General features: G+C 31.9%; 12 protein-coding genes across 13 annotated transcripts; 4 read left to right on the forward strand and 8 right to left on the reverse strand.

Annotated features, from left to right (window-relative positions):
• Positions 1-17,727: 17,727 nt before the first annotated feature.
• LOC125859746 (zinc finger CCCH domain-containing protein 56-like) lies at positions 17,728-21,485 on the reverse strand. The gene is made up of 2 exons (XM_049539560.1): positions 20,146-21,485; positions 17,728-18,383 (listed from the first exon to the last, which is right to left on the reverse strand). Exons 1-2 carry the CDS (start codon positions 20,909-20,911, stop codon positions 18,100-18,102), a joined length of 1,050 nt encoding a protein of 349 aa, XP_049395517.1. The 5' UTR covers positions 20,912-21,485; the 3' UTR covers positions 17,728-18,099.
• An 801-nt stretch (positions 21,486-22,286) lies between these two features.
• On the reverse strand, positions 22,287-26,821 carry LOC125859744 (uncharacterized). The gene is made up of 5 exons (XM_049539558.1): positions 26,143-26,821; positions 25,140-25,402; positions 24,502-24,619; positions 23,339-23,547; positions 22,287-22,987 (listed from the first exon to the last, which is right to left on the reverse strand). Exons 1-5 carry the CDS (start codon positions 26,584-26,586, stop codon positions 22,534-22,536), a joined length of 1,488 nt encoding a protein of 495 aa, XP_049395515.1. The 5' UTR covers positions 26,587-26,821; the 3' UTR covers positions 22,287-22,533.
• A 3,240-nt stretch (positions 26,822-30,061) lies between these two features.
• On the forward strand, positions 30,062-34,827 carry LOC125859753 (uncharacterized). The gene is made up of 2 exons (XM_049539566.1): positions 30,062-30,282; positions 34,383-34,827. The coding sequence occupies exons 1-2, from the start codon at positions 30,113-30,115 to the stop codon at positions 34,504-34,506; spliced, it is 294 nt and encodes a 97-aa protein (XP_049395523.1). The 5' UTR covers positions 30,062-30,112; the 3' UTR covers positions 34,507-34,827.
• Positions 34,828-50,799: 15,972 nt separating this feature from the next.
• LOC125859743 (WEB family protein At3g02930, chloroplastic-like) lies at positions 50,800-55,219 on the forward strand. Its single transcript, XM_049539557.1, has 3 exons — positions 50,800-51,199; positions 51,738-51,945; positions 52,275-55,219. The coding sequence occupies exons 1-3, from the start codon at positions 51,183-51,185 to the stop codon at positions 54,957-54,959; spliced, it is 2,910 nt and encodes a 969-aa protein (XP_049395514.1). The 5' UTR covers positions 50,800-51,182; the 3' UTR covers positions 54,960-55,219.
• A 1,602-nt stretch (positions 55,220-56,821) lies between these two features.
• LOC125859751 (uncharacterized) lies at positions 56,822-63,843 on the forward strand. Its single transcript, XM_049539563.1, has 7 exons — positions 56,822-57,092; positions 57,181-57,282; positions 58,110-58,218; positions 60,185-60,300; positions 62,349-62,534; positions 63,058-63,200; positions 63,337-63,843. The coding sequence occupies exons 1-7, from the start codon at positions 56,971-56,973 to the stop codon at positions 63,516-63,518; spliced, it is 960 nt and encodes a 319-aa protein (XP_049395520.1). The 5' UTR covers positions 56,822-56,970; the 3' UTR covers positions 63,519-63,843.
• Positions 63,844-64,180: 337 nt separating this feature from the next.
• Positions 64,181-67,060, reverse strand: LOC125859750 (cinnamoyl-CoA reductase-like SNL6). The gene is made up of 5 exons (XM_049539562.1): positions 66,655-67,060; positions 65,668-65,843; positions 65,185-65,403; positions 64,726-65,063; positions 64,181-64,641 (listed from the first exon to the last, which is right to left on the reverse strand). The coding sequence occupies exons 1-5, from the start codon at positions 66,806-66,808 to the stop codon at positions 64,542-64,544; spliced, it is 987 nt and encodes a 328-aa protein (XP_049395519.1). The 5' UTR covers positions 66,809-67,060; the 3' UTR covers positions 64,181-64,541.
• A 3,393-nt stretch (positions 67,061-70,453) lies between these two features.
• On the reverse strand, positions 70,454-81,062 carry LOC125859754 (uncharacterized). The gene is made up of 14 exons (XM_049539567.1): positions 80,667-81,062; positions 80,010-80,192; positions 78,693-78,842; positions 77,735-77,952; positions 76,228-76,510; positions 75,191-75,325; positions 74,874-74,992; positions 73,971-74,127; positions 73,611-73,857; positions 73,437-73,513; positions 72,591-72,710; positions 71,830-71,960; positions 71,526-71,700; positions 70,454-71,076 (listed from the first exon to the last, which is right to left on the reverse strand). The coding sequence occupies exons 1-14, from the start codon at positions 80,961-80,963 to the stop codon at positions 70,753-70,755; spliced, it is 2,616 nt and encodes an 871-aa protein (XP_049395524.1). The 5' UTR covers positions 80,964-81,062; the 3' UTR covers positions 70,454-70,752.
• Positions 81,063-82,258: 1,196 nt separating this feature from the next.
• On the forward strand, positions 82,259-83,733 carry LOC125859747 (inositol-tetrakisphosphate 1-kinase 1-like). The gene is made up of 2 exons (XM_049539561.1): positions 82,259-82,776; positions 83,037-83,733. Exons 1-2 carry the CDS (start codon positions 82,429-82,431, stop codon positions 83,697-83,699), a joined length of 1,011 nt encoding a protein of 336 aa, XP_049395518.1. The 5' UTR covers positions 82,259-82,428; the 3' UTR covers positions 83,700-83,733.
• A 16,470-nt stretch (positions 83,734-100,203) lies between these two features.
• On the reverse strand, positions 100,204-101,364 carry LOC125858725 (F-box protein At4g00893-like). Its single transcript, XM_049538540.1, has one exon. The coding sequence runs from the start codon at positions 101,362-101,364 to the stop codon at positions 100,204-100,206; it is 1,161 nt and encodes a 386-aa protein (XP_049394497.1).
• Positions 101,365-105,233: 3,869 nt separating this feature from the next.
• On the reverse strand, positions 105,234-106,331 carry LOC125858727 (F-box protein At4g00893-like). The gene has a single exon (XM_049538541.1). The coding sequence runs from the start codon at positions 106,329-106,331 to the stop codon at positions 105,234-105,236; it is 1,098 nt and encodes a 365-aa protein (XP_049394498.1).
• A 5,313-nt stretch (positions 106,332-111,644) lies between these two features.
• On the reverse strand, positions 111,645-116,004 carry LOC125859752 (histone acetyltransferase MCC1). 2 transcript variants are annotated; one of them, XM_049539564.1, is made up of 7 exons: positions 115,739-116,004; positions 114,613-114,980; positions 114,310-114,454; positions 114,133-114,232; positions 113,813-114,041; positions 113,504-113,581; positions 111,645-112,063 (listed from the first exon to the last, which is right to left on the reverse strand). In XM_049539564.1, exons 2-7 carry the CDS (start codon positions 114,717-114,719, stop codon positions 111,880-111,882), a joined length of 843 nt encoding a protein of 280 aa, XP_049395521.1. In that variant the 5' UTR covers positions 114,720-114,980; positions 115,739-116,004; the 3' UTR covers positions 111,645-111,879. The 2 variants fall into 2 exon arrangements, with proteins under 2 accessions (XP_049395521.1, XP_049395522.1); XM_049539565.1 differs by lacking the exon at positions 113,504-113,581.
• Positions 116,005-118,776: 2,772 nt separating this feature from the next.
• Positions 118,777-123,433, reverse strand: LOC125859745 (uncharacterized). Its single transcript, XM_049539559.1, has 12 exons — positions 123,115-123,433; positions 122,315-122,416; positions 122,134-122,191; positions 121,429-121,509; positions 121,245-121,316; positions 120,897-121,144; positions 120,695-120,766; positions 119,997-120,113; positions 119,837-119,918; positions 119,690-119,736; positions 119,188-119,269; positions 118,777-119,010 (listed from the first exon to the last, which is right to left on the reverse strand). Exons 1-12 carry the CDS (start codon positions 123,354-123,356, stop codon positions 118,927-118,929), a joined length of 1,287 nt encoding a protein of 428 aa, XP_049395516.1. The 5' UTR covers positions 123,357-123,433; the 3' UTR covers positions 118,777-118,926.
• Positions 123,434-127,033: the final 3,600 nt, after the last annotated feature.

Raw genomic sequence — 127,033 nt, forward strand, 5'->3', positions numbered from 1 at the left:
AATATCAAATTCTACACCATCAATCATTTATTTATTTATTTATCTACAATAATTTTATATATTATTTATACTCCACGATTGTTTTTTGGTTGTCATGGTTTTCTTTTTAAAAGTATTTTTCATCATATTTCTACATAGTTTTTGAATATATGAAATTTTATTTTAAAATATTGAGTTAATGTAATCTAATTTAGCTTTGAAACTTAGTCAAATTGATGTCGAAAAACACAACATGACAACTAAAAAGGAATGGATGAAGTATTTCATATATGATGCATGTGACGAGTGTTACTTGTTCAGTTTTATATAAGTTTAAATATTTATTTGTGTATATCCAAAATTTAAGGTCATAAATATCAAATAAAATTAAGTTAAAGTGCATATTTATATATTTTGACGCTTAAATATATGTAGCAAGTTTAGGCTTAAGTTTGTCATGATATTTACTTTAGATACTTGAATTAAATTTTGTTTTAATTGAACACACCTCAATTATTAATAAAGTATTTTAATTAGATACTTTTGATTCAAATTTTAAAAAACATATTAATTGTATTTTCATTAAATAGTTAACTTAATTACATAAAATATGTCATTTTCGTAATTATACCGTATCAACCTTACTGACCACTAAATCACATTCTTAAATACATAAATAAACCTTAAAACACGCAAATTCAAATTTAACTCTAACCCCAAAGTATTTATTAATCATCTCACAATGTGATATACTAGGAGTTAACGAATAATAAAAAATATGATAAGGACCTAGTTTTTTTTGTTTTTTTTTTTAAGATTGATTTTCCCTATGTGTTTTTGGACCTTGGAATTCAGAGATTTTTAATGGCTAAAATTCAGGTAAAATAGACAAATTATTCATGTTCACATCTTTAAATCTTAATTATTCATCTGATTTTACAGATTTTCAGGATCTTAATAAACAATTCGATTTAGGCAAAATCCAAGTAAGTTACAAAAGTTAACTTTTATTAAAATGTTTTTATAGGTTTGAATTGTCGCGCTTTTGATTCAATCGATTTTGAAAAGACCAATTAATTTTGAATGCGAGTAGAATCAAACCCCTTATTACAACTTTACTGATTGATTCTTTAACTAGTTGATCGGACCTTCATTTACTCTTGTCTAACTTTTATTCTGATCAAATTTTATTTTAATTTTTGTGATATTTCGTTGAGTATATTAAAATTTAAATTAATTAAAACGTGCATTTTTAATCTTTTTACATAAGAAATACATTATATTTAAATCATTTTAAAACTATACTCCCACGTGCAAAAATACATGATAAAATTACGTGTACTAGATCTTTATAGTTCAATCCTTCTACGAGACACGCACATAACAAGGGCTTAGTATATCAACCTTCATTTTTATTTTCCAAAATATATTATAATAATACAAATTTAACATTTAAGTCCTAAATTGTTTTTAAAAGATGATTTAATTTGCACATATTAGTTATTCCTTTCTTTCACTTTTATTTGACTCGTTTCATTTTACGAAAATAAAACTTAATTAAATTAGATTAAATTTAATATTTCAAATGTAGATGTTTAAAAACTATACTAAAATAATTATAACTTGATTTTTTCNATTCAAATTTAACTCTAAACCCAAAGTATTTATTAATCATCTCACAATGTGATATACTAGGAGTTAACGAATAATAAAAAATATGATAAGGACCTAGTCTTTTTTTCTTTTTTTTAAGATTGATTTTCCCTATGTGTTTTTGGACCTTGGAATTCGGAGATTTTTAATGGCTAAAATTCAGGTAAAATAGACAAATTATTCATGTTCACATCTTTAAATCTTTAATTGTTCATCTGATTTTACAGATTTTCAGGATCTTAATAAACAATTCGATTTAGGAAAAATCCAAGTAAGTTACAAAAGTTAACTTTTATTAAAATGTTTTTTAAGGTTTGAATTATCGCATTTTTTATTCAATTGATTTTGAAAAGACCAATTAATTTTGAATGCGAGTAGAATTAAACCCCTTAATATAACTTTACTGGTTGATTCTTTAACATTAGTTGATCGAACCTTCATTTACTCTTGTCTAAGTTTTATTCTGATCAAATTTTAATTTTAATTTTTGTGATATTTCGTTGAGTATATTAAAATTTAAATTAAATAAAATGTGTATTTTTAATCTTTTTACATAAGAAATATATTATATTTAAATCATTTTAAAACTATACTCCCACGTGCAAAAATACATGATAAAATTATGTGTACTAGATCTTTGTAGTTCAATCCTTCTACGAGACACGCGCATAGCAAGGGCTTAGTATATCAACCTTCATTTTTTTTTCTAAAATATATTATAATAATACAAATTTAACATTTAAGTCCTAAATTGTTTTTAAAAAGATGATTTAATTTGCACATATTAGTTATTCCTTTCTTTCACTTTTATTTGACTCATTTCGTTTTACGAGAATTAATTTCGCTAATCCTTAAAACTTAATTAAATTAGATTAAATTCAATATTTCAAATGTAGATGTTTAAAAACTATACTAAATTAATTATAACTTGATTTTTTCATATTAATATGTTGAAAATATATTTTATAATATTATTCAAAGATCATGTAATTTAACTAACGAGAAACTTAACATGACAAGTAAAACTAAATGGAAGGCAGTAGTTACTTTCTCCGTCCCATTTTATATGTAACCTTTTTACTTTGCATTTGCATTAAGAAATGATGTAACTTTACCCTTCTACCCTTATTTAATGTTTTCTTAAGTCAACTTTATTAATAAATGACAAGATTAATTAACTATCTATCAAGGATATAATAGGCAAAATATGGTAATTTATACATAAATTTTATAAAATGACAAGTATTATGGTCTAACTATTTATAGAAACGAATGACATAAAATGGGACGGAAGGAGTAATTATTTAAATCAAATATTACATAGATCGAAATGAAATTTATGTCCCTTCGATAATATCCATAAAACCAACAATATTTGTTATAGTTTCATGAAATACCCATCATTAAAGGTAAGCGGTCGATTTGCAAACTCAATACTCCCTCATAAGTACAACTTTGTAAGTAGTACTACAAGTTATTTCCTAGAAAATATAAAAATTTATTAAAAACAATAATAAATGTAAAAAAATAAATTAAACATTTATTTTGAACAATGAAAAAAATTATAAAAATTCCCTTAGGGTAAAACAGAAAGAATATTTTAAAATTCAATTTTAATAACTTGATAATTAAAATATTAGAAGTAGATATTAAACTTAATATTTAATCTAGCATGATAATTTTCGATTCAATTTTGCCCGCTATATCCCTACCATATGTAAAGTTGAAGGATTTGCTTGTGCTCACAACATTATTTTTTATAAAAAAAAAAAAGAAAAAAAGGAATCTTGTGAGGGACAGCTGTCTCTGCCCAAAGAAAAATCACTGTGTCAGTCATATTTGGTTATTCATACTCGCACGGCTTTTGTACTTTTATTAGTACCTCACCCATTCTTTTGTCCCTTTTTACTTTTTCCCTTACATTTTTCTTTTGGCGAAATTACGCGGCAAATAATTAACTACTCCCTCCGTCCCTTTTTAGTTGTCCACATTAGAAATGGCACACAGATTAAGGCAACAATGATTAGCACATTGAAGTTACAATTTTACCCTTATGACAACTTTTCACTTCAAAATTATAACCACTTATTTGAATTCAAGTGAAATAAATTGGAGGGAAACAACATACACTTTTACAATTTTCAAGAAGTGTAAATAAGGGTATAATAGGAAAAAATTTGTTGTTCTTTCTTGATTTGTCAAAATGGACAACTAAATATGGACAACTAAAAAAGGAAATATGGACAAGTAAATAGGGACGGAGGGAGTATTTAACATAATTATAATTTATCCTAATTATAATTTGTGACCTATTTTTAGTAATATTATGCAGTTTAGTTTTTTAGTTTTGTATAATTTACACATTTGTATAATTCAAAATTTGTATAATATAATTTATATATTTTTTGTATAATACAATTTGTATAACTGTTTAGACTTCAGATGTTTATAATTGTATAAATTTATTATTTCAAGTTTATACAAATTTACCTGCGAATTATATAAATATACCCGTGAATTATACAAACCTACGAATTATACTAACCTACGAATTATATAAACCCGCAAATTATATAAACAAGACAACTTAAACTGTAGCTACAACCCGTAAATATGCAAACTATAACTATGAAACATAATTAAGTTTATAATAATGGCTATTTGTGAAAGTTTCCTTTTTATTTTTTTTAGCCTTACCTTTTTTCAACTTTTGCGATGTAAATTATTAATTTCATTTATGGATTATTGAAAGCCCTAAAAATATTTTTGTACTTGACTAACTTAACATAGATACATTCTTAACTTGCCACGTGACATAATAAGTGATATACTTTTTTAAGTTCTTATAAGAGCATGAAACTCTTAATAAAAAGCTCAGAGAAGTTGAAAATATCCTTAAACTTGACGAGAATTCAAATGTATGTTTCACTTATGTTGCAGGATCGAGGGTATATTTAATTTTAGTTAGTCAAGTAAAGAAATATTTTTAAGACTGTCAATAGTTTAGAGACAAAACTAATAATTCATGTCGAATGTAAAATTGTTTACAATACTTTTTCATATTTGATTCTTAATTAATCTAATATTTTAATATAAACAATAAAATAAAATAATTTCAATTATATTATCTGTCCATCTCCCCTTTGCTACTTTTTCTGTCACCCACCATTATTGCTTTTCAAACCTCAAAAGCGTGTGAAAAGATAGTGAACTTATCAAAGTGGACAACTCAATATTCTTTCTTTGATCTTTTACTTTATTTATTTATTTATTTATTTATGTTACTCCTGTCACTTTAAATTTTGCACGATTTTAAGAAAATACTTAATAATTAATATGAATATTTTAATATAATAATATATTAATTGTTGTATAGTTATTAAAAGTGGACAAATAATTAGACGAGAGTATAATTTTGACTAATTTTTCAAATAAAATTAGATTAAATTTAATATTTTAGATTTAAAAACAAACGTTTGAAAACTATATCGAGAAAATATTGTAAGTTGCAATTTTTTCATATTAATAAGATAAAAATATATTTTAAAATATTGATAAAAATTTATGCAGTTTGACTCTCAAGGAACAAAAATGATGAGTAAAAATTAACGGGTAAACAATAATCAATTGCTAATTCAAATACTCCTTCTGTCCCATATTAGATGAGCATCTTACTAAAATTAATTGTCTCATATTACGCGATCACTAACTAAATCAAAATAGAATTAATTAAGTTTTTTCTTATGATAACCATACAAATTAATATGATATTTTGAATTTGAACAATTTTCAATACTAACTATTTTATACTTTGTGCAGTATATCTTCTGACTTATTTTTATGTGTATGATATGAACAAAGGATAAAATAGTAATGTTAATGAATCAATAGTACTTCAATAGAAAATGTCTATCTAACACACTTTAAGTCCCTAATTACTTGTCTACTTTTGAATTGACATAATGAGTTCACCATTTTACCCCTATTAATTATGAGGTAGATGAATTAAAAACTTAAGATTTTCAGAAAGTTATACCTTCTTCAAAGTAATTAATTGAGGGTATAATAGATAAAAAAAAATTTATCCTTTCTTGATTTATCAAAATGAACAAGTAATTAAGAACAACTAATAGAGAAAAAATGAACAAACAATTAGGTGCAGAGGAGCATAAAATGGAGTGAGTATTACTTTTATCAAAATTAAAGTTATGTCCCTTCACGGATATTCCAACAATCATATTTATTGATGGTTGACATACCATCTCCTGAGAATAGAGATAGGCGTTTGATGTTCAATTTAATATTTTAAAATTTTAATTTTACTAATTAATTATTAAAAATAAATATCAAGCTAGGAAGATGGGTCGCGGGGTGCATTGCAAAAATCAACACAAACTCTGCTACGGAACAACATCACAGACTTGGAGATCTCTACAGACTCAATCGAAGTAATAAATATATTAAAATCTGCCTCTAATTCTCACTCCAACATTGTTGTTGAATGCAGGGAGCTACTCCTACAGCTGGGGATGCCCCAAATCAGGCATGAATTCGGGGAGTAAAACAGGACAGCCGACTTGTTAACTAAGAAGGGGAAAATGTTGAAGGAGTTTCGTTTTGAAGAATGGCTAGTTCCCCCGTGTTTGTTTTTGATAGTCTAGAAGCAGACAAGGGAGGAACTTTTTTTGCTAGTAATTCAACTATCGTCTGTAATACTAATGGATGTCTAAATCCAATACTCAACTTAGTTTGTAACGCTACAAGTAATGTGATTAATCCAGCTGTATTGATGCATACTATCTAATTAATATTAATCATCTTGACTATCAAAAAAATAAAAAAAATATTAAAGTTAGAATTCAAATCTAATATAGTAATAATTTCGATTTTCGATAATTTATGACCTACTCCATCCACCAGGCCAACAGAGTAAAGTTAGAACATTTACTTTTTGGAACATGTTTTGGTTAACGATATTCGCACGGTTTTTGTACTTTTAGTAGTACTTCATTCTTCTGTCCATTTTAACTCTCTTTTTCCTACTGAAAGGGTACCGAAAATATTTTTAAATTTAACGTGAATTACTCCCTTTATCCTTAGTTACTTATTAATTATTTCTTTTATAATTGTCTTTAATCACTTGTCTATTTTGACAAATCAAGAAATAATTTTTTTTTACCTAGTATACCTTCAATTAAATATTTTGAAAAAGGTAGAACTTTTTGAAAATCTTAAAATTTTAATTCACCCACTTCATAATTAATAAGGGTAAAATGGTAAACTTACTATGTCAATAATTGTTTTCTTAATAGGTGTGTCAATTCAAAAGTGAACAAGTAATTAGGGACAGGGGAGTATTAGTTTTATTTTAAAATTATTAATAATTTAAAAAAGATATTTTTTATTTAATTAATTCAACTTAAATATACATTCGATCTCATTAAGCTTAAGAGTATTTTCAACACTTCTCTCAACTTTTTATTAAGAGTCTCGTGCTCCAATAAGAGTTTGAGATTCTTGTTATGTCATGTGACAAATCGAGGTTGTATCTAAATTTAGTTAGTCAAGTAAAGAAGTGTTTTTAAGACAGTCAATAGTTCAAAGACGGAACTACTCTCTGTGTCCAACAATAATTATTCACTATACTATTTTGGGATGTCGAAGAATACTTGTCCATTTTATAAAATCAATTGATAATTTTACATTTAGCTCCTTACCCTTATCATTAATTATTGTTATTTCTCTATTACAATTTTCAAGATATTGTATTTATTATATTCAAATTGTGATATAATAAAATTACTCTTCTATTTATATTTTCTTAAGAAGTGTGCAAAATCAATAATTTACAAGTATTATTGGACAGAAGGAGTTATAATTTATATTCAGTTGAGAGATAATTTCAGTACTTTTTTTTCTTCCTACCTTTTTCATTGTTTTTTTCTACCATTATTTTCTCAGGGCTCATGTAATATGCGGAATAAGATGAATACTTTAAATGTAAATTCAATATAAATTTATATTATATTTGATTGATGATATAATTTTACGAGATGTTTCGTTTTATTTCGCTCCATTTGATTATTTTATCTCATTTTTTCAAGTGAAACAAATTAGTTCAAAAATTATAATTTCAAGATTATGATTTCAGAGTAGCTTAATCGGCGTATCAAACGTTTTCTTTGTGGAATAAGGATAACAATTTTTAAATATTTTATAAAATTATTTTGCTAATGAAAATTATTTAATCCTTAAATTATTTTACCACAATAGTTTAATATAAGCAATAGAATATATTATTTATATAAAAATAAAATAAAATAATTCCGTAAAATATTTTAACACATACTCCCTCCGTTTAAAAAAGAATGACCTAGTTTCCTTTTTAGTCTGTTTAAAAAAGATGACCCCTTTTTTTTTTTGCAACATTTTAACTTTAACTTTTCACGTGACATGTTTAAGATCACAAGATTAAAGGACATTTTGATATATTTGACATAACTTTACTTTAAAAACCACAAGATTAAAAATCCTTTTTCTTTTCTTGAACTCCGTTTCAAATTAAACTATAGATGATTCTTTTTTAAACGGTGTGAGTATTATTTAGCCATCTCCCCTTATTATATTTTTTCTGTCGCCCTCCATAATCGCTTTTCAATTGTTTTTTCTGTCGCCCATCATTATTGCTTTTCAACTCAAATAGTGTGTGAACGGGGCGGTCGGCGAAAAATTATAATATTTATATATGGTTAAAATAATTTTATATATATATATAGTAGATGTCAAACTCCCTTCGTCTACTTCATGTGTCTGTTTCTACAGATTTTGAAATTCTTATTGAAAATCCTGGCTCCGCCTCGTGTGACAAGATAGTGAGCTTATCAAATTGGACAACTCAATATTCCTCGTTTACTTCTACGGTAAAATCTCGATAAATTAATATAGGTGGACCATAAAATATTATTATTTTGTAGAGGTATTATTTAATCGATAAAAATTTAAAGAGTGTTTCGACACCAAAAAAAAATTATTTAGGGATGAAATCTCGAAGAATTTGAAAGAATCCACTCATGAAACATTATTCATGAACTTAAGGTCATGATTACTGATCTCGATTACCACAATAAAATGAACGTTAATGACCTATTGAATGGGTGAAAATGATACATGTTCAGAGATCCAAAGCTTAGAACAAATTATGGATATCATTGGAAAAACAATGTCGATGATAAGGTCGAAGATGATATAATACCTTTGGAACCAGTTACGCGTAAGGAAACATTTATCACATCTAAAACTCTTCACAATTTTATGGTGCAATCAGAAAAGACAACATCGAAACTTTTGGATGCAATAAGAAAAGTTAGAGATGAACTTCAACTAGATTTAAATTTTAACAAAAAAAGAACATAATTGAATCATATTTCATTAAATTATCTTATATATATTTGTACTTTTAAAGAATTATTAATTATACTATTAATGGGACCATATATATATATATATATGAGTCTACTGAAAATATATTATCTTATTATTTTATCGAAATGAGTGATTTTTTAACTCTCTTTTTCCTACTGAAAGGGTACCGAAAATATTTTTAAATTTAACGTGAATTACTCCCTTTATCCTTAGTTACTTATCCATTTTTCCTTTTATAATTGTCTTTAATTACTTGTCTATTTTGACAAATCAAGAAATAATTTTTTTCTACCTAGTATACCATCAATTAATTACTTTGAAAAAGGTAGAACTTTTTGAAAATCTTAAATTTTTAATTCACCCACTTCATGATTAATAAGGGTAAAATGGTAAACTTACTATGTCGATAATTATTTTCTTAATAGGTGTGTCAATTCAAAAGTGGACAAGTAACTAGGGACAGGGGAGTATTAGTTTTATTTTAAAATTATTAATAATTTTAAAAAGATATTTTTTATTTAATTAATTTAACTTAAATATACATTCGATCTCATTAAGCTTAAGAGTATTTCATATATGATGCATGTACCGTGTGTTACTTGTTCAGTTTTAAATAAATTTAAATATTTATTTGTGTATATTCAAAGTTTGAAGTCATAAATATCAAATAAAATTAAGTTAAAGTGCATATTTATATATTTTATCGCTTAAATATATGTAGCAAGTTTAGGCTTAAGTTTGTCATGATATTTACTTTAGATACTTGAATTAAATTTTGTTTTAATTGAACACACCTCAATTGTTAATAAAGTATTTTAATTAGATACTTTTGATTCAAATTTAAAGAACATATTAATTGAATTTTCATTAAATAGTTAATTTAATCACATAAAATATGTCATTTTCGTAATTATACAGTATCAACCTCATTGATCACTAGACCACATTCTTAAATGCATAAATAAACTTTGCAACACACGAATTCAAATTTAACTCTAACCCGAAAGTATTTATTAATCATATCACAATGTGATATACTAGGAGTTAACGAATAATAAAAAATATGATAAGGACCTAGTCTTTTTTTTTTTCAAGAGATTGATTTTCCCTATGTGTTTTTGGACCTTGGAATTCGGAGATTATTAATGGCTAAAATTCAGGTAAAATAGACAAATTATTCATGTTCACATCTTTAAATCTTAATTATTCATCTGATTTTACAGATTTTCAGGATCTTAATAAACAATTGGATTTAGGAAAGATCGAAGTAAATTACAAAAGTTAACTTTTATTAAAATGTTTTTGTAGGTTCGAATTATCGAGCCTTTTGATTCAGTCGATTTTGAAAAGACCAGTTAATTTTAAATACGAGTAGAATCAAACCCCTTATTACAATTTTATTGATTGATTCTTTCGCATTAGTTGATCAAACCTTCATTTTACTCTTGCCTAAGCTTTATTCTGATCAAATTTTAATTTTAGTTTTTGTGATATTTCGTTGAGTATATTAAAATTTAAATTTATTAAAATGTGTATTTTTAATCTTTTTACATAAGAAATATGTTATATTTAAATCATTTTAAAACTATACTTCCACGTACAAAAATACATGATAAAATTACGTGTACTAGATCTTTGTAGTGCAATCCTTCCACAAGACACGCGCATAGCAAGGGTTAGTATATCAACCTTCATTTTTTTTTCTCTAAAATATATTATGAAAATACAAATTTCACATTTAAGTCCTAAATTGTTTTTAAAGTATGATTTAATTTGCACATATTAGTTATTCCTTTCTTTCACTTTTATTTGACTCATTTCGTTTTACGAGAATTAATTTGGCTAATCCTTAAAACTTAATTAAATTAGATTAGATTCAATATTTCAAATGTAGATGTTTAAAAACTATACTAAAATAATTATAACTTGATTTTTTCATATTAATATGTTGAAAATATATTTTATAATATTATTCAAAGATTGTGTAATTTAACTAATGAGAAACTTAACATGACAAGTAAAACTAAATGGAAGGGAGTAATTAATTGTTAAATCAAATATTACATAGATCAAAATAAAATTTATGTCCCTTCAATAATATCCAATAAAACCAACAATCTTTGTTAAAGTTTGATTAAATACCCCATCATTAGAGGTAAGCGCTCGATTCGCAAACTTAATTCTCCCTCTCCAATATAATCATAAATATAATTTTGTAAATAGTACTTTATTAAAGAAAAAGACAAATATAAAAAAAATATATTTTGAACTTTGAAAAGTTAAATTACTTTGACCGATGAAAAAAATCATAAAAATTCACTTAGTGAAAGATAGAGAGAATATTTTAAAAATCAATTTTAATAACTCGATAATTAAAATGATAAAAGTTGATATTAAACTTAATATTTGATCTAGCATGATAATTTTCGATTCGATTTTGCCCGCTATATACTACCATATGTAAAGCTGGAAGATTTGCTTTTTGAAACATGTGCTCACACCATTATTATTTTATAAAAAAGAATCTTGTGAGGGGCAGCTGTCCAAGAATGGGCAAAAAAAAAATCATTGTGTCAGTCATATTTTCGTTAGTCATACTCTCACGGCTTTTGTACTTTTAGTAGTACCTCACCTATTTTTTGTCTCTTTTTACTTTTCCCCCTGCCTTTTTTCAACTTCTCGTATTGAAAATCCGATACAAATTAGAGTTTGGAACCTAAATAAGCCACAAAAATATAAAAGTAACCAAAATAGGTCATTATTTTAGCAAGTAACTAAAATATGCTTAATGGAAGAAAAAATTTCACTTTATCTAATATTCTAAATATTTTCCGTTAGTCTCATAACGTGTATATTTTAATATATAACGGAACTATATTCTATACTTTATAAAATGAAACTATTTCTTAGACTTTATAAAGTGTAAGTTTTTCTTACACTTCGTAAAGTGAAAGAAAATCTTACACTTTATAAAAAGTTACTTCACCTTTTCACTTTCTTTTTCTCCCCTTTCACTTTCATGGCTTCCACAAACTTTTTTCACTTTGAAGATTAACAGTTAATTGATGGTCCCGATTCGACAATTGAAGCGGCCCTACACTAAAAAATTAAAATCTTGAAAGATTGGAGTAGCACAACCCGACAACATAACAATCCGACCCTACAAATTATATAAATTAGGTATTTTTTTCCATCTCATATTTTCATTACTTTAAAATGATGTTGTAATTTGTTCTCTTGAGATGGAAAAAAATACCTAATTTATATGATTTGTAGGGTCGGATTATTATGTTGTCGGGTTGTGCTATTCCAATCTTTCAAGATTTTTTAATTTTTTAGTGTAGGGCCGCTTCAATTGTCGAATCGGGACCATCAATTAACTGCTAATCTTCAAAGTGAAAAAAGTTTGTGGAAGCCATGAAAGTGAAAGGGGAGAAAAAGAAAGTGAAAAGGTAAATTAACTTTTTATAAAGTGTAAGATTTTCTTCCACTTTATAAAGTGTAAGAAAAAGTTCCACATTACAAAGTGTAGGAAAAACTTACACTTTATAAAGTGTAAGAAATAGTTCTATTTTATAAAGTGTAGAAAATAGTTCCGTTATATATTAAAATAAACACGTTATGAGACTAACAGAAAACATTTAGAATATTAGATAAAGTGAAATTTTTTCTTCTACTAAGCCTATTTTAGTTACTTACTAAAGTAATGGCTTATTTTGGTCAATTTTATGTTTTTGTGGCTTATTTAGGTTCCAAACTCTACAAATTATTAGTTTCATTTTCAAATTATTGAAAGTCTTAAAAATATTTTTATATTTGACTAACTTAGATATTCTCTCAATCTGCCACATGACATAGTAAGTAATCGACTCTTTCAAACTCTTATAGGAGCATAAGTCTCTTAATAAAAAATTGAAATAATTGTTGAAAACATTTTTAAACTTAGCGAGAATTTAGGGGTATATTTCACTTATAAGATCGAGGGTGTATTTAATTTCAGTTAGTCAAGTAAGACTGTCAATAGTTCAGGGATGAAACTAATAATTCACGCCGAGCTTATGTGTGTTTTCAATACTTAGCTCATACTTAATTCTTAAAATTAAATTTAGTATAATATTATTTTTTAAAGTGGAATAATTAATTTAATTCGCGTATGAAACTTTTCTTTGTGGAGGATAATAATTTTAAAATATTTTATAAAATTATTTATTAAAGATTAGTATTATTTAGTTCCTAAATTATTTTATTCAAATATTTTAATATAAATAATTTCATAAAATATTTCGACTGCATTATCTATCCATCTCCCCTTGCTACTTTTTTTCTGTCACCAACCATTGTTGCTTTTCAAACCTCAAAAGTATGTGAAAAGATAGTGAGCTTATCAAATTGGACAACTCAATATATTCCTTCTTTGCCTTTTTTCTTTACTTTTATTTATTTATTTTACTCCTGTCACTTTAAATTTTGCTTCCATAGTATCTGAATTTGTGAGAGAATACACACTTATTAAGAAAAATATTTAAGGATATAATTTAAATCATATTTTTCACTACTGTCATTTGTAAAATCATAAAGGTAACTATATAAGTAATGCAATTTGTCTACTACAAAATATCAAACTTCATTAAAAGAAAAGACAAATATGAAAAAAAAATTCAAACGTTCATATGGAACTTTGAACAATTCAATTATTTGAACAACGAAAAAAATTTCAAAAATTTAATTAATATGAAACCGAGGGAGTAATCAATATGAATATTTTAGTATAAATAACTAACACTAAAACTAAATTAGGAAAAAAGTTTATTTTTAAAATATATTAAGAAGTGATAAATAAATAAAAGTGAGCGGAAGGAGTAGCTTTCTAAATTAAGCAAAACAGTTGCACTAAAGATTGGTGTCTCATATTGATACTTGTACCAATATTTACGTTTTAGATTAAAAAATAATAATATATTTTCCTCTTTTTTAAACTATGTATTTAAAACTATATATTCAGTTAAATAGGAGCACATGAAAAGATATGAAGCGGGTCCTATTTAAATATTAATAATATAAAAGATTAAATCGTACAAGTAGATTTTGGAGATCCCCTTACTACTACAATCTATAAAGATAATTGATACGCTAAGGGGTCGTTTGGTTTGAATTCAAGTTATGATGAGATTAATTATGATGAAATTAGTTATGATGGAATTATTTTTTATTGAGTGTTTGATTTGTTGTATTCAAAACAATAAATTTTAAGAACAATTTATTTGTTTACAAAAATGTCCTCCATGAATGTAAAAAGTGATGTAACAAAAAGGTTGAAAGAGATATTTTTGTCATTTACTTATTTTATCCCGGAATTACTATACCACCTAAGGGGAGGGATAACTTATCCCGATATTAATTATTAATCCCGGGACAAGTTATCCCAAACTTGCCAACCAAACAACAAATTAAGTGGTACTATAATTTAATCCCAGGACTATTTGGTACTATCCTTCACACCAAACAACCCCTAAAGCTTTAATAGAAAGTATGAGATTATATCTCCAAAGGTCACTCAATTTTGAGAATTTTTCTAGCAAAGTTATTAAACTTTGTTTGAGAAAATGGCCAAAAGTCCCCCTAATCTATATCCGAATTTCCAACTATACACTTTAACTTTGCGGGAGTCCTATCACTCACTTGACTGTTTAAAATTGAAATAATTACACCCTTAAAAGCCACAACCACATCTATGTTTGAACTGTAAACTTCACGTGTTTGACATGTGGAAATTAAATTAATTTATTATTTTTTCAATTTTTTTTTATAATTCCTTTCCACTTTCTCCTATACTTTTTCAAAGATATTTATCTCTATGATGCCGACCAGTCAAGAAATACTAAAATAAGAACACATAAGTGACTTAAAACGACCATAAATTAATTCAAAACCATTGATACTCAACAATCATTCGTAGCTACAACCCCAGAATAAGGGCGTTTAGCCACTCATAATATTCTAAAACTCAAAATAGTATTGTTCATGTGATTCGCAATTAAAGAGAGTTAGAGAATTGAAACCTAATACAATGAGTTAATCCTTGCTCTTGCACACCAAAAAGAAGTCGAACTCCCAAAAAATAACCCTAGGGTCCTTATTTATAGAGTTTAGGAAAATAATTTTCAATTCTAGCCCAAGGAGGAATCCTAATTAAATTAAATTTCGCCCAGCACGTTGGTCAGGGGCTGACACTTTGCGCCAAGCTTTTTCTGGGCATCGCTTTGTCATCCTTGCTTCCTTTGCTCTCCTTACTCAATCACTTCTTTTAGGAACCCTGCAAAATAGTTAATCATGTACATTAGTTTGCAATCATCGCAATCCTAAGTTAAAACATGTCAATTAGACTAGTGAATGTTCTTAAACTCACGTTAAAGATGGGTAATTCACAATAATTGGGCATATAAATATGCCCAAGATTAGTATTCTCACAAATAATTATGTAACACTGCACAAGCTATGACAATTTTCACTTGTGTGTTAATATCATAATGGTTCATGCCTTGTTTCACTTGTGTGCAATTACACATTTTTAGTGCATTGATTTTATGCTAAATTCTAACATATTGGAAGTAGTGATTATCAAACATACATCACCTATTTTTTTCTTTTTTCATATTAAATTATTTTAAACATTTTTATATATATGTAGTAGAAACAAAAGTTTTTTATTTATTATGAAAACCCATCCCTCCGTTCTTATTTATATTCACCAAATCAATTCCTACTTTATCATTTATATTTACTAAATTTAAAGTAATAATAAATTTTATGTTGGTGAGAATAATAAATTTTAAAAAGTAATGATGTGGTTAGAAATTTTATTTACATATGAAATAAATGGTTAGTAGATATAAATGTGGGATTGTTTTAACAAAATATAAACTTGTGGGTCATTTTTGTATTTAAAAAATCTCACATCATGATTCTTTTAAGAAAATATGGGATTTCATTTCATGATATGAAATCATGAGATGGAATAAGCATGAAACCACATGTCCAAATGTTGATTCCATCTCACAATTTCATATCGTAATATTGTATAGCCAAACACTTACTTACACAAAGAATGGTGTCCCATTTCGTTAGGAACAAAAATATATATTTTTATAAATAAATGGATATTTTTAATATGTAAATTTAAAATATTATTTTAAAAATATTTATATATAACTTAATTAAATATTGTTAGAGTTAGGAATAAGAGATAGGGGTGTGGCCATCTAGGGTGGTGAGAATGGGAGTTAAGGGGGTAGGGGTAAAATTACCTAAAATATTTTAAGGGAAAAAGGACAAATATACCCCCAAACTATCGTAAATGGTATACATATACCCTCTATCATACTTTTGGGACATTGGTGCTCCCGCAGTCCAAAAAACTAGAGCACATATACCCTTTATACTAACGGATATATATGTGTCATAATCTTATCCACTGACCCGACATTTATTAAATTTCGGATCGAATGATAAGATTGTGTCACGTATTCCTATTTAGTCTTCTGTTAGAGTGAATGGCATATATGCTCTAGTTTTTGGACGGCAGGGGCACCAATGTCCCAAAAATATGACGAAGGGTATCTGCATACCATTTACAATAGTTCGAAGGTATATTTGTCCCTTTTTCCAAATTTTAAATATGTGCGTCGAAATTTTTTTGCTAAAAATAATAATTTTATTTTTTTGAATTTCAAATCCATTATAAATAAGTTCAAATTAAAATATAAGTTTCATGTATTATAAATAACAACATTCAAATAAATTTAATAGATTCATTTAACACTCATATATGTCTACGCTTAATCATACATGATTGAAACACTTGTTAAAAATGAGCAAAATTTCAATCCTATATAGCTAACTATGAAGAAGAAAAAGAATTTTGTTAAAATTATTTAATCTTGAATATTCATTAAAAAAACAATTTTTATTTAAATGAAGCAACCAAAATGAGATTTTTACATAACAAAAAGTAGAAGCCCCATATAGTTACGTCAAGAAGCCCAACTTGCCATGACAACTTGTTGAAGTAGCAATCACACACATCAGCTTCAAGGCACCGTTTGATTAAGACAAGAAGCGAAACATGATAACTAATTTAAGATACAGAGTAATTATTTTATCACAATTTATAGTAATATTTTTTTCTAATTTGTAAAAATATAATTTATTTTTATATTTAAAAATAATTTAATTTAATTTTTAAATTTTATTATTAATGAGATGATTTATATTTGTACTAATATTTATGTTTTAGATCAAAATTTTCAAAAGTATTTCTCATTTTTAAAATCGTTTATTCAGTCAAACACCCCATACATGATGGGCTCGTTTGGTTTGAGAACAAGTTATTTCATGATTGTTATTCCGTAATTTATTCCAAACAAATATAGAATAAACTATCCCAAAATTAATTTTGAATTAATATCCCTCATCCGTCCTACCAAACGAACGATATAAACTCATGTTCATTTCTTGGTTAATAGATTTACCATGCACTTGTGCTTGTTGTAATAGATAGTTCCATTGAATTAAGCAAAATGGATGTAAAATGATCCAAATACTAAGAATAGTTTGGTTCACTAAAGCTCCGGCTATGCACAAAATCCGAGGAACGACTAAATCACACTACTGCAATCTGGAAAGGGGGAAAATATACAGTTATTTGGGGCATTGGACAAGATTTGCCTCATTTCTTCTACACTTGCATTATACAGATTCTTTCACTAGGCAATGCATATCACATAATTAAATTCAAGAGGCTGGACTACAACAAAGATTTTCGCGTTTTCGCTCCTTTTCTTCCAAAAAAGGATGGTAGAATACATAGAGCAACACATGCTAACAAGCAGGTGTTTTATTTGTAGCTCGAAAACAACATTGGGTGTGCCTGCATTGCAGTTCAAAGCAATATAAAAGAACACAAATTCCTTTTGATGCCTATATATACCTGCCTCGATAACAAGATTATCTTTATAAACGGATAATAGTCAGCAAACACGACTTCTTTCACTCGATGTCATCAATCCAGTCACCATATATCTTACTAATCTTTTCTGGCCCTTTCCATTTCTGAATGACTCTTTTGCCAGTCCTCTGGACAATGCCAGAGGGCCTTTGCACTTGAACGCCCGGCCCCAAATGGTAAACATCTGTATGAGGTGCTGAAATGGTCGAGGGTACCATACTTTCTGCTGTTTTAAAAGGACCCCCTCCCTGCTTTAAGTCTGGAGGAGTCGATAGAGAATCTGTGCCTTCCATATCTACAAGTCCTCCCCCATATTTGTGCAATTCTGCCAGATAAATAGCTGATATTAGCACCAGATCAAATATACAAATAGAATTAGGGAAAAACAAATCGATAGGGTGAGTGGAATATCGAGGACATCTTTAGAAATGAATATGAAGTTGAAAATCCAAATAATTTTGAGAAACAATATCTCAAAATTGGCAAAGCATCAAGTCATATACAAGTATTATGCTCTGGTGATGTAAGGTTATATTGATGCAGAATTTCCGACTATAAACAATTAGTTTATACAGGTCTCCCTACACTAAAATCAAAGACAGTTCCAAGTATACAAAGTCAAGTCAACATTCGATTGCCTCCCCGTGCTTCATAACTCATATGATTCCTTCAGCACTGCTAGTCCAATGACAGATTATTTTATAATGACATGCACTCCCTGTTACACAAAACACAACTATACTATCTTCAGTATGAAAACTTTGACACCATATATATACATCTGATTGCAGTACCTCTTTTGTTTAAATTGGAATCTAATTTAGTAAATGCAAAGCTACATTCTCTCTAGTTTAGTTCTGCAATCCAAAATACCTTCCAAGACTTAAACTGTGAGTTGGAGTAACAACATTGATAACCAAGCTAATTCCAGCAAAGACACTGCTAGTAAATTTTTCACAACCGTTAAGACAATAAATTAAATGAGCAAGTTTAGTTATAAACTGAAGTAATCAAGAATAAGCAAAGCTATAGCCAGTTGATATGGCAACAGGAGCTTGAAAGATGACTGAGAGCAAAATAACTAAATCATAATAGCTACTTATCGCAAATAACAAAATGGCAACAGTGATGTACACAAAAAAGATTGCTCAGGCGGCATGCTATGTATCCACATCAAGTATGAGTCAGTTTTTCTGTGTGCCGTTCATATCTCCTTTCAGCCCCCCTGCCCTTCTTTGCTCTCTCCATAGGACCATAACAGAACATTCATATTTCCCATTTAGTTAATATCACATAGTTGGAGGTGGATCTTTCCCCAGGTTGCAGAGGGATTTTTAAGACAAATTAAGAATTATCTAAAACTGAAGATTCTCTAATCTCACATTTGTTTGCTAGACTGACATATGAATTCTCGAAACAAACCAAATAAATTTTCTCAGCAAAAGCTGAACCTAATGTAAATATACCAGCATGACTTAAAGTGTTAATCCATAATTTCAAATAGATGGTATCGCCTGCCAGGATATTTCATATATCACTTCTGGTGTGCTAATTGCTATGTCCTTCATTAAATCAGAATGGAAACAATTTACGAAGTACTGTAGGTTTCTTTAGACAACTTCTCTCCATGCGAGTATAGATCTTTGTCCACCTTTTGTTTATGAGTAAAGATAGACCTTTATCCTCTTTTAACACTTACAATCATCATAGTGTAATGTTACACCTGATCAATGCAATTGGAGGTCTACGTAGAACATGACTCAACCATGCCAATGATTCTCTCATATTTTTATATTTCAATAAATCAAGAACAGTCATCCCTCGATTTATAATTTATATGTACTACATGTACCTTTTGTCAGATGTGATTATTTCTGATCTTGTACAAAGCAGGTCCATCTTAACAACATTTGTATGCTTATGACACTCAAATAGTGTGATGCGCATTTTTACCCAAACCAAAATTTAACCAAGTATATATATGCAGAGAAAAATAGATATAAAATGCACTAACTAGCAACACTCACTATAAACAGTAAAATCACATCTCCTATACCAAAAACAATAAGCAAAAACCACATTCATACCTGCCGCTCCATGTGCAAAATGACACTTGCTGCCGAAAGGGCAATAACCAGTGGTTTCCCACTTATTACAAATTCTTGTTTTCCAGTTTGAAGGCTTCAGGTTTGCTCCAGCAGCATTATTACCGAATCCACCAATAGTGGGAGTCACACTTATTGCAACACTCTCTCTAGCTCGATATTGTTCATCGTGAAGGAAAGTGCAAGTATCTCCATAAGGACATCCTTCTTCAGTATAAAACTTCTTGCAATGCCTCCCTTTATAGGACCTTTGGGACTCCGCACACAGCTCAGGAGAACTAGCAGTTGGTATCTGATGTTCTTCTCTCGGTTCCAGCATCACTCCTCCACCACACTCACTCTCATGTGCAGCCACTATATCTTGCCAATTAGGAGGCGGCTTGCGCAGCTCCTCTATTCCATGAGCAAAGTTACAATTAGTAATATAAGGGCAAACCCCAGCGCGGAACTTGCAACACAATTTAGTTTTGAAGAACATCTTTCCAATTGCTTTAGCGCGATTATTAACTGAATCTACCCCCTGCAAGTTCCGCAATTTCTTGTGTGGAGGCTCACTCTCGGATCGGTTTAGGGAATGTCTACCATCCTGATTCGAATTCGAAGGGGTCTCGGAGGAGAACCCAGCATTCCAGGCTCTATAATCATCCTCAGTAGCCCAAACTTCCTGATCAGGAAAACCAGAACCCCAATTGTCAAAGCCACTGACATCACTCCCTCCAGCAAAACTGACTTCTCCCATGAAATCCATGAAGAACCAAAGCTCCCAGACAAATATTCTCAAAACCACCAAAACAAATATACTATATAGTGATTCAACATACAAAAACAAGCAACCCCAGATCAGGAACAAGAAGATTAAACTCTTCCAACTACAACTCTCCCAATAAATTACCCCAAAACAAGAATAAACACTTAAAGCTAGGAACTTTTTTGCTTGAAAACAAGGTAGGATAACATTAAAAATTCAATCTTTAAACTTAAACTCTAAACCAATGTTCAAATGAAAGAACATCTTCAGTAGAATTCCACTTTTCAACCTAATTCCAATTACTCAAAAGGAAAAAGGGTAAAATCCAAAAATCAAACAACAGAAAATCAAGAAAGCAAAGACTAGTAAGATCCAAAAAAATACCCGTTAAGGGAAAGAAATAGTTGAAGCAACTTCAGATCAGGAAAAATCTCAAACTAAATAGAGATCGAACTCGTCAGATAATTGGAAAATCCTTAATCTCCTCGAAGAGCAATGTTATTATTATCACTCTGAAAATATAGTTTTCTCCACCGTTTCACTTCAGCTGTTGTGTTTTCCGGTCCGAATAAGAATTTTTGAACAATTATTAATTAGTGCAAAAGCTCTTTGTCATATTTATTTTTCTTATTTACGTAAGTCTCCCCTATGGTTGAAAGAATTACAATGTTCTCCCTCACTTTTAAAAAAAAATAAAATTGGTACGTAATATCCATTTTGAAACTCGACTAATTTAAATTCGCTTCAAAATGACTCTATTTCCAAAACTCGAATTCAAAATTTCTAATTATTGTCTAGTGATAGTTAGTGATCACTCTTTTTTCTATTTCTTTATTTATGCACAATCATTTTGAAACTCAACTAATCCAAATTTGCGTCCGAAGTCTCACTTAAAAGTTAAAATACTACCTATAAGAGACCACCCCATTTTCAAAACTTGAATTCGAAATTTCTGATTAATGATGAAAGTATCATTACACCTAGTGATCACTCTTTTTTTCTATTTCTTTATTTATGCACATTAATTTTGAAACTCAACTAATCCAAACTCGCATAAAAAATCTCACTTATAAGTAAAAACACCACATATAAGAGACAACTCCATTGTCCAAAACTCGAATTCAAAATTCCCGGTTAACGATAGAAGTATCATTACACGATCACTTTTTTTCTATTTATTTGTGCACATTGATTAATTGTCAAAAAAAGAAAACATTTTGTGTTTTTTTCTAGTTTTATATAAAAATCCTATCTTATGCTTGAGAATGAATAACTTATATGATCACCAAATTATAGAAAATAATCCACTAAAATAGGATCTAAATCGAGATTTCGAGCTTTCCTCAATATACATCAAAACCTTTTGAAATCTATGTAAAAAGAAGCAAATTCAATGTCCTTAAATCTTTTGCTGAATCCATTACGTGAATAATTACAATGAATGTCAATGTACACAACTCAACATCTATGAATGTGAAAAAGGAACTAATGCTATAATCACTAAACTGATGTGCAGGCCAGCTTGTGTGCACCTCGACTAATTCCACGGGGCATCTACTACTTCCCGCCAGCACATGTACCGGGTAACTTAGAACACCAAGACTTTGCTAACCTTCTGAGTATTACAAGCTGGAGATCTGATCGGAACCTATGTCTGACCAAAAAGTTGAGTTCCTGCAGTGGACTGAAAATGACTCTGCCAACCCAATAGCGTCTTGTACCCTAAGCCTAGTACCTTGTTGTCCTACAACTACGGATGCAACTTTGGACGCTATGGAACCCATGTTTTTCAAATCGGACACACCCCTCAATATTCCATACAAAATACCTGATGCGTAAGCATCCCCTGCGCCACAGGTATCCACGGGCGTGCATGGTGACGGAGGAATATAGATAGCTTCCCCTTTCACACCAATGTAAGAACCTTTTGGCCCATCTGTGACGGAAACTAAAGGGACGAAATGGCTCAGGTACCTTGTAGCAGAAAGGGGACTTTCATTTGATGAAAAATGACAGAAAGCTTTTGCTTCTTCGCTGTTCGCAAATACTATATCTGCATAATTTGCCATGATTTCCCTGGACGAAAAATGTGGAAAATAGCAGGGATAAATAATGCTGTAATAGTAAAAGAAACAAATTCATGTTCACTCTGTACATGTCTAAGCAACAAAATTTGGTTTTCTGACTCAAACGTTTATGACAATTTCAATGTACAGCTAGGCACTAGTAGACTTTAGCTTGACCAAAACAGTTCTGTTCAATACGAGGATCCAAACACCAAAGACCAAGTTAAACTAGTCAATTAAACTTTTCTCTTTCTTTTTACTTTTGCTTTATTAGAGTTGGTTTTTTCCCCTTTTGTTAGAGGAGGTGAGGGGGCATTTTCAGCTTTATTATGCAGAAGCAAGATGGAAAATAAGGTTTTACCAGTAATCATCATAATGTCTCTCAATGCAGGACACATCTGATGCTGTGATGGCAACTAATGCTCCATTCTTGTGGGCTTCCTCGCAGACTTTCGAAATTGTTCGGACTGTATCAGGAAGTTCAAACAAGTATCCTTCCACAACTAATATATTTGTTTTAGTAATTGCCTCCGCCAAGCATGGGTCATAGTTTATCCTTGATGACGTACCCTGATGTCACAACAGGAGCAGAGAAAAACAGTTAAAATGACATGCTGCAGAAGGGACACCCAAGGTTTTTTGTCCTTGTGGAAAGCAGTAGGTTGCATTTCTTACTGTTACAATAAATTTCTCAGGTATGATTAAAAAGAGATGTTCTATACTATGTTGCTCAGACTCTCCAAAATTGTTGCCACGCCCGAGTCAGATTCCAAAATGCACTACTTCTGGAGTATACAACACGCACTCGTCAACATTTTTAAAGAGTTCGAGATAAGGCCTATGAACTCTATCTTGTTCATATTAGGCTCATAACACCGTATCATGGCAAAAGAAAAGGCAGCTAAAACAGACGGTCTACGCTGAGACGGTCTATGCTGACTTGCAGTAAGAGAACAATGCATATTGCATACAAGTCTTTGCTGAGCCACAATAACCCACTATTTATCCCACCAAGGAGAAGACCACAAGAAGAGGGAATTTTCTATTCAGTTTATCTTTTCTTCTCCATTAGAAGAGAATATCACACCTTTTTCTGGCTCCTCTAGTTTGCTTCTTTTCATAAAATGTGTACACTAGATCAGAGCCAGGCAAAAGACTTGTTAAACCATTGCTTAAAGTGGTCTACTTACATAACATAGTATCAGCCAAAGAAGTAATGTTTAAGGTTCTTCTGAGGTAAAGACATTACAGGTCCAAAAAAAAAAAGGTTCAATGGGTGAATTGATCAAGAACTATTTCCCTTAAAACATGGATCATCATCTCAAGGAACCAATTGAGCATACTGCAAGTAGCTATCCATAGATGGTGATAGGGTGACAGGTTTGGAACTCTGGCTCGTATGCTATAAGGTCTACAATTATGTCTGGGATAGGGTTACTCTAACCACTCACACTCAGCACCAAGCTAGCTATCATTTCCATCCATAAAAGAATAAGCGCGAGTTACTACAGAACATTTACTGACCTGGTATGCTAGCATTGTTCGTTGAGCATCCGAAGTTGTGAGGACTATCACAGTTCCTGTCGTCCCATCCTTCACTGGTGCTGATAAAAAATTCACATTTGCTCGTCGAAGTTTGGATCTACATACAAAGTGATGCAGCTCCTGTCAGTAGTCAGTCTAATTGACGCACTAGGATTAAAACCAATCATTGGACAGTATACAACAAACTCTCTCAAGCTCCCCATTTATTTGTTGGAAGGTTTTAATATTTTTCATATATAAATCATGAGAGTGGACATTCATTCAAAAATCTAGGATGCATAATACCAAAAGACCGTTCTCCCGTCAGCTGGTGAAATCTCAGAGAGCCATGTACAACTTATAGTGAGAGTTTTTGCAGTGATCCTACCCCCCACCCGAAGACTGCAGCACCTTCACAATGACACATGGAAAAAAAGAGTGGGAGTGGGGAGGTATTTGACTAGTGGGAATCAGCCTAGTGGCAAGGGTCCTCTGCTTCCAATCATACAATTGAGTGTTCCATACACCAATGGAGTAGAAGTAGTAAAAGTTCGAAGGGAAGACTTCACAATATCAATCCCCCCCACCCACCCCCAAAAAACAAAGAATGGGATAAGACTAAAAGAGTTGAACTTAACCTGTAAAATCCACCCAACGGATCACTTCCAATACTACCAGCCAAAGCTACATTCAGAGCAGGACCAGCTATTGACTGACCACCAAGCCTGGCCAAGGCAACCAGACTATTAGAAAGTGATCCACCCGCAGCGGCCTTGTAACTGCATCCGTCCATTGCACTCAGAACTTTACCCCTTTCCTCATGATTGACGACCTTTCTGGTACCCTTCTCTAATCCAAGCCTTTCCAGAAACTCATTGTCAACCATTCCAGAAAAATCAACCTGCATAATCGCCAAAGAACATCACCACATGAAAGAAGCTAGTACTATAACAAAGAAATATCTGACTATTGTCTAAACAATGTGAAACTTCGGTAAGAACGATGACAAACCAAATAAAGCAAAACAGGAAAGTTAATGCCAGATAGGACAGTGTGATGCATCCTTCCATAATGTAATTCATGAAAGAGAAGATTTGGAAAAACATAAGATAGGAAGACAAAAGGATTATACATAAATTTCACTTATTCTGTATTAGAAATACATCTAAATATAGCTTTAAGGTATTTCAACAACTAAGTGAAAGCAAAACATTATCTATAAGGGAGTAAAAAGCACAGCAATCCTTCAACGTCCTAAAAAGACCCATAGGAACTTATATACAAACTTGTTTTTCGGATTCTCCCGTACAATGTAAGAACACCTTAATATGGGATTAATCAATCCCCCCATCATTCACTGTTTGTCATAAAGGGATTACAGAACTGCTCCATTTCATGTATAAGTATAAAACAACACATTCCCTCCGTTATTCGTCTTACTTTGCTTTTCAGTCCATTTAAAAAAGAATGGTTCTTTACTCTCTTTTTTTGGCAATTCTGGTACATTCCACAAGATGTGCTAACTCAAAACTAGACAATCAAATTAAATACGGAGGGAGTACATTCTAACAGTTGAGCATCCTCTAAAACATTCCTACTAACAGTAAGTACAAAATGAAAAGGGGGTGCAAGGGAATTTACCATAGCTTGGCCAAGACCCAAAACATCCCATCTTTGAGGAAGATCAGAATTCGAATAACCCACATCTTCCTCATCAACAATCAACACTTGGTCTTCATCGTCAGTCTCAGCCCCTTGTTCATCATTTTCACCTGACCCAACCTCCGAGCTTTCCCCATCAGAATTTCTACCAGAAGCGGAAAATTCAAATTCAGAGGAAGACGAAAAAGCCCTCGGAACCACATAATCGGCAGCCGACATAGAACAACCCGAAGAAACGAAAGAACACGAACTGGAACCGAAATTTCTATAGATTGACGCAACATGACTAAAATTAGACTGATTCCTCAAAAGGGTTAATAGAGAAGACGGCGGAGATGAAGTTTCGGAAGAGAAAAAGGAAGGAAAAGTTCTGGAAACTATAGAAGATGAAGAAGAAGATAAGGAGATAAGAGAAAAAGACATGTTTTTTTTGGTTCAAGAAGGAGTAGTATTTAGGGATGAAATCAATAATAGAAAAAACGGTATTTATGGGTTTTTAATGTGCTGATTACAATGAAAAACGAAGCTCCGTTCGAATCTGGTGTCTCCCGTCTTCTTCGCAGGGAGCAGAGAGCTTACTTTGCCTGAGTGCTGAGGGCCTCAGGCTCCGGTCACCGTGAACGTGGGACGAAGTGTATCGCTACTTTATCATCAACTACCTAGACGATGATATTATATTAGTATTTGTTTTGGATAAAGTTTTTATTACTATTTACTATTATTATAGCCTACGTTATTTCTTTCCTTTCACCTTTTTTCTTCTATTTTTTAAATTCTTCTCCAATTTTATTATATCAAGAATATAAGAAAAAATGAGGAAGAAAACCGCACAAAATCAATAAATAAAACACTACTTTTAAAAAAAATTACACAATCATGCATTATTTCTTGATTTTCTTAGCAGATTGCATAATCCTTTTTCATTTTCATTCTCACTCTCACTCTTTCATCTCTCTCAAATTTCCCTTTTTCTTGGTCGCCTGTTGCCTCTCTTTTTACATCTTCTTGTCCTTCTTCAATGATAGTTACGCTGATCGATTAAGATTGATCGTATTACCAATCAATTGCAAGTCAAAATTCGAAGGATAAAGTTGAAAATTAAATTCAAATACTTGATGTTGTAAGTCAAAAAGGATGATATTGTTATTTCATTTTATGTAACGAATGTAATCGATATTGTTGTAGTGAATCTTAGTGGTTTCTAGTATATCTTCTTCTTCTTTAAAATATATATTTACATACAAATACACTTGATATATTAGTGTACATTTGATGAACGTATCCGTGCATCTTTGATATCATATGCATGATTTATGCATTTGGTTCATCAAATCGATATTAGATACACTAAATGAAATAAACATTGGTTACAAATACGTTGGTAATTGTGAGACTGATATTGGATGCACAGTTACATTCGTAGAAATTGATACAAGCTTATGCATATATGTCAAAGACATATTTTCAAAATTGATATTGGATAGATATGCACACTTGTAGAAATTGATACAAATTACCTCGAACTATCGTAAATGGTATGCAAATATCCTCCATCATATTTTTGGGACATTGGTGCCCTTGCCATCCAAAAACTAGAGCATATATGCCCTTCACTCTAATGGAAGACTAAATAGGGACACGTGACGCAATCTTATCCGCCGATAAATGTCGGATCGGTGGATAAGATTATAACACGTGTATGTCCATTAGTATAAAGGGTATATATGCTCTAGTTTTTGGACGGCAAGGACACCAATGTCCCAAAAGTATGAAGGAGGGTATTTGCATACCATTTACGATAGTTCGGGGGTATATTTGTCCTTTTTTCCTATAGCCAAATATATGCTTTAACATTCTTTTGAATACACTTGTATAAATTGATATTGGATACACAAATACATGATATTGTATAACACAAATACTTTAAAATAAAATACATCGAAGGAGGGGAACAAGAGAGAGGGGCAAGCAAGACATGCAAATGCATCCCTGGTGCATGTGAATCACGCTTCAGTTATAATGTATACAAATCGAAACTCAAATAAAATATGTAGTTTTTGAAATTATCGTTTCGTTGATTAATTAACATATATACTAGAGTATTTTATAAAAGGAAAAATAATGTGAAATGACAAACATCTAGAGTATATTATGTAATATAACTATAGTTTCGATTATCTTTAATCCATGGCTATAGTTTTGCGAAATTTTGCTATTCGGTTTTTTAATTGTATAAATCCAGAATTTGTATAATTTGATTCCTGATTGTATAAATCTTGAATTTGTATATGTTAACCCTAGGTATTTGTATACAATTTATGAAAAATTCATAATAAATTACCTTGTTTGTATATTGGCAAGCGAAATATACAACGGTGTTCTAAAAAACTCCTAAATGTATAAATACATAATTTATATATGCTTACCCTATTTATATATGGAAAAATTACTTAAATACACAACACTTCTTTACCTATTCTCAATATTTCCCTACTCTTTTACTAAAATACAAAAATCCCTTATTTTCCCCCAATTCAACTTAACCGGATACTTTATTAGTTTAAGTATCCGCTCGTCATTAATTAAAGTATCCGCGCTGCTATATTATGCATCCGCCCGTTAATTAAGTATCCGTGCTGCTAACAACTTAATAATTTAAGTATCTACCCGTTATTAATTAAAGTATCCGCGCTGCTATATTATGCATCTGCCCGTTAATTAAGTATTTGTGCTGCTAACAACTTAATAATTTAAGTATCCGCCCGTTATTAATTAAAGTATCCGCGTTGCTATATTAAGTATCCACACTGCTATATTATGTATCCGAAAAACACTAAAAAAAGGGATTTTTGGTAATTAATGAAAGAGTAGGGAAAGGAAGTAATTTCTTTCTTATACTATGTCATTTGCCTAATTTTTACTTTATATATTCACAAGCAAAATATACAAACGGACAAGCAGAATATAAAAATTGTAGCCTCCATTTGTATATACTTACCCTGCTTGTATATTTGCAAACGAAATTTACAAACGGTCAAGAGAAAATATACAAACCGCAGCTTCCATAGCAAATAAAACTATAACTATGGAACATAATTATTAAATCTATAGCTATAAATCCTTATTATATTTGTTATCTTTGTTATTTCTGATTTTTTTTTGTTTATAAAATTTGTTCAAATACAATTGGATAGATCCTCTAGCAGGCCCATAGAAATCCATGTCTATTTTGATTTCTAAACTTTGTTTTGCTTGAACTACAACACAAATGTTTTTAAACGTTTTTATATTTAATTAAATATTTTTTTTTTATAATTAACAACTTAATATTTAATCAAATAAAGAGTCCAAATTAGAGTTGCGTATCGGTCGGTTCGATTCGGTTTTGAAGTATATCGGTTTGACTTATTGGTTATCGGTTTCTAGAGATGCAAAATCGTTCTAGAAAACATTAAGATGTTGACTTATCGGGTAGTGGTTTATCGGTTATTGATAATTATCGATTCAGTTATTGATTTAACCGTTAAGATTTGATACAAAAATAAATTTAAAAAAACCACTTAGAAACAAGTGACAAATTGAATGAATCATGTATATGAGTTCACAAATTGCATCTTGCTCAAACACAAACACTTTTACATTGTAGAATAACCAAGATTATGACATAGCCAAAAATAAAAGTAGGAAACTAAACTTTAAGTTAAGGACTTTTATATACAAAATGGTATAAATATAATTATTTAATTTACTAATCGGATAACCCATTAAGAAAAAACCTTAAACCATTAAGAATCGATAGCTCGATAACAAAAAAAATCAAAACCGTTATCTGAACCGCTAAATCAATAACCCATTATTGATAGTTCAATAACTTTTTTTGGTTCGAATTATGGATTTCCATAAATTGGGTTAGATCAGAATTGTGCGCGATAAATGGTGAAGTTGGGACATGGCGGAAAAAGCAGGAAAGACAGCGGGAGTGGAAGCAGAAGGGAATCGGAGCAGAGAGAAAGTATGCAAGAGATGCAAACAGATATATGATTCAGCTTCTAACAACTCTAATTCATGTCGATTTCATCCTTCTTTCTTTGTGTGTCGCCGTCACGACGATCAGAAAAGGTATCACTTGTCTGTTTAGCTCTCTATTTTTTGTTTTTCTGCCTAATCGTTTCTTTCACGGATCAAAATCTTATCAGTTTCATATATTAGTTGAGTTGTTTATTAGGACAGTCGGCAGATATATCAAATTGATTAATTTAGTTGGGGTCTGGTGAATTGTTTTGATATATTCAGATCCATTTCGTTCAAATGAGGAATAATTGGTCTTCTTAACGAAAATTAGGGGTGTCAACGGGCTATTACTGCAACTGCTTGTGTGCTTTGTGATTTCACAATTGTATCACAAAGGCATGGGGTTATTTATGAGGGTGAAGTGCTAATTGGACATGCCTTTAGTTGGACTATGCCAGTAATTTTTGTTTGTATTATTTTTAAGAATATTATCAATTAGGGATATGCTTAGCTTGTTTAAATTGTTTTAGATATGATAGGTGTAATTTATGCTTGTTTTTTTAGCTCTGTTGCTTGGATTCTTCAAAAGTAGTGCATTTTGGAGAATCAGACACGGCCGCAGCAACAATTTTGGAGAGTCCGAGCAACATGGGTATTAGAGATCCAGAGAGAACTCTAGCATTGTCCAGCTACTCTTTGATAGGAACACAAAAATAATGCAGTCTCTAGTGCACCCAACAGAAAGAAAAACATGTTTTTCCCCATTTTCATTGACCCCCGTCTTGAAAAGATATTACTGTCGTAGGTTCGTTTGTAGTGCCCCTTTATTATGTGGTGAGATACTAGAGTAGAGATTTTGTATGAGCTAACTTTTGTGCCAAATAACATGAGCCAGGTAAATTTACCTCCTTAGTTAGGTTGCTCTAGGATTTATTACCAAAGACATTGAATCTTGATGCTGCCAATACGTAGCCATGGAACGTTTTAAATTTTAATAGAAGAAGTGAAGATCTCTTACGGGGTGTGGAAAAATAGTACTTATTGATTATAGATAATTAGGTTTTTTCATATACTTTGTGTTTTGCAATGTCAAATGAATTAAGAGTCGACATCAAGTGATGCACGGATGTAGTTTGTGTAAATCTGATTGTGATACATACCAAACATCTGCTATCCAATGACCTTACCTTTAATATTTCTTAGACTTCACCGTGTCATATAAAGATCAACAACAACGACATACCCAGTGTAATCATATAAAGATCATTGCACTAATATACTTGAATTCAATTGATGCCCCTCCCAATATTGGGGGAGTCCTGCCGGAAAATCTTTGTTAGAACTTAAGAGACATGATCAATACCAATCTTTACGTACTTAAGTTTTATCTACCTGCTCACAATGAATAGGAATGAATTTCACTCAGAACTTCCCAAGAGAATACTTTAAGTTACATCAAGTACAACTATTCCTTTTAACTGGAAGTTCATGTTGCCTGCCACCTGGAACCACTATCGGCCATCTAGATCAAGAAGTTCTTTTTTCCCTCTTCTGGAAGGAGTCAGAACATCTACTTAGCTAATCTCATTTATGATAATCATGGTATATATATCTATCATGTGACAACCATTACTTTTTCTGCACATCGTACATAGTATACAGAAACAAGCTTTTCAATTATATTGAGTGAAAGAACGAAGGAGAACTGATGTGAAATAGTTAGTGCAATGAGATTCAGTGAGTTTTTTCGTTAAGAGTCTGCTACTTAAGTGGAGAAGGATAGAGGGCGCCAGGCAGTCCCATTTTCCACTGAGTTCCTAACCATGCATCCTCAAGGATTTCTCGGTACAAAAGAAGTTCCATTATGAAACAGTAATCTTGTGGCCAAAGAGTAATGATATCTTCTGGATGAAGAGGCCCGACATTACCAATCAACTCATCCTAATTCCTAGGTGCCCCGTTTGAATCTTCTTAGTGGCTTCTATCCCCCCTGTTTTATCTTCTTAGTGGTTGCTAACCCCTACCAATCAACTCATGTTAAATCAATCTCTTCATCTCATTAAGTATTGACTACGGCAAATTTCCCTGCAAACACTCATACATTGCTAGGGAAGGACTCATCTGGACACTATAGGATGGCAGTTTCATACTAGTTTACTGCTTCTCATATATCTGCTGGTTTATATGTTTGCAGTTTACAAAGTTTTGAACAAGAGTGCACGTTTTAAAATTAACCTGGGAAGGTTATTGCAACATAGATTTCAAGATGATCACGTTTATAGAGCCGAGGAAGTAGGGACGACTCTAATAACCTAAATATCTGATTTGTGTGCTCAGTTTTTAAATGAAATTGTATACAGTTTATTTCCAAAATATACTGGGTTATTAGTTCCCCGTTGATGTGCATAAGACTTGCAACTATTGTCAGCAAGTTGGGTTGAGCACAATAGTTTACTTATGAATGCTTCAATGAAGGTACTACAGATTTTCCTTTTATGTTCAGGGAGTAAGATCCTTTTATTTGTTTTATAAACTTGAGCACCCATGATATCACTTGTAGAGTTGGGAACTGCTGAAGTCCATAGACACGACTCTTGTGACATGAGTTTCCGTGCTAACTACGTGACGCTGCATCCCGCTAGGTACAAGAAGAACAAGCCACACAGCAACTTATCTTAAGCCCACATATCCACTCTGTATCATAATTAGTCTGGGTGTTACATCAGTGAATAACAAAGACAAGAAAAATGCTAGTCTGATATTTTTGAATTAAGTCCTTTTCACATCCTTGTTTGTTAATCTTTTGGCACTTTGCACCTTCTTACTCCCTTTTGAGAAATTCCACCCGACTGACAAGAAAAAATAAATGTGCATACATGAATTTGTGTGTGAAAAGGTGCGTTGCTTCTAGAGGTGCAGCTCTAAGTTGTTGTTCTCTTTCAGCAGAGAACTTAGACCAGTTTGAGTGAGACTGAGAGAGCCTACTGGTATTTTCTTCTTCTAAGAAATGAGAACATCTGTAAACCTTTGGATTTACTGGATTGATGCACCGCTATATAACTTGACAGAGGTTTATAGGCTCGCCATTACTCTTACAGTGTCAACATTACTCATATGAATTTGTGTAGCCCGTCCAACCCTCCAAACTTGGGCAGATGGAGTTAGAAATATTTTGGGCCAATTTAGAGGCAACTCAAATTAACTCATTTAAAAGTTTGGTAGTTCCAAATGACCCTCCGGAGACTTCGTCAAACAATAGAAAAAGGTTTCTCCAATCTCATCCACTTTTTCTCTCTATATAATTAACAAAAAAGTTGTTTTAATTTGTGGTAATTAAACTATTTATTATAAACCAAAGCAGAGGTCAAACAAATGACAATGGTTTAAGTTGGGTGTAATGGTTATGAGTTATGACCCATTATTTAGCCCAAAATTGACCCGAATCGTCTTCACCCAAACAACCTAATTTAACTGGTTTGTCATTACCATTCATTGATTTTATCCATTTTAACCCTTCCAAAATTTGACTCGACCAGTCCATATGCACTCCTAACTCCTATTAAAAGAAAGAAGGTTTTACTTGATAAGGTGGGATTCCTTTGTCTAGGGAGGCTCAAAAGGAAACTTGGCTGGGTCTGGCTTAAAACAGCAAGGGAATCGAGCAAATCCTAGACCCCTTTTAAGTTGTTCAAAGCAAGGTCCACCATCCAGATCAATCAATCAACTACACTTCAATCCCAAACTAGTTCGGCATAGCTTCAAATGTTCAAATCTCATTAAAATTTTAAAATGGAAAAGAAGATAGGAAATGGGAAAAGGAAAAAAAACTGGTGCAGGAACGTATGCAGAATTGCAGTTGGATTACTTGTTCTGTCTACTCTAGTGAGATTGATAATCTACCCCTGGGCTGTAGTATACTCTAGTAACAGTTTTACTTGGTTGTATTGATTGCAAAAATGACAAGAATCTCATAGTTTTGAGGAAAACGAGAATATGAGGATGGCATTACTTTCATGCTAGAAAGATAACATTAGCTATTAACCTGTAAATTCTACCACTTCACTTTCTTGTATTAGTATATCCATGGCTGGTTTTCCTCCATATCTATTCACTATGTGGGAGTGGTATTTCTATATTTATATCATGCAAGATAGTTTCTGAAGGATGGTTGGCTAGTTGATAGTCTCTGCCTTCTTTTCTCTTTGTAGGTATTACGAACTAGGACCAGACGATCCTCCTTATGCTGCCAAGTTTTATGATTGCTGCGGAGCAGAAGATCCTCAAGCAAGTGGCTGTACCACCAATTTCCATGTTTCATATGATGATGAGTAGGCTGATTCTCATGGTTTGTTATGTAACCTTTCTGTAAATTAGAAACTGTCTGTACCTGAAAGAATTTTGCCCTCTGATCTGAAATAGACGGTCTCCACATGGTTTACGTAATTATATACAGAAATATAATGTTCGACGTTTCTGGGGAATAAGTAATGCTCAGCCTTACTGATAATTGGAACGATATAGTAATAGTTCTAACTTTAACCTTTAAATTACATATTGTTATCTTCTTGGCTTAACAAAGATGTCAAATGAAATCACCACTTGTGTGAGTTGTGATATGATAAAGTTGGTTTAAGACAAAAGAAATGTAATATACTTGTAATGAGATAAAATGCAACCAGAATACGTTGTTGACAACTATAATGAAGAAACATAAACTTGATAGATCTAGTTTTTGAACTTCTTATATTGTTAATTAACTGAATCTGATTTGAAAGCAGGTGCATAAGCCAGCTCATTTAGAGATTCTACTGAACAAAATAGTTATAGTAATAGCAACTACTACTTTATATTGTCCCAACTTGCTTAGCTGGATAAGCAAGAAACAACTAGTATCACACCACATTCGGTGTCTGATACTTGTATTAGAGTTCGATTAATTTGGATTCGTGTTGGGTAGGGCTGATTTTTCCATACTCAGGGCTTGAATCCGAAATTTCTGATTAAGGGAGAAAGATTCATCCACTACACCACTTTCTTTGGTGGTAACATTCTTTTAGCTTTACTAGACAAATCATGAATTTTGCTTTAAACTTTTAAAGTTAAAAAAGGACATTCATATCTACTTATCATCTTCTTTCATTAAAAATTGAAGTTGACAATTCACTTGTAGCAACAAAAATAAAAATTGATCAAAATATTTATTTATAAAATAAAAGATTTTTAATGTTGACAGCAGAGATAACATGCATCCCACCAATTGAGAGAGAGAGAGAGAGAGAGTGAAAGGCTATTTGTGGCGTGGTACACCTTGTCTTTGTTTGTCCCCACGTTTTAGCTTTACTACTTTTTCTTCTATAGTTTTGTAATTTTATGGTCACTATACTCATTGTTGACTCTCTAATCTCTTTTTAAGATTTTTATATTTGACTATGGTATTGTTAAGATTAGCTCAACCACACTTTAACTATTTCTTTATGTATTATTGATATAGATATCATGTAATTGTGTCCGTCAAATATAGGAGAATTAAGTTTTTGTAGAAAGATTTACTGTCGAAGATAAGGATTGATGGTTAGGTAATCTGACATTATTTGTTGTCTTTTCGGTATTGTTATTATTATCTTCTCAATATCTTATTTTTTTATTTTAGTGTTATATGTTGTTTCCTTTGTTTCAATTATCGTATTATTTGTTGTTGCTATTGTTCTCTTCTTCATTATTTTCAACATGATTTCTTCACTACTATATTTGTCTTACATACTTATTTTTTAAAATATATCTTACTTGAGCCAATGGTTTATCGAAGAAAGTCTCTACCTTCCAAGGTAGGAATGAGATTGTGTGTGCACCTACATTACAAGACCTATATGGTGGTTGTTGTTGTTGTTGGGATTTCAAAAGCTCATTGAGTTCTAAATAGATTTTATATATATATATTAAGTAAATTTTAAAATACAAATACCAGATACTAGGTTCGACGAACCCATATACATAATAAAAACATATTACATAAATTGGAGTAGAAGATTAGTAAATCGATCCAAAGGTATTCCACAACCAACCTCCTTGTAGGTTATTTTAATTTCGCGTAACTTATAATTTTTAGACAAGAAAAAAATAATGAAAAATGTATGAACTTTTGTTTGATGGAGTTTTTATATTCATGCATGGAGGAGGAAGTCAAGATGCAGAAATTACAGACCTTTTAACACTTAAAAAGTGTGAATTGACTCTTCACTCTTGAAATGATTATCTAAAATATGAAAAAGTAAAATTAAAATATGAGAGCATGTTAGTATAATAGTGGATATATAATAATGTACCTATTCTTTGTTTGCCCAAAATCTTAAAAGTCGAAAGAAATTATCATATGTAGGACTAGGAGTGCATGCTACATGTGGGCATTCAATAATTGTCACATAAAATTCAATAATCTTAATTCAAACTTTATATTTATAAATAAAAATTTCACTTAGCATATGGGAGTATAACTTATCTATTTCAAATTCGGGTTAGTTTTAGTTATAGTTTAAAATTTCATCTTATAAACTTAGAATTTTGAATACATCTCTAGTAACAGAATATCTCAACATAACAAAAACAATAACAATAATAAATTTAGTGTAATTCCAACAATGAGATATAAAAAGGGTGTGACGTATTTAAACCTTATCTCTCTCTATCTTTGTAAAATAAAAAATTATTTTTGATAAATCTTCAACCATACAACATAGTAATGTAAAATTATTAGTATTTCATTTGCACTTCAAAGGAGGGAGTTTACATGCTATATTCTATTTTTTTTTAGGGAAAAGGGTTTGAAAAATACTCTAACTTTGGCCAAAATTGTTGTTACGATATCAAATTTTATGGAGGACCTTTTACCCCCTGAACTATTTAATAGTGTATTTTAAAGGTATATATGTGCCCACGTGGACAAATTACTATTTATAATTATGCATTATTTTTTATGTCCACAAGGGAACATATATATACCTTTAAAATACACTATTAAATAGTGCAAGGGTAAAAAGTTCTTTCCAAAATTTGGTATCGTAACAATAATTTCGATCAAAGTTCAAATATATTTCAGATCCTTTTCTTTCGTCTTTTTATAAAAGGAATATTTTTATTTATTGGGTTACACATCAATAAGGCTGGAAACCAAAATAATGCGTCTCTCGTTTTAAAAGTTTAGCATATTTCTCGTACACACCATGTGTTTGGGAATATTAAAAAAGTTTTTTTTAATTTTTTATTTTATTTTATTTTTTTAAGTAGGCTATTAAGCATCTGCATTTAAAAACAATATTATTAGTATTATTATTATTAAATAGATTATCATTCTTAAGCATAAAATGATTAAAAAAAAAAACATCTCTTGAGAACATTAAAAGTTATTTTTTTAAAATTTTGTAGGTATTAATTAACTCCTTCATTTTATTGACTGTTTTTTCTTTTCTTTTTATATAGGTAAATAGAGATATGATTGTTTTTTTTTTTAAAGAAAAAATACTCCTTCAAAAACAAGAAAACATATATATATATATATATATATATATATATATATAGTGAATTGTTATAGTTACACGTATATTTTTTTAAAAATGTAAGACAACTTTTGGTTTTATTGGGACAACAAATTACTCAAACCATTGTTATTTGACTAAGAATCTTTTCTTCTTTTTTTTTTTATATAAAAAGTTGTTCATTTATCACACCATATTATAATTTAGGGAAAAGGGTCAAAAATGCCCTTAAACTATGTGAAAGGAATAAAAATGCCCTCCGTTTATAGTTTGGCTCAAAAATGCCCTTAGCGTTAATACTTTGGTTCAAAAATGCCCTTAAACTATGTGAAAGGAACAAAAATGCCATCCCTTTATAGTTTGGCTCAAAAATGCCCTTACCGTCAATACTTTGGTCCAGAAATGCCCCTATAGTTACAAAATGGGTCAAAAATGCCCTTTTCCGAATAAATATATATTTTTTCTTTTTAAACACATCTTCGTCCTAATTAAAATATTATTGAAGAACACTATTCTTGTTTTCTTTCTTCTAAAATCACTTTAACAAATAAAAAGGTAGGAAATATTTTTTTTCTTCTTAATCTCATTTTATCAATTAAAATAGAATAACGTCATGTACCCTTTGGACATATAATATATGTCATATATAAGATTATAGTATATCCATCATTAATTTATATTTATATAACGATAAAAAATAAGAAATATTTTCATTTTTTATTTTTTTCTAAATTGAAGTAGGATAAACATTTGCTAATTTAAAAAAAAAAACATTATTAGAAAAGAATGTGTTAAAAAAATATTTATTTGAAAAATGAGCATTTTTTATCCATTAAATAACAATAAGGGCAATTTTGGACCAAAATATTAACGGTAAGGGCATTTTTGGACCAAACTACAAACGGATGGCATTTTTGTTCCTTTCATATAGTTTAAGGGCATTTTTGAACCAAAGTATTAACGCTAAGGGCATTTTTGAGCCAAACTATAAACGGAGGGCATTTTTGTTCCTTTCACATAGTTTAAGGGCATATTTGACCCTTTTCCCTATAATTTACAATAATAATGTATAATTCTATATATGGAGTCTAGAGATGTGACCTGTCTACATCTTACTCCTATTTTAAAAATAAAAAAATTATTTTCAATAGACTCTAATCAAGAAAAAAATATTTCAAAGCAGTTAAAAAAAATGAGGGAGTGAAAAGCCACGATTCTGATAAGATAATTTTCATAAATTGGACAAACATACCATGGAGAAACAGTATTACATAATTATTCACAAAATGGAAAAAAAATCATTTGTATAATTGCATCAGTAGATGAAGAGGCAAAGGTATATTAGTGTGATATATAAAAGGCTCAGATATATCCTTCGTTAATTTAAAGTATGGATAATTTTGAATCAAAATATTAATAATATGAATATTTTTAGATCAAATTATTAATGATAGATATATATCATCAGTCATACAGTTTCTTTATACATTTTGGAATTTGTGTGGGTTAGTGGAAATAACATTATTAAATTCCATAACATGAAAATCAACTTTATACTTGCATAGGCAACAAAATTCCACCTTCTATAATTTCTTTGCAATTGAAAATTGGGATGAATTTTTTTTTTTTGAATTATGGCGAAATTATTATTATATATTTAAATTATGCAAGGGCTATATATTATTTTCTGAATTTAATTTTATTGTATTATTTACACTCTAAATTATGTGAGAGTCGTATCTTTTTTCTGGACCTAATTTATCTATATTATTTAAATCCCTACAATATTTTGATCCAAATTTCATTGTTGTCTAAATGCAATTATTGATCCAATTTTTACTGTTGTAGCAATGCAATTTTTGATGGCGGTTTTTTTTTATTTAGTTTTGAAAGTTATATTGGTAAGTTTTTTCTCAATTGTGATCCAAATCATCCAATGACATGAAGAAAAATAACTTATAAGTGTAAGATTAAATACTTTCAGGATCTTGAACATGATAATCTTACATAGAGAATGTTAGGGAACATACCTGATGAGGAAGACATCATCACAGAGAGAAGCGGAAGCGTTAGTCGTAAATTGGTTTCTACCTCCTTGCCCTAACTTTTTGTTACCACAACCGTCAGCGATGAAATTAATGTAGAGAATATGTGGTAACCCTAATGGGTGGAGGGAGGACCAATTTATAGAGGTTATGACCTAATCTGGTACGTCCATCAAGTAACCAATGTACGGACGAGATTTATTCCTTATTAAATATTATTTATGGTATTACTTGGATTCCAAGTAAACTTGGGCCATAAGTAAGAAATAATTAATAGTAATTAATAATAATTCTTACATTCTCCCACTTGGCCCAACGACCATATAACATTTTAATATTTAATAAACATTAGTTGCGCATATAATAAATCTCTTCTATAATGTCCATCATAAATACCACAATATAACAAACTACTAATGCGAGTTATGGCGGTTGTACATAAATTTTAAGCTACATACTTCCTTCCATATACTACTGCATTAGCAACTTATCATACTAGGTTCATAAGCTAAAAAAACATATAACATTTTATGGTCCACAATAATGTCTCATAGAGACTTATCTTGTGATATCTCAAACAATAATTTGTACACCATTATGAGAAACAAGAAATTCATTAATGTATATCAGAAACAGATAATTTGAGCTCAGAGTGTAAAAATATCATAAGTGCATCAATCATAAGTACAACCAAGACCCATTCTTTGAACATGTTCTTTAAATGTCTTTGGTTGTAAGCCTTTTGTTAACGGATCTGCAATCATGAGATCAGTTCTAATATTCTTAAGTAACACTCTTTGTTTCTGAACTTCTTCCTTAACAGTAAAGTACTTTAATTCCATATGTTTGGCACATATGGAGTACTTATCGTTCTTGGAAAGAATACTGCTGCAGTATTATCACAATAAATTTTTCAGCGGCTTGGTAATGGTGTCGACAACCCCAAGTCCTGAAATGAAGTTTCGCAGCCATAATGCATGAATTGTGGCTTCATAACATGCCACAAATTCTGCTTCCATTGTGGATATAGCAATGACAGATTGCTTAGCACTCTTCCACGATATTGCTCCTTCAGCTAATAGGAACAAGTAACCAAATGTGGACTTTCTAGTATCAACGCATCCAGCAAAATCTAAATTCGAGTATCCAGTAACTTCTAAGTGATTGGATCTCCTATACATGAGCATGTAATCCTTCGTTCCCTTCAGGTACCTTAAGACTTTCTTTGCAGCTTTCCAGTGATCAATTCCAGGGTTACTTTGATATCTTCCTAGCATTCCGACCGCAAAACTAATATCCGGTCTTGTGCAAGTTTGAACATACATCAAACTTCTAACAATAGAAGAGTAAGGAATTGTTTCCATTTCCTTTCGTTCTACATCATCCTTTGGGCATTGCATGAGATTAAATTTGTCCCCTTTTTTAATAGGAACTATTCCTGCTGAACAATTGTTCATGTTAAATCTCTCTAGAACTCTTTCGATATAACCTTTTTGAGACAGTCCCAATAATCTTTGTGATCTATCACGGAATATTTCTATCCCTATCACATAGGATGCCTCACCCATATCTTTCATTTCAAAGTTCATAGAGAGAAAGTCTTTCGTCTCACGCAATATGCCTAAATCATTAGCAGCAAGTAAAATGTCATCAACATACAGGACTAAAAATATAAACTTACTCCCACTAATCTTTTGGTATATGCACCGATCAACGGTAATTTCCTTAAATCCAAAAGATGTTATGGTATCATTAAACTTTATATACCATTGTCGTGAGGCTTGTTTGAGTCCATATATTGACTTCTTTAGTTTACAGACCATCTGATCTTTTCCTTTAATTTCGAAACCCTCTGGTTGGTCCATATAAACATCCTCCTCGAGGTCTCAATTTAGAAAGGCAGTTTTCACATCCATTTGATGTAACTCTAAATCATAATAAGCTACTAAAGCCAAAACAATTCTTAATGAGTCTTTCTTTGAGACCGGTGAAAATGTCTCTTTATAATCAATGCCTCCTTTTTGAGTGTATCCCTTGGCAACAAGTCTGGCTTTATATCGTTCAATATTACCATTAGAATCGCGTTTGGTCTTAAAGACCCATCTACATCCGATTCTTTTAGAACTTTCTGGTAATTGAACAAGATCCCAGACTTTGTTGTATTCCATGGATTTTAACTCTTCATTCATGGCATTAATCCATTTATCAGACTCAGTGCTTTCTATGGCCTGTGAAAATGAAATCGGATCTTTATTAATTCCAATGTCAAAATCTGACTCTTGCAAATAAATCACATAATCATCTTAAATGGCCAATTTTCTTTCTCTTTGAGATTTTCTTAATGGCACTGTTTGTGATTCATTTGCGTCAAATATTTGTGAGTTAGTTCTTTCTTGAAGTGTTTCACCCAAATATTGTTCAACATTGTTAAAGTGTTTTTCAACAATAGGAACAACATTTGTTATTGGTGCGGAAGTAGGTACATTTATGGGCAATGAAATATTTACCCTTACCTCATTAATTTCCACACTTTGTCGTTCAACACTCCCACTAACTTCACCATTCTCAATGAATTTTGCATTACCGGTTTCAACAATTCTCGAACTATGATTTGGACAGTAAAACCTATACCCTTTAGATTTCTCTGGATAACCAATAAAGTAACCACTTACCGTTCGAGAATCTAATTTCTTTTCATGTGGATTATAAACTCTAGCTTCCGCTTGACAACCCCAAACATGCAGGTGTCTTAAACTAGGCTTCCTTCCCGTCCACAGTTCAAAAGGGGTCTTTGAAACTGCCTTACTAGGAATCCTGTTTAATAAATATACAGCGGTTTTAAGAGCATACATCCACAATGATTTGGGTAATGAGGAATTACTCATCATACTCCTAACCATATCCATAAGTGTTCGATTACGCCTTTCTGCAACACCATTTTGTTGAGGTGTTCCTGGCATAGTATACTGTGCACATATGCCATGTTCTTCAAGGAATTTTGCAAATGGACCTGGACATTGTCCTGATTCGTTATACTTTCCATAATATTCACCACCTCTATCTGACCTAATGATTTTCACTTTTCTATCTAATTGTCTTTTAACCTCATTAACGTACACTTTGAGAGTGTCCACTGCTTGAGATTTTTCTTTCAACAAATAGATAAATCCATAACGTGAAAAATCATCGATAAAGGTGATAAAATATTTTTCACCACCAAAAGATGGAACATCAAAGGGTCCGCAAATATCAGTGTGTATAATTTCAAGAAGCTGAGTGCTCCTTGTGGCACCTTTCTTGGTATGTTTGGTTTGTTTTCCTTTAATGCAATCCAAACATATATGAAGATCAGCAAAATTCAAATTCGGAAGAATTTCATTCTTTACTAATCTTTTTAATCGTTCCTTGGATATATGACCCAAACGTTTATGCCACAAATAAGCAGAACTTTCATTTAGTGAACTACGTTTAATTCCAATATTTTGATGAATAGTAAGCAGGGATTCAGAAAAATTATTATCGAGTTTCAATCTATATAAACCATCAATAAGAACACCAGAACCATAAAAAATAGTATTCTTATATAAATTGAAACATCCATGTCCAAACTTAAAATCAAATCCAGAAACATCAAGTCTTGAAAGAGAAATCAAATTCCTAGAAACTGAAGGAACATAAAGAGTCTGTAATAGATCAAGGTGATGTCCAGTCTCCAAGATCAATCGATAAGTCCCTATGCCTTCAATTTGAGCCTTCATGCGATTTCCCATAAATACGAAATCCTTATTTGGATTTGTAGTTTGGATCGTAGTGAATCCCTGCAACATAGTGGATACATGAGTAGTTGCACCAGAATCAAGCCACCAAGTATTATTAGGAACTTCTACTAAATTTGATTCGAAACATACAAAAGCACTAAATGTACCTTTCTTTTCAAACCAAGCTTTACGTTTCAGGCAATCTTTCTGATAGTGTCCTTCCTTTTTACAGAAACGACACACATCAGCCTTGAGTTCCTTATGAGCGTCCTGTGGAACTTTAGCAGGTGCTTTCTTTTTCTTAAACTTGTTGGCCTTCACTTTAAGTCCTTTACCAGCTCCTTGACCTATAAGGTTAATGGAATGACCTCCTTGTTTCTTAAGTCTTGACTCTTCTTGAGTAAGCATACTGGACAATTCACTAACATCCCACTTTTCCTTAATAGTGTTATAGTTAATTTGGAATGGTCCATACTCAAGAGGCAATGAGTTCAGAATGAACTGAACCAAGAAGGTGTCATCCACTTTCATCCCCAAGGTCCTAAGTCTTGCTGCAATGTTAGTCATCTCGATGATATGATTTTGCATACTACGCGACCCATCAAACTTCATGGTCGTGAGTTCAGCCATTAGTGTACCAGCGAGAGACTTATCAGCAGAACGAAAACGTTCTTCCACAAACTTCAGGTATTCCCTGGCACTTTCTGTTTGTGGAATAGTACTCTTAATGTTGTTAGCAACAGTCATTCGCATGAACATAAGGCTTAATCTGTTAGAGCGTTCCCATGATTTATGAAAAGACTTCTCATCCTCACTGCTCTTATCAGTAATGGCAGTAGGTTTGTCATTCAGCAGAGCCAAGTCAAGATCCATTACACCTAAGTGGAACTGTACTTGTTCATGCCATTCAGAGAAGTTCAATCCATTGAACACAGTAACAGACGAAGCATGCGAATGAAGAGGAATAACTGCAAAATAGATATCCATGCTCACAAATCAGAAAATAATGTGAATTCAGTAAAGCGATAAAAAATATATCGTAATTCTCCTTTGGGTAAATATTACGACACATTATCATAATTTAAATGTCAATTTTTATCTTTATTAGGTAATTGAATATTTTTAATCAAACATATACGACATCTTTGGATATACAATATATGTTTGACTGAAAAGATTAATTTACCTCATAATTTTCACTATTCGTAGAATGATTGATTCACCTTTGGGTAAATTCTTAAGTTCTAGCAATAGTGAAAGTCAATTTATCTATTTATTTTTCAATATATAGGCATTTAATTAACCTTCATAGATAACTGACAGTTTTATGAATGCATATTTTTCTTAACCATACTAGTTTGGCCACTTTGGTGACTAACAAGCTATATGAATACAAATGCATACATAATCTCATAAAACTTTGTGCATGTGAATAATTTTAAACATTTTAGTTTGGCCACTTTGGTGACTAACAAACTATAGAAACATAATACATGCATCAAGTGATCATAAACATGATATGTGTAAACGTTAATTTCTCTAGTTTGGCCACTTTGGTGACTAACAAACTGATGCGCAAAGTACACACATAATATTTATTGTTTAGTATAACGATCACTTTAATTTATCAAACAATTTAAAAAACAAAACATAATTATTACATTATGGAAAAATTAAGATTTTTTTTCAGAATTTGTGCAAATTAAACTTTGCTAACAAGACTTTATTAACATAAGAGTTCAAACACCGTACAAAATTAGGTACTACAAAAGATTCAATATAATTTGATTAGACCATTAATTCATTAATTTCAACCGTAAAACATGAGTCTGCATGACAATACATTATATAATCATGATCCTTTATATTTAGAGTGCCCATATTCTTCCTAGTTAATAGCTGAAGTAGAATAACTCCAAAGCTATAGACGTCTATATTATGAGTAACAACTTTTAGTAGTTGCAATTCCAATCTCAATTATAAACTAGTAGTATTGAATATTTATTTATTTACTTAAGGCTAAGATCATAGACTTTTATGGCTTAAACCAAAATTTTCTACGTGCAAAAGCTAAGGGACCGTAATGTTGACATTCTCGTGTCAAAATTTTCATTGCTTTACATGATAATTGTTTTCATATATATATAAGATTATCCGTTCAAACAATCCAGGCTCTGATGCCACATGTAAGATTAAATACTTTCAGGATCTTGAACATGATAATCTTACATAGAGAATGTTAGGGAACATACCTGATGAGGAAGACATCATCACAGAGAGAAGCGGAAGCGTTAGTCGTAAATTGGTTTCTACCTCCTTGCCCTAACTTTATATTACCACAACCGTCAGCGATGGAATTAATGTAGAGAATATGTGGTAACTCTAATGGGTGGAGGGAGAACCAATTTATAGAGGTTATGACCTAATCTGGTACGTCCATCAAGTAACCAATGTACGGACGAGATTTATTCCTTATTAAATATTATTTATGGTATTACTTGGATTCCAAGTAAACTTGGGCTATAAGTAAGAAATAATTAATAGTAATTAATAATAATTCTTACAATAAGTTTATACACTAAATATAAAGACACACATGCAAAATACTAACTTCACAACTATGTCATCTTCATAAATGAAGAAAACGTACATGTGCAAAATATCAAGAATAAATTTATAGATATCAAAATGAGTGATGCACATTAGTAGATACAAAAATTAATGCAACTTGTACTTATTTGTACAATAACATCATATATAATAGGTTAAAAATACAAAACAATGCAATCTTGACAACTAAAGTTTATAGGGTAATAGGACCTCACATACTGAAAGGGGAAAATAATACAGAAAAAATAAATAAATTTTAGGATGCAATAGGACACTTCATATAGTTTAAATGTGTAACTAATAGTTTTACTATAGGTTATGAGGATTTTTTATACCTTATCCCTTGTAAATTATGTATATTAATCCATAACCTAGGACGGAAGTCAGTAAATTATGAATTTATAGTAAGTTCAGAACTCATAAATTTAAAAATTCTGACTCCACCTATCGCAACTTATGAAGGTCAAAATAGGAAATACTACCTCCGTTACTTTTAATTGTCATAATTTCCTTTTTTAGAGTTAAACGATAATAACTTTGATTAATATTTTACGATGTATTTTTTCATTATATTGATATGCGGAAAAAATGGAATTTATAGTATTTTTCGTATAATTTTTGAATATCTAAATTTTTTGTTTAAAATATCAAATTAATGTTATCTAATTTAACTTCAAAAATTAATCAAATTGACTTTTGAAAAATGCAACATGATAATTAAAAGTGGACAAAGGAAGTAATTGAAGTTGATGGATTTTGGTTCCTTCTTCCAAGATGGAATTTGATAATTTGTCGAGATTGTTACTCTCAATATCATTAAAATGATAAACTAATAAGACAAAAATTTCAATGATAATTATTGAGCTTGTCTCCCTTTTAATTTCCTTGACTAATACTCCTCCTAAATTAATCATCACTAATTAATCCCCCCTTTTCATGATTTGTTCCTAGATATATATACATGTCTCTTTCTAGTTAGTTCTATATATAGAATCTCCTTATATAAATTAATAAGGTGAAATGTAAGTTCATACCTTCTAATGACATTCTCATCTTTATAATAAACTATAATCACATAAGTTATCTAATTGACTATGACATGTTATATTTCAAGTGACAAGAACGATTAATGAAAATGGTATATACCAAAATTATAACCCAATTGAAGAAATTAGTAAATTAATCAAACATATCAAAGGATAATTTATTGTTTAGGTCCTGATTGACCATAGATTTTAAGAGTTTTTTTTTTTTGAAATATTTGATTAAAATAGTAAAATTATGAATCTAAACGCATAAAATTTAAATTTTAAATCTTGTCTCTGATCGAAGGGAGTACATGCTTAATTGCTTTTGCTTTTTACAATGGACATAGAGAAAAACATAAGATTATTGAATTTAATTAACTTTAATGTAATAAAAATACATATTTTATACCATCCGACTATAATAAGATAACCAATAACTATAAGTAATTGTCTATAGTAATTTAAATATAATAATGCACTTAATAATATAATTATGTATTAATTGCTAATAATATAAAAATTATTTAACGAGCATTAATGAATATAAGTTACTCCCTACACAAAAGAATAATTGTAATAATTAATTAGATGTGTGGCTAAGACAAGAGATCAAGAGAAGGCAAGAACATTTATGGATCTATGTAGGGACTCATTTTCCTACCTAAATGTCATAGTCCATAAAATATTATATTATATAAAACTATATAATATATCCCAGCTAGCATATATTGCTAAAGGTAACGTAATAATAATTGCAATTTTATTTTGAAGTGACTTCTGCCCGCTAGCATATATACTGAGTACTTATTACTTAGTAGTAACTAACTTATCTTATTTGCTTGTTTGTTTGCTAGTCAATTTCCTACCTAGCTACTTCATTCATCTGCACCTATGGTTACATATATTAATTATCGAGTTATTCTTAATTAATTAGAGATTTTAAATTTAAATTTTAAAACGATAAAAATTATGACAAAATTCATCCCACTTTTGGTGATGGAGTTACCTTATTCAATAAATGTTAGTTCACATTTTTTAATTTATCGAAAAATTATATTATATAAATAGATAAAAAATATATATGTGTGTTTATATATATATATATATTTAATGTTTATATTTTAACTTTTCTTATTGCAAAAATCCTAACTCAATGGTTACCCTCTTCAATAGACCTTACATGATATGATATGATCATATGATTCTGAATTAATTGAATGATCGAGCTTTCATAAAATTTGAGTTATTAATACTAGTAAGAAACTTAATCCCTCTAAGTTCCTCGCATATTTCTTTAAAGACTTTGGGACTAAGATCATACTTGAAAAATAATTAATTTATTATCGAAATTCATATGTAGTTTTAAGAGTGCAATATTTTATATTTTATTAAATTTTTTAGGCATATTGGTGGCCTTGAAATGGCTAAGATCTCTAATTGTGCTTATAATAAGTTAGTATCTTCTCTCAAAAAATTCAAATTTAATTTGAGACTTTATTCATATTTAGTAAACAATAACATTGTCCGTGTATTATAGCTAATGAATTAATCATATTCTTCATGACTTGGTCTAATTTTTAGGGGTGAAGCTAGTCTTCGAGACATGAGTTTGATTGACTCTAATATTAATTTAAATTCCATAGGTATATATTATTAATTTAAAATTTTAAAATTTAAAACAGATTAAAATTTCAAATTCATAAATTTTAAATCTTTACTCTATCTCGATTAATTCCATGTACATGTGAACAAATATCATCCACATTGTCCTTCTTCTCATTTCCTTCCCCTTTTAGGAAATTTAAGACTTTCTTTTCTTTTATATGGAAGTGGATGTTTTCTGAAATTCAAATATTTTGAGTGAAAAATTAGAAAATTAAATTTGCTCATCGCCCTTCAACCTTCTTAATAAACGAAAGTTTTTTTAAAAAAATTGATAAACACTTTTCACCTCTGATTATGAGATAATAAGTCAAATCATCAAAGAAGTGAAATAAGAGGGTTGATTAATCAAAATAAAAAAATAAAAAATCCATAATTAATGGACCAGTGGATCTCCCCCTCCTAATTAAAAATAAATAAAAAAAGAAAAGAAAAGAAAAGAAAATTTCAACAAAATAATGTACAGTATTATTTAGTTATTGTAGAGCTAGGAATTAATAATTGCTAAAATAAGTATACTCTCCTTCTGACTATTTTGATTTTTGGACAACACTATTTAAAATGGAGAAGTCAGATAATTTATTATAATGACCACAAAACTTCAAGCTTCTTAAAATATTCCTTCCAGCCTCCATTCATTTTTAACTACCCACTTAAATTTTTATTTATTTACTTTAATATATTAAGAAAAAGATATTTTCCTCTTAAATCAACTATTCATTCTCCAAATTATTTATAGAACTTTTTGAAATACTAGTACTCATGGATATAATGATAAAATATATTTGGATTTTGGACACTATTTAAAAAATATTAATTAATATGAGTATTTTATTATAATAAGTTAATAACCATATTAATTACTATTTGGTCTTAGGAATTGAAATATAATCTGGAGAATAAATAATTAAAACTAAATTAAAATATATAAAATATTTTTCTCTTGATATGCTAAAACGAACAAATAAAAGTGAAAATACAATTTTAGTATAATAGATAAATAAAATTAATATTATTATAAAAATATTTGGACTTTGCACGTCATTTAATAATAAGTAATTAATATGCGTATTTTACTATAATAACTATATTAATTGCTATCTGATCTTAGGTGTTCAAAAATGATTTGATGAATAAATAATTAATTATAAATATTAAAATGGACAAATAAAAGTAAAACTAGAAGTTTAGTATAATAGATAAATAAAATAATTGAAGAAAGTATTTTCTTAAAAACAGTGAAAAGTCGTGAAATGAATAATTATTGGTCATGTAAATTTTTGCTTAAAAAAGGTGAGTGTAAATATATATGTAATATAAGGTAATGTTGAAGAGGGATCAATACTAGTTAAGAAATGAAATATTTAATTTTGTCAAATTCCTATTTTTGTACAAAAGAAAGTGCAGCTTTATACAATAGACACAAGAAAGAACAACAACCCCCTTGTTGGACCCTTGTCCCCATTTCCTTATCTTTATGCTGAAAAAGCAGTAAGAAGTTGATTTTTGGATTCACAGGTCTTCCTCTGCCTCTGAAAAAAGTTACTCCTAGCTAGTACAACACCCTACTAAAGCATACATCTTTTTACCCTTTTCATCTTTTGACTCGTATAAGCCTAGACGTAACTGATAAAGTTATTATTATGTTAGTAAAATGTCATAAATTTTGAATTGCGGAGGAATTAATTTCAAATTTCACGTGTAATAGAAGCTTAATGCACATAGTTACCTTTTAGCGCGAGGGTCAACATGTCATGTATTTGAATCACGAAAGAATCTTTTTTAAATTCCGTATGTAACAGAAGTTTAGTGTATCAGGCTACCTTTTAGCGAAAAAGGGATTTTCTTAAGTTATTACTCATGTAATCAAGATGTTATAAATTTGAATCGCGAAAGAATCTTTTGCAAATTACATGTGTAACGGAAGCTTAGTGCACCGGGTTTTTAGGGAGAGGGGGTTTCTTTGTAATACTCCCCTTCTGTTTGTGTGTTTGTGTGTGAGAGAGAAAGAGACATAGACAAAGTAGTGTTACTACTAATGTAATGGTGTGGCCACTCTGGAGACAGAAGAACACCAACCCCAAATGATTTTCTCTGTAAATTCTTCCCTTCCATCAGTTCTACTACTGATATACTACTCCAGCTACCAGTACTAGTATTACTACTACTGGAATTTTTACTCTTTTCTTGATATAGAGGCTCAAAATTTCTTTGTTTCTTCTATCTGTCTCTCTCTCTCTCTAAGCCAAGACTATGTCAGCAGTATAGCAGCAAAACATCCTCATTTCTTGATAAAGACCCATTCTTGTTTACTTTAAGTTGTGAAATTGGAACTTGTTTCTTGTTTGCTGCAAGAATCTGCTTCCCACCGACACCATGGCTACCAAATCAAAGTAAGTGACACTGGATCTGATTTGGGTATTTTCAAGATTTTCATTTGATCCTAGTTTGTGTGTTGTATTTGCATTTGTTACTCATTTTGAGGTGCTTTGTTCTGTTTCCTAGAAAGGCATTTTCTTTTTATTTTTTGATGACCCTATTCTTGATTTTGTGCATTTTGTACTTGGATAGTACCTAGATTTGCTTGCTTGTAATGTTGTGTTTTGGTGGATCATAATTCTTTTGAGGATTCTTATGTACTTTTGACTTGATCTTTGGATCTAAACTTGTACTCCTATTTGCCCTAATTTTTTGATGGAATCCATTTTTGTGCTTTTGATGCTGTCTCGTTTACTGCAACTGTATGATAAATGCTGATATAAAAACTAAAAAAGAATAAACTTTTTGATGTAATTTGGTATAAAGTTTCCAACTTTAGCTTGGATCCATCAGAATTTGTTTGCATTTCATGAAAACGATTAGTGTGTTTCTGTTTCTAATCTTGCATTTTGAGAATTACCTAATTGTTGCTCATTTGAGCTTGTATATCAGATCCACTCTGGGGGATACTCCTAATAAGTCCACACCAGCAACTCCTCGAGACCGGGTGAGCAAATTGAGCAGGGGACTATCAAAGTCTGATGCTGATTCGACCTCGCCATTGCAGAATTCACGCCTTCCAGTTGAGAAATCTCCAAGATCTGTTACTTCCAAGCCTTCTGTGGAACGGCGGTCTCCTAAGATCAGTACTCCACCTGATGTAAGTTTCACATAATTCATTCCTTGACTGATTATCCTTGGTTTGGCCTGCATTTTTTTCGGGGTTGGTGGATCTAGAGATGGAAAAAGGCATGGAGTTGAATGCTAGGATGCAACTTAAGTTGCAATGTCTTGCTGTGCTATGTTCTAATTAAGTGAAATCTCACTTTTATTCACCATTGGTTTAAATAAATGCACTAGCAGTCGTGGCGATTAGTGAATTATTTATACTCGCTAACAGTAATGGCTGAAATGATCTCTAATATATATTGTTTGTCTCAAAACTTACACATTCTGATCAGAAGCATTGCATGATTTAATTGTTGTCAGAAAAAGCCAATGCGGATCCTGAAGCCATCAGAGCTGCAAGCTGAATTGAATGTTGTTCATGAAGATCTTAAGAAGGCAAAGGAGAAATTAGCTTTAGCTGAGAAGGAGAAGGAGAAAGCACTTGAAGAAGTGAAGGAATCTCAGAAAATGGCTGAAGAAGCCAATGAGAAGCTGAGAGAAGCTACGGTGGCCCAAAAGCGAGCTGAAGAGAACTCTGAAATTGAAAAGTTCCGTGCTGTTGAGATGGAACAAGCAGGCATTGAAGCATCTCAGAAGAAAGAAGAGGAATGGAAGAAGGAGCTCGAAGATGTGAAGAACAAACATGCTTTGGATGTTGCTGCTCTCCTAACCGCCACAGAGGAGCTTCAACGGATAAAGCAAGAATTATCCATGACTTCTGATGCCAAAAATCAGGCACTCAGCCATGCTGATGATGCCACAAAGATTGCTGAAATTCAGGCAGAGAAGGTGGAAATTCTCTCCGCCGAGTTAGTGAGACTGAAATCTTTGCTTGAATCTAGGAATCAAAGTGATTCTAGCGAGAAGAATAAGTTGGTGGAAGATCTGAACATTGAGATAGCAGCACTGAGAGAAGTAGATAATGAGAAGAATAAGTTGATGGAAAACCTGAAACTTGAGATAGAGGCACTGAGAGCAGAAGACTGTGAGAAGAATAAGTTGTTGGAAAATCTGAAACTTGAGACAGAGGCTCTGAGAAAAGAAGATGATGAGAAAAATAAGTTGTTGGAAAATCTGGAACATGAGAAAGAGGCACTGAGAAAAGGAGATGTCGAGACTAATATGTTGTTAGAAAATCTGAAACTTGCAAATGAGGTATTGAGAAAAGATGATGGTGAGAAGAATAAGTTGTTGGAAAATCTGAAACTTCAGATTGAGGCATTGAGAAAAGAAGATAGTCAGAAGAATAAGTTGTTGGAAGACCTGAAACGTGAGGTTGAGGCACTGACAGAAGCACTCGAGGAGGCAAAAAGTTACGAAGAGAAATTGGTGGAGAAAGAAGCTCTCCTGGAGCAACTTAATGTCGATCTGGAGGCTTCTAGGATGGCTGAATCTTATGCACATAATCTAGTGGAGGAGTGTCAAAAGAAGGTTGAGGAATTGGAGGCACAGTCTAAGGAGGCCCGTCATTTGGAGAGGTCTGCATCTGAATCACTGGAGTCAATCATGAAACAGCTGGAAGGAAGTAATGATTTGTTACATGATGCAGAAGCTGAGATTGCTTCTCTCAAGGAGAAGGTGGGCCTACTTGAGATGTCAACGACAAGACAGAAAGGGGATCTTGAGGAATCAGAATGTCGTGCTCAGGTTGCCAGGGAAGAAGCTTCTGAAATGTCAAAGAAGGTTGAGTCACTTATTGCTGAGCTTGAAACTGTGAAGGAGGAGAAAACTCAGGCTATCGAGCAAGAGAAACTAGCGGCAGAAAGTGTCCAATCCCTGTTGGAAGAAAAAAATAAACTTATAAATGAGTTGGAAAGTTCCAGGGAGGAGGAAGAGAAAAGTAAGAAGGCAATGGAGAGTTTGGCATCAGCATTGCATGAAGTTTCTTCAGAAGCAAGAGAAGCTAAAGAGAGGTTTTTGTCTAGCCAAGCTGAACAGGAACATTATGAAACACAAATAGAAGATTTGAAGTTAGTACTGAAAGCAACCAATGAAAAGTATGAAAGCCTGCTTGATGAAGCAAAAGAGAAAATCGATGATCTCACTACTTCAGTCGAACAATCTAAGAATGATAACCAGATTTTGAAGGCTGAGTGGGAGGACAAGGAGCTTCATCTGATGAGTTGTGTAAAGAAAACTGAAGAAGAGAATTCTTCAATGGAAAAGGAAATAAACCAATTGGTAAATCTGCTAAAAGAGGCTGAGCAAGAAGCTGCTTTCAAAGAAGAAGCAGTTCAGTTGAAGAATTCTCTACAGGAAGCTGAATCTGAGGTGACCTATTTAAAGGAGGTTCTTGGTGAAGCAAAGGGTGAGAGCATGAAGTTGAAGGAGTCTTTAATGGACAAGGAAAATGAAGTGCAGAATATTCTTCAGGAAAATGAGGAGCTTCGAAGTAGAGAAGCCGAATCTTTAAAGAAAGTTGAAGAGTTGTCCAAGTCCCTCAAAGAAGCTTTGGCCAAAAAGGAATCTGAAGAAAATGGAGAGCTTTCTGAAAGTGAGAAAGACTATGACATGCTTCCAAAGGTGGTGGAATTCTCCGAACAAAATGGAGGAGGAAGGGTGGAGGAGAAGCCTAAGATTGAAGTTACGCCTCATCAATCTGAGCCAATCCCAGAAGAAAAATCTGAAGTAGTCAACATCACCTTGCATGATAAAGCTGTTGAGACCCTCAGTGAAGTTGAAAAGCCAAATGGAGAACTGACTGGAAACAACAACAAAGAAAAGGAAGACGATGATTCAGCAGAAGGTGAGTTTAAAATGTGGGAGAGCTGCAAGATTGGCGACAAAGACTTCTCTCCTGAAAGAGAGACAGTACAAGAGGAGGAATCAGATTCAAAGACAGAGGCTGGAGAGAGCTACGACCAGGTAAACGGATTACCTTCAGCGGAAAATCCTGAGAATGCTGGCACATCTCCTACAAAGCCACAAAGTCAGAAGAAGAAGAAACCTTTGCTTCATAAATTCGGAAGCCTACTGAAGAAGAAAGGCACCAGCAGCCAGAAGTAATACACCGGTTGTAACCTATCCTGTTGCCTGACATGTAGAGAGGTATACTAAATTCAAGAGTAAATGTTGAACTTAAATGTGTTTGCTCAAAATCTTTGCTTTATTTTCTCTTCTTTGGTTTATTTGTTTGTCCCAAATAGATGTTTACATAAGAAAAATGATTGTATCATCGGTAGTGTTCCATTCTTATTAGTTCCTGGGGTTCAGTTTCTCAATGTGGTTTCTCATCATGTTGAGCTAATATCCTTTATTTTGTATTATTCTTTTTAGCTTTGTTCATTTTCTATACTTTTAGTATCTGATTTCCATCAGGAGATCAAAGATATGCTTTTCCAAGTGTACTATGATATGGTCTAGAATTGGTCTTCCGTCCATCGTCTATATCCTAGTGAACTTTGTGATGTTGAATTCATTAGTGTTCTTGAACTATTGTTACTCAAGTAGTCAAGCTGCTCGTCTCAGGGAGATCGGTTTTAGTTATATGGCCATTTTCACAGTTGTTACTCAAGCTGCTCCGCGTGGTATAACTGAAATTTCTTTTCCAGTTAAGCCACTAAATGAGCAATTGTGCTTGGTACGAAGGAAAGTATTTTTCGGAAAATGTCCCTTTTATTGTGTTATGTTGCTAGGAAAATACTTATGCAACGAATGACTTCAAGAAAATCATTTTTCTTCATAATTATCTCGTTTTTAACGTTACATCATTGCTCAAACTTTAAAACTTAGCCGCGTAAAAGTTCAATAATGTACAAGTATATACGCGTATTCCTCTTACTATTATATATAGTATTAAATTAGACAAAAATAATAGCTAATAAATTGACCCTAACCTGGAATGGGGGTTTGATGTGAATTCAGAATAGTTGAATTTTAATGTAGGTATCGTACATCGGATCGGATGGAAATAAAAAAAGAATACTAGTGAATTGATGCTTGGATTGAAAATGAGATGTACATGGTATATATAACATGTTTTACTATAGATTTTAATAATTTTTAATTTTTTGAGAGAAGCTTGGGAAATGTCATTTTTGTTACTTCATTTGGTTGTTTTAACCCAGGATTAGAGCTACTCCAATATTGTTATCCACATTACATGTGATTATACCAAAATTATGTCATAAATAATCTCAGGATTACTTATATCAAAATCAAAATAGTAACTAAATATAAAATAAAATAATCTCATATTTTATTTTACGGAATCATTAACCTCATATATTTCATAACCAAACAATTCCCAGATGGTTAAATATCAATCTTATAATCAACGTAACTAGCTCATGACTATAGAAATTTATAATTTCAAAGTTATGTATTTTATACGGTATAAAAATATAATACATTTATGAATAAGTAACCTGATAATTGTTTATACTAAAATAATTTTTTAAATCAAATACGAAAAAAATAATTACTTATCTAGAATTATTAGAAGACATTTTGACCATGGAATTTTTTTCATTTTTTTTTAGTTGAACTTTGAAAAAATACGTTTGATCACAAAATTTTGGAATTCAACTTAAAATTTCACACTTTTCAAGAATTGAAAAACAACAAAAATGTATTTTCATCTTTTTCAGTTCACTCCAAATTACTCACAAAAAGTAAAAAAATAACTCCAATTTATATTCGTGACCAATTTTCAAACATCATTTTTCACTTTCAAAAGACAATTTATTTATTTATTCGTTTCAAATTTCACGATGAAATATGGCCAATCACCCGCTTTTTTCGCAACCAAACTACCCCTAAGTTTTGCATTGGGCTGATCTTTAACTTGGTGATTAAGGGAAAAGAAAATAGCGCGAAATTTCTCGGAGCTCCAAGCCAATGCATAAACCGCTAAACCAGTGACCCGCGTCGCAGGTAAAGGATCTTAACTGTATACTCTCTATTTTCATTTTCTCCTCGAACGAACTCTTCTCTACGAACCAAAGAGCGATTCGTTAACGGAGGCCGGAGTTATCATAATCGGAATCGGTGACGGTGACGGTGACAGAGAGACAGCATGGTGGTGGAGCTGTTTTGTTTCATCGCCGTTGTTGTAGTACTTAAGTACTTCTTTTACGATGACGATGTAATCGATGTTGGATCCTCCGATTTCAATGCTCTATTTACTGTTGCCGAAAGGTATTACACTCTTTTTGAGCTTCTATTTTCAATCTATTGATTGATGATTTTGAATTTTTGATCGTATGATCGTTTTGTGTTAATTTAGGCTTGAGAAGCTTTATGATGGTAAGGCTCATGTTGGGCTTCAAATTCCTGACCAGGACTCTGGTTCTCGACAGAGTATTGATGTAGTTCTCGTCACTAGAAGGTGCGTCTCTTGAACTCACATCACAATTAATTACATGTATGCTTAATTGAATAAGGTGTATCTGTGCTAGTTATTTGCTCATAGAAACTTTACCTAATTCCTTGGTTGTTGTCATAATTTTGGACTTTACCTCTGAGTAGAACTTTGAGCATTCTCAAGCAATAAAGGTTAGGTTGGGATCTTACTGGAGTTCCCTCAGCCTTTAATCGTCTCAAGACAATCATGGGGCTAACACACGGGAGTGTGGTTGTACGATTTGGACAGTTGGCCTCATAAGCCCCAAGTACACTCAGTTATGCTTTAAGCTCTGATTGTTCATTCTGAGCTGTATGACTCTAACTTATGTGATATTTTCTTCTTTAGGGGAGTGTTTGCTCTATTAAAATGTTATTATTCATATAACCGACCCCACCTTGTTTAGTGCTGAAGAGTAGTTGTACATATATGTTGTACCTAGACAGTTAAAATCAATTTTGTGACATCTTTGCGTTTGAATTTATAAAATTTTAATGCATTTCTATAAAGAAAATTAAGTTAATTAACTATTGAATACTTTTATGTTTAAAAATAAGATACACGGGGTTTATGCCCCATGCCTTGGGCTAACACCTTTCCTTCATGATAAAGCGTCTGTTCTACACCTCCTCCCTTTAAATGATTCTAAAGCACAAACTTCTGTGTTTGTTTGTTCAATATCATTTCATTGTATAAGGTGGCATAAGGATATATTTTTCTGTTTTAACTATATCTGTGATTTAAAGAATTTTGTTTCCTTCGATTAGATGGGAACAAAACCAGTGCATAAATTAGTCTCTTTTTTTCTTCAGGGAAGCAATGATAGTTTGTGTAAAGAATGTAGCAGGGTTTATATCTGTTGATAAGGACGGGAGATGGGTTTGTACTGGAAGCCATAAGACGGAGCGTCTCCCCAATCCTGTTAGTTGCAAATCTGTCCTTATTGCTTTTTTAGGTGTTACTGGATCTGATGTTGCTAAAACAACTTGATACTTGATTGATTACTTGACATGGAAAAACTTAATTCTCTATCTGTCTATCATGGTTTTTTCTATGATTTTCTGGTCAAACATTGCCTTAAATCTCATAGTTTCTGTGAAATTCTTGCTACTTGCACGACTGCTTAGAATGCTAACTCCGCCATGTTCTTTTTGCAAGAATTTCCGAAGTGAATATGGCTAGGTGCCACTCAATTATGAACCTTTTCTGATTATGCCCATGCAATAATAATTCTCTTTAGGTTTCTCTTTTTTTTTTCGGTTGACAAGGGAATCCGCAACCTCTATCCTTCGGGTGCACACAGGGTAAGCCCTGCCCCTGCAAATCAATATGAAGAGGTAAATGGCACTAGGCAAGCCCTGTGCAATGAGGTCGATCGAGAGAGCATGTAGGGGTTTTGAACCTATGATCCCCCATTTGGGAGATCATTCTCTTTAGGTCTTCTGTACATGCCAGTATTACCTTTTTTAGTTTTTACTAGTAATATTGACATGAGCTGTCTAGGATTCCTTCAGTGATGGTCTTCCCAAGAAGGGATGATGCTATGTCCACCATTCACCTTGAGTTTATGCGCAAGGACTTTAAGGTAAAGGACTAACTAGATCCAGTTGTTTCTTTTCTACATGGAGAATTTTCATTACTGTAGATCCACTCTCCCCGGAAGGATTGATGCTACTTGCTTAAGTCTGGAAGGAATGTTCTTCTGATTCTGTTGTCCCTTATAAATCCCCTCCAAACTTGTGAAACCACTCTGTCACCAAGGATGATTTTGGGTTGGATTGAAGTGCAAATTAGTGACTTTATTTCTTATTGAAGCTTGACAATTTAGGTAGATCTACTCCATCAAAAGGTAGGTTGGCATTGAGTAATTTCAGCAAAGATAACCATCTCTAGAAATCTGATGTGCCCTTCAAAATTATATGAACAATTCCTGCATTCAGGGCTTTGGTTCAATGGTAAGGTCATGACATGGTATGTGTGAATTATGAGTAGAGCACCAGATCGTATCTTGCCATTGGCACAAAGTTGGTACTTAAGTGGGATCAGCTTGAGGGGTTAGTTCATACTCGCTCAGTTACAAATGAGGAAATGAGATCTCCTGCCCTTTTACAAATTGAGAAGAAAATGCCATTTTTAAATTTCTTAGGTTTAAAAATGAAGATCTCTTGTAAAAATGACATAAAAATAAAAAAATAAGGGTTAGAAAACCATTTCTCCCATTACAAACATGTGTACCAACTGGGTTGGGCCAACTGACCCACCTGGGATTTGTCGGTTATATAAAAAATTTATATGATCAACTCTGGTCTGTTGGTCAATTGAGCTAAGAATGCCTCCTGACAGGGTCGATATATATGCTTTGAAGTATATGTCAGTGTAGTATAGTTTTCCTGGAGCATAAAATAGGAGCACTCCACCTTGTGTAGTGGGCTTTAACAGTCCCTCTGTAGGAAGAATCTATTTCGAGATTGGGTTAGAGATTGCACCCAAGGATGTGGCCTAGTGGTCAATGAAGTGAGATGAGAATCATGAGGTATCCTAGTTCCAATGGAGGCAGTAAATACTTCCCATTTGCTTAGGCCTGGGTGGATGGAGTTACCTGGTACATGTGCTAGTGGAGGTAGCAGGTACAAGTGGAATAGTCGAGGTACATGCAAGCTACGCCCGGAGACCACAGTTACAGCATTGTTCAATTGAGAATAATTCCATTCAGATGCCACCTTATGCTTAACTATGCCTCAATACCAAACAAGTTGGGGTCGTTTTCACCTTATCAAACAACTTGTCATCTTCTATCATTTATCATTGATTAGTGGAATTTGCTTTTCTTCTGATGATATCAAGATTTTAGTCTTGTGCATTGTTATTATAACTTTCTATATTTCAGGTAGCAGAAGCAAAACAGTTAGTTCCTATTCTTGAATCCTACCTTGAACAAAGGGGCATCACTCTTCCGGAAGGATATTTGTCTTGCAAAGTCATATGTTCAAACCCCAATTTCCGGTATGCATTTTCATCATCTGCTGGTTATACATCATAGAAATGTTGAGATTAAGCATGTATTGGACATTAATTCTTCAAGTTATTTGTAGCTTGAGGAGCATTTTTTCCCCAATGGAACTTTTGAGATGTGAGTTTTTTAAGTTGAACTGAAAGCAATTAGTTGTTCCTAGCTGCTTAAGGCATTAAAGATCCATCCCAACTCCATAGCTAAATATTATGGTTGGTTAACCAGGCGATAGCTTTGCGATCGATAGTTTAGTGAGGTAGGCCACCTCCCTATTTCTAATGATAGATAGAGAAGGCGTTTGAGGGGCTTAGGCAAGACAGAGAGAGGTACATTACTAGCCTTCTTGGTACCGACCAGCTTAGGCTAAAATTCCATTGAAGAGCGTTACATGGTAGAACATGAGATAATTTGACTCCCCTTTTCAAGCAATCTTAGTGTTTGAACCTACAGAGAGAGAGAGAGAGAGAGAGAGAGAGAGAGAGTCCAGAGGCTAAACTACTACTTCAATAACTGCTATCTCTATTTTCACATTTGTGATGGCTCCTTTGCCCGGCATTCTTATCCTCTACAATGTATTTATATTCGATATGAATTCCTTTTTTCTCCTACACCTGCTAAGGATTTGTTTGATGCTCTATTTGTGTCTAGATACTTCCTGTATATCCTATAAATTTTGATGATCTACTTAGCAAAATTAGAACCTTTATTGTATATTCATAGTAAAAATTCAAATGGGTTCTCAATCACCCTTGTAGTGCTCTCAAGTCTACGTCTATAGATTTTTTCCTCAAAAGTTTAGGTGTGTGGCTCATAAATTTTATAGCCCTGACAACTTTGAATATTATCCTTTGTTGTGTGCTGTAATCATGATACTGTTTGTCCATTCATTTTTTCACACCTTAGTGTAATATTGAATAGCTTGATGAGCTTCAGAACATCTTTAGGGATATCATGTTATAAAGTAAGTAACTCGCTGAGAGAATGGACCCATCCGATGCGAGTGATGTGGCAATTCGATCTGATCCCTGCAGAGTGAAAACATACATTGAGGCATTTGGGCGTAAGTCACTCGATTCAGGAAAAAAATTTAACTATTAGAATAAACCTCAATAAAAGTATTGTTCACATGTTAAGTAAAGAGTACAAAATACTTTTCTGTTCTCTAGAAATCCTTTCGGTATTTAAATAATCACAAAAGAATTAAAAACACTCTTCCTGAAGTCGAAAGAAAAAATAGTTCTCTGTAGTAGTTTAATAATGGTAACATATTAGTTTGCATGTTATAACTTTCCTTTTACTTGTTACTCGGAAATAAAAGTATCTTGTGATATCAAAATTTAAAAATTCCAACATGAAGCAAGAAAAGGGCCACAAGGAATATACAAGGAATATGTTTACTTTGAACGATAGAAGTTATCAACCATGAGAGCTAGAGCATGGACTCCTTCCATTGATATTTTATGACTATTTGGCAAGAAAGAAACCGACGAGCTTTTGAAGGGATAGAAAGCACTTCTATGCAATTGAAGGGATATTATTTTCTTTCTGGATTTTTGAGCAACTATGAGATATCTGTTATCATAGACGATTGGTTGCTCTTACGTTTATAACAAGAAAATATATGGGGTTCTTGTACTCCCTTCTATTTCGTAGGTTAAACTGGTGAAGTCATTCAAATAGGAGTCTTGACCGTAGAATATAGTTATCTACTCTTAAAAAAATTGAGTTGCATAAATCTTGATAAGATAAAGCCTTATGAGAGTTTATTAAAGACGGCACTCTTCAATCTGAACTAATAGAACTCTAGAAAATTAAACAAAATATGCAAACAATTCAAAATAAACATAAACACTCGATGGAGATTACTCATGTAAACAAAATAAACAATAAATATAAATTGTTGAGATTCATTATCAAAAAAACTATAAACTGTTTGGATTAACTTTTGAATGACATCTTTTATGTTATTCCAGTATTATGTTTCTCTTGTGATCATTAAACTTGCATCTTGTGAATATTGCTAATTACTTCTTTGTTGCAGTACCATTGACTCAGACTCTTTTCCCTCTGAGGTCATAACATATGACCAATGGATACAACTAAAACCCGAATCAAACATGCTTTCTGGTTGGATTAAAGGTGCATTTCATGGTGGGAAGAAGGACGTACAGGAATCAATACGTGAGAAGCTTAATCTTGTACTCAGCACAGCTCCAATGTGGGACAGGTCTGTTGCATTGCATTCATCTTTATGTTGTGTTATGACACTAAATTTTTCTTGAACTAAGTAGAAACAGTGGGTTTGTTCGTTTTGACCAAGAATGTTGACCTCCTGCTAGAATGTCAAAAATTCATGTAGTTAAAGTTAGGGACCTACAAGAAAGTGTTTTGGTCTGTTACTAATTTAGTTGCAGTGTAAGATCTTGAAGAAACAGGGAAGAATAACATCAAACAAGAGAATGTTGGCTAATAAAGCCCACCATTCCCGAGGGAAGTGTTTGATTGAAGAGTGCGTGTATGTGTGTGTTTCTTCTTCTTCTTTTTTTGGACCGGGGTGGGCGAGGCGGAGCGAGAGAGTATCAAGGAGATCAAAGCTATTTCTGGAAAAACAATAATGCAGATGTTCATGAGTTAATAGACATTCCATCTTATCTCATGGAAGAAATTTGCACATATCCTTGCAGAGTTGCAGTTTATATGAAAGCATTACCAACTCAGAAATTTTACTCAAATTATTCTGATACATACAGGTTAGAGCTCAAAGGTAATAAATTTGTCCTTGGAGAGTTTCTCGAGTTCAAAGGGGACAATGAAGATATTCGGGCATTGGGAAACATCAGGAGATCAAAAGTTAGTACAGTGAAAATCCAGAAAACAAGCATGTTTGGTGTAGGTAAGGAAAATAATAATGCATTTACCTTATTGTACTTGAACATAACCTTGTGATTGGTGGTTATACATGTCTACCGTATACTATGTTCTTATTTTCCTTGAATCTAAGAGATCTTTTGTTACTTTGGGAGTTGCAGCTCCTTCCAAGCTGGAAGTACTCTACTGTCTTCGAGATTATCGTGGTGAAGGCGCTTCAGCTTCTGACTGGACAGAAGTCACTGTCCATTCCAGGACTGAGATCAAAATTCAACCAAAAGGTTCAACCAAAGTACGCAAATACAAGTTATCCTCAGTTATTTCCATGTCATTAAGTGCCTGACATGTCCGTGGAAAGTCATATGGGCAGTGATCATTGCGATGGAGTGTTTTAATAAATTTGTTTTGATTCTGAACCTCGTTTTTCCTTCAGAAGTTCTAAGTTGATGTATGTAACTATTTTGTTGTGTATATCCTATCAAGTGTAGCAATTCTGGGTCAAAATGTAAAATGGAGAAAGGGCTCCATTAGTAGTGAATAGTAAACATAGGAGGAGGATGGTATAATGTAACAAAATTCTGGTATGATAGAGCAAATTACCGGTAATGTTTTAAAGGGTCGTTTGGTTGAGGCCCAAGTTATTAGAATTTACAATATGAACTGAAGAATTATGGGATTATTTTTTATTAGTAGATGTTTGATTCGTTGGACTGAATATGGGATATATGGATATAAATAAATACCATATGTTTGGTTTAAGCATGATAAATCGATATGAACTCTTATTTTCAATTTTAATCTTGTATTTCCTAAAAGTTTAGGAGAAGGGCGAAAAAGGCATATTTAGCCTTTTGAGTTTAGTTAATATACTGGGCAAGGGGGTGGATCATATTATAAATTATTTGCTTATATAATCAGTCATCAGACCTCTCTAATAACGCTGTTTGATTCGATATTTTTTGGTTGTTATATCGAAGTATTGTTATAAAAAAAACATATCAAGTGTGGCCAGATTATAAAAAAAATCCATTCTCAGTTGATTTCATTCTGTAGTAATTTGCAAGTGGAAAAAAGGTACAATAAGGTATTGTTACATATATCAAAGCTTGGCTCTATGCAAAATGTTTTTGTTTGGTCATTTGACATTTCTGTTATGCTTTCTTTATATGCAACTTTCTTGTAAGTGAAATTTGTAACAGATTTCTTCAACAAAAGAAACAAAGAATTTGTAATAAACTTAATGATGAGGTCTTCAATCTCCAGAATCTATCTAAAATTTGACGGGGCTCTACTCTCTTCTCTTTGAAACAAAACAATGTTCTTCGATTAGTTCTGTACGAGCCATGCTTTATACACAGTGATGGCATCAATTCACTTGGACTTCCAATCCAGTATCAAATCCTAGCATCAGTTTGTTCAGTTTCTTGTTGCTAATCCTTTGCTCATATACAGTATCGTCCTCCAAACTGCAGTTAACACATAAATGGTAAGTCCAAAGTTGAACAAGATCGAGGGTGGTTACTATGAATGAAGAAGAAAATAGAATTTACCTTTGTGTTTCTGATGACGCTGAAGGAGGCAGAAGCATATTGGCTAGTGTGGTAGCATCTTTAGTGGTGTTTATGACTCTGTTGAAGCATAAGTATCGTCCGTAAGAGGAAACATCCTCAAACACACACATATGGGCATCTACCAAGAACTTGAGGTCCACTGCAACAAACACACCATCTTCATACATTTCTGCAGCTCCCTTCAAGTAAGGTTCTCTTATATTGAGGTCTGGATGAATTAACAACCCTCCATTTATAGACACCATGTTCACTTCTCTGTCCATTGCCAATGCCCATGCTGTTTTCTCCGCTTGTGTCTTTGATAGGCCGTGCCATAACTGTCATGCCAATTCATGTTAGACTTTGAAAGTATCTAGTAAGCAATACTTTTTAACTTTATCAATGCGTTTGGTAAACATCAAAAGTGCCAAATTGTGGAGGATTAAGTAGGTAAATTACCTTGTACTTTTTGCAAAAGTTGATGTCAGTCCAATCTCTTTCATCGACATAGGAATGAGAATGGGAAGCCACAGGAGAGTTATGTTGGTCCCTCTTCCTTGTACCCCATAACACAGCTGTTGCAGATGATGTAAAAACAACCTTGTTTAAGGTGTCTGTTTGTGCACAGGCTTCCATCACATTGTGAGCTGCTCTGACTTCCATTTCTCCCATCAATTCCTGCAACATAACCCAATGATCTAGTTAATTGGATGAGCTCTCAATGTATAGAACCTCATTTTGAAAGTTCCACACATGAAAATGAGAAGCCAGAACCAAGGTGCAGGAAACAAGCCACTGCCTATGAGGGCCGGCTCATTCTTCACAAGTATGTGATCAGAGCCCTGACTCCTCATACTGCTTAGGATCTTACAGGTTCATGTTCTATTTTACTTTATTCCAATTATGATATAAGGCAATCGAGTAGATTGTGGGATAACTCACGTCGTAGGTCGGATAGTCAGAGGGGGTCTCGAATGAGTAAAACAGACCACAACAGCCTTTGAGAGCATCTACTATGCTATGATAATCCAAGGGGTCAGCATGGAAACATATCAACTTCTTGCTTTTGCTGTCATCATTGCCACAACCATATTTCCTCTTAAAACATTGCATTTCATCTGTTCCATCAAGATTTCGGGGTCAGATTTCTAATTTCAAGATTCAGTTTATAAACTTTCAATAAGTCAGATGGTCTTGACAGGTTTATAAAAAGAAAGATTAGAAATGTTACAGTTAGTGATATCATCAGTATACAATTATGAATCAATAACAATGATAATACAAAAATTGACCAAGAAAATAGTTTGCTCTCCAGCCTCAACTACTTCGACAGTCTTTTCTTTGTTTATGTTTCTCTCACCAATCACACAGCAACAAAAAGTACCAAGCGGAACCCATAAAGTGGGGTCTAGAGTGTCTACCTCTCCATCCACAGCTCATCCCATAAATAATAATAAAAAAAGTAAGGTATCAACTTAAATTAGAAAAAGGCTACACCCTTTTTGTGTGGTATCCTATTCTACTTTAATTTATAGTCTTTTCAAACTTTAAAATAATATGTGGTAGACCAAGTATGAGCAAAAAATCACAGTTGTTTCAACTCCACCAATAAAAACAACTAATTCAATAGTCATTAACTATGTTGTTCTAACTGATGTCAGATCCTCCAAAAAAAAGGTTATCTTTTTTAGGATCCGATACGAGTGTGGCAACAATTTTGAAGGGTCCAAACAACATAGGTCATGAGATTGTTTTATGAGGGTGTTTTAACTGAACCCCATTGCCCTATTTCCCATGTCTTCATAGTAAATTTGATATAATAACACGAAAAGTCAGAGTCTTTGCTATAACAGATTAAGTCATACATACAACAACAACAACAACAATAACATAACAGTGTAATTCCACAAATGGGGTCTGGAGACGAACCATGGTTTTGAAAAGCGGCGTGGACTGTATAACCTCTGAGCAAGAGCTGATGGACAATTGCAGATCCCAGCTGACCAGCAGCATCCATAACACAAACTCTCTTTGAACAAAACACTGAATCCTGCTCATCATAAAAGTCTGCTGCAATTGTCATGACTACCTAACAAAAGAATTAATCAACTAAAAAAAAAAAGAATTTGAGCAACCCCTTTTGCTGCTTTGGGGAAAAAAATGGGAGTAGTAGTTCAAGTTCAGCTAGGCAAAATAACAAACACAAGGTATGCAAGTATGATAATAAAGAAAAAGTGATGATATTTAAAGAAGAAAAGTAGGAAGGACAACATTAAAAGAGTGTGTGGTTAAGTAGATGGTTGGCAAACAAATACTGTACAAGTTTTTTGTTAGATACAGCCTATATACCAAACAGTCTTTGATAACCAACAAATGTCGTAATACAGTGATAAGTATTTTTTCATCCTTTTAACACTGGTCTCCCTAGTTACAGAATCGCCTTTATTAGAGAGTGTTTTATCCTTAATGTGCAACTTGTCAACACGAATTCAAATTTAATCAGACTCCTAAACCATTAATAAATTTGCATTAAATGGTTTCACTTTTGTGGGGCAATTGTTGAACATGTTTTTATAGGTTAGCTAACTGTCAATGAGCAGAAAACAGAAAGATACACAGAGAAATGGGGAACAAAATGGGGTCCTTTTACTATATTTGTGGATGAAAATTGCTTCACCCAATGCTGAATTTCTTTTGAAAAATGAAGTCCTTGCTGTTCACACGCAAAACTATAAATGTGATAGGCACAAATTATAGTCAAAACGAACATACCAGCTTTCTATGGAAAGTTAGTTGAGTATTGTTGCCTGCCCTATTTAATTTTGTGGCACTATTTATTGTTCTCAAAACAGCTGGCATTGCCTTGGGGAGTTTTAGAAGGCTCTTGAGTCTTGAATGTAGAGTAGTAAATACAAGACATTAGGTGATTCTTTTCATTTTTTTTTTATGGTGGATAAAGACACAGAGTTATTTGGTATTGCTGGTAGGTTTGGTGAACAAAGTTACTTGGTATCTTGTGGAATTAGTCGATGTGTGTGAAAATTGACTCGAACATCATGATCATTAACAAACAAAAAAAAGTGTAGTAAATACTCTCTTTGTTCAATTAGAAAAATAAAAAAGAAATACTTTATCCTTTTACATATATTTTATCTTTATTATTAAGTACAATATACTCCTTCGGTCCAACAATACTTGTCCACTATTCATTTTGCATATTTTTTTAAAAACTACAAATAAAAAGGTAATTTTACTATATCACTCTTTGAATATAATGAACACAATATCTTGAAAAATGTACTAGAGAAATGACTATAATGAATGATAAGGGTAAATTAGGAATTAATAAAATTATCTATTGATTTCATAAAGTGGACAAATATTACTCCCTCTGTCCCTAATTGCTTGTCAAATTGACACACCTATTAAGAAATCAATAATTGACATTGTGAGTTTGTCATTTTACCCCTAATAATTATGAAGTGGGTGAATTAAAAACTTAATATTTTCAAGAAGTTCTACATTTTTCATAGTAATTAATTGTGGGTATAATAAGTAAAAAAAATTGTTCTTTCTTGATTTGTCAAAATTGATAAGTAATTAAGGACAACTAAAAAAAGAAATGGGACAAGTAATTAGGAACAGAGAGAGTATTGAACATCCCAAAATAATATTATGAACAACTATTATTAAATAGCGGGAGTAATTATTTAGTTCATTTCTCGATAAGTGAGATGGATGGAGAGAGTTGCTTTTAAAACATGAACTTGGCTATTGTTGGAATAAATGTGAGTTATCCTTAGTAGTAAAAAGGGACGGAGGGAGTAATAAGTGGTATTTTTAGCTTAAATACATATCTTAAGAAAATTCTCATTCCAAAAAAATAAAAGGTGTTTTTATTAATTAAACTTATCCTTATTCAAATGTCTTGAAAAATAAATAGCTCTTTAATGACTACTTGGTGATGTAAAACTCTTTTTAATTAAGTTTTGAGTTTTGAAAGTTTGACAAAAAAAAAAAAATGAATGAAGATAATAGAAAATTACAATTATATCATAGTTTTTTCTTGTTACCAAGATAAAATAAGACATTAAATTCATGGATTAATAGGCACGATAAAGAATAATTTCGTCTTTTATTGTAATTACTATCCTGATAAAGAATAGGCACGACAAAACAGTTTATCTTCTGGGTCGAGTTCGTCGCACCGGGCTTGCCTAGTGTGGGCTCCTATGTGATTTACGAGCTATTGCATAGGAGTGGGGTTTTTATCCTGTGCGCACTCAAAGGATAGCGGCTGCGGGTTTCCCTTGTCATAAAATAAAATAAAAAAAGGCAAGAAATGTGAGAATGTGCCTCACGCAAAGAGACTACATGAAATATGAAGATTTTTGTTTTTTCGAAAGTAAAAATAATATTTGAAAATTGTAGTTAGTTTAGTTATGACTATAATTTTGAATTTCACAAGTAATTTAACGTGAAAAAAAAAATCAACTTCAAAAGTTAAATTCTAAAAAACATTTATAATATTTTACGGAATTCAATTCCTAAAAAAATTAGTCATGATCAAACGATAGTAAATATAAGCACGATGAGATCCATATTTACTGGATACTATAGTCATCAATATCAAGTATCAACCATTCAAATCTTGAGAGGTCACTTGCTTCAAACTATAAATAAACTCATAGAAGATTCTATTTGACTCAACATAAAATACAAAATAAAATTTTAAAAAATGAGACTTTGAAATTATTGCATATATAAAATTATCACATACTATAAGATGCGGTAGATGCTACCTTTATGGTCAATGGATGTTTGACTAAGGGTATCAAAGAAAATAGATAAATAGTACCAAATCGATAATCTGAATTAAATAAATAAAAAAAAAACAGAAAACATACCTCAGGTTTTGGCAATTATTATTATTTTTTATTTACATGAAGTGAAAAATAGTTACTCCCAGTGGCGGATCTATGAAGGGTTATGGGGTGCCACGCCACCCCCGAACTTCGACGGAAACTCTATATATACATAGGTATATATATATAATATTTATATAAATATAAAGTGTGCCACCCATAGAACACAACTGGCTTGTGGTACCACGGTAGGAGGGCAACTTTAGAAGGGTGATGTTGCGGGTTCAAATCCCATTTGTATTAATTTTTTTGAGAAATTTGCTGCATACGTTTTCTAAGAAAAAAAAAGGCTCCAAGCATGTTTTTTAAGGAAAAACAGCTGGCACAATTTTTTATTTTTTTTATAATTGTTATTGACTTAAATTAAATTAATTACATTATTACTCCTTTGACTTTTCTTTTATTTGATTAAATACTCAATAAAAGTGTAATATCTTATTATTTATATTTTATTGATTGATTTATGATATATATCGAAAAGACGAATAATTCAATCAAATATAAAATTAATTTAATCTATAAGTCTATTTGACACCCACGAACTCTAAATCCTGGATCCGCCATTGGTTACTCCACACCACTTTGAATGGAGTAATTATTCCTAATCATATCAATGTACATATATACAATGGTCAATATTCCCATTTTAACATATAAGTTCCACTTTCTTAATTACGGTGCCATGTGTTTGATATTTGTATTGAAGTTGATGTTTCGTAAAACACATTAAAAGGGAAAGCACTTCTTACTAAAATATTTCTATAGCAGAACTCAGACCCAACATCTCAAGATTAAAATTGAAATAAACAATAAATATGAGTGCCTTGAAATACAAAGGGGTTAGTGTACACTACCACTCACCAAAAATTTTCCTTTGCAACACAATATCTTTACAGTAGTTAAAAATTACTGATGTATTCTACGGACTTTAATATAACAAAAAAAAATAGGCGGGAGAAGGAGATACATGACGGATATTCCTCCCGCGCTTTGCATGTGCAACCCATTTGAATGAAGATCAGGAACATCAAGCTCAACATAGGGAAGGAACTAGCTCAACTACTTGGATAATACAACAGCTTACGCCACTGAATCAAACGTGTTAGTCACCCCCCTTCACTTTCTTACTAGCAGAATGTCTTGATTTGTTTTTTCGCTTTTTTGAAGAATTCTTTTCTTTCAATTCTTTATGGTGCTGCTCTTCCTCCACTGAGGTAATATCACTTAACTCGTCGATATCTGCAGCATTAGGAAGTTTGGCATCCTTGCCCTCCATTTTCCCTTCATTACCTTCTGGCTGAATGACTGACATTGCAGCTGAAGTATACTGGAGAATGCATAGGCTTCTCACTAATCTATCTAATCTATTGAAATGCCTCTGAGTGTAAGGAATAAGACCATTAAGAAGTTCTTTAAATCCCGGTACCTATATAATGAGATGGAAAAGGGTAAGATCTCTACGGAAAACATTAGGCAAGAAAAACTAGTTTCAAGTAGAGCAAAATGGCTACGACCAGTGCCTAGAGTTAAGTCAAATGTATGTCTAATCAAAGCATGTAGATCAACGTCAACCAGCCAGCCAATCAACTAAATGGATGTTCTTGCTAAAAAGGAAAAACTCCAACACTGAAAAGACCAATACACCAAGCTAATATATGAAATCACTTTTTGTTGATAGAGACTATAGCATATGACAACATTTTGAACGCCTGTCAAGGCAACAGAGAAATATTTATGAAGTTTTTTACTGGCCAGTTAGTGGACTTTGCTTGTATAGAAAATAGCAATGAACCTACGAAGCATGTTAGCACTTTTTTATTTCTAATTTATAACCAAATTTTCTACTTAGTATTTAAGGGGAAAACACAACTGTACCTCAACAATCTCGGTAGCTGGGAGGATACTGTATGCCCGGGAAAGAACATATTGCGCAATTTGACAAAACTTTGGCTTCGTGTTCCATTCCCGGATATATTCCAAAAGCAACTGAAGCTCTTCCTTACCAAGAGCCTTTATAGCTTTTCCAATCTGATCATCCATATCGTTCTTCCTGGCAAGAGCTTAGATGTTAGATAAAATTCGTGCTAAGATAGCATTTTCACCATGATAACCAAAAATGAAACAAACAAATAGGACATCACTGAGAAAAACAGGGGAAAAATGGATAAGTCAAGACCACCTGCAGAGTTCACGAAATAACTCTAGAAGTTTATGTGGTCTGCGAAGCTCAAATGCAATCTGAATTGCTCTTGTGTAGTCAGCATCTATTAAAGCATTTTCTAGCTCTTGACCCCTTAGAACGCCTTCCTCCTGCACAAGCAACATATTGATATCATCACATGAAGTTCTGTAATAAATTTTCAGACATAACCACATCAGAAACAAACCAGGTCTTGTTCTCCCTTAATAAATGTATGATATCATCACATGAAGTTCTGTAATAAATTTTCAGACATAACCACATCAGAAACAAACAAGGTCTTGTTCTCCTTTAATGGAAGTATAATATAATTTGAAAAAACCGCTCATAGCACCCAGCTAACTATCTCTATTTTACTGATATGGCTGTAAAACCATAGGTATCCTGAATCGTTCACAGAAATAGTTCCCAGATTCTCCCAACAGATTTAGTAAGACAGACCAAAAGTGACAAGGTTTGTATTGTTAATCAGATAGATTAACTGCAAGTACTCCTTGAAGCAATTACAAAGCTAGAGCAAAAGCAGAGCATCCTTCAAGAAACGCTCTAGACAGTTGAGAGACAAAGTCCAGCGTGATCAAGCCATTAGGACCTCACTGGGGCATAAAAACACCCATTAACAAAGAATTCATTTCTTCTGCTGAAATTATGCCACGGCAGAATTATTTTTCATCACGTAACACCCACCAATGTTATTCAATGAATATCATTTCAAGAGAAAAGGTGATATAATCACTCACTTCTTTACGAAAAGCTTCCTCTTTATCTAAAGCTGTTGAGTCATGCCACAAATTGATCACTGCATCACCACCGCCAGTTGCAAGCATTTCTGTTTTCTTACCAACAGCCAGGGCCCAAATCTGGAGAGCAAATTAGAGGAGAAAACAAGATATTACTAATCCCATCTGTGTGGCAAAAATCTGAGAAGCAACTGACAAGAATTAACTAAATGAACTAGTGTCAACAACTATTCTGTGTGTAAAGCACTGAACTAGCAGACTTAGCTCACCTACCATTGTAAAGATGATGCTTACTAGAAGGCAAAATTGTTCAGTCAAATAGACAACGAACTCTCAACAGAGAGAATTTACAATCACATTCAAAGACCTAACAATATGTGGTAACAGAAAGCAGCAGCTAATGAAGTGATTTCATGCAGAGTGCATATGAAATCCAAGAATATGCCAAGTCCGTAAACAGCTCTTTTTGAGAACTGAATACTCAAGCTTCCTTAAGGTTTCCTCAGAGCTTCTCATCCCATTCTTCCACTTCTTTCAAATTTCAGTACCATTCTAGAAACTGCAGGTAATTTTAACTGGGGAGCCACCTTGTCGATAAACAGGCAGACACAACCTTTGCTTCTCAGTTGTCAAGAAAGTGTCAAATTCAAACAACAGTTGAAGAAAAGCATTCATCGAATCTTTGGTCATGCACTCAAATATTGTTGTATAAATATCAACGATAGCAGAGGTCAACAACCAAATTAACTGTGCTCATTAACTCAGAACAATTGGATCTTTGAGGGTGGAGATAATGTAATGCTCTTTTACAAGAAAATGATATAAATTGACATAAAATTTGAGCACCTTTTCCTCATGTTGGTCATAAGTTGCAATACACTCATTGGTCTTAACCGTCCACAACTTCACCATACAATCAGCACCTGGAGAAACAGTCATTATTTAGCAAAAACAGGCGACGAGGAACAGACAAATCAACACAAAAATAATGCTACAATGGCTTCCAGAATGTCATTTTACCGCAAGAAACAATCTGGGTGCCATGGGTGAGAAATGACGCTCTTAACACACTAGATTGATGCCCTTCAAATGTTTTCAAACATGTTCCATCAGATATTGCCCAAATTTTTATCATCTTATCTCCAGAAGCTGTCATCACACATTGATCAACTGGTGAAAACTCCACAGACCATATCCCCCTTTTATGCCCTTTCAGTGCAACCACTGATACTAGGTCTGGAATTCTCCATATGCAAGCAGTACGATCCTAGTAATATGACAAGAACGGAAGAAAGATTTAGAAAATATACAAGCATAAGATGCAAATATGTTGCAGCTCTTCTATGCCAAGCTTTAATCAGCTGTCTCAATGTTACAAACCTGAGACCCACTGCAAACAAGACTGTCATTTGGTGCTACCGCCAAACAGTTAATATCTTTGTCATGCGCTGCTACAACTGCTTTTGCTTTCAATGTTAGAACTTCTTCATTGTTGTCAGAGACAGAATCCATATTCCATACCTTTAGAGTACGGTCACTGAAAGAATTCAGAAAGAAAGATATAATTATTAGAAGATATGATAAGGGAACACTTTAAACTATTTTTCTTCAACAATCAACATCTCGTAACAGATTTTGAGGCCTCAAAAAATGACGTATACAGTTTATAGGTAAAAATAGATGGCGTACAAATACAGGTTTATTTGCACAGAACTGGTAAAAAAGAAAATCAACTCAAGTCAACAAAGCCATAAGCAAACTCGATTTGGTGCTAAATCCTCATCATAGTACATACTTCAAATATCAAGAAAGCAGAAGCATCATAGTGAGTAATCTATTACTAGATTAAAAAAAGTTGAGCACTGTAATTCAGAAATAATTATTGCAAAAGTTTCTAGGAGTTAGATGGGTTCATTCAAGAGCCAAATGATACATGGATCTGATCAATCTACTTCATAACATGGAGGCTCGCGTCACCAAGATGATTCAGTCACATTCACCTGTAGTTTTTTGGGGATTTGTTCTTTGTATAACATAAGAGTTTTAATTCTTATAAAGAATCAACTAGAGGACAGTCATGTCAAAGTTCCTACTTGTGAGCTAAAATTCTGCAATGAAGCTGAAAATAGATTTCTAGGACACATAATTTTGATTTTTTAAAAGGTCATTTATATGCTAAGTTATATTGGACGAGGTCGTTAAGATGCTGTTCTCAATACAAATTTATATGCAAAATGCAGAAGAAGGATATGCCCACTACAGTGATCAGGGATAATCATTTACCTGCTACCACTCACAAAGAAATTTCTCTGTTTCTTTGAAAAAACAACAGCGCCAACAGCTCCCATGTGACCTATGCCAACTCCAACACAAGCCTTGCTCTGGCAATCCCATAACCTAACCTATTGAAACACTAGAATCAGAATAGCAGAAAAAAAAATTATACTAATCTTCCATAGCAAAATACATATCTTGGAAACCTGGCAGATAAAGATTAAAAGCAAAAGCATGCATCAAATGCTGCATGTCTAAAGAGCAGAAATAGATAAGTCAGACTTTTTTTTGACAAAGGTAACAGTAAATAGATAAGTCAGACTTACAGTGTTGTCCTTGCTCCCTGTTACAATAAGCGTTCTTCCAGAGCTTGATACACAGGTATCAAGGCACAAAATAACATCAGTATGCCCAGCCAAGACATAAGAGCACGACATTGATGTAAGATCATACACTCGCACCTGTATATATGCAGTGTTTTAGCATCTCAGAAAACAGTGTAAATTTAAGAATGATGCTAGGACTGCTTTATCAAAAGTAAATTCCAACTATTACTTTGATACAGACATCAAGGCCAATTTCTTAATCTTGCGTCACATAAAAATAAAAATAAAAATAAAGGAGTACTAGACTTGCATGCTTTCTCTTCAGACAGGAGGCTTTTAAAATAAACGGAGAGATAAAGAGAACAGTTTGGACTATTAGATTTAGGACACTAATTGGAACATGAAAGAATCTACTCAGTGCTTATTCATTGATATTCTTCAAAAATGTATAAAATTATAAGAACAAATTATAAAGTAAATCATTTTTGAAGCGTCCTTTCTCATTCATTCATTTAGATAAATGATAAATGTCCATGGGTTCAGTAAATATGTAAGAATAGAGGCCAAAGCAACTTTTCAATAAAAATCATTTTTACCAAAAATGCAGGCAAAACAGTAACATTTTTTTTAGGACCATTTTTCTATCTAGCATATCAAAGTTCACATCAGTTGTGAAACAACAAATGAGAATGGAGCAGAGAGCAACATCCTCAATATGGCTCAATGAAGGTTCAAGGCCACTTAACCAACCAAAAACTGCTGCAAAACAATTGATCAATAAATCTCATGAACATAATCCTGGTAATCCACAAGTATGATATTATAACATGGTTTTGATAGCCATATTCAAATAAACAATGTTCTCCTCTATAAACCCCATACTTCATTAAAATCTAACTTTCAGTAAAATATATTCAAGGAAGTCAAATGCCGAAGAGCAACTTCAAGATGGGCGGCCCACACTAACCTTGCCATTATCAGCCCTATTCTATACATCATTCAGTAATTTACACCTAGGAAAGCATTGCAGAACTGACCTGCTCTACGCTTGTCGAAACAGCAAGGAACTGTTCCTCGTCACCCAAAAATTTCATATCTACAATCTCTTCGTTGTATCCAACAAACCTCTTCCTAAGAACTAGGTTCAGACTACCTTCAGATTCCTCCGGATAATAAAGAAAAAACTGCTGGTCAGCTGTAACACAAAGTAACTCCTGACTTGCAGGCATAAGCAAAGCAGAAATAAAGCCTCTCTTTGATTCTTCATCGCCAGAGCTTACAGCAATATCGGAGGATTTCTGCTCAAAAAGGCACAGTGCCCTGTTGCACAAGCAAATTAAATGATTTAGTAATCCAAAAGGATTGAAGCCAAAATATTGAACAGAGAATGCTGGGGAAGTTCTTCACACCACTAATAAATTATCCATCCAGTGATACTCACAAGTTCTGTTCGACCCTCACCATACACCTGATAATTCGGACAATTCTCGATTGAACACACTAGCTACATATCCTCTCTTGCTTAATTTTTAACTTGGTTACTTTTTCATAGTTCATTTTTGGTTCATCACCCTTCCATCCTTGATCCTTCTCACAATTAGATCAATCATATACAATTTTCTTAGAGTTAATCATATCATACATTTACCATATTCTTGTATACTTTCCTCTTCAAAAAGTTCTGCAAAAAGAATCCTCACAGATTATGGAACATTGCCGAAAGAGTACTTAATCGTGCTCAGCATAGCAGACAATGTGTATAATGCATATAGCGGTTTGCTTTTCATTACCATAAATTATTTGGGTGAATTCTGTACCCAAGGGTGGTCAACCACCTTAAGGACATATCCTCTCGGGAGGAGGGGGGAAAAAGGACAATAAATTTGTTATAAATCTATCTCGCTAAACTATTTAATATATTAAATAACTTATATTCCACATTATCCAAGTCCTTTTTTTCGATAGCCATGGTGTCCGGGCCAGCTAGTGCGCACTTTAACTAATTCTGCAGGATATATGCCACCTCCCACCAGCAACAACAGGTGCAGACATATGGTAAACATATTCCAAGTCCTTCTCCAATGAAATCATTCCAAACCCTCTCTCACCAGATTTTAATTAGAATAATTAAAGTAAAGAGCCCAAAAGTTAATTATCAAGATTTTCACAAACCATGCATCTTGTTTTCACCTACTTTTTGTTTTAGATTGTCATGGACTCTTACAAAAATGCAGAAATCACATGACTGAAATGTCTACTAATAAGGTTTGGGCATATACTGATTTATAAACTGTAAGCATTAGCATTGAAAATGTATCTCTAATTCATCATCTTCAAGAAAGTATATAACAAGAGTGGCACGTGACAAGTGGTGTTACTTTCGGCAAGAAAAATCAACCAACAAAAGTAACACTTTCAGAAAAAATAGATTAGAGAAAGTGCTATCCGAGAAGGCAACTAAAGAGCAAAATTACTGCATCTTTCAAGCTTCGACTGGCTTAAATTTTAGATCATAGTAAGAACTTTAAAGTGATTGCCAAGTACCTATCAGCACTCCATATCCGAACCAATCCTCGCTCGCCAACAGTGATGAAATTAATTGATGGTACATCACTTCTCTTCTTTGTCTGTGGATATGTCAACGAAGACAGGGATGCAGCAAAAGGAGATTCTGGACCAATTATACACACAGCTTCAAGTGACTCAAACATTGGTATGGTGGTCATGCAGCCATAATCATGTAAGTTCCACAAATTTACAACCTGTCATTAGTCTTAGTATCAGAAAGTGTTTTAATTGGCACTCAAGGTGTCATCATGAAGAATAATCAGAAAAAGAAGAAAAAAACACTTTCAAGCTGATGACTTTCAACAAAAACATTTGATTGGTAATATGCATGAGAGAAGTCTCCGCTAGCATGTATATAGGCCATCTAACAACTAAGATGGCATTGTTTTGGCAAACAGATAAGATTTCTGTGCCAGCATGAAAAAATCTAAGAAATTACCTGGTTCTCAGCAAGGCCAAGATATAAAAATGATTAAACTACAGCCATGCCAGAATTGGGGGGATTGAGTACACAACTCCTTATGGATCCAATTTTTATAAGCATACCTTCACAAGTAAGTTCCCTCCAAAACGAAAAAAGGAAAAAGGAGTTTAATTCATTGTTAGGTGTATGTTCATGCCTTCTATTCTGAAAGGTGACATTTTCTTTGTTGATAACATAATATCAATCTGGAAACCCAAGATTTTTCTTTTTTGGGGGACGAATTCTGTTAGGATAGTTAGAAGCTCTAAACCAGCTTATACATTGCGTGATGCCAGCTACTACACTCTGCTTAGATTCTTGTATTCAAATTTAAAGGCCTTGATGAGTAAAGCTAATCTCCCTGTAGTCCACATTAGTTTATTTATGACCTCAGAAGCAATCAGGCCTTTCTCAACTTGCCCCGCTCAAATATAAAAATGGGAAAAACAGATGAGTAAAAGGAGAACATGCCTTGTCCCTCCCTGCGCTAAGCAAAGTCCATCCGTCTTCAGATATTGCCATGGAAGTGATAGCTGATTGATGTTTCTCTAGCGTTGACAGACATTTCTTACCTGTCAGATCCCAGACCCTTACAGAACCATCATCACCACCAGAAAACAGCTATAGACATACACATAAACAATGAGCCAATTAGTTCAACCAGAAGAAAAGAAGACAGAGAGAAACCAGAGTCAAAAAGGGTAGAATTTAGAATGTCCACCACAACATAATTAAAAGAAACTTATTTTAGTAAATATGGGGAGCAAGTACAGCAAATGACTCAATTAACAACTACATAACAAAAGCTTCTTAATAGATAGCTACAATAAAAACGCTCAACCTCAGTGATTTGTTAGAAACAAAAACTTCACCAGCTAAATAAAGGGAGATTTTCACAACTCCTGTATTTTCATCCTCTAATTCTAATACTAGTCTAGAAAGCTCTAACATCATTAAAAAAAGAAAAGTTTACAAGACAAAAGCCCTGGCTGACATGGACTTGTTAAAGAGTCACCATTTCCAGCTGAAACAATGACAAGAGAGACCATTAGAGCATCATGAGAAAATTGGATATACATATAACAACTACTACAACACCTCAATCTCAGTTGAAGTGGACTACATGAATCTAGTATATCCATTCTTATTGTGAGGATTTATCATAATTTGACTAGTTTTTTGCTGGTGGTTGACCCTCTACAGTTTGCAACCCTCATTCTTTATCCGGGCTTAGAACTGGAAAGGTTAAATTCACAGAGGATAATGATGTGCAATGGATATCCATATCAAAAAAATGTTTTTAAAAAAATGACACAATAAAATCTAGGAGGATGAATCAACTTCCTTGATGTGCAATTTGTAATTTAAAAAATGAATGTTCCAGTGACAATGGATGATATTATTTTCACAACGGTGTAGATATTTCATTTGCCTTGACATACTCATGTTGAGTAATTGTACACAGGCATGATATTTTTGAGTATTATCACTAAAGTTAGCTAAATGATGCCCTCAGTCATACGGTATAGTTATACACACTCGTATTGGCAAAGTAGCAGTAGCCGGGTCCATGTAGCACAGTAAATGCTTCCAATCCTCAAATATGTTCAAAGGAAGCACAAAATAAATCATGGCAAAGAAAAAGGAATATGGGAAGCCCAATGAACCAGGAAATAAACACTCTACCCTGGTATAGCTATGTAAGCAGAAAGCTGAAAAAATGTGATTCTTTTACATGTTCAATATGACAAGAAAGCAAGCCAATAACTATAACAATCCAAATCTCACCAGCAGCCTATTCGGGTCAGGATGAAACATAATGCTGGTGACAACCCCCTTGTGACCTTTGAAATAATGAGTGCAGAAGCCTCCATCGACATCCCACACAAGAACTTTCCTGTCAGCCCCAGCTGTCACCAGCAATCCACCTGATGCATCGCTAGCCATGCCCATTACAGGTCCTTCATGCCCCTGTAAAAGACACATGTCAACATTCAAGTTAGAAAGAACAGCAAATACTCTGCTAGCTATCCCACCTACTAACAACTTGTTTAGATGGTTGTTACTCATTGTATTTTGTCGTTAGTCTAAATACAATGTTTGTTTTGATTGTTGCTTAAATTTTATTCTATCGTAGGGATGAAAAGTCTCATTTTGAGTAATAATTGATTTGGTGTGATCGCCTCCTTGTGTTACTACATTTTTCTCATTTTATTTTTACTTATTATTCAATACTTTTTATTGTAGGTTTATTATTCAAATTATTGATGTATGACATTAGGTATAACGGGAAAACGATATAATCTATCTAAAGGTTGTTTTCACTAAACAATACAGTATGATACAATACATTCCCTAATCCAGACAACAACTAGACCAGTTCAATTCCCCTACTCAATACCTTGTATCATAAACAAGTAAAGCTAAAAACTTCAAGATTATTACCTTCCAGGAGCGTATGCATTCCAGCGTGGAAAGGTCCCAAACTCTAATCTGTCGGCTATGACTAGCAGAAAAGAGGATATTATTATTAGGGCTAAGAGCAAGAGCTGTCACTGCTTCAGAATCACCCTCTATTGTAGATTTTATCGAAGCGTTTGATAAATCAACAATCTTTATCTTTTCATCACACGCACATACAAGAAACGATTCATCTGAAGCAACCGCATAAGGCCCACCAGTATAAAACTGCTGCAAAGACTGCACACACTTGTAACTCTTCTTCAATGATACTGACGCCATTTTAGTATCTTTCTTCCTCTTGTTTTGGGGCAGCGAAATTCACGAACACCACCCACTGTGTAAATTGTGAAGATTTGTGTGCCAGTGCGTTAAAGGGCGGAGCAGGGACAGGGTTTAGGGTTTTAGAGGTTTATAGAATTTTGTCCTTCTGTTTTTTTTAATTATAAATGTCGCGTTATCCTTTTTGAAAAATGTTTTTTATACACTATAGTAAAAATAAAAAAAAAAAACTTATTAATTCATTTTTATTTCTCCACAATAAATATTTACTTTATTGAAGATTAAGGGTAAGGAAATCTTATTGGTATTTGAATAATTTTATATCAACCAACAAATACTGGTTTGAACTCTTAAATTTACAAATCTATGCTATGTAATCAAGTAGGGTTACTTTTAAGATCACTTAATATTAAAGGCAAATTAATTTTATCTTAATTTTATAAAATAACACATATTTCGAGAGAAATATTTTTAGTTTCCATAACTAAGATGAAAGGGTATTTTTTTAGTACAGATGAAACCTTTTGTGTTACGATAGATTATTATATAACGAATAATCACGAGACTTGTGTATGCAATACGAGTGGCTGATGTCTCCCTCCTCAATTAGGATGTCTTTTTTAGTCCCACATCAACTCGTTAACAATAGTATGATTTTTTTTTATTATGATTTGGATAATTCTCATCTTATGGATTAATTTTGTAGTTTGGTATGACCAAAGTCGATTTTCTTAAGGTGTGTTAGTACAATCTGAATAAATAGCTCTCGTGAGTGCATCTTTAAAGATCTAGATATGTAGCCATTCTTGCCCATTTATTAGACAGTAAAGAGTGGTCAGTCGAATATTCTTTATTGAAAAATTATATTATATATATAAAAGATTAAATAAAGTGTATAAGACTAAAGGTTATTTTGAAACTTTTTAACTTGTAAGAATATATTCCGCTTAAAAGATTGGTAACATGCAAACACATTACCTGGCCACCAAGTGTAATTTTTTTCCTTTTTTCTTTTAAACGAAGATATGAGCATGTAGTCTGCTTTTCAGTATTCGCATTTACACTTGTACTTTTTTTGAAAATAAAGCTAAGTACCAATTTTATATCGTCATGTTCTCTATTTTTGCTTATTCTAAATTATACAATTGTAATCAAAGCTATTAATTTTCTATTGCCATGTTTCTTTGTTGCAACTTGTAACATAGATAGAAACTTCAATTTGATCGCAATTATCAGTCAAACATTTTAATTTTGAGTATGAGTATTTAGACACTTCAACTTATTTTTATAACATAGAAATCTCCACAAATATAAAATTAAGTTGGAGGTCATATTTTATATTCAACTACCATTAGCATGTTGTGCATTGACTCATAATCCCTCTGTTTTAGCTTCTTTTCATTGCACCATTTCTTGGCTTTTCATCTCTGTTCTCAACAACTATTCATTTGTGGTGTAGCCAACCATGTCTGAATCACTAGCAGGAAACAGGTTTCTTATTGGTTACGCTCTTTCATCTCAAAAGATCAACACCTTTATGAAAGATTCTCTGGTCATTCATGCCCGAGATCGAGGCGTTGATCTCATCCCCATCGATCTCGACAAGCCATTGATCGAACAAGGTCCCTTTGACTGCGTCATTCACAAGCTATATGACACAGAGTGGAGGAAACAGCTCGAAGAATTCTCCCTCCAGAGCCCTACTACACTCATAATTGACCCTGTAAATGCCGTCGAGAAGCTCCAGAATCGAGTCTCTATGCTCGAATTCGTCAACGAATTGAAAATCGAGCATCTCGAAACTCCTTTACAGGTTTTCTTTAATTCTATTACGTTGGAGAGAATTTGGGAGGAAAAGGGGAATTTTTCAATTGAACCTCCCTTGCTATAGCCAAAATCCACCTATGAGAGTTGGGAAAGTGAGAGGAGGCGGATTCAGAATTTAAGTTTATAGATTCTGAATTTGAAAACACGACAGTTTACAGAGTTCGAAATTAGTTATTTATGCATTCTTAGTAACTGGAGATTCGTATCGATATCTCTAGATTGTAATCTTCAATAATTGCTTTGCAGGTTTTCGTTTCGGACGATTCATCGGAATCTCTGCAGGACGCTATGACTCGTGAGGGCTTGAAGTTTCCCGTAATTGCCAAGCCGTTGATAGCAGCTGGCGCTGCAAATTCACACCAATTGTCTTTAATCCTAAACCAAAACGAATTAACAAAATTAAATCCTCCAATTGTGCTACAGGAATTCGTGAACCACGGTGGAGTCATTTTCAAAGTTTATGTAGCAGGAGATCATGTGAAATGCGTGAAAAGGAAGTCACTAACCGATATCTCTGATGAAAAACTGAACACTAGCACCTCAGAGAATTATCAGGTATCTAATTTTTCTGCTCAAAATCAGAGCGATCACGAGAGTTTTGCAGAGCTCATGGAGGCGGCAGAAATGCCGCCTTTGAGCTTTGTAAACGAAGTGGCTAATCGGATGAGGGATGCTCTGAAGCTGCATCTATTTAACTTTGATATGCTAAGGGACAGTAGAATTGGAACTCGATATCTTGTAATTGATGTCAATTACTTCCCTGGTTATGCTAAGATGCCCGAATTCGAGACTGTGCTAACTGATTTCTTCATTGATATTGCACACCAGAAGCGAACCAGAGAGAGTGGTAACTCGGACCAGATGGAGAATAAGAACAAGGAGGCAGATTCGAATAGAAACAATTTATAACTAGGCTGATTATGATTTGTTTTTAAACGAATCGAAGTGACAAATGACTGAATCAATTTTAATCATTAAACTTTTACTGTTTAAATTCTCCTGCTTGTAATGGTGTAGGTTGATTATGGACTGGTATTGAGCTTGTAGTCTTAAAAGTTAAGTGGCATCTTCATTTTGTTATAAAAATACATTGATCACTTTTTTGTCATTAGGCAAAAATTGAGTGCTTGTTTGTGAAATTAACCATTACGAAATACACTTTATATATTCATTTATCCTAACTTAAAATTCAGAATTTGCCTCGTTTTTACTAAAATAGAAAATAAAAAAAATAGCAGCACAATATCAATATGTCTACTTGTCGGTCTTAAAATAATATTTTCCACAACAATATAACTAGTAGAAACTTATTTTAGCGAATATGGGGGAAATAACATAGTTAAAGAGAAAAAAAATCTCCAATTTATTCGCTACAGATGAGTATTAATTTTGTAGAGAATTGTAAGGTATAAAGTTGAAATTAAAGATTTATCACAAAAGAAAAAAAGACATTTTTTTTAAATGGACTAAAAAAGAATAAAAAAAACAAATTAAAACATAGAAAGTATAAAATACATATAATTATTTAATTGTTAATTTGATAATTAAAACGAGCTACGATCAAATTGTTAATTGTAGTAAGGAGACAGAGATGGCAGTGGGGCGGGGGCAGATGCGGTGTGGAGTGAGTTTAAGGTTATGCGGGGCGAATTTATGGTTGTGTGGGGCAGGTGGGATGTGGGTCGAGATGAAGTGGATTTTTTAAAAATTAATGTGGGGCAGGGCAATTTGCGGATAAATATGATTTTATGTGGGTTCAAATTTAATTTTAACTTTTTACATGAGTGATAAAACATTATTTATTAAAAGCTACTAAAATATTCAAGATAGTAAATGAAAATGGTTCAATAAAAAATAATACAATTTCTTACATGTTTCCCAATTGACCTCTAAAAAATAACTTTTCAATTCATTATCCTATTGAATTAATACAACTTCGTGAAAAAATGAGTTTATTTTTATGAATTATATTTTTAGTATCAAATTTAACTAGAAAAAAACTATATTAAAAAAATTATACAGGGAAGGTTTATGTGGTGGGGGGGGAGTCTATGCCGGACGGGACGAATGAAAATGAAAAAAGTTGTTATGCGAGACCGGGCGGAGCGGATTAAAATTTTTACGGGTTAAGTTCAATCCACCCACCCAAACCCTGCACCTCCTCATTGCCATCCTTGGAGATATTTAAAAAAAAAAAAACATAATGAAAAGCAAGAAAACTATATATACAATACACATTTATCGGAAGCTTTTCTAAATCAGAAAATTACATGTACTATAACTTTTGAAGTTATATTTTAACCAATATAGGTTGTGGTGCAATGAGATTATTTCACCCTTAATTATAGAACTCAAGTTCGAGTCCTGAATATGGAGAAAATCATATTTGCAGCATCACTCCTGAATTAACCCTACAATATGCGATGTGAATTTAATCAAGACTTTCAGACAGTGAAGAGTAAAAACAAAAAAAAGGCTATATTTTAAATATGAAAACAAAGAATGAATGTACTACGTTTTGTCCTGCTCAAACAATGTCACGTACCGAGTAAAATTATTCAAAATTGCTATAGAAGTGTAGCGATCGGAAGACATATTTATAAGTTTTCAACCTAACGTAGTAAATATGACTTTTTTAGAAATGAAAATTTTATAGCGGAATGCTTTCGAAATTAATTTACTTGAATGAAACAGAGGAAAGTGGAATTTCGAGTGTAGAGACGAAATTCATAGATCTATGAAGGAACACCAAAATTAGTTTCTACCTTTTGCCTTCTTCATTTTTGTTGCTACTCTATCGTTGCTCTAGTGAGTTGTCTATATATTATTTATTGCAGAATCTAACTATAGAATAAGATGAACTTAACACTGAATACGCAAAATTAGTAAGTAAATGTTTGTATTTATTATTAGATTACTTCTTTATTTTGAAAAATTAAGACACTTGTTATTAGTTTCAATTTTTATATAAATGCATAATTATTTTTATATCTCTATTAATTAGATAATCTAAAGAAACTCTTAAATTATATTAAGATGATACGTAATATGCCACTGACATGTTCAAGAAAGAAGTAAATCAAACAATTTCCATCCTTTTCTTCTTTTTTGGTTTTAGTTGCTTTTTTTTTCCCACTCTCGGTCATAAATATTCAAAAATATTAATATGATGCAAAAACAATATATATTACTCTTTTCGTTCACTTTGAATTGATTTTCTTGAAATAATTTATTTATAAAACACTCCTTCCGTTCACTCACATTAAAATTGACAAGATCCGTTTCGCCATTTGAGATAAATCACTTTAATTTGTTACATTGAAATTGATAGGATCTGTTTGACCATGTGAGATAAAATCATATAAATGAAGTTAAAGCTTTTTTGAATATTAATTTAAATTTTTAAGTAGAATTTTTCTCATAAACATAAAAATTTCATTAGTTATGAAAAACCCAAAATCTAGTTAGTAATAATAAAAATTTATTTGAAATATTAATCAACTTTTTGGGCGAATCGTAATTCGGGAACAATCAAAAAGTTGAATTGAAGGCCTATATTTTCATATATAGGCTTATCTGGGTTATACTTCATGAACAACCAGTTCTTGCTTGAGAGACAAGATTCAACTACAACTATATTGCAGGTTACGCCGATCATCTTCCCTAGCTAGCTTTGGGGTATTTCTGCAATAAACCAGGTAACAATACTAGATCTATAAATATATATACCTTTCTATTTCTCATAGACTACAAACTGTGGATTTGTTGATGTAGATCCAATGGTGATAATGATGGTAATGGTGATAATGGTGTAACCTTGTTTTCGCCAATAAGATCCATGCAATTAGAATTATATTAAAACCCCAAAACTAAACAAAAACCCCATTTAATAATGTATTCAATGTTATACAGAATGTCTAGATCATGTTGAAACGAAAAAGAACTCCTACAGTGTGAATTTGAAGATGCTCCTGCTGTCCTTTCTCTCTGTATTTATGGCCTTGGCAATAACCTAGAACTTATTTCTTTAATACTCAAGTTACTATTCTCAAAAAAAAAAAAAGGATCCCCGGAATTGACCGCACCCAAAGATGATGTTCCCAGAAGGGGGTATTACTGCTTGAGTTCAACCTAGCTTGTAGCAGAGTCGTTTTAATTTGCTATCAGATCAACATCCTAGCCATTTTGCTACTTCCCATGGCAATATAATCATATGGACTAGTTGTAGACTCTAGGCGTTAGTAATGAACTAATTTAATAATTTATTCAATGTTATACAGAATGTCTAGGCAGCATAAAGATCATGTTGAAACGAAAAAGAACTCCTACAGTGTGAATTTGAAAAACATGAGGTGTGGAGAGTTTGAAACTTTGTGTAGTTGCTTTGGGCAGTTGATAAGGCACCTAGTCCGGAATGACTGCCAAGGTCAAGGAACATGAATGGAAAGTGCTTGTAAACTTCACTTTTAAAGATAACGAATGTTAGGATCCAGTGACATCAATGTACCATATCACTTTATTAGTTCCTCACTCACTTAAGCATATTATCTTCAGATAATAAACAACCATTCTACACCCTGCAATCTGCATGTTCACAAATGAACCACCCAGAACCGAGGTACATTTAAATACAACGGGGGTGATAATTTAGGTAGGTAAAGGGAAATGAGGAATGAAACGTGCAAAAAAGTGATAATTTGGAGCTCCAAGATGAGATGCCCTTAATACCTTTGTCCTTTTGGAAGAACAATAATTTTAAATCGACAGTAGTAGCTTTGTAAGCAACCATGTGGAGCCTAATAAGCCAAATAAAGATAATATGGACTAAGAACTTAAGTGATTGGCAAAAGTCTATATGTATATTTAGTCAACAAAACCTCTTACTAATCACTAGAACTAGACATAATATATAGAAAGCTTTCACTAATAATTAAACCTCTTACTAATCCTTTGTAGATCTGTTAGATGCTCCTGCTGTCCTTTCTCTCTATATTCATGGCCTTGGCACTAACCTAGAACTTATTTATTTAATACTCAAGTTACTATTCTCAAAAAAATAAAAGGATCCCCAGAATTGACCCCGCCCAAAGATGATGTTCCCAGAAGGGGGTATTACTGCTTGAGTTCAACCTAGCTTGTAGCAGACTCGTTTTAATTTGCTATCAGATCAACATCCTAGCCATTTTGCTACTTCCCATGGCAATATATTCATATGGCCTAGTCTCTAGGCGTTAGTAATGAACTAATTAATAATTTATTCAATGTTATACAGAATGTCTAGACAGCATAAAGATCATGTTGAAATGAAAAAGAACTCCCACAGTCTGAATTTGAAAAACATGAGGTGGAGAGTTGAAACTTTGTGAGTTGCTTTGGGCAGTTGATAAGGCACCTAGTCCGGAATGACTGCCATGGTTAAGAACATGAATGGAAAGTGCTTGTAAACTTCACTTTTAAAGATTACGAATGTTAGGATCCAGTGACATCAATTTACCGGGGGGTGATAATTTAGGTAGGTAAAGGGAAATGAGTAATGAAACTTGCAAAAAAGTGATAATTTGGAGAAAACTCCAAGAGGAGATGCCCTTAAGACCTTTGTCCTTTTGGAAACTGAAGAACAGTGATTTTAAATTGACACAAGTAGCTGCTTTGTAAGCAACCATGTGGAGCCTAATAAGCCAAATAAAGATAATATGGACTAAGAACTTAATTGGTTGGCAAAAGTCTATATGCATATTTAGTCAACAAAACCTCTTACTAATCACTAGAACTTGACTTAATATATAGAAAGCTTTCACTAATAATCAAGAGCCCATTTGGATTGGCTTAAAAAAAGTAGCTTTTAAGTCAAAAATAAAAAGTCAGACTGAAACGACTTTTAAGTCAAAAAATAAAAAGTAGGTGGAGCCCTACTTTTGGTTTTTGACTTGTTTTAAATCTTTTTTGACTTATTTTAAGTCATTTTTTACCTTGCCAAACACTTCGTAATTTATTTTAAGTCATTTTTGACTTATTTTAAGTTATTTTTTATATTTGCCAAACACTTTCAGAAGTCAAAAACTGATTTAAAAGTAGGTTTGACAGACACTAATCCTTTGTAGATCTGTTAGATGCTCCTGCTGTCCTTTCTCTCTGTATTTATGGCCTTGGCAATAACCTAGAACCTATTTCTTTAATACTCAAGTTACTATTCTCAAAAAAAAATGATCCCCGGAATTGACCGCACCCAAAGATGATGTTCCCAGAAAGGCGTATTACTGATTGAGTTCAACCTAGCTTGTAGCAGACTCGTTTTAATTTGCTATCAGATCAACATCCTAGCCATTTTGCTACTTCCCATGGCAATATAATCATATGGACTAGTTGTAGACTCTAGGCGTTAGTAATGAACTAATTTAATAATTTATTCAATGTTATACAGAATGTCTAGACAGCATAAAGAACATGTTGAAACGAAAAACAGAACTCTTACAGTGTGAATTTGAAAAACATGAGGTGGTGGGAGAGTTGAAACTTTGTGAGTTGCTTTGGGCAGTTGATAAGGCACCTAGTCCGGAATGACTGCCAAGCTTAAGGAACATGAATGGAAAGTGCTTGTAAACTTCACTTATAAAGATTACGAATGTTAGGATCCAGCGACATCAATGTACCAGGGGGTGATAATTTAGGTGGGTAGGAAATGAGTAATGAAACTTGCAAAAAAGTGATAATTTGGAGAAAACTCCAAGAGGAGATGCCCTTAAGACCTTTGTCCTTTTGGAAACTGAAGAACAATGATTTAAAATTGACACAAGTAGCAGCTTTGTAAGCAACCATGTGGAGCCTAATAAGCCAAATAAAGATAATATGGACCAAGAACTTAATTGATTGGCAAAAGTCTATATGAATATTTAGTCAACAATACCTCTTACTAATCACTAGAACTTAACTTAATATATAGAAAGCTTTCACTAATAATTAAGAGCCCGTTTGGATTGGCTTAAAAAAAGTAGTTTTTAAGTCAAAAATAAAAAGTCAGACTGAAACGACTTTTAAGTCAAAAAATAAAAAGTAGGGGGAGACCTACTTTTGATTTTTGACTTATTTTAAATCTTTTTTGACTTATTTTAAGTCATTTTTTACCTTGCCAAACACTTCGTAATTTATTTTAAGTCATTTTTGACTTATTTTAAGTTATTTTTTATATTTGCCAAACTTTTAGAAGTCAAAAACTGATTTAAAAGTAGGTTTGACCGACTGTTAAGCCAATCCAAACGGGCTCTAAATCTCTTACTAATCCTTTGTAGATCTGTTAGATGCTCCTGCTGTCCTTTCTCTCTGTGCACTAACCTAGAACCTATTTCTTTAATACTCAAGTTACTATTCTCAAAAAAAAAATTATCCCCGGAATTGACCGCACCCAAAGATGATGTTCCCAGAAAGGGGTATTACTGCTTGAGTTCAACCTAGCTTGTAGCAGACTCGTTTTAATTTGCTATCAGATGTTGCAACATCCTAGCCATTTTGCTACTTCTCGTGGCAATATAATCATATGGACTAGTTGTAGACTCTAGGCGTTAGTAATGAACTAATTTAATAATTTATTCAATGTTATACAGAATGTCTAGACAGCATAAAGATCATGTTGAAATGAAAAAACGAACTCTTACAGTGTGAATTTGAAAAACATGAGGTGGTGGGAGAGTTGAAACTTTGTGAGTTGCTTTGGGCAGTTGATAAGGCACCTAGTCCGGAATGACTGCCAAGCTTAAGGAACATGAATGGAAAGTGCTTGTAAACTTCACTTTTAAAGATTACGAATGTTAGGATCCAGCGACATCAATGTACCAGGGGGTGATAATTTAGGTGGGTAGGAAATGAGTAATGAAACTTGCAAAAAAGTGATAATTTGGAGAAAACTCCAAGAGGAGATGCCCTTAAGACCTTTGTCCTTTTGGAAACTGAAGAACAATGATTTTAAATTGACACAAGCAGCAGCTTTGTAAGCAACCATGTGGAGCCTAATAAGCCAAATAAAGATAATATGGACCAAGAACTTAATTGGTTGGCAAAAGTGTATATGCATATTTAGTCAATAAAACCTCTTACTAATCACTAGAACTAGACCTAATATATAGAAAGCTTTCACTAATAATTAAACCTCTTACTAATCCTTTGTAGATCTGTTAGATGCTCCTGCTGTCCTTTCTCTCTGTATTTATGGCCTTGGCACTAACCTAGAACCTATTTCTTTAATACTCAAGTTACTATTCACAAAAAAAAATGACCCCCGGAATTGACCCCACCCAAAGATAGTGTTCCCAGAAGGGGGTATTACTGCTTGAGTTCAACCTAGCTTGTAGCAGACTCGTTTTAATTTGCTATCAGATCAACATCCTAGCCATTTTGCTACTTCCCATGGCAATAGAATCATATGGCCTAGTTGTAGACTCTAGGTGCTAGTAATGAACTAATTTAATAATTTTTTAAAGCAGATAATGAGTCACAAGTGCAATACCTGTGGTTTGGTAGTCCCAGATGCAAGAGGTTCGGTGCTTTTCTTCCAGATGCACGTAGGACAGTGCAAAATTGGAACACATGTAAGTGTTAATCTAATCATATTTGATTGTAATTCTAAAATATTTCTTCTCTGATTTTAATACACTGTTTTTTCAGGCTCGATACATAAGAGACACTGAGGAAGCTGCAGCAGCAGCAGCTAGGGGGAACAAAGGACTCACTGGGGGTGCTGGTGGAAAGAATGGGACTGGTGAAGGAAACAAAAAGAATGCTGGTTCAGGGGGGAAATGAAGGAAGGTTCGTGTAGTGGCTATGTTCTAACATCCAAGACTATGCTTTATCGATTTCTAAAGACTTTTTTTGAGGAGGAGTTTCTAAAGACTATGTTCTCTGCTTTAAAAGAGTACTTGTATTGACTGCAATTGTTGAATTTGCAATGCAAAACTACCAATTAAGACATGTGGGTTAATATTTGTTACACTTACATAGATCTTGAGTTTATTAGGAATCATTTGTGTTTAAGAGATTATGCCAATAACGGATATCTGAGTTTTGGAGACCTTGTGCCTTTAGGAGAAGTCCTATTATTTTCTAATAAGGAGACGAGGGGCTTTAGGAGAAGTCCTATTTTTTTCTAATAAGGAGATGAGGAAAAACCCAAAGCCATATTGTTTACAGGTATGGAATAAGCCCATTAGAATGATACAGAGCCTAGGCATAGTTAATTGATTGATTGAATATGTCTATAACTCAAGGTTGTGTATAAGAGTCAATGAAAATGGAATGGACCACAAGAGCCTAGAAAGTTTAATGATTTCGTACTGTCAGACCTGCTATTAATTAATAGGGTCTATAGCCGCAGGAAGAAGGGTGAAAATAAGGCCTGAATGTATCTGTTTTATTTACTAATTATTATGTGTATCTATTTCTAGTAGTTACCTAACAGTTACCGAGCAGTTTAGGTAGTTATTTTGTAATAAATAGTACTAGGAAGAAGATAAGACAGGAGTCTTTTGGGTAGGATTTTCTCTGGCAGATTTGGAGGTTAAGGTTCCTCGAAATACCTTGGTTATTAGAAGTATTCTCTATTTGCTATTTGTAAGACTTATTCTATTTGTTGGTGTTAGAAAATTACAGTTGAAGTGTTGTTCCTATTTTTGTATTGCATTTGAAAGTTTACAGATTTGTTGTTAGGAGAGTCTACCCTTTGTAGTAAAGAATCTTTGCGCATTCACTTTTTGAACTGAAATCTCATGCTAGTAGCAAAAACAAACAAGATCTGGAAATTCATTAAATTTTGAAAACCAATAAAAATTGGATCTTGATTATAAAATCCGGAAGGGGATTAGTTCAGCTATAAAAACAAACGGTGATTCAAGAGTGAAATTACAACAATGAAACAATGATTCAAGATTGGATTTTTTTTCTAGGGTTAAGGGTACAGGCCATAATTGACCATTCCATTAACACTAAGAAACTATACATCCAAGGATTGGAATGGACCATCATGAGAGGCAGATAGTTTCAAAAACAAACAAGATCTTACAAAAAGGAAAAATTAAGATTTTGAAAAGCAATAAAAATTGAATCTTGATGATAGAATAATCAAATAAAAGGAGATCAATTACAAAAACAAATGTTGATTGCTCAAGATTCAAACTATTTTGCTAGCCATTAAATTAAATTACTAACAGATCACGTTTGTAGATTAGACAAGAAAACATACCATTAGGATCTATGAATCATGGGTGATTCATAGATCTGCATCCACAAAGTGTAGAGAAAAGATTTTTACACAAAAACAAAACTTCAGATGCGGTTTGTGGTAGCCTGTAGAGATGTACAAATTAGATTAGAATCAGAATAATCTTAATAGCAAAAACAAAGTCAAGATCCAGAAAGAAAGAAAGCAATAAAAAGATTATACAACAAACCTGAATCATCGATGGAGAAGAGTTGAAGATTTTAGAAGAAAGAGACTTATTTGTGGAGGAGATTTTAGATGCAAAAATTCAATCTGTCAGAAACTCAAGTACAAAGTTAAAAGTTAGAGAAGTTAGTCGCCCTAGCTACTTTATTGGTTAATTATTAAATAAATTTCTCTTGACCCTTGTAAAAAATGAAAATTACAAACTAGTACTAGTAGTTATCAAGACACCATGTTTTCCTTTATTAATTGGGCCCCACATACACATACGTATATATATACTAGATAATGTTGCTTGTGCTATGCACGGGCCCAATAATATAAATGATATGTTTTGGGGCTAATAACGAAGTTTTTGAAGCGATTGTTTGCGTGGATAAAAGAATAAGTTTTTTTATCACAAACTTATACTTTCTTTGACGCTATTGAAGGCATAATAAGACTACCCACATACAACATTTTTGAAATATTTTATGTTGTCAATTATCATGATTTATAATATTTTTACGATAGATTCACTTCAAGAATCAGTTGAATTTTTTGTATTTTTTTCAAAACACGTTTTATGTTGTCAATTATCATGATTTATAGTATTTTTATGCATTTTTTAAATATAAAAAACCCAAAAAAAAAAGACAAATAAATTAAAATGGACCCAATATATGTTATTTTTGTTGTCTCAATTTATGTCACACAAATAAAATTTGGAGAATCATCCAAATTTTAATTTTTAAAAAAAAGAATGTTTTAAGTTTTTTTTTTTAAATTAAAAAAGAATGTTTTAAGTTATTAATTATTGTGATTTCTAATATTTTTATATAACTTTCAAATAACTTACATTACTGGTCACTTTATCCTAATTTATGTGATATGGATAAAATTACAAAATTAACCCTTTTAAAATGTCTTTCAAATATATTAAGTTGTTAATTATTATTATTTATAATACTTTTTTGGTAATTTTAAAATGATATGTGTTATTTTTTCTGTCCAAATATATGTGAGTCTGATAGAATTATGAGAGTGAACCTATTTTATTATATAGCTTTTAAATATTTTAACTTGGTAATTATTGTAATTTTTAATGTTTTTAAGTCATTTGTAAATGATATATGTTGCTTCCTTTGTCCCATTTTATATAGTATAAATAAAATTCCCGAAACCAACTCAATTTTGAATATATTTTTAAAAATATTTTAAATTATTAATTATTGCGATTTATAATATTAAAAAAAATAGAAAATGTACAAAACTTGTATCAGCCTAAAAAGTGACCACGATAATTCGAAGCCTACAGAAAGCAATATGGTTATACGTAATTTTTAAATACTTAATATATATTACTCCGCTTGTCTCAATGTATGTAGCATAGATAAAATTTCAAGAGTCAATCAAATGTTGTTAATTGTTAAGATTTATAATACATTTTACGTAGTTTTCAATAATTTCACATTAAACAATACATATTACTACTTTTGTCTCATTTTATGTGACATTGATAGATTAGTTTTAAGAATCAGTCAATTTAATTTTTTGAGTTTTTTTAATAAATATTTTAAGTTGTCAATTATCATGATTTATTGTATTTTATACGTAATTTTTAACGATAGATTAATTTCAAGAATCAATGGAATTTTTTTATATGTATTTATTTTTGAAATATTTTATGTTGTCAATTATCACGATTTATAGTATTTTTACGATAGATTAACTTCAAGAATCAGTGAAATTTTTTGTATCTTTTTCAAAACATATTTTATGTTGTCAATTATCATGATTTATAGTATTTTTACGCAATTTTTAAATATAAAAAAAAAAACTAAAAAAAAGACAAATAAATTAAAATCGACCCAATATATGTTATTTTTGTTGTCTCAATTTATGTGACACAAATGAAATTTGGAGAGTCATTGAATATTATATATTATACTTGGGCATAAACTCCCTTACGCACGGGCCCAATAACTATTATTTTTTGTCCTAATGTATGTGACACAGATAAAATATAGTGAGTTATTTAAATTTAATATGATTTTTAAATATTTGAAGTTGTTAATAATGTAATTTATAATATTTTTACGTAATTTGTAAATACTTAATATATATTACTCCGCTTGTCTCAATGTATGTAACATAGATAAAATTTCAAGAGTTAATCAAATGTTGTTAATTGTTAAGATTTACAATACATTTTACGTAGTTTTCAATAATTTCACATTAAATAATACATATTACTACTTTTGTCTCATTTTATGTGACATTGATAGATTAATTTTAAGAATCAGACAATTTTTTTTTTGTGTTTTTTTAATAAATATTTTAAGTTGTCAATTATCACGATTTATTGTATTTTATACATAAATTTTAACGATAGATTAATTTCAAGAATCAATCAAAAAAATTTATATGTATTTTTAAAAAAAATATTTTATGTTGTCAATCATCATGATTTATTGTATTTTTACGATAGATTAACTTCAAGAATCAGTGCAATTTTTTGTATCTTTTTCAAAACATATTTTATGTTGTCAATTATCATGATTTATAATTTATACGCAATTTTTAAATATAAAAAAAATTAAGACAAACAAATTAAAATGGACACAATATATGTTATTTTTGTTGTCTCAATTTATGTGACACAAATGAAATTTGAAGAGTCATCCAAATTTGCTTTTTTTTAAAATAAATGTTTTAAGTTATTAATTATTGTGATTTATAATATTTTTATGTAACTTTCAAATAACCTACATTGCTGGTCACTTTATCCTAATTTATGTGATATGGATAAAATTACAAAATTAACCCTTTTAAATACGTCTTTAAGATATTTTAAGTTGTTAATTATTATTATTTATAATACTTTTTGATAATTTTAAAATGTATGTGTTATTTTTTCTGTCCCAATATATATGACCCGGATAGAATTTTGAGAGTCAACCAATTTTATTATATATCCTTTAAATATTAAATATTTTAAGTCATTTGTAAATAATTTATTATATTATATTATTATATATCATATAAACTCCCTTATAGTAGAAAAATAAATATATATTATATATATTATATAATAGAAAAAATGATTTATTATATTATATATTATATAGGGAGTTTATGATGGGACATTAGAATGTCCCATCATAAACTCCCTCTTATATAATAGTAGAAAATAAAAATAAATTATAGTAGTATTATTTATATAACTTTTAAATCTATAACCAACCAAAAAGAATAAGAGAAATTTAATATAAAGAAAAAATATTTCTATTACTATTAATTAAATGAAAAATGGAATAAGGAGCCGACCTAGTATAGTGAGCCCATGAGTTGGGCCCACACAGTTCAACAAACGAATAACTTCTTGATTGGACAGATGAGGCATTATGTAAATGTTGATTGGTGTTTTGGTCTAATAACAAAAAAGTACACCTTTAAAGCAAGAGATTACAAAGAATAAAAAGTTCCGAAAATATTCTTGACATGTTGATGAAGAGCTTGTAGATTTTTTTTTTTTTTGGAGTCCGATGATTATCTTATATGTATTTTAACTTTTTTTAAATTGTAACTTATTGTGCTTTATAGTACTTTTTACGTCAATTTCAAATAATATATGTTTATCGTTTAACCTATTTTATGTGTTACGAATAGAATGTCAAGAGTCAAACAAATTTTTCATATAACTTTTAAATATTTACGTGAATTTCAAATAATATATGTTTATCATTCAACCCATTTTATGTGGTTTCAGTAGAATCTCAAGAGTCAGACAATTTTTTTCATATAATTTTTAAATATTTACGTCAATTTCAAATAATATATATTTATTATCTATCTCATTTTATGTGATACCAATAGAATGTCAAGAGTCAATTAATTTTTTTTATATAACTTTTAAATATTTATATTTTTCATTACTGTGATTTATAGTATTATTTATATAATTTTTAAATTCATATCCAACAAAAACGAATAAGAGAAATAAATTTAATAAATCTATTGGTCCACCGAATAACATAGATTTTGAAGTTGAGTGTATAAACTATAAATTATTTTGTTCTAAACTAAAAAATATGTCAACCTACACTATTTATTTATTTTTTTGTTTTTGGCAAATATTATGTAGTTAAACTAACTTATGCTACTTAATTAGTCATTATAGCTATAGTTTGCTATAATTATCAATCGCGATTAATAGTAACAATTAATTATGTGGGCTGACTTCTAAATTGTATAATTAGTCACATTTGTATAACTCGCCACATTTGTATAATTCACAACTAACAATTTTTCATTTGATTTGTATTTATATACGATGATTTGTATTTGTATATGACGATGATTTCCTTTGGTTTTTCAGTTTTATCACCTTATACAATCTTTTTGTGTATACCTTTTTAAAGTTTGTATAAACCTGTAGTTTTTTGTATAATATAATTTATATAATGTAATTTGTATAATATAATTTGTATAACTGTTTAAGTTCATATGTTTATGTTTGTATCAATTCATTATTTCGAGTTTTATCATATTTGTATAATTTCAGACTTTATATTACTCAATTATACAAAAACAAGTGAATTATATAAATGTACCCGCAAATTATACAAACGATATGCAAATTATACAAATTATTGCCCTCTCTCGCTCGTCTCTCTCCTTCTTCTTCCAATCTCACTCGCCAGTTATATAAATACATATGTATATCAGCTACATATATACAATTATATAACCGATAAACATATACAATTTACCTCTCTACCCTCTCTCGCTCACCTCTCTCCTCCCTCTCCCAATCTCACTCACCACTCTCCTTCCTATAACATGTAGCTACGAATCGTAATTAGCAAACTATATGATGATAAAACTGAAAAAAAACAAAGGAAATCATCGTCATATACAAATACAAACCATCTTATACAAATACAAATCAATCGAAGAATTGTTAGTTGTGATTTGTGAATTATACAAACGTGACTAATTATACAAATTCAAAGTCAATCCACGCAATTAATGATTAATGTTAGTCGCGATTGATAATTATAGCAAACTATAACTATAATGACTAATTAAGTAGCATAAGTTTGTTTAACTACGTAATATTTGCCAAAAACAAAAAAATATTAAACAGTGTAGCTTGACATATTTTTTAGTTTAGAACAAAATAATTTATAATTTATACACTCAACTTCAAAATCTATATTATTCGGTGGACCAATTAGAAGTATTATTTTTAATACACTCAACTTCAAAATCTATGCCTACATACTATAGCTATTTTCCAACATAGCTATAGTTAGAAAATAATTTTTATGGCAGGTACATATTGTTAAATAACCCTTTGAGATTAATTATTTTTTGGTCAAACACATATGCAGATCCTTAAATTTGTTTCTAAATTTTATTTTGACACTCCAACTCAACCTTGTTCCATTTTAACCCTTCAACTCCAATTTTTGTGTTCCATTTTGGCACTTCTAAGTGATGTGCCAAAGAGTGTGGATCAGACATTCTCTAAAAGAGTGAAAGACAAAAAAAAAGTATTTTTTTAAAAAATAATAAAAGATTATCCTTCAACTCTATTTCTTTTATGTACCATTTAACAGAAAATACTAATTTTATGATTTCTTTATTTCTATATATGTTATTGACCTGCAATTTTGCATTTTAAAAATTGACGATCATCCGTTAATTATTGTAAAAAATTAAAACTGACGGATTATCATTGTTTTTTTTTATAACAAAAGTAACAATTTCTTTTTAAGAGTTTTCCTATATTTTTGCGTGAAAAATAACTGACGAAAGTGCGTCGATTTTCTTTCTTAAAAAAATCAATGACAACCCAACGAAGTCTATCAAGTTTCAACATTTTTCGTAGTGTTATTAATTAGCAATGAACATGAGTTTTTTTTTACTCGTATTTAGTTGAATGAAAAATTAGAAAGCTGATATTTGAGTTAGTCCAAGTAGACTAGATATGAAAAAAAAAAGTGATGTTATTTAAATTAACAAATTGTTTTTTTTAAAAAAAACCCAACACACTTTCGCCGATTATTTTTTCACACAATAATGTATATAAACTCTAAATAAATTTTATTTTTTAAAAAAATGATGTTCATCCATTATTTTTTAATACAATAATGGCATGTGAAGTACACACATCCCACTTTGTTGATTCTTTGGAAAGAAGTGCCAAAATGGAACATAAAAATTGGAGTTGAAGGGTTAAAATGGAACAAGGTTGAGTTGGAGTGCCAAAATGAAATTTAGGGACAAGTTTAAGGGCTTGCATATGTGTTTGACCATTAATTTTAGTACCTCTACCTGCTTTGATATTATAATGAATATATGAGCATTTCATCTAAAAATTTAAACAACTAACAATAATAATAACATATTTTTGTTATTTAATTGTATTTTTTTTTAAAAAAAAAACTACCTTCCTTACCTCATGCATGGTTCTCAATTCTCATCTGTGATCTATAGGTAGATATATTTGCTTACACGCGATGGATGATACTATATTATAAATTAATGAAAGATTAATGCTTATTGGTCATGTGGAAGAAATGTACAAACCCTTTTGAGCATGAATATTTTTTACTCTTTTTTTTTTAATTTCTTTTCACTTTAAAATTAGTATTTGGCCATGAAAAATAAATTTGAAAACACCCAAAACTCTATTTCACTTTCACTATAATTTTCTTTTTCAAATTGTATCCTAAATTTTTTATTTTTACATTTAAAATTATATTTCATACTTAAATCATATTTCATGTTATATTTTTAGGGAAATTATATTCAAAGGAACAAATATTATTTGCAAAAACAACTGTAAAATGTTACACAAGATAATCTAATGTTTCTAATAAATTGAAACTAAAAAATCTAACAATATGATAGTTGGCATCCAAGAGTCGACAAAGCAAAGCAAATAGTTCATCTTAACAATTAATACCAAAGTGCCAAAATATAAAAAAAAAAAACTTAAAAAGAATAATTTTTACTTGAGGGTTGAATCCAAATACTGGATATTGGTTGGACCAAGTTGAAACAATTGGTGCTTGAATAATCAAAAGAGTAATATTTGTGTGTTGCCAAACAATAGAAAACCCCTTTATTGTTGTCATGAAACATTGGAAAATATATTTTATTTGCTAAGCCCCGTGCAACACTTGGTTTCAAGAACGATCCTCCATAGCTCACAAATAATGTTTTATCCTCCAAAGTTGTTACTTTTTCTTTCTCTAATTCCTCTCCATTCATCTTATACCTCCAAATATCTACTTTCCCTTCTTCAAGAGTTAAAAATATGACTAATATTCCTCCGTTATCAATATCTTCTGCTGTGAAAATCTGTCGAATTGAATTTTGTTTTCGATGTGACAATTGCTTCCCATGAAATTTCCAAGTAGGACTCTTGTCAGTTGAATTTTCGTTGATCTTTAGTATTCCTAAAGTCCCTTTATGTCCAAAAGTATAAACAATATTGTCATTTTTGAAATATACTGGATTATGTGGCACAAAAAATAATTCTTGGTTATTTCCATATTCATCATGATAAAAGGTATGAATCTTCCATATACTCTCTCCAACTTTGATCATATATACCATTGGAGGAAAACCAGAAAAGAAAAAACCAACCACAAAACAATCCGATGATGATGAGTCCGGGGGACACGAAAATGTCCATGAAGGGAATGAATTTTCGAACTCCTCTAATAAATCGGGTAGTTTCATTATAACCTTGGTAAAAGGATTGAAAAAGAACATGCCGTAGTCGCCTTTGCTCATGAGCAACCAATCTTCTATTGCACATCGAATTCGTGAACCCCTTAACTCAGGCATATCCATATAATTTTGAGTTATTTGTGCATTGTACAGTGGATGAAAGAATTCAACTTCACCAGTTTCTTCATAGAAGGTTATCAAACAAGGTGTATTAACACAAGAAAATGGAGAACTATAGCTATAATCATGTAGATCAGGCAGAGACAAGCGCCAATTCTTACAAACAGCACGAAAAACAACGTATTCTCCAACAACAAGACGTGATGAGATTAATCTGAGTATGTCTGTTGGAGCATTAGACCAACATTGTCTTTCAACATCCTCTGCAGGCTCCATTCCACTTTCGTATATATTCATCTATACGGATGTTGCTTAAATAGAAATTTTCTTTTGTTGTATTTGGACTTGATTACTTATTCTATTTGAACTAGGCAAAGGAATAATTATAATTCGATGGAATACTTTCCTTATTCTATTTTCTTATTGTATTTGGACTCACGGACGGTCAAGGCTTCCTTTCTGAAAAAAATTATATTATTTATATATGATTAAAATTATTTTTTATTTTGGACTTATTGCTTATTCTATGTGAACTAGGAAAAGGAATTAGAATTCCTTGAAATTCTTTCCTTAATTAAAAGTACCGCCCCTTTATTTCCTTGATCCTTACTGTATTTTGGACTTGATTACTTATTCTATGTGAATTAAGACACTGGCCTCTCAATTTTATTTAGGCTGATTTATTTGTTTAGCACCTATTATTTGTATAAGTCTTCACCGCAGCAGATCGAAGAGGTATGTCTTTTATTTTTGTGCTTACTATTAGGTTCTGAACAAATTATTTATACGTGAATTTCACCGCTCAATCCACTTTTCTTTTGCAGAGAAGAAAAAGAAACAAATTATTCTTTGCTTGAATATAATGAGTTTGGAAGAATACTATAGTCGAGTTCCTTTTTCTCCACAACCACATCCTTGGCTTGCTAATTTTTTTCATGAAGATGACAACAAGCAAAAACAAACATTTTTCAGTCTAACGAAGAATCGGACTATACTTGAACTTCGAAACAAAAAAATATGCGCGAGTGCTCATGACTCGTTGATGTTGTTTGACTACGACTCTGGAGATTGTTATATTTGGAATCCTATTTCAAACGACAAAATTCAGATGCCACCACTCTCAAATATTAGGTCCGACAAGTTACAATGCTTCTTGTCCGCACCACCACATGATCGTGATCAATGTAGTGTTCTCTTCTTTGACCCGCCTTCTTCACTTTACTTCTACAAGCCAAGTTATGATAAAAAAATTCATAAACACGATATAGAAATAATTATCGAGGGTCAACAAAGTCATTTGACAATCTTCACAGTTTTCAAGGAAAAATTCTACGGATTGACATGTCCAGGATCAATTCTGGTACATTTAGATCTAGATCATGACTTGGGAATAGTAACAGTTACACCATTGGTTAACCAACGCGCGTATGGTGGTGGAGAATTATTAGAAATGCCAAGGTGGGGTGAATACCTCATCCAATCCTCATGTGATGGTAATGATATGTTGTTATGCGTTACCAAGTTGTATTATGGATGGCTCCTGAGCCAAGTATACGGTTTTCTAGTGTATCGATTTGATTTTGAAGAAAAAGCATGGGTAAAGATGGAAAACATTGGCGAAACTGCAATTTTCCTATGTGGTTTCACGGGGACACGTTGCTCGACAAGAGGCAACAATCTTATTAAGAAAGGATCCATCTATTTCATCGAGGGTCGTTGTGTTTATCTATTTGATTTGGAAACGCGAAAAATATCGATAGTATCTCTCCCATGCCCACATGTAAGCAAGGAAAATACAACCTTTAGCTGGTTAACACTTCCACACAAATGCAATTGATCAATTTCAAGTATTTTTTTAAAGGTTTTTATCTTTGATTGTTGAATTTTTTAAAAAAATGATTAAATTTTATAAGTTGTAGTATATTTGTCAGCTGTGGCAAAATTTAAATGTTCGTTTATTTATGCATTATGCATTTAATTGCTTAGCAAAAATATATTATTTTTTGCTCCTGAACCTAATAGAGCTCCAATTAGAGAATACCATGTTATTTTTAATACATCAGATCAACCAATGATAAGAAATAATCTCCATAACAAATATAAGCATTACTAATACTATTACTAATACACTCTATTTTTATTTTTATAATGAGTGATGGTGAGATTCGATCTCTATATGATCAGAAACTTACAAAAATTCCACTAGTTTAGGAGATAATTACTTAGACACGTTAGTTTGTAGTATTATGAATCTTACTTGATTTTGGTGCGTCCAGATACATGTATCTTAGCTTGGGATACATGTGGTCAAAATTAGGTGTAATTTGTTCTAGATACACTATATTCGAGTGGATTAGAATATTAGATACATATACAAATTTGCTCGCCTCTTCCCATCTCGCTCGCCACTCTCCCATTAATCTGGTATCCCAAATACATGCAAATCACACCAGATACATTCATATACAAGTTTCTAGTGCGTATCTATTATGTTTTGCATGTATCCGAGATATATAGACAAATCTCGTTCCTCCCCCTTTTGTTTTTACTTGCCTCTCTCCCTATTTCATTGTATCTAGTAGCAAAAAATATGTATCTAGGTGTATCTGACTTGAAATATGGTATAGAATTATTAATAATACTCACTCGGTCCCATTTTATGTGACACCCTTTTCTTTTTAGCCCGTTCCAAAAAGAATGTCACCTCACCATAGTTAGATTAAATAATTTAACCTTAATATTCTTCTTTTACCCTTAATTTTCACTACACAAATATCCAAGAATTGTTTTAAACCACAATTTTCAAAAGTTTTCCTTTACCGTACCAAGTCAAAGGGTGCCACATAAAATATATAGGATGGAGAGAGTAATATAAAATGTAATCATTTCAAACTATGCGGTAAATTAGTAAATATAAGGCATAATACATAAATATGTTATTTAACTTTGCTTCAGTTGACATATATGCCCTTCAACTTTGTGTATGCACAAGTAGACACTTAACCTTAAAACACACAACCTCAAGGAATTTTCGCAATGCCTTATCCACTAGACTAAAACTTTAACTTGTGTCAAGAGGTGTCAATACTTATATATGTATTTATTAAACTAAAATTTGACCTCTATATACAATGTAATTTCCGACGAAGGGGTGTCACTTGACACCCCTTGAGTAAGGGTGGATTCGCCTCTGAGTAGGTATGACGTCACTCCGGACACAAATTTGGTGTGTAAGATGCCACATAGGATGAATGGGTCTATTTGTTTAATTTTATATAAGTTTAAATATTTATTTTTATACACCCAAAGTTAGAGGGCATAGATATCAGTTGAACCCAAGTTAAATGACACGTTTATGTATTATGTCAAAATATGATAGAAATATCTGTGTAATTAGTCAGTTTCTCCATATATGAACATCTCATTTAAAACCTTAAACAACTAAAAATAACATACATTTTTTATTATTATTATTTTAAAAAAAACATATAGTTTTATTATGAATGGTATTCTCAACAAAATTACCTTCCTTACCTCATGGTCCTCATCGATAGGTACTCTATGCGATTACACGCGAGATCAGATGTATATGATACTATATTTTAAATTAATGAAAAATGTGTATGGGTGCTGTGGACGAAATTTAAAAACTCGTTTGGTCTTAAGTTTCTTTTTATAATTTTTTTCACTTTGAAAATCGCATTTTCCCACGAAATATAAATTTGGAAAATATCCAAAACTCTTTTTTCATTTTTACTATAATTTTTCTTTTTCAAATTTAAGCCTAATTTTAAAAATAAAAACGACCCCATTTAAATTATATTTCATATTTCAAGTTTTTTTTTTAGAAAAAGTATATTCAAACAAATAAATATTATTTACAAACATTATAACGAAACACAAGTTCATCTTCAAAAACTTTATAACCGTATTTAAATTTTTTATGTACATATTTTGTATGTTGCAATGTTGTAGTTCAAATCCTTATATTGATGAAATTCCAATCCAACTAAATGAAGGTTGAGGGATGGGTATATGAATCATGGAAATTAAGTTCCAGTGAAATGTTTCTAATATATAGAAACTAAAACAAAGCAAATAGTTCGTCGTACCAATTAATACCAAAATACGAAAAAAAAGCAAAAAGAGAATAATGTCTACTTGAATCACGAGGGTTGAATCCAAAAGCTAAGTATTGGTTGAACCAAGTTGAAATAATTAGGGCTTGAGTAATTAAAAGAGTAATATTTGTGTTTGGCCAAACAATAGAAAACTCTTTTGTTGTTATCCTGAAACATTGGAAAATATATCTTGTTTCCTAATCCCTGTGCGACACATGATCTCAAAAACGAAACTCCAAAGCTGACAAACAGAGTTTTTTTTGCTAAACTTGTTACTCTTTCTTTCTTCAATTCCTCTCCGTTCATTTTATACCTCCAAATATCTACTTTCCCTTCCTCATGAGTTATAAACACAACTAATATTCCTCCATTATCAGTGTCTTCTGCTGTGAAAACCTGTTGAATTGAAATTTGTTTTCGATGTGACAATTTCTTCCCGTGAAATTCCCAAGTAGGAGTCTCTGTAGTTGAGTTTCCGTTGATCCTTAATATTCCCAAAGTTCCTTTATGTCCCAACATATAAACAATGTTATTATTTTTAGAATATACCGGATTATTAGGCATAAAGTTTATTCCTTCTACTTCATCATAAAAGTCATGAAGAGTCCATCTACTCTCTCCAACTTTGATCATGTATACCATTGGAGGAGTACCACAAAAGAAAAAACCAACCACAAAACAATCTGATGATGATGAGTCTGGGGAACACGAAAACGTCCATGAGGGGAATAAATTTTCATCCGTCTCTAGTAAATCGGGTAGTTTAATTATAACTTTAGTAATTGGATTGAAAAAGAACATGCCAAATTTGCCTTTGCTCATGAGCAACCAATCCTTTACTGCACATCGAATTCGTGAACCCTTTAACTCAGGTATATCCATCTTCTGAATCATTTGTGCATTGTATAGTGGATGAAAGAATTCTACATTGCCACTTTCCTCATGTAACCTTATCAAACAAGGCGAATTAATACAAGAAAACGGAGAATTATAACTATATTCATGTAGATCAGGCAGTGACAAACGCCAATTCTTACAAACAACACGAAAAACAACATACTCACCAGCAACAAGACGTGATGAGATTAATCTGAGTATGTCTGTTGGAGTATTAGACCAACATTGTCTATCAACATCCTCCATTCCACTTTATATTTTTGTTGTAGAAGGTAAAAAAACATCTATGCTTAAATAGGATTTTTCTTTGTTGTATTTGGACTTGATTACTTATTCTATTTGAACTAGGCAAAGGAATAATTAGAATTCGATGGAATCCTCTCCTTAATTAAAAGGAATATTGATTACCATATTATTTACACATGGTTATAATTATTTTTTATGTCGAACCTTTCAGCTAGTTATTTGCTTATTTCTTCAAATTAAATTTTAAAATTCCTTAGTGAAAATTCTAGTTCTACAACTATTTGGACTTAATTACTTATTCCATGTAAACTAGGAGAAGGAATTAGAATTCCATGGAATTCTTTCCTTAATTAAAAGTGCCGCCCCTCTATTTCCTTAATCCTTATTGTATTTGGACTGGTCACTGAATTTTATTTAAGCTGCTTTATTTGTTTAGCACGTATTATTTGTATAAGTCTTCACGGTAGCAGATCAAAGATGTATGATTTTTTTCCTATGGTTACTGAGTTCTGAATAAATTATTTATACGTGAATTTCTGATCCCAATCTATTTATCTAATTATTTACTACTATGTAATGTATGCCTTTGCCTTTTTTTATCTTCTGATGCCTTACCGGTACAATGTTGAATATTTTGCTCCATGTTTGTTAGTTTTCTTAATTTTAGGTAATTATTATAAGTTTCAAGATTCGCAATTAATTTTTTTGTGTGTGTGGATCCTAAACGTGTTTGTCTATGAAATTTGTCGCTAAAGGTTCTTAAATAATTGGTTTTCTTAAAATTCATAGCTAAATGGGTTAACATGAGATTTTGTTATTTAGCTACGAAATATTCACAATTTTCTTGTTTTCTAGTAGTGAATTTTGTCCAAATTCCAATATAAAAAGGTTGTAGGTTTGGATTAATTCACTAAGATGAAAAGAAACCGCGGATTTACTACTTTCTTTGGAAGTTCCATAGATTAATCTTTTAATTGTTAATTAATTTGGCTTAAAACACTCTCCTATTCGTCTATACTACTTAATTCTTTGTAGTTATTAACAAAATATTATTATCCTCTTCTTTTGTTTTTGCAGAGAAGAGAAGAAACAAATTCATTCTTTGCTTGAAAAAAATTGAATATAATGAGTTTGGAAGAATACTATAGTCGAGTTCCTTTTTCCCCACAACCACACCCTTGGCTTGCTAATTTTTTTCATGAAGATGACAACAAGCAAAAACAAACATTTTTCAGTCTATCGAAGAATCGGACTATACTTGAACTTCGAAACAAAAAAATATGCGCGAGTGCTCATGACTCGTTGATGTTGTTTGACTACGATTCTGGAGATTGTTATATTTGGAATCCTATTTCAAACGACAAAATTCAGATGCCACCACTCTCAAATATTAGGTCAGACAAGTTACAATGCTTCTTGTCCGCACCACCACATGATCGTGATCAATGTAGTATTCTCTTCTTTGACCCGCCTTCTTCACTTTACTTCTACAAGCCAAGTTATGATAAAAAAATTCATCAACACAATATAGAAATCATTATCGAGGGTCAACAAAGTCATTTGACAACCTGCACAGTTTTCAAGGAAAAATTCTACGGATTGACATGTCCAGGATCAATTCTGGTACATTTAGATCTAGATCATGACTTGGGAATAGTAACAGTTACACCATTGGTTAACCAACGCGCGTATGGTGGTGGAGAATTATTAGAAATGCCAAGGTGGGGTGAATACCTCATCCAATCCTCATGTGATGGTAATGATATGTTGTTATGCGTTACCAAGTTGTATTATGGATGGCTCCTGAGCCAAGTATACGGTTTTCTAGTGTATCGATTTGATTTTGAAGAAAAAGCATGGGTAAAGATGGAAAACATTGGCGAAACTGCAATTTTCCTATGTGGTTTCACGGGGACACGTTGCTCGACAAGAGGCAACAATCTTATTAAGAAAGGATCCATCTATTTCACCGAGGGTCGTTGTGTTTATCTATTTGATTTGGAAACGCGAAAAATATCGATAGTATCTCTCCCATGCCCACATGTAAGCAACGAAAATACGAACTTTAGCTGGTTAACACTTCCACACAAATGCAATTGATCAATTTCAAGTATTTTTATCTTTGATTGTTGAATCTTTTTAAAAAAAATGATTCATTTTATAAGTTGGGGTATATTTGTCAGATGGGGTAAAATTTAAATTTTTGTTTATTTATGCATTATGTATTTAATTGCTTAACAAAAATAAATTATTTTTCGCTCCTGAACCTAAGAGAGCTCCAATTTGGGAATACCTTTTTTCTTGAATAATTTGGCAGGCGGAATCAACCAATTTCACATTGCAACTCTCTTAATGACAAGAATAAAATACAAGATATTTTTTTTTTTGCTAGCATTAAATGAAAGAATAGACCAAAAGTGCAATGAAGAACAAAATTGAGCAATTTTTTTATAATATTCAAACAGACAACTTTAAGATTGAATGTGTGAGGATGTTTACAATTTTATTGTCCTATTACATCATCACAATTCTCAATATATATTATTAAATTTCTTGGGTGACATGTTGCCTATTTCTATCTTTATTCTCGGTCATAAATATTAAAAGATATTAATATGATGCAAAACTAACATTAATATGGAGGATATTTGAATTGACTTTTAGAAATAGTGTACTTATTAGTTATTCACTCCGTTCATTTTTATTTGTCACATTAAAATTGACACATTAATTATTAAGGATTCATTTGACCATTTAAGATAAAATCATATAAATGAAGTTAAAGTTTTTTTTTGGACATTAATTTAAATTTTTAAGTTAGTATTTTTTGCTCGTAAACATTACAAATTCATTAGTTGTAAAAAACCCAAAATTGCTCCAATTCTTTTTAAATACAATTTCACCCTATAAACAAAATTTTATAACAAAAATATAATATAGTATCACAAATCTATTCAGAAAAAATCCAACATTTCTTTAGTTTAATAAAAAAGTAAAATTAAAGTATACTATTCTTTAAATTTTGTTCGTAAGAATCAACAAAATAAACATTGATTTGAAATATTAATAAATTTTTGGAGCAAATGATAATTTTGGAACATTAAAAAGTTGAATTTTTAACACTATATATATCTGGGTTACTTTATAGATCAATTGGGCAAAACTAGACACAATGTAACCTCAATTCTTTGCTGGGTTACATGATTCATTTTTTTGGCTTGCTCTTGCACATTCTGCAATTGGTAAAAATTCTAGAATATATAAGGATATAGCTTTCCAATTGCTACTTTAGGTTATTGTTCATTATTTTGATAGATCTAATCAATGAAAATTTTATTGTTCGATTCAGCTTCTTACTCACTCCAATGGTGAAACTAAGTGATCTGTTTCTCCCAATAAGTTCACTGCAATTAGAATATATTTGTTAGTATTTTTGTTATCATATTTTGATCTGTGTTATTATAAATCACAAATTTCAATCGATCATTACAATTATAAATCAAATAGTATAGATCAATATTTATTTAACTTCATAGATTTTCAAAATGGAAGAAATAAAAATTTATCGATTCAGCTCCATGCAATTAGAATATATTAAAACTTTATTAATGAGTTTGACAAAGAAAGGATATATTATAACTTTATTAATGAGTTTCAAAATGGAAGAAATGAAAAGTAATAATTAATTCTAGTTAATAGGAGATTAGACATTTGTTTACTTAATATATCATGAATACTGATATAAAAACTTTATTTATAAATATGAAGATTTGAGTTGTTTAATTTGAAGTTCTAAAATATTCCTCATAAAAAAGTAGATAGCTCTTTTTCCTTTCTTTTTTAATTTAAACTGTATATTATTTTTTAAAATAATATTCAATATTGAGTGAAATTAAAATCATAAAATTCACTATTAAAATTTTTCGAGGCTCAAAATTTTGTGGCCTAAAACAGATGCTTTACTAACCTTACCCTTGAGCCACCCCTTATTACTTCAAACAATGCCTACTTTATTGATTATTACCAACTAAATTTGAGAGTAGTACACTTCAATTTTACTTTTTATTTAACTAAAAGAATGTTGGATTTTTTAAGGAATAGATAGTGAAAATTAAAATAGAGTTTTGAATGTTTTAAAATTTATATTTCATGGTTGTACACCCCGAAAGTTTTTATGATAAGATCCAAACAGTTCATCATTTGCGTATAAGATCGTATCGGGTGACTCTTAAATTGTGCTTAGGTGTTAAGGTCAATTCTTTAGTGTGTAAATGAATTTGAAAATGAACTAAGGTCATAAGAATCCCCTAACACAAAGTTGAGTTGAAAGCTTCGTTACCAATTAAGTTTTGATTTAAGATTCTACTTAGGTCAACTTCAAATAACCATATCTCTTAGAATATGAAGATTTACATGATCCATAACCTATCAAATTGAAAGTATTTGAGTCTTCTTTCCAACGCCACTAATTTTGCATCAATCCGAGTTAGGAGTAAATAGTTATGATAATTTTATTAACCTGATACGGTGCAGATTTAACCGACGGGAAAAAAACTACTAAAAAGGGTCTTTTTGTATTTTTACCCCTAAGAAAACCTTAAACAAATTTATTGACTAATAAAAGATCCAAAACAATCAGATTTTCATCTCTTAATCCCCAATTCTCTTCCCTCTCAAACTCCAAGTCAAAATCCTAAAAAAAATCAAAGCATAAGACTTCTATTCAAGATTCTTTCAAATCTTTTTCAAGATTCTCCTTCAAGGTAAGTACTTATCCAAGGATTTACAAGATAATTCCTCAAAGTTGGATGACCTTTTGAGATATTTACTTGCAAAATGTAAGTTAAGAAAAATGGCATGGATGAATCTTTTCTTTAACATCAATAGTATAGATGAATCAAACTTTTAACGAATAACATAAATAAGCCTTTTCTAAAAGTTCGATGGCAAATAAGTTGGAGTATATTTGTGAGCTGAGGCAAAATTTAAATGTTCGTTTATTTATGCATTATGCACTTAATTACTTAGCAAAAATATCGTATATTTTGCTCCTGAACCTATCAGAGCTCCAAAGAGAATACCTTTTCTCTTGAATAATTTGGGCACGCAGAGTCAACCAATTTCACATTGCAACTCTCTTAATGACAAGAATAAAATACAAGATGATTTTTTTTGCTAACAACAAAGTGAAAGAATAGACCAAAAGTGCAATGATGAACAAACTTGAGCAATTTCTTAGGGTATTCGAACATACAACCTTAAGATTGATTGTGAGGATGCTTACCATCTGAGCAACTTTTCTTGTCCTGTCAATTCATCTCAATTCTCGACACATATTATTAAATTTTTTGGGTGACTTTTCAAAAGAATTTACATATCAACAAGTAAATCACAAGCACAGAAGATGAAGAACATCAGAAATGGTTTGTTCTTCTAGGTACAGGTAAAACACACTGTTACAGAAGACGAGATAGAAGATTAAATAACATTTCTTTCCAACGTTTGCATCCATTTCCAATATCGACTAAGTGCAGAAGCTAGTAGAGGATTAAACAAATTGAGACAGAGCACCCTCGGTCGGCATCCTCTTGTTATGTTTTGTTGGAAGAAGGGAGCCAGACTCCTTGCATTTGGACCACTTGGAAGGCTTTCTGTCTTCTTTCCTCCAAAGCTTGGCAGCTACCATCCTGAATCCACTCTTTGCTCCAGCAACTATAAGCTTAATGAGCTCTCTGATATTCAAAAGGACAATTGTCATATAGTAACATCCATTAGAAAAGTAGCTGGGATTGAATTGTAGCAGTTCTTGTCATTGTGTTTGAAAAGAAAATCCTGGACTGCGACCTTCAAACTTTCATTTGTTTCAATTAAAAGACAGATTCAAGCTTACCTCATAGTTAAAGGAAAACGTGCAAAAGTAAATTAGCGCTTGTCAACTGCTTTTACCCCACACGGGAATCTAGCTGGCACTGACTATTAGGTGAAAGTGATTTACCAATACAGACATGACTACTACTATCATGTTATGGAACTTGGAACAAATAATCATTAGGTCATCACTAGCTCAGAAATGCAGGAGGCAACAATGCTTTCATAGAACATTTCTTATGATGATTTCACCTTCTAAATGAGAAAAAGAATGGATTTTTCTTCGCAACACAGCGTGTTCCAGTTCTCTTTTTTTTTTCACCCTTCCCAAGAAACTTGGCAACTAAATAGTAAATACTGCGCCTTGTCCTCCCAAGGATATATTGGATAGGAGCCTCCTAAAGGATCATTTCAAATAGATTATGTGATATTGGATCTACTCTTCGGTTAAAATGAACCTGAATTAGATTCTATTCCTCTCTTTATCCTCAAAATAATTCCCCACCCGAACTATTCTTATTACCCACCAAGCTTTTTCGAATCAATTTTATTATTTCTAATTTGGAGTTCAAGTATGGAAGAATCCTGCACTACAATGTGATCGCAATCTCAGGCAACCACTTTGAGAAGAGGGGCAGGAGGCCATCTTCATCCCTACAACCCCAAAACTCACACTTCTCCGTGTTTCACATGTTTGATGCTCTTTTAGTCCAGGGGGTCGTTTTTTAGAGTGCATTACAAAAATTAATGCATGCACTACTTTTGTGTATTACTAGTACCTTGTTTGGTACATTTTTCAACCTATGTATAACTCTCTATTTGGTATTATGCTATGTATAACTAATACCTAGCTAACCATGGTATTAGTAATGCAAGGTTTAATGCATACATCAACACGGATAAAGACACAATTGCCTCTCAAATCCCTTTCCACTTCCTTTCCACCATCTTTGTGGAGGGTATTTTTGTAAATATTATTATGCATGTTATTTTTAATATACCAAATCAAACAATGCATAAGAAATAATCTTCGCATTACTAATGTCAGTATTAGTACACTCTACTCAACACTATTCTTATACACCCTACCACATGACCCCTAAATGCATCAAGCCAACTGCCCATCACAAATACATGTATTTCTGTTCTTTCTAACTGAAACTGAATCGACCAAGACAAAACAGTGCCACAGAAGAGGAAAGGTAAAGATAATTAAGTTCTACCAGGGTTTCCCAATTTTTCCAAGTTTAAAATCAGAAAGCATCCATAAAGCATGTTGAACTCTCAATATAGAATTGGACAACCTGGGAAATATAGTGGCCCAAGAGTTTGCAACAACAGATTTGCTCAATGGCCTCTCTAACAAATCCTCAAGCTGAAAACTGTGAATAACAGATCATCTTCTCAAGGGTGCTTTATGTATTTTACTCCAAAAGAATGACAGTGTACTTTTACTAATAACACTCTTTTGAACCGTGAGGGACATGAAATTGAAAAATGACGGTTCTACCAGGATAATATTCACAAATGATAAATTAATCAATCATATTGGTCAATAATGAAAGAGGAAACTATCATCATGTGAGTTCAGAGAAAGGGAAGTTTGCACTTACAAGGGTGAGCAAGGAGAGCGACCACCATTCACATAGTAGATGAACAAGTACGCATCGTAATGCTGACCATTAATAAAATAAAAGGCAGACAGCCTCCTCACACATTGAAAGGACATTTTCTTGTACAAGTATATGGCAGGGTTATTATATGAGATCACATGTAGGTAAACTGCTCGACAAGTTGGGATGTTCGAGGCATATTTTATGACCTCGCGAATGAGAGAACTGGCTGAAAATCCAAAAGTGCAGAACATTTAGTAAGTCATAAAATGAAAGATAGAAGTAGAACTAAGAGTGTGTATGAGAAAAGAAAGCCTCACCTATTCCAAGATTTCTATAAGAGTCTGCAACCCCTAGAGTCAAGATGTAAATCAGTGTTTGCTCTGATCTAGATGAGTCATACCTCAGAAATTCTTCTATCTGTAGGTATATGTTATTCAAAATTAATAAAATTTTGCAAGGATAAATTCTAAGAGTAAAAAGGCAGAAATACTCACGTCACTGTCTTTTGCTAGAACAGTCCGGGCAGTCACAAATCCAATAAGTTCGTCACTTTGCTCATTGGGTCGATTACGATCAACAGCTCCCCATGAGACAATGTCCCGTCCATTAACAACATTTTGGAAGAACTCAGACTCGTATCTAAATATCCAAAAAGAAAAAAAAGTTATTAACAAGATTAGATGTGTGCTTTAAAAACCAAAGGTTTTGGTAAATGAGCACACTCCGGTTTGAAAGTTCAAGACAATATCTAATAGTATGGTACTTGAATGACCCAAACATGAAATAAATAATCTGACCTGATCGGGAACAGATCCCCGTGAATTTTTTCAAGTACTTCTAAATCAGAGGTTCGTATTGGCCTATATTGTATGAGCGGATTGTGAGAGAGTTTGAGGTTCAGCATCGCACAATCTAGTATCAATCCCCAGCAAACAATTGGTGTATCTGTAAAGCTCGTTTGAGAAGTGTTCTCTCCATCTATACATCATCAACCACAATGGCCATTTAATCTCTGCAAGTAGTTGATTTCTTTCTCTTCATCAATTGCTTTATACACGTGAGGTAGAATAAAACCTAAGCCTCACAAGAAAGTCAACTAAAGCTGTCCAGTAACAATCCCTCTGGTAATAGAAGCTCCAGCAGCTTTCACCACGCCAAATATGTACTACATAAAATAAAAAGGACGCGAGGTTGAATAAGTTCACAAATCTACACATTAGCTTTTTTCTTGAGTAGAAGAGCTCTTATCCAAGTCTCTAGTATCTAAAAATTCAGCACTTGGTTTTAGGCTATCAAATACAAGACTTGTACACTAAAAACTTGGCGACTCGAATGATGAAAGATCCCATCAGACTTCATGGTTTGTTTTCAAAGTTGGGAGGTTAACATATAATAGATGGCAATAAAAAAACTAGGAACTTCCACTCAATATTTGACAACAACCTTCAGAATATACATTTTGGGTTGAACCAAATTCTAGCTTCTAACAAGTCTCTACTTCAAGTTCGAAAAAGGAAACACACTAATGTGAATCAAGAGCTTTCTCACGGAATTAGTAGAGTTGTGTGCAAGCTGGCCTACACACAACACCAAGGTTATCAAACATAAAAAAGACAAGACCTTTCTAAATCCTGCACAATTACCAAGTTTCGAGTACCCAATTCCTAATGTATCAGAAATTAATGGTGTGGCTTATAGCAGCCATCCACAACTGCTACGAAGTTCCACCTACTACCAAACTTAGCTAAATTTTCAACCAGAAACAAAAAATCAAAAGAATACCAATTGAACTCGAGGAAAAACAATCGCCCCAACAACAACAGTGTCACTGATTGAAACCAACAAAAAGGGTATGAAAAATGAAATCGAACTTCATGATCTCTATACCAAAAATTGTTAGATCAGAAGCAAACAATTAATTACCTGAGATGTAGCAGTTGAATTTGAATTTTGGATGAAGCAAGAAAGAGGTATATGTATAAATAATGATAAAGAAATTGGAAAAAAATCAGCGATTCCTTTCTGTTTCGTCGGAGATAAAAATCCTTTGACTGAAAATGAAGAAGGAATCCAATTCTCTTTCAATTTTCTTCCCGTCGACGACTCAGCGATACAACTTTGCCGGTGCATCCAAATATCTCAGTTGCCTCAATTAACTAAGATTTTGCAGATCCATTATTTTTTTTTATTCAAATTATATGGGATAATGTTTTTTAAAAATAAATAAATAAATGGTGAGGGTAATTTGTTTTTATGACAAGAGCTACACAATTAAGAGGGAAAAAAAGAAGGAAATTTAACACAGTAATAATTGATTAACTGAACTTAAATACACTATCATATAATATTAAATTTTCGTCAAATTTAGAAGCGTTTTCAATATTTTTTTCAATTTTTTATTAAGAATTTCATGCTCCTACAAGAATATGAAACTATTTGCTATAACATGTAATCGGGTTTAAAATATGAGGTCAAATCAAATATGATTTGGTTTGGTTTTATATTTTTAAAAATTGATAATAATTGATTTAATTTTAATTTTATTCAAAGAAATTACCGGACAGAGAAATTACATACATATTTTTTGTAATCATATATACATAATATATTGTTTTTATGAATAATTATATCTTTTGTAAATATAATGAGAGCCAACATCCACTCCTTGTAGCTATTCAATAGAACTTGCTTTTCACTTTCTTCGAAGTATCTTGTACTTAATAAATTGAAAGTATACTCCTTTGGTGCTCCTTTTGAATTATCCTATTTTAGTTCTTTATGCTCAACTTTTATCTATCATTGCATTTATTTTTGCAAACAAGATTGCAATTTTGTCATGTGTTTTACTGCTTGATTGGATGATGGTTACCTATTGCATTGTGTTATTAGCTTAAATATAATACTTATTTTTTTAGGTAAATTTACATAAATATATTATATTAAGAAAGTATTTATCATTTATAACAATAACATTTTTTCACTTGATAAAACACATATAATATAAGTTTTATCTATAAGTCACACATTTTAATACAATGTGTCAATTTCTTACCAAACAAACAATATATTTTAAAACAGTTATAATACATATATATTGCATACATGATTCATTTTTAATACATATTGCAGATTTATATAATCCAGCTATAAATGATAATAAATAAAAAGTATCGCTAAAATCAGTAACTAAAATACACTCATCCAAATAATTTTTCCTTTGTGTTGATTATTGTTTAAATTCTATTCTATCATCTTGTTAAAGCTACCATTATGAAACAAACGAGAAGTCCTATTTTATTATAATGATTGATTTGATCTGATTGCTTACTTAAGATCATCTCCAATCCATCTCTAATTTAGTCTCTATTCTCTATATTTAGAGAGTAAAATAGAGAATGGACTCTCCAACCTCCCTCCATATTACTCTCTATCCTCCATTTATAGAGAGATGAGTAGTAGTTTATTCACTTCTCTATTTCACTTTTTGATTATTTTAATATTATTTCTATTGTGTCATTAATTAAGTCTTTATTATTTGTAATTAATTTTCTATATAACATCTAAAAACATATTATTGACAAGTTATTATTTTTATCCGAATTAATAATTTTCTATTTTATTTGTTTAAAAATCACTTTAAATATGTAATTTCAAATTATTTTAATATTATTTATATTATATGAGACTATTAATTAAGTCTTTAATAGTTGAATTATTTTCTAAGTAATATAACATCTAAAAAAACATACTATTGATAATTATACTATTTTCATCCCGAATTAATAATTATTTTATTTTAAAAAAAAAATTGTCACTTTAAATATTTAATTTAAAATTATAATTATTTTTCACTATTAAGAATACACAAAATCTAGATGATAATTCAAACAATCTACTTTTATGTTATAGTGATAAATTATTAAACTACACTTTTTAATGAGCATAAAAATACTTTTTGCAACAGTTCAAAATGGAATAGGGCCTAGGGGTAGTAAATTTGTACACGAAATAATTGGATACAAGATGAAGTTGTTAATTTAAACAATTTTTAGCTACACATAAAAAAATTGCTCATTTTGAACTCCATAATGCACTAATAGAGCATTATGGGAGCAACGTAATAGTCTTGAAAGTCGAGTATTTATGTAAAATTTAAAATTAAATTTTACGATAATGCTTTATTTATTATGTAATTGTATTTCATCAATGATTTCACTTTTATTTGAATTGTTTGTTAGTATGTATTATACATAATATTTGTTGTAATTTATTTTATTTAGAAATTTAGAATAAAATATAATTTTATATTTAATGAAAAATTTGAAAAGAACAAAATTTATAGTACACGAAGATTATATATATTATAGGGTAATTATTTGCAAAAAGAAGAAATGGTTTATATTATGAAATAAGAAATAAAAAATGAAATAAAAATGATAATATAATATTGAGGAAAGAGAAAAAAAATATCATTTTTAGAGAGTAAAATAGAGAATTGGGTTGAAATTAATTGTCTGAAAAAATAGAAAACTCTATATTTGAAGAGTAAAATAGAGGATAGGGTTGGAGATGCCCTTATTATCTAGTATTCCTATTTTATCAATTTGTCCTCCCTATTCACTTTTGGTGGTTCTTTTTCGATGCTCAATCTAAATATTGTTTACCAGTAAATGAGAGGGTTTTGAAAGCACGCGAATTATTTTATTGATCAAACTCCTTTTCTTTTGGCTGAATCGCTATAGTAAAATATGTGTTGAGCAAGTCAAGATCCAGAGAATGTTGGATGCCTACTATCAGATTGTTAAAACATTTTAGCTTCAATATGGTAGAAACATTAGATTAACTTGAATTTATAATGCAAATTCTTGTCTAACATGCAACAGTTTTACGATTCAATAGAACTTTCCAGGATTCATACACCCACCCCTCAACCTTTGTTTAGTTGGATTGGAACTTCATCAACAAATAAATCAAAATAAGGATTTGAACTACAAAATTGGAGACAATGTTGAAACATACATGGTTGATAATTGGTGTAGTTTGGTGCTGTGGGTTCTCATCTCCATATGGATCAGCACACAATATATGTATAATTCAAATTCTGTGTGATCTTACAGGAAAGTACCACTCAGGAATCGATGGTTTACTACAGCTTCCGCGATTGGCCTCCCACGGTAGTCACGATTTAGCATTGCCTGCATAGTTTGAAGTAATACTATGAAGGAACTTGATGGGAAAAAACAAGCTGCTTTGAAACTAAGACGAACTTTAAAGCACTCTTCCTCGTGGTCACTGTGCTTCATGTCATTTGCAGACTCAAAAAAGTAATGTAGAAAAAGAAAATATTGGTTGCAGTATTTGAGATATTCAACCTGTAGTAACTCCCAGCCAGCACCATCACCTAGATCAAGAAACTTGACTGCTTCTAGCAGGCGATCATCAGCAGAACAATACCTGACAAATATAAGAATGAATGGTCTTGATAGGAACTGATGATGTATGTGTGTTTAGTCGACTCAAGAAGGTGGGAAATGTACAAGGACCAAACAAAATCAAATAAAAAATCTCTCAACTTGAATCAAACCTAAATAGCGGTTATACTTAAGGGGCTACTAGCAAAATTCACATAGACCACAGTGACGTCTTTTTGCACTTCATTGTCATCTCTCTCTATCTCTCTCGCGAATGGGTGGGTTTGGGGTGGAGGGGTGCCTTCCAGACCCTACATCTCTACAACTCCTAGCTATGGACTTAACTTTGTCGGCCAATAAAACGTGGTAAACCACATAAACATTGTATGACCTTAAGCCTGTCCAAATTTTGGTCATTTTTAGTTCTATTTCAAACCATAGAATTCAAAGTGAGGTCTCTTACTCCCTTGCAGCTTGAAGATCAAGTTGAAAAGTATTTTCCAGAAGCCTCTGCAACGGGATGACAGAAGAATAACAGAGGACAATAATCAGCTACAACCCAAATAAGATCAGAAGATAAAACATTTAAATAATTGTACAGGTCACAAACCCGCAATGATATGCTGTCCATGACTCCTGCTTCACAAAATGGAACAAAGGCTAAATAAGCAAAAAGCAGTCCAGCTTCATATCTGCAAATAACACAAGAATTGATATGAGAAACCTAAAATTTTAACCCAACGAAAAGCTATTGTACTCGCCGAATGTACATGTCATCTGCTATTCCAAAAGCTCTTCTTTCCAAAGGACTAGACGCTCCAGCAACAGATGCCCGTCTCCAAAGTCCTTCTGACAAGATATTAGGACGATCTTCGAGTTGAGAATACCTATAAAGCCAAAAGGTTATAAAATGTCAATCTTGATGGTCATTTAGCTATCTTTTTTTTTTTTTTTTTAACTTTTAACACCTTCACTGCCCAATTATCCGAGAAGAAACGTCGCCATATGGTAGTCAAAACTCATAAGGGAAACAAGTAATTAAATCAATTTAACTATAGTTGCGTTATGTGGATTGCTCGTCTCTAGTGGCTGTGGAAGATACTCCTTAAGGAAGTAGCCAGAAACACCTCAAAAGGTACAAACAACAAAACTTAAAACAGAATACAGAAGAGAAGTCGTTACCATTTACCAACTAATTTGCATATACTTCATACATCAACCAATCATTGTCAAGTTAAATAGCATTACAGTCAACAAAAAGACTATTCAGCTTTTCCAGCATTCTAAATGTAATTGGCAGTATCAAATAGTATATTCTTCAGAGATAGTCAATCACAAGAATATTTATATCATCCAAAATCAACAGAGGAAAGTGGGATCACATGCAGGTTTCAAGATATACGTTGATTGTCATTTGTTGCCTCATGACGCTAATGTTGTCGGCGAGCAAGCTATGTAATGAGGATACCTTATGTCAACAGAAAAGGCGAGATCCCGGAGCCGAGGAATTAGATATGGAGCATCTTTCTCAACAACTGTACTGGTATTTTGCAACAAAATCATGATTCAGATAGAGGTATTAATGTTTAAGGAACAACCCTCCACCGTATCCCCAAAAAACAGAAGAACCAAATGAAAGGAAAATACGGAAAGTGGTGGAGGAAACCTACTTTAGGACAACAGATGCAGGACCAAGACTTTGGTGTAATCTGTCCTTGTCATGCATATAGGACAGACCTCTCATAGTGCCGTGAAGTAGCCTAACAACGAAATACCTTCTGCGTTTTATGGTCAGATCCAGCTCAAATGGGTTCCACAATCTTTGTTCTCCCCCACCAATCATTTTTGACATATTTTCACTAGTAATTTTAGCATAATCTGCAGCACTATATTTTCCAATATCCCTAAAAGCAAGCCACTAAAAGAGCAAAAGAATCCAGGATGTCATCAGAAACATATGTCAAAAGCAAGAAATTCACATCGGATCTGTTTACAACTGACAGAAAACAGAAACATACCTGCTCCCCTGTTTTTGTCTCAAATCCTCCTAGAAGTGCTTGAATATGTGGACAGACATCTTTGGGGTTGCTCTGTGAAAATTCAAAAAAAAAAAGATTCTTATTTGAGGTATTTAACCAACAATGATCCAAGAAAGATAACTCCATAAATGCTACAGATTCAACCAAAGAGTTATTATATTACTTGAAGGGAAGCATGAGCATTTAGCTCATTCGCAGCCATCATGTCAGCCTCAATTCCACCAACTTGTTGTCCGGGATATACCTACATCATATGACACTTCTGATCATATAAAAGTTCTACGGGAGGTAAGGGAAAGATGATAAAGTGGCTGCTGAAGAAGCTTAGAGAGGAAGCTAACATCAAAGATACAGGCTTTGAATTAAACTCTTTTGAGTATCTGTATACTCATATTTGCCTCAAGATCCTACATATTGAATTCTTAGACACCAAAAGCATTGCAATGACTGATGAGCATACTTAGAAAGGTAGAACTCAGATTCCCATTCTTTTCTTTGAAAAAAGACAGTAAGGAGTAAGATATGTAAAAGAGTATGAATGTGGGAGAAGATGAATCCCACCAATAGGGAAGTCGAACAAGGTTAAGCAAGGATCAACAAGAGTTCCCACAAACATTCGACAGTGGGATATCCCAAGTTTATTACATCAACTTGCATATATCCGTTATCCTACTAGGTATAGTAACATGAGTACAAGAAGTAGAAGCATAGCAGTAATGACAAAATAACCTGAAAATTTATGTCACCTAATCATCACTTGGAAGCAAGTAATCTCAGCTATGCAATGGTTATTAAGCTAAGGAAAGAGTTCCAATTCAAGCCAGACAATAAAAATAACAACATGGAAAAGAACGGAAATGGAAATCACCTTAAAAATAACCCGAGTTCCTCTAAGTGGACCTTGGGCTACTCTTCCTTCATAAAGCCTGCAAAAGAACTGCGGATGATAATATCAGCAGAAAGAATAATGGTAACAACAAACCACTATTAACTACATTATCCAAATTCAACAATTTAGTAAGCATATCATCCCAAAAAGGAATTTGCACCTGATCTTGACACTTCCTTCTCCAATATCTTGTACTTTAAAGTTCCGTATATCTTCTGATACTGCATAATCCATCCCCATTCCGGATTGAAGCCCCGAGTAACTATAAAAAACAAAGCCAAATTAAGAAAATTAAATGGTATGAATCCTAAAAAGAAAAGGCATCATGAATAGGCACGCAGAATTTGAAAGGAAGTGAATGTTACATCTACTAAGTACTATCAACTATAAAGTGTCAAGTTTAAATTGTAATTTTTGTAACCGAAAAATCCTGAGGCGGTGTTCTATACAGTATAGACTGATTGGATTATTGTTACATATTTGCTTCATCAGGTATCATGTTGTATAGTATCTACTGTGTTGTTTTAATGAATACAACATTTTGAATAGATTATAACGTTTCAGGTTACGTAGTGTCACACATCAACAATTTGAAGATACACCTACACGAAAAATAAGGTAAGAGGTAGAGCTATTGTACAGGTAGAATAAAAGATATAATAGAATTATTATATAACAAATAAAGACAAAAATGAGAAGAAAAAAATAAAGTAACACGCCATCGCACCAAATCTATCATTACACAAAATAGGACTTTTCGCCATTAACTAAGGATCAACAATTATGAATTTAAGGATGCATCAATCAAAATTAATATTGTTTTAAATTAACAACACAATATAATACAATAGTCAATAGGTAACAACTAACAATCCAAACAATTGTGCTAAATTTGTTTCCTCTAGCAATTATTATACACAAAAATATAGTTCGAGTTGGAGTGCCTCTCCACCCACTGACCTTGTGACGTTCATGAAGCCATAGCTACCGATAAGCCTCCCAACTTCGAACGAATCGGAGTTCGTTATCAAACTAGCAACACACAATCCAACAACAGCTCGGCGAGGTCTAATTGTCCTTGTTAAATTCGAATTCAGATTCAGCCTCAAACCAATTCCACAAATTGATGATGAAGAGGACCTAGCAACGAACGAACTTCCACATTTAGAGAGGCAATCTACTACAGCTCCTCCGACCACCATCGGTCTCTCTGGAGGTCTAGTTGTGCTTTACAATGGCGTCAATCAAGGGATAATGTACTACTGGTACTATGGTAAGACGAATGTGAAAAAATAAAAAAGAAAAAGGGCTTTACTGTATTTTAATTTAGTTGTGTCGCGTCATAATAAAAAGACATACTCCCTCCGTACCTTTCTTTTTTTTTTTGGCGGTGGGTCAAATATACTCTTATATTATTGGAAATAGTTTAACTATATCTTTAATTATATTTTCGGGCTAAATATACCCTTTCGCTATACTTTTGACACATATTTGCCTTATAACTAACAGAGGAAAACATGGACAGCTAGGATTAAAAGAAACCATCCAATTTAAACCACACCCAATTATAAGGTAATTCGCCCCACCCGAATCAATTTTACACAACCCAATTAATATTATCCGATCCAATTTTAAAATTCAACCATAAAAACCTAAAGAATTTTATTTGTGCTTTTTGCTTTAATTTATAAGGATCAAAATGTTTATCATCTCCAACTGAAAACATTTCTAAGAACTTTCCATGTCAGTGCAATCTCTACCTTGTCACTAAATAAAATATTATCTATGACAATGGAAGAGCAATCGACATAGATAGTAGCGGCTCTTTACAAGAAGGTAAGAAGAGTAAGAGGACTTGAATTTGCTGGCCTTGGCGTCAGCTCATCCATAATTTTGTACTCTCCCTAGTGTATGTTAATTATTATATAGATCTAGTGAAAGAGATGGAGTAAACCAAAAAACTACTAATTTTGTTTGCAAAATGGATTATATTTACAGGTCCTCTGATTTTTTATCTTTGAAGTTTAAATTGGATCGGATAATATTAATTGGATCGGGCAAATTAATTTGGGCAGGGCAGATCACCTTATAATTGGGTATGATTTAAATTGAATGATTTCTTTTAATCCTAGCCGTCCATGTGTCCCTCTGTTAGTTATAAGGGTAAATATGTGTCAATAGTATAATGGGAGGGGTATATTTTGCCCAAAAATATAACTAGAGGTATATTTGAACTATTTTCAATAGTACAGGGGTATATTTGACCATTTTCCATTTTTTTATATGTCATCTTTTTAAATTACACTTGCGTTAAAAAATTAAGTAACTTTACCCGTATATCCTTATTTAGTGTTCTCTTAAGTCAACTTTTCAATAAATAATGAATATGTTAGATTTCAAAAATTAAAATGCATTTGGATGACTATTTAAATTTTTGAGTGAATGGAGAGAGTAATTAATCAATGTATAAAGTACTCCAATGAATATTAATTACTTATTAGTTTTCCTAGGTTGGTCAAAATATATATTTTCAAGACTAATTGACTACTCTATCAAGTATATTATAGGAAAAATATGGTAATTTATGCATTAATTTTATGAAATGACAAGTATTACAGTCCAATTATTTATAGAAAGTGATGACATATTAAAAAACGGATAAAATAATTCATAAATATATTTCAATTTTGAATGTGCACAACTAAATATTGAAATTGATATAAAATTAAATAAGTATATATATGTGTCATAAGTGATGAATATAGTATTAGTACAATAGTAAGATACAAATGTTAAGTATAATAAGTGTATATATTTATTCAATTTTATATAAATTTAATATGCACCTTCAAAATCAAAAAGTCAAGATATCAGTCAACTAACTTAAAGAACAAATTTATTATATTATGTCTAATAGAAATTAGAAACAGCGCGGTGATTGTAAGAGGAGTAATAAAGAAGTCTATCCACAAAAGTTTTGATATTTCATAAATTTGACCCCTAAAGTTAAGAATATATGAAACCACCTTCAATACTTTGTGAATTTGATGCAATACTTCCATTCTAAATTCTAAATTTACCACAAGGAAAAAAAAAGTAGGAAAAATGAAGTTTCAAATTTTATGTTTATAGTTTAAATAAATGTGAGAATTAAGCAAGTATTGATCTTGCAATTCTTATACTTTTAATTAGTTATTGGTATGTTGCATATTACATACTTTCATTTTAGGTATAATTTTATATTTCATGTCAAATTCATGATGATATAGATAGAATTTGATTGATTTTTATTTTCGTACTTTTTTCTCTAAATTATAAATAAATTACTTGCGTATATTATGTTATGTTAGAAAATAGACTAAGAAAATAGGTATTGCAATTGAAACAACTATAATAACCTTTCTTGTTTCACAAATTTGTAAGTCACCTAATTAGCTTGTGCTTGTTTTCATTGAAATTACGGAAAAGGGTCAAAAATACCTTTAAATTATTCGAAATAGCTTAAATATATTCTTAAACTATTTTTCGGCTCAAAAATATCATTCTCGTCAAACTATTGGGCCACACATATCCTTCTAGTTAACGGAAGTATCCACGTGTGTGTTAAATGCCACATGGACGCCACATGTGCACGTCAAACACAACCTACTGCCACATATACTAATTAAATCCCTAATTTCACTCTTTTCCCCCTCATTTCATCCTTTCCCTTAGAAACAATACTTCTGGTATCGCATTCCAACATTCCTCCTTCCGTTTCTGATCTCCCCATTCCTTAAACAAGTATCTATACAATCTATAAACTGCTAAAAAAATTATTGGTTCCTTCTTTCATATTTTTTCTTGTCAAACCCAATTTTGTACTATAATTCTAAATCAATAAAACATCAATACATTTCAAATTCATACAAACCATAAATAGTTAGGGCCACCAACTCACTTACCCGTCTTCAAATCAACAAAACTCAACGATTATGCGTAGATTATAAGGGGCATTGATTGCTCACTCACCGGAAAAGAAAAGACACAAATGGAATTGAAGAAGCGCACAACATGAAGATCTAATAGAAAAAAAATGAAATCCAGGGTTAGGGTTTCCATTCATAATTGGGGAAAGTTCAAAAATTTTGCTAACGTTTAATCATAGATTTTTGGAGTAGTTACTTATCTAGAAATTTTTGTTTAGTCATGATAGGGTTGCATTAGGATCGGGCTTTAGATGGTTTCATTTTTCACTGGTCATGGATGAACTGACATGATATATTCAGTGTCATGATGTATATTATTCGCAGAATATTGAACCAAACAAAAGTTGTTTGGTATGGTATTCGGTGAGCACTATTAAGAAAAAATAATCAAAAACCGAATAATTGAAATGAGGAGGAAAAGAGTGAAATTAGAGATTTAAGTCGTCTATGTGGAGGTGGGTTCTGTTTGGCGTGCACATGTGGCATCCATTTGACGTTCATGTGGCATTTAACACACACATGGATACTTCCGTTAACTAGAAGGGTAGGTGTGGCACAATGGTTTGACGAAAAGGGTATTTCTGAGCCTAAATATAGTTTAAGGGTATATTTAAGCTATTTCGAATAGTTTAAGGGTAGTTTTGACCATTTTCCGTTGAAATTAAAACGCATGAATTAAAATGCATATCTGAATGATTAAGATGTTATTTCTAACTTTGAACACAAAATTTATTAAGACTATTTATTTTTATATCTGAATGTACATAATAAAAATACAATTTTTTTTTAAAAAAAGTAATTGAATAATAGAGATTTTTTTTTAATAAAATGAATTACAATTTGATTTTAAAAAATGAAATACTGACTAGAGATGGTGGAGATTATTTAGTAGTGGTAGTAATGTTGGTGTT

This window comes from Solanum stenotomum, chromosome 3 (assembly GCF_019186545.1).
Source record: "Solanum stenotomum isolate F172 chromosome 3, ASM1918654v1, whole genome shotgun sequence".
NCBI classification, from domain to species: Eukaryota; Viridiplantae; Streptophyta; class Magnoliopsida; order Solanales; family Solanaceae; genus Solanum; species Solanum stenotomum.

Bases quoted from the DNA above. Each gene is read 5' to 3' on its own strand.
- LOC125859743 (XM_049539557.1), top strand. The intron at 51,946-52,274 runs GTAAGTTTCACA...AATTGTTGTCAG, and splicing joins AGATCAGTACTCCACCTGAT to AAAAAGCCAATGCGGATCCT.
- LOC125859754 (XM_049539567.1), bottom strand. From the start codon at position 80,963: ATGGCGTCAGTATCATTGAAGAAGAGTTACAAGTGTGTGCAGTCTTTG. The intron at 75,326-76,227 runs GTCAGTTCTGCA...GCATATATACAG, and splicing joins TTTCGACAAGCGTAGAGCAG to GTGCGAGTGTATGATCTTAC. The intron at 73,514-73,610 runs GTAAAATGACAT...CTGTTTCTCCAG, and splicing joins CACCCAGATTGTTTCTTGCG to GTGCTGATTGTATGGTGAAG.
- LOC125859752 (XM_049539564.1), bottom strand. From the start codon at position 114,719: ATGCTGAACCTCAAACTCTCTCACAATCCGCTCATACAATATAGGCCA. The intron at 114,233-114,309 runs GTGAGTATTTCT...ATATACCTACAG, and splicing joins TTCTAGCAAAAGACAGTGAC to ATAGAAGAATTTCTGAGGTA. The intron at 112,064-113,503 runs GTTGTCCAATTC...TTTGAATATCAG, and splicing joins TGGGCCACTATATTTCCCAG to AGAGCTCATTAAGCTTATAG.
- LOC125859747 (XM_049539561.1), top strand. From the start codon at position 82,429: ATGTCTGAATCACTAGCAGGAAACAGGTTTCTTATTGGTTACGCTCTT. The intron at 82,777-83,036 runs GTTTTCTTTAAT...ATTGCTTTGCAG, and splicing joins ATCTCGAAACTCCTTTACAG to GTTTTCGTTTCGGACGATTC.
- LOC125859751 (XM_049539563.1), top strand. From the start codon at position 56,971: ATGGTGGTGGAGCTGTTTTGTTTCATCGCCGTTGTTGTAGTACTTAAG. The intron at 57,283-58,109 runs GTGCGTCTCTTG...TTTTTTCTTCAG, and splicing joins GTAGTTCTCGTCACTAGAAG to GGAAGCAATGATAGTTTGTG. The intron at 62,535-63,057 runs GTCTGTTGCATT...TGATACATACAG, and splicing joins ACAGCTCCAATGTGGGACAG to GTTAGAGCTCAAAGGTAATA.
- LOC125859745 (XM_049539559.1), bottom strand. From the start codon at position 123,356: ATGGTGGTCGGAGGAGCTGTAGTAGATTGCCTCTCTAAATGTGGAAGT. The intron at 122,192-122,314 runs GTGCAAATTCCT...GTTCTTTTGCAG, and splicing joins GAAGGAAGTGTCAAGATCAG to GCTTTATGAAGGAAGAGTAG. The intron at 121,145-121,244 runs GTATGTTTCTGT...TTGCTCTTTTAG, and splicing joins AGACAAAAACAGGGGAGCAG to TGGCTTGCTTTTAGGGATAT.
- LOC125858725 (XM_049538540.1), bottom strand. From the start codon at position 101,364: ATGAATATATACGAAAGTGGAATGGAGCCTGCAGAGGATGTTGAAAGA.
- LOC125858727 (XM_049538541.1), bottom strand. From the start codon at position 106,331: ATGGAGGATGTTGATAGACAATGTTGGTCTAATACTCCAACAGACATA.
- LOC125859746 (XM_049539560.1), bottom strand. From the start codon at position 20,911: ATGGATTTCATGGGAGAAGTCAGTTTTGCTGGAGGGAGTGATGTCAGT. The intron at 18,384-20,145 runs GTATGAATGTGG...TTTATCTGGCAG, and splicing joins TTTTGCACATGGAGCGGCAG to AATTGCACAAATATGGGGGA.
- LOC125859744 (XM_049539558.1), bottom strand. From the start codon at position 26,586: ATGTCTTTTTCTCTTATCTCCTTATCTTCTTCTTCATCTTCTATAGTT. The intron at 25,403-26,142 runs GTAAATTCCCTT...GCGATTATGCAG, and splicing joins TGGGTCTTGGCCAAGCTATG to GTTGATTTTTCTGGAATGGT. The intron at 22,988-23,338 runs GTAAAACCTTAT...TTTTTCGTCCAG, and splicing joins AGACATTATGATGATTACTG to GGAAATCATGGCAAATTATG.
- LOC125859750 (XM_049539562.1), bottom strand. From the start codon at position 66,808: ATGACAATTGCAGCAGACTTTTATGATGAGCAGGATTCAGTGTTTTGT. The intron at 65,064-65,184 runs GTAATTTACCTA...TTGGCATGACAG, and splicing joins ACTTTTGCAAAAAGTACAAG to TTATGGCACGGCCTATCAAA. The intron at 64,642-64,725 runs GTAAATTCTATT...TGTTAACTGCAG, and splicing joins GCGTCATCAGAAACACAAAG to TTTGGAGGACGATACTGTAT.
- LOC125859753 (XM_049539566.1), top strand. From the start codon at position 30,113: ATGGCGGAAAAAGCAGGAAAGACAGCGGGAGTGGAAGCAGAAGGGAAT. The intron at 30,283-34,382 runs GTATCACTTGTC...TTCTCTTTGTAG, and splicing joins CGTCACGACGATCAGAAAAG to GTATTACGAACTAGGACCAG.